The 144,179-nt window shown below is 39.3% G+C and overlaps 1 protein-coding gene, 2 long non-coding RNA genes and 1 pseudogene across 7 annotated transcripts; 1 reads left to right on the plus strand and 3 right to left on the minus strand.

Annotated features, from left to right (window-relative positions):
• Positions 1-12,082: 12,082 nt before the first annotated feature.
• Positions 12,083-12,214, minus strand: LOC141515602 (U4 spliceosomal RNA; annotated as a pseudogene).
• A 17,369-nt stretch (positions 12,215-29,583) lies between these two features.
• On the minus strand, positions 29,584-34,898 carry LOC141513925 (uncharacterized). Its single transcript, XR_012475910.1, has 3 exons — positions 31,578-34,898; positions 30,139-30,197; positions 29,584-29,766 (listed from the first exon to the last, which is right to left on the minus strand). It is a non-coding gene; the product is annotated as an uncharacterized LOC141513925 (long non-coding RNA).
• KAT7 (lysine acetyltransferase 7) lies at positions 34,296-66,763 on the plus strand. Of its 4 annotated transcripts, none has more exons than XM_074224241.1 (15): positions 34,296-34,503; positions 36,726-36,873; positions 38,808-38,984; positions 40,007-40,246; positions 41,999-42,081; positions 45,211-45,300; positions 47,881-47,979; positions 49,672-49,782; positions 56,882-57,073; positions 59,438-59,527; positions 61,107-61,247; positions 62,048-62,141; positions 63,152-63,298; positions 64,024-64,130; positions 64,944-66,763. In XM_074224241.1, exons 1-15 carry the CDS (start codon positions 34,489-34,491, stop codon positions 65,043-65,045), a joined length of 1,836 nt encoding a protein of 611 aa, XP_074080342.1. In that variant the 5' UTR covers positions 34,296-34,488; the 3' UTR covers positions 65,046-66,763. The 4 variants fall into 4 exon arrangements, with proteins under 4 accessions (XP_074080342.1, XP_074080343.1, XP_074080341.1 ...); XM_074224239.1 differs by lacking the exon at positions 34,296-34,503 and adding an exon at positions 35,969-36,371; XM_074224242.1 differs by lacking the exon at positions 45,211-45,300.
• Positions 66,764-73,733: 6,970 nt separating this feature from the next.
• LOC141511378 (uncharacterized) lies at positions 73,734-92,366 on the minus strand. Of its 2 annotated transcripts, XR_012475315.1 has the most exons (4): positions 92,256-92,366; positions 78,910-79,009; positions 76,151-76,201; positions 73,734-73,989 (listed from the first exon to the last, which is right to left on the minus strand). It is a non-coding gene; the product is annotated as an uncharacterized LOC141511378 (long non-coding RNA). The 2 variants fall into 2 exon arrangements; XR_012475314.1 differs by lacking the exon at positions 73,734-73,989 and having other exon boundaries at positions 75,924-76,201.
• Positions 92,367-144,179: the final 51,813 nt, after the last annotated feature.

Genomic DNA, 144,179 nt, shown 5'->3' on the forward strand with positions numbered 1-144,179 from the left:
TAGAAAGGAAAGAAGTTATCCTGAAATACTGAAAAATATATATATATATATATATATTTAACACTTCGAAAGTTTTCTCTGACATAGTGTGTATGTAGACATATACAGTATATATAATATATGTGTAGTAATATATATATATGGTATGTTTATAAGTATGAATATATGATTACATGTTTATATGTACAATGTGATGGTCATAATTCCCCATGTCTTCTTTTATCACTTTGATATTCCAGATTCCCTTATCATTCTTCAAGGCTTAACTTAAATATCCCCTCTGCTGTGAAAACTTCCCAGCTCCCATCATAATAGCTAGCATTATATAGAGCTTTAATGTTTACAAAGCTCTTTACAAATATTAACTCATTTTATTCTCACAATAACCATGGGAGCATTGCTATAATCATTCCTCTTACAGCTGGAGAAACTCAGGTAGATAGAGATTAAGCAGTTTGCCCAGAGTCACCCATTTAGTAGGTGTGTGAGGTAGGATTTGAACTCTGGTCTTCTTGACTCCAGACCTAGCATTCTATCCTCTGTGCAACTTGTCTTTGTAACTCTAATGCTTTGCATACAACAGAAATTTAATAATAAATGTCTATTGGACAATCATTTGGTTGGCTCTGTCTGTGTGTCAGACATTGTGCTAGGGATATAAGACAAAAACAAAACAATCTCTGTCCTTAAGGAACTTGCATTTTAATGAATGAGGCAGCATGTATTGGAAACACAGATGAAACAAGTATAAGAGAGGTCGTCCTTTTCAGGGAGCATGAATAGAGCTGACTCCTCTGGTGACAGAACCCCTTCCAGACCCTAGCCCTTTCAAGTGGGTCCAATGATACAGTTACAGACAGAAGCTTCTGTCTGGTCCCCATATACCACCCCCCTCACTGCCCCACCCCACTTCAGTGATGGTGTTGGTGTTTCATCTGAATGGAATGGTCGCTGAACAGCTAGAGCTGTCCACTTTAAAGGAAGGGACAATTTCTACTCTTGATGTTGACCTCTTCCCTTCTGAATGGGCAACATGGGCCTCTCTTATGGATTTTTTGGGCTACAAATTGGCATATAGATGGCCAGCAGCTAGAACAGCTGCCTTCTTAGGGTCGGACCTCAAGCCTTTGACTGCCTCTTCCGCTTTCTCTCTCTGAGTAAAAAAATGACTGAACAGCAATCCTCACATGGGTGCTTCTGTCCATAGACTGTGCTTCCTTAGTTATTGAAATTAGAAGCTCTTAGATCCTCCAAGCAGTGTTGTTGTTTGGCTGATTCATGACCAAAGAGGGCCAAAATGACATCATTATGTTGGAGTCAAAGTACAGTGTGTCTGATGGGAGATGGTCAGACCAATATGAGCTCAGTAGGTCTCTATCAAATGTCAAAACAATTCACATGGATATTTTGAGTGAAGATGTCTCTAAATTTGTGAATCTATCTCATGCTTTTTTTCAGCTACTGAAATTCTTCTTTATTCATAGAGCCCAATGCCTTATTTGATGTGGGCATGCCATGCTGAGTAGTCTTTTGCCAGTGTCTACCATGAATTGCACACATCTTCAGTTAAGTGATCATTGTGATTGCTGTTTTGTACTCTATTCTTCCTGAGGACTCCCCACCGTGTCTGGTACTTTATACCTACTCTTGCATTAAAGTCACCCAATATTATATACATGTCCTATTCTAGGAGTTTGATGATGAGGGTCTCCAGTTATTCATAAAATTTTTCTTTGATTTCATCAGGGTTTGTCATGGTGGAATGCATAATGATAATGACATGATACTTTCCTGCAAGTGGCAATTGTATTATAATGATCCTGTCCTTCACTCCTTTTGAGAGGTATACAAACTTATTGATTGGATTCTATTTTTTTATTTTTTGGATTTTTGTATTGCATTGGGGTTAAGTGACTTGCCCAAGGTCACACAGTTTGTAAGTATTAAGTGTTTGAAGTCAAATTTGAACCCAGGTCCTTCTGACTCCAGGGTCTGTGCTCTATCCACTAAGCTATCCCTACTAGATTATATTTGATTATAAAACCTATGCCGGCTTCAAGGCACTTCTCTTCTCTATGGTCACTCCAGAAAAACTTGTATCCTGCTCCACCTTTAGTAAACTAGCCTTCGTTTGACAGCCTTGTTTCATCCAGGGCTGCTATTTGGATATAATACTTGCTGAGTTCTTTTGCAACAAGGACTGTAATCTTTCAGGTCTACCAGGTATTGTGTTGTCCATAAGCATGTTAGCATTCCACATTCCAATGGTGAGTAGAATCAATTTTGCAAAAATTTTTGTGTTTTTGTGTACGTGTGTTTTGACTACAGGGTGGGATTTCTGTTAAGAAATCTGGTTGAGGGTGTGGCTAGGTGGCATAGTGGATAAAGCACCAGCCCTGGAGTCAGGAGGACCTGGGTTCAAATCTGTTCTCAGACACTTAATAATTACTTAACTGTGTTGCGTTGGGCAAGCCACTTAACCCCATTTGCCTTGCAAAAACCTAAAAAAAAAAAGAAAGCTGGTTGGGTGAAATAGGCAATTTGAAATAGGCAATTTTTATTTATTATTGATATTTAATTTTATTTTTCCAATTACATGTTAAGAAAGTTTTTCAACATTCATCCACTTGCTTATGTTACACATTTTTTCTCTCACCCTCCATTCCCACCCCCTCCCCCAGCAGCAAATTGTCTAGTAAAAGTTGTATATGTTCATTAGTGTTTAACATGTTTTCATATTAATCATTTTGAGTATAAGGAATTATACACAAGAAGAAAAGAAAAAAAAACCATGGGATAGGAAGGAAAAACATAAGAGTTTTTAAAAAGTGAACATAGTATCCATTAAAAAACTGTGAGGTTTTTTGTTTTGTTTTGTTTCATTTTATTTTTCTATGGATGTGGATGGTGTTGTCCAGGCCTCCCAGGGTTGTACTAGATCTCTGACTGCTGAGAGGAGCTGCATTGATCGTAGTTGGCCAACTCACAATGTTGCTGTTAATGTGTACAATATTTTCTTGGTTCTACTCCCTCTGCTCAGCATCAGTTCATGTAATTCTTTCCATGCTTTTCTAAAGTCTGACCATTCATGATTTCTTTTTTCCTTTAATTTATTTGCATATTATTAAAATATTCTTGTTTAAGAGTAAATAATCCCCCTCCCCCATAAAAATATAAAGCCTCATGAGAAATAAAGTAAAAGAAAGAGAAAAAAATGTGTCTCAGTCTGTGTTCTGATACCATCAGTTCTGTCTCAGGTGGATCACATTCTTTATCATAAGGCCATCACAGAAGTCACTTCCAGATTTTTCCAGGAGAGAGAAAGGAGAGAGAAAATATAATAGATGGTAGTGGGGAGGAATTCCCTCCATCCATTCCTCCCCACTACCATCTATTATATTTTCTCTCTCCTTTCACTCTGTCCCTCTTCAAAAATGTGTTGTGGGACAGTCAAGTAGCACAGCAGACAGAGCACTGGCCCTGGGGCCAAGGGATCCCAACCTACATCTTACCCCAAAGACCCATCAACCACCCAGCCCCATGGTCCTGGACAGGTCACTCAATACCACCATCTTGCAAAAAGTAAAAAAGAAAATGTGTTATATTTGATTATCCTCTATGATCTGCCTTCTCCTCTATCAATGACATCCCCCTCCCCTCCCCATCCCCTTTCTCTCCTTTTTTTTTCTTGATGTCTATGTTTCCTCTCTGAGCCATTTCCAATGAGAATGAAGGCTTCCTCATTCCCCCTCAATTTCCCCTCCTTCCATACCATTGCAAATGGCACATGAAATATCTTTTATATGAAGTATCTGAGCCTATTCTACCTCTCCTTTCTTTTTCCCCAGTACATTTCCCTTTCACCCATTGACTCAATTTTTACCATATATTGTATCTTCAAATTCAGCTCTCTCCTGTGCATCATCTATAAAAGCTCCTTCTACCTGCTGTATTAAATGAGGTTTATATGAATATTATCAGTATCATCTTTCCATGTAGGAATATATACAGTTCATTATCATTAAGTCCCTCATAATTACCCTTCCCATCCTGTCTCTCTATGCTTCACCTGAGTCCTATACTTGAAGATCAAACTTTCTGTTCAGCTCTGGTTGTTCCAACAGGAACATTTGAAAGTCCCCTGTTTCATTGAAAGTCTATCTTTTCCCCTGCAAGAGAATGTTCAGTTTTGCTGGGTAGTTGATTCTTGGTTGCATTCCAAGCTCTTTTGCCTTCCAGAATATTATATTCCAAGCCCTATAAGCCCTTAATGTAGATGCATCTAAGTCCTGGGTAATCCTGACTCCAGTTCTATGATATTTGAATTGTATCCTTCTGGCTGCTTGTAATATTTTCTCTTTGACTTGGAAGTTCTGGGACTGGGCTTTAATATTACTGGGGGTTGGTTTTTTTTGGATCTCTTTCCAGGGGAGATTGGTGGATTTTTCTCAATTTCTATTTTACCCTATGTTTCTAGGATATCACGGCAATTTTTCCTGTAGAAATACTTTAAAATGAGATCAAGGCTCTTTTCCTGATCATGATTTTCAGGGAGTCCAATAATTTTTAAATTATCTTTTCTGGATCTGTTTTCCAGATCAGTTGTTTTTTTCAAAGCGGTATTTCATATTTTCTTCTAGTTTTTCATTTTTTGATGTTGAATTATTGTGTCTTGACTTCTCACAAAGCCATCAGCTTCTTTTAGCTCTATTCTATGCCTGAAGGATTTGTTTTCCTCAGAGAGCTTTCTTATCTCCTTTTCCATCTGGCCAGTTCTGCTTTGTAAAGCATTCTTCTACTAAATAACTTTCTAATGTTTTCTCCTTTTAACCTAAGCTGGTTTTTAACATGTTTAAATGTCTTCAGCATTTTTTGGATCTACTTGACTAAGCTGCTGACTTTGTTTTCATGTTTTTCCTGCATCTCTCTCATTTCTTTTCCCAATTTTTTTTCTATCTCTCTTACTCGATTTTCAAAATCCTTTTTGAGCTCTGTCACAGCCTGAGCCCAATTTCTATATTTCTTGGAGTCTTTAGATGCAGAAGCTTGGACTTTCTCATCCTCAGATTGAGTATTTTGGTCTTCCATGGGACTGTAATTGTTTATGATCAGGTTCCTTTTTTTCTGTTTACTCATTTCCTCACCCTGTGCCTGGTTTTGGGGTGCTTCCTGAGCTTTTGAGTGTTATTGGGACACCCCTTCAAAGACCTCAGTATGTGAGGCTCTGACTGCTCTCCTGGTTTTTTTTTTTCATTGTTCAGCAGTTCTTTATTGAGAGAAATAGTTTTAGATAAGGCTCATGTGAGATACTAGTAGTAAAGCTGATGATGATTGTCCTTCATTCTTTTTTTTTAACTTGTAATTTATTTTTATTCTCATTTTGTACAAATGTTTTTTTACATTAATAAAATATTCTTGTTTACAAGTAAACAAAATACCCCTCCTCCCCCATGAATATAGATAGACTTGTTTGGGCTAAAAAAGTAAAGGGGAGAGAAAAAAATTAAAATAAAAAATAATAATAGTAATAATTGTAGGTATGGCCAGGTGGCGCAATGGACGAAGCAACAGCCTTGGAGCCATGAACACCCGAGTCCACATCCAGCCTCGTAAACCCAACAATCACCCAGCCGAGTGACATGCAAGCCACCTGATCCCCACTGCCCTGCAAAAAACAAAAAAAAAAAAGAAAGAAAAAAAGACCCAAAATAAAATAAAATAGTAATAATAGTAGGGGTGGCTGGGTGGCAGACAGAGCATTGGCCCTTGAGCCAGGAGCACCTGGGTCTAAATCTGGCCCCAGACACCCAAAGATCACCCCGCTATGTGGCCCCAGGCAGGCCATCCAGCCCTACTTGCCCTGCACCCCTCCCCCAAATAATCATAACAAAAAATGTGCTTGAGTCTTTGTTCCAACACCAACAACTCTGTAATGGGTGGATCACATTCTTTATGATAAGTCCATCACAAAAGTTCCATATTTTTCTACTGTTGCCATTGCTGATCGCAACTCCCTCCTTTCTTATTTCTCCACTACCATGTACTCTATTTTCTCTCTCCTTTCACTATGACTCTGCTGTAGGGTAGCTGAGTGGTGCAGCAGACAGATCCCTGGTCCTGAGGTCAAGAAGCCCTGATCCCCCATACCACCCCTTAGGCCCAGAATCCACCTGGCCCTGTGATTCTGGGCAGGCCTTCCATTCCCAGCCCCTTGCAAGAAGTAAGAAAGAAAATGTGTTATATCTGGCCACTCTCCCCCCATGGTCCATCCTCTCCTCCTTTATTCACATCCCCACCCCTTCCCCCTGCTCCCCACTCCTTCTTACTCCAGATATCTATACCCCATTGAGTATATTTGCTGTTTCCTCTCCTAGCCATCTCTGATGAGAGCAAAGTTTCCCTCATTCCCCCTTGCCTCCCCCCTTCCATATCATTGCAATAGCTCGTTGTAATAAAAAAAATCTTATGTGAAATATCTTGGACTATTCCCCCCTCTCCTTTTTCTTTCTCCCATTCCATCACCCTTTTTTTCTATTGACTCCATTTTTACACCATATTTTATCTTCAAATTCAACTTCCTCCTGTGCTTCAACTACAAAAGCTCTCTCTACCTGCTATATTAACTGAGAAGGTTCATATGAGTATTATCAGTGTCATTTTTCTATGCAGGAATACATGCAGTTCATCCTCATTAAGTCCCTCATATTTCCCCCCTCTCCTCCAATCTCCATGCTTCACTTGAGTCCTGTATCTGAAGATCAAACCTTCTGTTCAGCTCTGGCCATTCCAAAAGGAACCTTTGAAATTCCCCTGGTTCATTGAAAGTCCATCTTTTTCCCTGGAAGAGGACATTCAGCCTTGCTGGGTAGTTCATTCTTGGCTGCATTCTAAGCTCTCTTGCCTTCTGGTATATTGTATTTCAAGCCCTACGAGCTTCCAATGTAGCTGCTGCTAAGTCCTGTGTGATCCTGACTGCAGCTCCACGATATTTGAACTGTGTCCTTCTGGCTGCTTGTAATATTTTCTTTTTGACTTGGGAGTTCTGGAACTTGGCTATAATATTCCTAGGGGTTGGTTTTTTGGGATCTCTTTCTCGGGGGGGATTGGTGGATTCTCTCCATTTCTATTTTGCCCTCTGCTTCTAGAATATCAGGGCAATTTTCCTGTAGTAATTCTTTGAAAATGATGTCAAGTCTCTTTTCCTGATCATGACTTTCAGGTATTCCAATAATTTTTAAATTATCTTTTCTAAGTCTGTTTTCCATATCAATTGTTTTTTCAATGAGATATTTCACATTTTCTTCTAATTTTTCATTTTTTTGGTTTTGAAGTATTGATTCCTGATTTCTGTTAAATTCATCAATCTCCCTGAATTCTATCCTTTGTCTGAAGGATTTGTTCTCCTCAGAGAGTTTTCTTATCTCTTTTTCCATCTGGCCAATTTTGCTTTTTAAAGCATTCTTCTCCTCAATAACTTTTTGAACTGTTTTATCTATTTGACCTAAGCTGGTTTTTAGCATGCTATTTTCTTCAGCATTTTTTTGGATTTCCTTGACTAAGCTGCTGACTTCATTTTCATGTTTTTCCTGCATCTCTCTCCTTTCTTTTCCCAGTTTTTCTTCCAACTCCTTCATTTGATTTTCAAAGTCTTTTTTGAGTTCTATCATAGTCTGAGCCCAGTTTCTGTTTTTCTTGGAGTCTTTAGATGCAGGAGCTTGTGCTTCCTCATCTTCAGACTGAGTATTCTGGTCCTTCTTGGGCTCATTTGCAAAATATTTCTCAATAGTCTTCTTTTTGTTTCTCTGCTTGCTCATTTTCGCAGCCTGGGCCTGGTTTGGGGTGTTTCTTGAGCTTTTGGGACACTCCCACAAGGGTCTCAGTGTGTGAGGCTCTGTCCTCCCTCCTGGTCTGTGAATGACCATAAGCACCTCCCTCTGCCATGGGGCTGAGGTGGGGGGGGGGGCCCTGCTGTTCTATGGGGAGGCCTAGACTGTGGTCAGGATCTGAATGTGGTCAGAGCCCCAGAGTCCTCTTCCAGAGGCAGAGGACAGAGCTCTGTAGTCTCTCTTCACTCCCCTCCCTCAGCTCAATGGGCTCATGCCCTGGGGGCTCCTGCTTACTGGCTCCTCCTGCTTCTGTTTCCTGGATCAGGGCTGGGGAAAGACCATGCTGCTTGCTGTGTGCCCTGAGGGCTGGGCTCCACGTGCTTGCTCTGGCAGAGGTCCCCCACTGTTCTCCCACTTTGTGCCCAGTGTTCCTCGGGGTACAGCTCAGGAGACTCCCCCGCTGCTGTGAGCTGAGACCCCCAGCACCCTGGGGCTGCCTCCATGAGGCTGAGGTTCTTTGGCTCTGGTGGGCCACCCCTCTGGCGGGCCCCTCTCTGACCCTGGAGAGCAGAGCCTTTCTGCTCTTTTCCAGGTTACCTTGAGTAGGAGAACTGCCTCACTGGGTCCCTTTGTGGGTTCTGTCTCTCGAAAGTTTAGTTAGAGTCCTTAGCTGATGAATTTTATCAGAGAGCTCCTAAAACTCAATCCCTTCTTGTAGCCATCTTGGCTCCGCCCCCTCTCCTGGTCTTTTGAATGACCAGTAGCTAACCCCTCTGGGGCCCCAGACTTCAACCAGGGTCTGAATATAGTCAAAGCCCCAAAGTCCTGTCCCAAGGACAGAGGACAGACCTTGGCAATCTCTCTCCATTCCCTTGCCTTCAGTCTGCTGCTCAGTAAGCAGTTGCTGGGAGGTGCCTGCTAGGCGGCTCCATGGGCCTGCTTCCATTTCCTGGGATCTGAGCTGTGCTGAGTACTGTGGCTTCGCTGAGGGCCTGGTCTTGTGCTCACTTTGGCAGAGGTCTCCCTGTTGATCTTCCAATTTGTGCTTGGTGCTCCCTGGGGTGGCAAGTCAGGAAACTGCTTCTGCTGCTAGGAGCCAGAGCTCCCAGGCACCCTGGGGCTGTTTCCAGGAGGCTGAAGTTCCTTTGTTCTGATGCACTGCCACCCCTCCAACTCCATGGAACAGAGCCTTCCCACTATTTTCCAGGTTACCTTGAGCTGGAGAATTGCCTCACTATCTTTCTGTGGGTTCTGTCTCTCAAAAATTTAGTTAGAGTCATAATTTTAAGGTTTTTGAAATATTTTGGGAGAGAGCACCTAGGTTGTACATGCCACCCTCTTGGCTCCATGCACCCCCATCCATTCATGATTTCATATGGAGAAATATTACTCCATAACATTCATATACTATAAGTTGATTAACTATTCACCATATTGCTCTCCAGAATGATTGGATTAGTTCACAACTCCATCAATAGTGTATTAATGTCCCAATCTTCCCACTACCTCTCTAACATTGATCATTTTCTCTTTTAGTCATCTTAGCCAATCTGATAGGTGTGAGGTGGTACCTCATAGTTGTTTTAATTTACATTTCTCTAATCGTTAATGATTTTTATATGATTTTATGAAACATTTATATGATTTTATATATATATATATATATATAATATATATAGCTTTAATTTCATTTGAAAACTGCCTGTTCATATCCTTTAATCATTTTTCAGTTGAGGAAATTTAATTGAGTCTCTTCCTCATGTCAAAAGGTGAGTAGTCTAGTCCTTTAAAAAGGCCGCCCAGATACTCAGAGCTGTCAAATCTCATTGCTGCTTCATTTCAGTGAGATGACCTATGGCTTGGACTGCTTTGCTCAATGTTGTAATCATAGTTCCCAGTGTGTCTGCACCTACTGCTTTGTCACTTGCCAGTTAGCACAAAACTTTGAGGTAGGTAAAAAAGGTAAAAATGATGTGGATGATGTTTTTTAATTTGAGGATAAATTGGAGTTAAGTGAGGCAGAGTTGTGCAAAAACATTGGCTTCACTCTCTGAGTCATCAAAGTTCAGTGGCAAGGCAGAAATCAAGATGACTGGCAGTGGCCCAGGACTGAGGAGGATAACCTTGGCATCTTGTCTAACCAAACTCTAAGTACTCCATAGCAACTGATTCAGTTGTCTGCATGGCTATTTTGGAACAAGTTGTTTTCACCTGCCCATTCTGCCTGGAACAGACTTCACATGCTTGAGGTAGACACCCTCCTAATTCACTGAAGGGTCAGTTACCTTCAACCTGGTTTAGCCCTGAATCAGTTTACAGAGTGTAGGGCCTCTGTGCATGCTACAGCTTCCAAGTTGGTTGAATCAGGTGAACACACCAGAGTGGGATGCAGCTCTCACATCAAAGCTCTCACATCTTAGTCCCCTCCTGTATTGACTGACAGAGGGGAGAGTTTTCTACAACTCTGTCTTGAAGGAGGTATCCTCAGGTAGGAGGATGAAGTGAAGCCATGCACTAGGTTGGACAAGACCTTGTGTGAGTTGTTTAGACAGCACAAAGGGGAAGTAAAGATGCCTATTCAACAATCACACAAAGTGATTCATGTGCTAGGCTGTGATCAATTCACTCATCAATCTTTTGTGTTCTTTTGTTGTAGAAAAATGAAAGAATGAGAAAGCATTTTCTAAGTGCAAAGCACTCTGTAAAAGAGGAAATAAATAGCTGTCTTAGACATTATTTACTTTGTAAATTGAGTACTTTTCTAGAAAGGATCCAATGATTCCTTGTGAGGAGATCTTAGATGTGTAATTTAACTATACTAAAACTAAGTTTTAAATGAACTTACTTGGAACCATGGAGTGGGGACATAAGGAACAAAATAACTGGATGAAGAACCTGATCCCTGTCTTTATAGGTAAGAGTGCCCTAGGAATGAGTCTAGTTGGTGTGAATTAAGAGATGGAGCCTTTGGGGAAGAGGAAAGCTCAGACTCCTGTATCTATTAATCTAGTCTGTTATAATAGGTAACCTCGGAGCAGAAAACACTAGCAGCTGGGGAACAGGAAAGGCTTCTGAAGAAAGCATAGCTCAAACAAAGTCTGGAAGGAAACTAGGGATTCCAAGAGGCAGAAGTAAGGAGGGCAAGTACATTCCAGACATGTGGGACAGCCAGTAAAAATACACTGAGACTGAAGACAGAGGGTCACATGTTAGGAAAAAGCAAGAAGGTCAGTTTTACTGGATTATAGAGTACATTCACAGAGAAGAGAAATGTGCAATAAAGCGGGGATGGAACCAGGTTATAAAAGACTTGAAATGCCAAAGAGAAGAATTTATATTTGATCTTAGAAGTAATAGGAAGTCATAAAAATTTATTAAGTCATAAGTCATATGTGACATGGTCAAATTTGTATTTTAGGAATATCACTTTAGAAGTTTTTTGTAGGGGGCAGCTAAGTGGCGCAGTGGATAGAACATGGCCCTGGAGTCAGAAGGACCTGAGTTCAAATCTGTCTTAATAATTACCTAGCTGTATCTGGAATTATGCCCAAAGGGCAATAAAAATGTGTATTCCCTTTGATCCAGCAATACCACTACTGGGTCTATACCCTGAAGAGATTATGAAAAAGGGCAAAAACATCATTTGCACAAAAATATTCATAGCAGTCCTGTTTGTGGAGGCAAAGAATTGGAAATCGAGTGAAGGTCCATCAATTGGGGAATAGTGAACAAAATGTGGTATACGTATGTTATGGAACACTATTGTTCTATTAGAAAACAAGAGGCACAAGGGGCAGCTAGGTGGCGCAGTGGATAGAACACCGGTCCTGGAGTCAGGAGTACCTGAGTTCAAATTTGACCTCAGACACTTAATAATTACCTAGCTGTGTGGCCTTGGGCAAGCCACTTAACCCCATTGCCCTGCAAAAAAAAAAAAAAGAAAACAAGAAGCATGAGATTTCAGAGAAGCCTGGAAAGACTTGCATGAACTGATGTTGAGTGAGATGAGCAGAACCAGAAGAACATTTGTACACCCTAACAGCAATGTGAGGGTGATGATCAACCTTAATGGACTTGCTCATTCCATCAATGCAATAGTTGGGGACAATTTTAGAGTACTTGAGTTGGAGAATACCGTCTGTATCCAGAGGCAGAATTGTGGAGTTTAAACCAAGACCAAAATCTATTACCCTCAATTTTTTTAAAAAAGTGTCTTATGTACTACCTAATTTTGCTATCTCTAATATTTTATTTTCTCCTCAAGGATATAATTTCTCTCTCAACACATTCAATTTCGATCAATGTATAACATGGAAATAATGTTTCAATAGCAATAATCGTGCCTTGGATGGACCTCACTGGCTACAATACTGCTACTGCGCAAAGCTTATAACATGGAAACAATGTAAAGATTATCAGACTGCCTTCTGTGGGGGGGTGGAGGGAGGGAAGGGAGGATAGGGGGAAAATTGTAAAATTCAAAACCTTGGGATGGGTAGCTGACACAGTAGATAGAGCACTGGCCCTGGAGTCAGGGGTACCTAAGTTCAAATCTAGCCTCAGATACTTAATAATTACCTAACTGTGTGGCCTTGGGCAAGCCATTTAACCCCATTACCTTGCAAAAACTAAAAAAAAAAAACTTACACAAAACTACTATTGTATATAATTGGAAAACAAATAAAATATTAATAAAAAATAATCTGACATACAATAAAATTGCACAATTAAAAAAAACAAAAAAAAATTAATTACCTAACTGTGTGAACTTGAGCAAGTCACTTGACCTCATTGCCTTGCAAAAACCAAAAAAGAAGAAAGAAGAAGAAGAAAAAGTTATAGGAAGGATCAATTGTAGTGTGGGGAGCTTTGAGACATAAGACCAGTTAGTAGGCTATTACAACTGTTAAGGCAAGAGGAGAGAGGGATATGAACCATGGTTGTAGTTATCTGAGTGGAAAAAAAGGAGAGATGTGAAGATAGAAATGATCAGATTTGGAAACTGCTTGGAAATGTGTGATAGGTAAGAGTGGGAAATCTGGAATGATGCTAAAATTGTACACCTGGGTGACTGGGAGTATAGAACTACCCTTAACAGGAACAGGGAAATTTAGAAAAGTGGTAGATTTTGGAGAAAAGTTATTGAGTTCTGTTTTGGACATGTTGCATTTGAAATGCCTAGAGGACATCCAATATGAAATATTTAATAAACAGGTGGTGATATAGGACTGGATTTAGGGAAATAGTAATTTAGGATTAGATATATAGATGCAGGATTCATCTACAAAGACATGAGAATTAAACCCATGAGAACTGATGAGGTTTTACAAAAGAGAGAATATATAAAGAAAAAAGAGAAAACCCAGAACGGTCTTCAGTTACACTCAGATAGGAGACATGATATGGATGATGATCTGTCTACCAAAAGCAGGGGCAAGAGAACATCTGGCCCAGATGTCATCATTTGGTTTGCAATTGCCATAGCAAACACAGACAGGTCTCAAATTTCAATAAATCTGAGATATTTTTAGGGGTGAATTAATTAAATGTTTGACAAAATATAACAGATAAATGATGTTATAAATAACCAAATGACCCTTATCAGAAAAAAGGTTTCCCACCTCTGACCTAAAGAGAGCATGGTAGGGGCAGCTAGGTGGCACAGTGGATAATGCACCGGCCCTGGAGTCAGGAGTACCTGGGTTCAAATCCAGTCTCAGACACTTAATAATTCCCTAGCCCTGTGGCCTTGGGCAAGCCACTTGACCCCATTGCCTTGAAAAAGCCTAAAAAAACCAACAACAACAAGAGAGCATGGTAGTGGTTAGACAGGTAGAAGAACCAGAAAAAAAGCAGTGTCCTGAAAACCCAGAAAAGAGAGGGATTCCAGAATGAGAGAATGGTCAGTAGTGTCAACTCCTTACAGAGGTCTAGAAGGCTGAGGCCTAAATATTGTTATATCTGACAACTAAGAGATCACTGGCAACTTTGGAGGGGGCAGTTGAGTGATTAAGTAGGAATCTAGGTTGTAGAGGATTTAGGAAAAAAAGGAAAGGGAAAGAAGTAGAAGCAACAAGTGTGGACAGCTTTTTCAAGGAATTTGGCTGAGAAGGGGTCAAAAAAATAGGTCAATAGCTAACAGAAATGGTAGGATCTAGTGAGTTTTTTTTTATGGGGGGAGGGCTTGGTAACATTTGCAGCCAGAGGGAATAAGTCAATAAACAGAGAGATTGAAATTAGAAGAAGCAATCTGCTGGAAAAGATGACAGGAGAATTGGGATTAAGGGTACATGCAGAGGATTTGACTTTGGGGCTAAAGTAAAGAATATAGAAGGGGATGATATTACTAGGTTGTGATATGAGAAAAAAGGGAGAGGAGATGTGCCATGCTGAATGATCTCAATTTTTTCATTAAAGTATAAAGCAAAATTCTTAGAAACATGGAGGGGAGAAGATCGTGGGAGAATTGAGAAGAGAAGAGGTTTGATTCAACTGCTTTGATGAAGTGGATAGAAAAATCAATTAGGGAAGAGTAAAAGGATTGCTTTGCTGTAATGAGGTCCCAAGATGAGACCACATAGCATAAATTTATAGTGGACTTGGGGAGCAGCTTTCATGATTTATTCAAGTTCTATTTGGCCTTGTTTAACTAGGGACATGGGGGAGAAATAATAGAAAAAAATCTAGATTTGGAATTTGGCAAATGATGAGCAGTTATGGAACACATGATCAGAGGGTAGAGTAGAATTGATTCAATTAGTTGTTGAGTTGAACAGATCAATTAAAAAATTGAGATTGGAAGGTGAGAAGACTCTGACCAGAGCAGAGATGATGTCCAAGAAAGGTCTTGAGGCGGAGCCAAGATGGCGACAAGAAGGGATCCAGTCTTAGGAGCTCTCTGATAAAATTCATCAGCTAAGGACTCTAACTAAACTTTCAAGAGACAGAACCCACAAAGGGACCCAGTGAGGCAGTTCTCCTACTCAAGGTAACCTGGAAAGGAGCAGAAAGGCTCTGCTCCCCTGGTCGTAGGGGCAGCCCGCCAGAGGGGTGGCCCGCCAGAGCCAAAGAACTTTAGCCTCCCAGAGGCAGCTCCAGGGCGTTGGGAGTCTCAGCTCACAGCAGCAGGGGAGTCTCCTGAGCTGCACCCCGAGGAGCACGGGGCACAAAGTGGGGGAACAGTGGGGCGGGGGGGGGGGGGGGGGGGGGGGGGAACCTTTGCCAGACTGAGCACTTGGAGCCCAGCCCTCAGGGCACACAGCAAGCAGCATGGTCTTTCCCCAGCCCTGATCCAGGAAACAGAAGCAGGCGGAGCCAGTAAGCAGGAGCCCCCAGGGCATGAGCCCATTGAGCTGAGGGAGGGGAGTGAAGAGAGAGTGAAGAGAGACTACAGAGCTCTGTCCTCTGCCCCTGAAACAGGACTCTGGGGCTCTGACTACATTCAGATCCTGACCACAGTCTAGGCCCCCCCATAGAACAGCAGGGCCCCCCCACCTCAGCCCCATGGCAGAGGGAGGTGCTTATGGTCACTCACAGACCAGGAGGGAGGACAGAGCCTCACACACTGAGACCCTTGTGGGAGTGTCCCAAAAGCTCAAGAAACACCCCAAACCAGGCCCAGGCTGCGAAAATGAGCAAGCAAAGAAACAAAAGGAAGACTATTGAGAAATATTTTGCAAATGAGCCCAAGAAGGACCAGAATACTCAGTCTGAAGATGAGGAAGCACAAGCTCCTGCATCTAAAGACTCCAAGAAAAACAGAAATTGGGCTCAGGCTATGACAGAGCTCAAAAAAGACTTTGAAAATCAAATGAGGGAGTTGGAAGAAAAACTGGGAAAAGAAAGGAGAGAGATGCAGGAAAAACATGAAAATGAAGTCAGCAGCTTAGTCAAGGAAATCCAAAAAAATGCTGAAGAAAATAGCATGCTAAAAACCAGCTTAGGTCAAATAGATAAAACAGTTCAAAAAGTTATTGAGGAGAAGAATGCTTTAAAAAGCAAAATTGGCCAGATGGAAAAAGAGATAAAACTCTCTGAGGAGAACAAATCCTTCAGACAAAGAATAGAATTCAGGGAGATGGATGAATTTAACAGAAATCAGGAATCAATACTTCAAAACAAAAAAAAATGAAAAATTAGGAGAAATAGAGTTTAATAGAGTTTGGCTGATGAAGTGGATAGAAAAATCAATTAGGGAAGAGTAAAAGGATTGCTTTGCTGTAATTGAAAAAACAACTGATATGGAAAACAGATTTAGGAAAGATAATTTTAAAATTATTGGAATACCTGAAAGTCATGATCAGGAAAAGAGACTTGACATCATTTTCAAAGAATTACTACAGGAAAATTGCCCTGATATTCTAGAAGCAGAGGGCAAAATAGAAATGGAGAGAATCCACCGATCCCCCCAAGAAAGAGATCCCAAAAAACCAACCCCTAGGAATATTATAGCCAAGTTCCAGAACTCCCAAGTCAAAGAGAAAATATTACAAGCAGCCAGAAGGACACAGTTCAAATATCGTGGAGCTGCAGTGAGGATCACATAGGACTTAGCAGCAGCTACATTGGAAGCTCATAGGGCTTGGAATACCATATACCGGAAGGCAAGAGAGCTTAGAATGCAGCCAAGAACGAACTACCCAGCAAGGCTGAATGTCCTCTTCCAAGGAAAAAGATGGACTTTTAATGAACCAGGGGAATTTCAAATGTTCCTTTTGGAATGGCCAGAGCTGAACAGAAGGCTTGATCTTCAGATACAGGATTCAGGTGAAGCATGGAGATTGGAGGAGAGGGGGGAAATATGAGGGACTTAATGAGGCTGAACTATATATTCCTGCATAGAAGGGTGACACTGATAATACTCATATGAACCTTCTCAGTTAATAGAGCAGGTAGAGAGAGCTTTTGTAGTTGAAGCACAGGAGAAAGTTGAATTTGAAGATAAAATATGGTGTAAAAATGGAGTCAATAGAAAAAAAGGGAGATGGAATGGGAGAGGGAAAAGGGAGGGGGGGAATAGTCCAAGATATTTCACGTAAGATTTTTTTTATTGCAATGATATGGAAGGGGGGAGGCAAGGGGGAATGAGGGAACCTTTGCTCTCGTCAGAGATGGCTAGGAGAGGAAACAGCAAATATACTCAATGGGGTATAGACATTTGGAGTGAGAAGGAGCAGGGAGCAGGGGGAAGGGGTGGGGATGTGAATAAAAGAGGAGGGGATGGACCATGGAGGGAGAGTGGCCAAAATATAACACATTTTCTTTCTTACTTCTTGCAAGGGGCTGGGATTGGAAGGCCTGCCTGGGACCACAGGGCCGGGTGGATTCTGGGCCTAGGGGGTGGTGTGGGGGCTCGGGGCCTCTTGACCCCAGGACCAGGGATCTGTCTGCTGCGCCACTCGGTGACCCTACAGCAGAGTCAGAGTGAAAGGAGAGAGAAAATAGAGTACATAGTAGTGGAGAAATAAGAAGGGAGGGAGTTGCGATCAGCAATGGCAACGGTGGAAAAATATGGAAATAACTTTTGTGGTGGACTTATCATAAAGAATGAGATCCACCCATGGCAGAGTTGTTGGTGTTGGAACAAAGACTCAAGCACATTTTTTGTTATTCTTATTTGCGGGAGGGTGCAGGGCAAGTGGGGCTGGATGGCCTGCCTGGGGCCACATAGCGGGGTGATCTTTGGGTGTCTGGGGCCGGATTTGGACCCAGGTGCTCCTGGCTCAAGGGCCAATGCTCTGTTTGCCACCCAACCATCCCTAATATTATTACTATTTTATTTTATTTTGGGTCTTTTTTTTCTTTCCTTTTTTTGGTTTTTGCAGGGCAGTGGGGATTGGGTGGCTCACATGTCACTCGGCTGGGTGATTGTTGGGTTTATGAGGCTGGATATGGACTCGGGTGCTCATGGCTCCAGGGCTGATGCTTCGTCCATTGTGCCACCTGGCCATACCTACAATTATTACTATTTTTTTTATTTTAATTTTTTTTCTCTCCCCTTTACTTTTTTTCGCCCAAGCAAGTCTATCTATATTCATTAGGGAGGATGGGGTATTTTGTCCGCTTGTAAACAAGAATATTTTATTAATGTAAAAAAACATTTGTACAAAATTAGAATAAAAAATAAATTTAAATGAAAAAAAAAGAAAGGTTTTGAGGGGCCAAGGATTAGAGGTTAAGGTGATCAATAGGTTTATAAGGAAGGCATAGAGAGATGTTTATTTATTAAGCACCTGCTTTTTGCCAGACACTCTGCTAAGAGTTGGGATTCAAGGAAGGCAAAAACAGTCTCTTCTCTCCAGGCATTCACAATCTAATGCAAATAAATATTTACAAATAAGTTAGATATGGGAGAATTGGAGATAATCTTAGAGGGAAGACACTAGTATTAAGGGGCACCATAGACTTCTTGCAGAAGGTAGGATTTTAATTGAAACTTGAAGGAAGCCAGAGAAACCAGGCATTGGAAGAGAAAAGGGAAAGCATTCCAGGAGTGGAGTAGTTAGTGAAAATGCTCTGTCAAGAGATGGAGTATCTTGAACAAGGAATCTTTAAAGAGTCCAGTGTCATTGGATTGTAGAATATGTTGGGGTGAGATATAAGAAGACTGGAAAGGTAAGAAGGGAACTGAGTTATAAAAGGTTTTATCAACCAAGTGAGTGGATTTGACATTTGATAGTATATTATAAGGGCCAATTTGGGATGAAAAGGAAGACTGTGAGCTGGGCACTAATCTCATAGAAAAATGAGGGAGGATGACTAGGAGGTCAATAGATAATAACCATAGGATCTGGATTGAGTGATAAATTTAAATAGAGTGAATTAAGAAGAGAGGTGGCTCAGTGATAACAGCAGAGGGAGCCTGCAACTGTCATTGTGCCCATCTATATGTATTTTGGCTTCACATTACAATCATTTTGGTTGCTGCCCAAGTTGAATTCTCACCTAAGTAAAAAATTAAATGAAAACATTTTTAAAGACTGAGTTTAACAAAGTAAACCATTTTCAATCCTGGTAGTACCCCATCTCTCTGCTGGAAGAGAGCGTGTATGTTTTATTATTGCTTCTCCAAGATCTTTACCAGTTTATCAGCTATTCAGAGTTCAACTTCTTTTTTCACTTACATTATTGTAATGAATATACATTTTATTCTTTTGGTACTCATTTCATTGCATCAATTCATACAATCATTCTGTTTTTCTTAATTTCTCATATTCATCATTTTTTACCACCTAATAATACCATATTTATTTTATCCATTCCCCAGGGTGGGACTGCCTACTTTGTTTCCAGTGTTTTTACCACTACGAAGAAGACTGATATGATTATTTTGGTATTTATTAGACCTTTGCTTTTGACTTTGAATTTTTTGAGGTATTTGTCCAATTGAGACATTTCTGGGTCAAAGAGTATAGAGAATTTACCTATTTTTTTTAGTAGTTTTGCAAGGCAAACGGGGTTAAATGGCTTGCCCAAGGCCACACAGCTAGGTAATTATTAAGTGTCTGAGATCGGATTTGAACTCCTGACTCCAAGGCCAGTGCTTTATCCACTACGCCACCTAGCCGCCCCAATGCCACCTAGCCACCCCCTATTTTTTTAAAAAAATGTAATGCTGAATTAAAATCCAGAATAACTGAAACATTTCATAGAATCACCAATAGTATATCAGTGTACCTCCCTTCCTACAACTCTACCAACACTGACTGTTAACATCTCTTTTCATTTTTGCCAATTTGCTGTACTAGATTAGACCAAAGATTTACTGAGCCTAATAGGTTATCTGTCAGAGAGGAATCAAGGGACAAGAAATAAGTTAGTGAAATAGTTTGGTAAAATAAAACCTCAGAACTATTTTAATTTGCATTTCTCTTTTATTAGAATATGTTTTCATGTGATCATTTGTACTTTAAAGGCAGTATGGTATAGTAGAAATAGAAGTGGTTTTGAAACCAGGAGGACATTTTAATCTCATTTTCTTAAAATATTAACTGTATGACTGGGCACATCTCTTAACTTCTCAATGAGTTTGACTCAAAGCAATTCTGACTTGAAGTTGAAGAGAAGGTGATAATCTACATTGATGGAGAGAGGTTCATTGCCTGAGAATTCCCTATATCAATGAAAATACATGTTTAGTCCCTTATCTACTAATGTTTTATATATCTTCTTTTGAAAGCTACTTGTTCATATCCTTTAATCATGTATCTATTAGGGAATGATTCTTGATGTTATTTAATCACATTATATGTATCGAATATTGGACATTTATTAATGAAATTTGATACAAATATTTTCCCATTTTGTCATTTCAATTCTGTCAAAAATTTATTCATGCAAAAGCTTTTTAATTTTACTTCATAAAAATTATCTATTTAATCTTCTATCTTTTCTATCCTTTGTTTAGTTAAGAATTCTCCCTTTAGTTATATTTATGAAACTTTGTATATAATCTCATTCTCTTATAAATGTGTTTTATGTTGTGACCTTTCCAGTCAGGTTATGTACATTTTTAAGTTATTGTAGTATATGATATAAGTTGTTGGTCTAACTCTAATTCTTGCCAATCCACTTTCTAGTTTTCCCAGCAAGTCTTATTAAAAGAGAATCTTTACCCCCATTAATTTATATTCTTGGATATATCAAGCACTGGGCTGCTTTTTTTTTATTTTACTATTGCTTCTTGCTTATCTAGTCTTTTCTACCAACCTACTTTTCTATTTTTAACCAGTATCAAATAGCTGAAAACAACTTTTAAATACTTTCACCCCTTGACCTAAGGGAATAAGTACTAAGGATGTATTGTTAAATACCAGGGATGTCCATGAAAAAACAACTAAAAATTTCCAGCTATCATCCCATGAACCCTTAACCTCACAGTACTAATTGCCTTCTGTGATGAAGCTACATTTGATTCTAAACAACATGGAAGTTTAATCTCTTTCTTTAGGTGGATTGTATCCAAAAGGGATTGGACTATATACTTTAGATCCTCAAGAGGAGTAGTGAAATGTCTTATTAGATCAGACCCAGGTTCTATTGAGTCTAGTAGTCTGTTTCTTAAAGTAAAACCCAGGAACACTTCATGTAGAAAAGCACATTAATTTTTTTTTCATGAAGATGATCTCAAAAGGCTAGTGAATGTGCCCCATATTCCTTAACTCCCATAAATTATGAAGCTATTATCTATTCACTTATTTTTAATCATGTTTAAATGCTTAATAAATTTTTTTATTGAATCAGATTTGATGGCAAAAGGGAGAATTCAAATGCCTTTGGATCATAGATTTAGAAACAAAAGAAACTTTATAGACCAAGTATGACCCTCTTATTTTACAAAAAAAACCTGAAACCTAGAAAGATTAACTTAGGTTCATAGATCTAAAGCTAAAAGGGTTTGCAGAGATTTCCCCCATTCTTAAAAAAAAAGTTAATCATGGCTCTTTTTAAAACTATGGTCAATTCCCAATACCTCTTTCCTCCTCACAAAGAACCTTCTCTTGTAACCAAGAAGTCCCATTAAGCAAAACACATCAGCATCTTGACCTGATAACTCTCCTTCCACAACTAGAGACTGACTTTTCTTATGAAAGAGGGAGGTATTTTTCACCCATCACTCCCATGGGAAGGGAGTTGACACTGCTCACATTGACCAGAGTTCTAGTGTTGTTCAATATTTTTATCTTTACATTATTTAAGGGTATGGCTAAAATGAGTGCTATAGATCCTTCTCTTGGTTTTCCATCTAAACCCTTTCCCAACTTATTTTTGGTATATTTTCTGCCTCTGCTACTCTTCAGGGTAATAAATTCTATGTATTGACTAATTGCCTGAAAATGATCTCCTTCAAACTCCAAGGAGTGTCCCTAGCTCTCCTAGTTGGGAGATTTGATGAATAAATCATAGCCTTCATGATTTCATATACTTGGATAATATCTCAACTTTCACCTTTCCAGGTCAGAAAGTTCTAATCTTTCTAGCCTAATACCTGTAAGACAATCTTTCCCTTCCCTAAACAGTTGCCCTTCTCTATACTTTTTCCATTTCTTAAGTCTTTCCTGGTATGCAGGAACCAGAGCTGCTTGCTAAAAGTAGATTTAGATAGAACCTGACTGTGTGCAATTCTAGGATTATGTTTTTTTGTTTTAATTACAATAGAAGGTAAACTCCCTTAGGGCAGGGGCTGTTTCAAAACCCTCCAATATAGTCCAGAGTCTTCTATGAGGCAGGTTCTTAATACATGAGTGTTTAATTAGATTTATAATACTTTTCCAATTGATGCCATTCCAATTTCACAGTTTTTAGATGGACTATCATTCAACAGATATTTTTTAAGCTCTTACTTGCCTACTGGGTACTGTAGATGCTTGAGTACATCAGGACAAAAATAAAGCAGGTAGATAGGCAGCAGGGTGTGGTGAACAGAATATCAAACCTGGAGTCAGGAAGACCTGATTTCAAATTTAGCCTTAGACACTATGTGTCGTTGGGCATGTCACTTAATCTTTGTTTATCTCAGCTTTCTCATCTGTAAAATGGGGATAATAATAGGCTAAGTACATCCCAGAGTTGTGATGATCAGATGAGTTAATATTTGTAAAATCCAGCACAGTGTCTGGCACAGAGCAGGTACTATCTAAATACTAGCTGTTATTGCTATTATAGTTGTCTCTGTACTCAAGGGGATTATCATCTTTCTGGGAAGATAATACATACATATTCTTCAGACTAGGTAGAAGGTAGTTCAGGGAGGAAAGATCCTAGCAGTTAGGGAGATGAGGAATGTCTTAGAAGGGAGTATTTAAGGGAGTCTTGAAGGAAGCAAATGATTTATGAAGTAGAGGTAAAGAGGGGAGGCCTTCTAGGCATGTGGGACAATCAGTACAAAAGTGAAATGAGAGAAGATGTATTATTTTGCAAGAGGGACAGTTGGATATATTCGAAGAAGGCAGGAAGGAAAGAATAATGAAGTTTCAATAGACGGTTACAGTCAAGGCTTTTTAAAGTCAAACATAGGAGCTTCTCTTTGATCCAAAAGGCAATAGGGAAACATTGGACTTTATTGGTAGGGTGAGGATTTTGCTTGATCAGACTCAAGTTTGGAATTTTTTGACTGGGTTGGGGGAGGAATAACAAGATGATTCATTTGCTATTACCTATATCCTTGTAGCCTTGTGAGGTAGTTTGATCCTTGGTGGTGTAGCAGGGAAGGGGTGGAGGGTGGGTGGGGTGACTGGCCTTGGATATCAGCTTCATAGTGGCATTTGGAATAGAACCAGGACTATAGCTCTCATCCCCAGATAGCCCTATCACTTACTCCCCATTTTAAGAGATCTAGTCCCACTGTACAGCTATGTTCTCCACCCAATCTGGATGAGGAGACTCGTGGATAAGAGTTATCAGTACTACTTCTTGACTAAGAGTACCAAAGGTCCTGGTCAAGTGCTTGCTGTACCCCTAAATGTGATATTTTTACATTGCCTGGAAGGGGAGATGTTAATATGACTCCCTATCAGAGAACAGATATGGATTTGTATCTCTTCTGTCCTTTAATTTTTGCTAAGATTCTTGGAGAAATGACAGGTGGTGGGAAGGTCAACTTGGTATTGAAATGACAAAGAGCAGAAAACTCCCTTTAGAACCTGGTCTGGGGGCGCGACTAGGTGGCGCAGTGGATAGAGCAGGGGCCCTGGAGTCAGGAGTACCTGAGTTCAAATCTGACCTCAGACACTTAATAATTACGTAGCTGTGTGGCCTTGGGCAAGCCACTTAACCCCATTTGCCTTGAAGACAGAAAGAAAGAAAGAAAGAAAGACAGAAAGAAAGAAAGAAAGAAAGAATGAATCTGGTCTGGAGAAAGCTGGATACCATCCCAATTAGGTACAACTTCTAAACTGATAGGAAAAACTCTCATCATCCACAGTTTCATCCATTAAGCTCAGCTAGTTAGAACATGGTACTAGCAAGACCAGGATAGTAGGTTAGATTATATAGTATGGTCAAATTAGTCACAGAGAGAAATGTTCATTGATCAGGGCTTGCATCTCTGATTAGTTGACACCCTGATTAGTTGATAGACAAGTTAAATTGTCAGTCACAAAGATGATCCATTTCATTCTCTACTTCTGGGAAAACAACACATAGCACATGAAATAACTTACATTTTACTGATGCAGAAACAATGCTTTTGTTGGGGCTACTAAACAGGAGTTTTATGAGTTTCACATTTTCCCTGGGTTTGTCAAGGAGACTGCTTAGCAGAAGACTAGTCAGCCCACAGAGTCATTTAATAGGCAGAAGAAGGGAGGTACAATTTTTAACATGACCTTAGTGTTATGTGACTTATTCTCATAATCAGAGTAGCCATTGACATTTCCTCCAATGTGTAATTTCTCTCTTTCCTTCCCAATAACAAGGATATTCTGACATTTCTATTCTGTACATAGTTCTAGGATAACTAGGGTAAGGAGCAGGAGGAGAAAGATGGGAGAGAAAGGGGAAATATCAAAGAAATAGAAGCCATAATCCCTGCCCTCTGGGTAACAATAACTAGAGATTAATGTCACCCTGGAGACTGCAGTCTAACTCTGTTACTTCAGAACATTTTTCTCTTGGAAGTGGCGATAAAGTTATTTGACTACATTGATGGAGAAAAAAAATGAAGACGAGATCATAAAAACAATCCTTGGTCTTTCTGGTGAGTGAATTTTGAATACCAAGATCCCAGGAAAGAATTGTCTAGTACAGCAAAGCCAATTGTCATAGAGAAGTCTCTGCTGCCATAACAACATGGCATGACGTAATGTAGCTACAGCTCTGGATTGCTCTGGCCCATTAAATATGGAAGAGAATGTCTCTTTCATCGTAAGATATCTTTTGGGTTCAGATTTACTGTTGTCTTCTCTATGAAGCTATGGGTCAATAGGTTGGGAGAATTGGGGAAAGGCAAGTTGGGAAAATTGAATGTTTGTGTGTGTGTGTGTGTGTGTGTGTGTGTGTGTGTGTGTGTGGTGTGAAGTGTTATTGAATCAGGATTCCACAGTGATTTTTAAAGCAATTTTCAAAATATAGTTATTTGGTTGTTTGGTTTTGGCAGTTATTTATAATCCCAGCTGCTGAGGCTGGAGAACTGTGACCTGATCCTGTTGGGATCTGTCCAATGACTTCCTCGTGTGTGTGTGTGTGTGTGTGTGTGTGTGTGTGTGTGTGTGTGTGTGTATGTGTGTGTGGGTGGGTGTCCTGAGAAAGTACAAAATTAACAACTGGTCAGAAAAATAAGAGATACTTGTACCCAAAGCAAGAACAAGGAAGGACAATCTATCAGTCTATTCAATTAACTATGTTTTTAAGGAGACCAGAAAGGTAGCTTATGCTTAAGGTTATTTATGATTTTCATCCTTGGCTGAAGAAGTGTCCTCCTTTGGGTTCATGAAGATTGAGTTTCAGTATTAGGAAAGTTTGAAACAAAGAGAGGAGATTAAGCTTTTCTTATAGGCTCTTGTCATTCTGTTTCTACCCTAGAACCTCTGGAAAATCTACAGAGCCTTAAAGCAAAAGCTGTTTTTTACTAGATGATTAGCTCTGCTGAAAAACAGATGTGAGAGAAGGGGAAAGCAGTAGAAAGAAGTACCATTTTCTCTCAAGAGTTGAAGAGCAGGGGGCAGCTAGGTGGTGCAATGGATAGAGCACTGGCCTTGGAGTCAGGAGTACCTGGGTTCAAATCCGACTTCAGACAGTTAATAATCACCTGGCCGTGGGCAAGCCACTTAACCCCATTGCCTTGCAAAATCTAAAAAAGAGAGATGAAGAGTGATTCCTTTTCAAGAACTGGATTTTTTATCCCCCTCCCCCCCATACTTGGTGGTTCTCTTTTATACTGACAGAGCTCACACTCCTCAGAATACACTCTTGCCTTAATTTGCACACTTTGCTATCTATTACCTATCCTTTATATTTTAACCTCAAAGGCAAGAAACATTCATCCCAGGCTCACTATTCTGTCCCCTGTGCTCAGGAAAAGAAATTCAAAGCAGAAGACATGGTTAGATATTTGAGATCCAGTCTCAGGCTCACCTAGACAAGGATAGGTATTCACTGCCATATAAATGTCACTACCTTAGCTGCTGCTGAGAAAGTATTGTTCTAAGGAAGAAAAACGAGAGCTAAGAATGATTTTTATATTTTTTAAATGGTTGAAAAAAGATCACAATAATAATATTTCATGACACATGAAAATTACATGAAATTCAAATTTCATTGTCCATCAAGTTTTATTGAACACAACTATATTCACTCATTTACATTTTGCCAATGGTTGATTTCAAGCTCTAAAGCAGACTTGTATTGGAATTCTCACTGTACAATACATCACAGAAAATCAGTTACAACTTGAAAGCATTTTGAGTAAATTGTTGTACTGTGACATTTAAAAAATTTATCAGGGCATATCCATCATATCAAAACAAGAAAAGAAAAATGGGCTTTGAATGTTGAACTTTTAAGGTACACTGGAATATAGATCATTTTGTTATAGAATTAAATGGCAAGGCATTGTGTTCATTTTGCAAGGATACTATGGCTATGCCATAGTTGAGTGGCTCAGTGTTCAGAGCCTGGTCCTGGAGTCAGAAGAACCTGAGTTCAAATCCAGTCTCAGACATTTAATAATTACTCAGCTGTGTGAACTTGGGCAAGTTACTTAACTCCATTGCTTTGCAAAAAAAAAAAAAGGATATAATACAAGGTGACATTATCAGACTAAGTACTCATCATGGTATTCCCAACTCACAGGAAAGTAACAATGAGGAAAAATTAGAAAATTTAAAACAAGTATCTCATCATAGAATAATTTCTTGACAAAAATTTTTTTAAATGAAAATGAGGCTGCAAAGTAAGTTTTTGAGCAACTTATTTGTTAGCTAAGCAAGGAAAACCTTTCTGATGGTGATTTAATGAAATCCTATTTGATTGTAGCAGCTGAAGAAACATGTTCAGAAAAAGCAAATTTGTTTAAAACTATTAGCCTTTCAGCTCAGTTAAAATAATATGCTTGTGAACTGATAATCAGTATTTGGTAGTACCTATCTGTGTGCAAAGATATTTTCAAAGATGAAATCCATAAAATCTTAATTACAGATCATTATTAACAAATAAATGTTTTGCTATCAATTTTGAAGTCAGGGAACACTAACTTAATCTTAATTAAATGAAATGTTACCCCCCTCAAAAATTACGTTCTTCTCATTAGTAGAGCTGTATTATCAAAAAAATTATTTTTATTTGAATTTTATCAGTAAAAAACTTATGAAAGTTTGTTTGCTCTCTCATTATAGAAATACCAGCCTCTGTTTTGCCTCTTGACCTAAAATATGCCTAGGATATTTACTTTTAAATAGCTTCCAGAAAGATTTGGCCCTTTACAGAAAATGCTTGCCAATCCATGATCTATACAAGGGACATGGTGGACAATGACCTCTAAGTTCCCTTCCAGCTCAACATCTGTGATTTTATGATTTCCTGCCTCTGGGAAGATCCACTAGTTTGTTTTTTTAAGTGGTAGAATCAAGTTCATTCTGACAAGGATCTGATGTATTGATTTAACCTTTTAAGCTTTGCAAAGCACTTTACACTCATTTGATGCTTACAATAAGCCTGTGCCATTATGAACTGAAAGGTGCTTGAGGGCAGCTCTAATTGCAACTTTGTATCTTTGCTAGAGACTATTACTGATTTATTCAAGTCTTCAGATGTTTATTAGATGTTTGCTACATGATGAAAAGATATTTATCTTTACTATTTTATACATGCACTTAAGGTGCTGTTGGAATGACTAAGGTGATGAGAATGAGGCAGGGGAAGGAGAATCAGGACAGGTGATTGCTTGAAGGAGTTGAGTTTTGAAGGGAAAGGAGAGATATAGCAGCATGGGGAAACATTTTAGGCAAGAGTGCATTTTTTAGTAAAGAAAGGCTTGGAGTGTGTAGAGAATGACAGACAACAGGCTGAGATGAGTCGATTTAGACTAGATGGGGTTGCTAACGGGGAGATTTTGGTAGAAGCCCTGAAAACCAAGACTAACCTTGATTTGAGAGGTCATAGTTGCATTATTATTTTCTTTCTTTCTTTTGAGGCAATTGGAGTTAAGTGACTTGTTCAGGGTCTCAATGTTAGTCTAAATGTGAACTTCTGACTTCCAGACCAGTTGCTTTATCCACTGCGCCACCTAGCTACCCCTGACATAGTTACATTATAATGAAAGTATTGCTTATTAATAGAGGGCTAGACTGAGTCTAAATGACTTCATGCTAAGTGACTGTGGGCAAGTCATTTTCCTTCTGTGTGTCTCAAACAACTCTTTAAGATTAAGAGATATAAAAATATTTTCCTCATCAAGAGTGTTTCATGCCAATTAAATCAGAGGACTAGACCCACAAAAGATTATGTAATGAAAATAATATACATGGAGATATATTTGGCAAAGAGGATTTAAGAACCTCCTTTAATCATAACTTTCACTTGTACATATATGTGTGTGTGTGTGTGTCTGTATGTGTGTGTGTGTGTTTCTATTATGTATTTCTGGCTTATGGTTATCCATTTTGTTTCTTTACGCTAGTGGGTAAACTCCCCAAAGTCAGGTGACATGTATAAACAAAATTGTGTATGCTTCTACATACCCTTTTTATTATAAGTTACATACCCACACATACATTTGATTTATGTATCATTTTCATTACAAATGTTAACTGAAGATACTATCTCATCCTAACATATTGGGGACCTGGGAACTCATTTACTATAGTTGAAGCAGCAAGGCATCCTGGGGAGAGAGATGGAAGTCATCATGTTGCAGGCAAGTCAGACACTGTCACCATTTTGACTTGACTAACATCTTCTCTCAGTTTCTAATGGCAATAGTCCAGTATCCCAACTCTTACCTGAGCCTTGGAATATTATTACTTTCAACTCTGACTCAGTCATTGTCCTGGAAGGTAACCTGTATGGAGAGGCAGCCTGGTAACTACTTCTGCGTTAACAGTCACAGTTCCTGAAGAACAGAAAATTCCTTCCACCAAAGTCCTTAGAACTGTCAGAAATTGATATCATTTTATTGGAAGCAAGGATATTCAAGAAAAGGGATTAATATCTGCTTTATTTCTCTAGCCAAACAACCATGAGACTTTTCCATCTGACTTGCACCTGAAACCTTCTTTATGTGCTGTTTCCTCTGATAGAATGTGAGCTCCTTGAGAGGAGGAGCAGTCTTAGTTTTTTTATATATTCTCAGTACTTGCATATAATGCTTATGAAATCCTTCCTTCTTTCCTTCTTTCCTGCCTGCCTTCCTGCCTTCTTCCCTGCCTGCCTAGGAATTAATGTGCAGAAGGATTCTTAGTTACAAATCCTGAAGATTGAGTATTTAGTAGAGACAAGCAAGCTTGTGTACAGACCTTTGCTAAGTGCATGTTGCTGTATATGGGGCTTTCTCCTGAATAATAGTCCTGATACTGATGGGGTTCTTTTCCAAATAAAACCTACAGTATGATTGGGGAAGGAGCTGTTTTGTTGTTTGTCCTTCATTTTCAACATCCACGCATGAAGATGAAATCATAAAAGTTATAAAGCAACTGATGTGAAAATCAAATATATTACAATATAGTCATTGTATGGATGGAATGTGTAAATTCAGGTAAACAAATCCATGGAAAACAATTTAAAACTTGTTTTAATGTGCCATTTTTTTCCCAAAGGGTCAAGGGAAAAACAGGCTCAGGGCACTGATTTCTTTTGATGCTATCTGAGAAAAGATTTTGTCTCTTCTTTGGATGGTATCATTACTATTCCTTTTAAATTTTCTCCAGTATTCCTTCTTTAGAACACATCAGTCATTCAAAACAGGAGGTTAGCAAACTTCAGCTCAAGGGTCAAATCTTGCCAGCCCCTATAAAAGATAAAAAACAATCTTAGCTTGTATGCTGTACAAAAACAAGTGATCTGGCAGTAGTTGCTTACCCCTCCCTAATTTAGGTTGCAAAAACAGTGCTGCTACCATTCATAAGTTTGGATGGATGAGTGAACTTTATATTGGTTCAGTTAATTTTCTCTAATCAGTTAATGTTGACTAGGCTTTATACATTATTAGGCAGGCTATTAATTTCTCCTCAAATCCCCTGATCCTTGAGGTCTTTTAATCCTTCTTGGAAGAGTTCAAGGCTCATTCTTCAAGTTCCAAGTGAAAACTACTCTCTAGAGCTACCTGGAAGTTGTCATGGAGGCATTTTGTTTCCTTAGATCCCACCTGGAGTCTACTTACTAAGTTTCTCTTCTGCAGAAGTGTTCTGCCTGCCTGGATAATATTCTCTCGTCTGTTCCCTGTAAAAAATATGAACCCTTGACAAATTCCAGCTGATTTTTCTCCTTCCTATTTGCTCTAAAACAGATCCCATTAGTCTTTATAATTTTACGTTCTTTGTGTTTCCTCTTTCCATTTTTCTTTCTATAGGCCTCCATAATCCACATATCCTAAAACCAGCTTCTCATATGGTTCCTAAACATTGCCCTATAGAAAACCCAAAATTGTCTTAATTATTTTTACTCTAACCACAAAAGACTAATCTGAAATCAACATGTATTTTGTGGAGGAGAAAAGGGGCAGTACCATTTACCAGGAAGCTAAAATTACAAATTTTAAATTATTCACTATTTCTGAATAGGCTGGCCTTCTCCCTTTGAAATTTCTTCCACTTGGAAAGTTCTCTAAGGGTTTCCTCTACATGAATTCAATTCAACTCAACCACTATTCAGTGTTTTTTTTTTCTGTGCAAAGCAGAAAGGCTACAAAGATAAATAGAATTCTGATCTTGCTTTCAAAGAACTTACAATCTATAATGGGAATGATACAGGTTTATGACTAGGGTAAATGTAATAAGTACGAAGTCCAAGCAAATTGCTAAGAAAAATGGAGGGAGAAAAGAATTACTTTGAGCTTGGGAGGAGATATTGGGGGTATCGCTTCATAGAGGAAATGATACTTGAGGGGCGGCTAGGTGGCGTAGTGGATAAAGCACCGGCCCTGGAGTCAGGAGTACCTGGGTTCAAATCCGGTCTCAGACACTTAATAATTACCTAGCTGTGTGGCCTTGGGCAAGCCACTTAACCCCATTTGCCTTGCAAAAACCAAAAAAAAAAAAAAAAAAAAAGAAAAAAGAAATGATACTTGAGTTGGAGATTGAAGGCAGGAAAAAAGGTATTGAAAAGTTTAGGGTGGGGAAAAGGAAGGAGAATGGAAGAATTCATTCTAACATAAGTTAACCGCATAGACAAAGACAAGAGGAAGACTATTTGGTCAGCTCTTAGTCGGCATTTCAGCATTTTTTAAAGGACCATGGGTGCTAAACAAGAGCCAGGGGTACTTAATAGTCAATGGGAGATGAAAATTTTTGAGGGGAGGCCAGAGCAGTACATTAGGAAGATTAATGTGGCAACAGTTTGAAGGATAAATTGGAGAGGGGTAAACTAATAGGGTAAACTACTTAGGAACTGATTACAGAATAGACTAGAAAGGGAAATAAGAAAAAAATAACTAACATATAACTAAGATTTGTAAAGCTACACAAATATAATCTATGATATTTTATTTAAAGTCATTTTCTTTCCACTTCACCAGATTATAGTCTCATAGGATTTAGAGCTAAAGTATCTTGTAAAACAGAAAATCCTACTCCATGCAATTACAAAATCTAATTTACATACCTCTTATCTTGTCCAATTTGTCTTCTCTCTGCCTATCTCTCTTATCCTCTACTAAATTCTCCTCCAAAGCCTCCTGGAGCTGAAAGTCAGATCAATGGAGGCTAAACTGGTTCCATCAAAGCTAGAAAGGTTCAGATTACAGAGGGAGTTAGATCCTCCTCCTCTTAGGCTGCCTACCTGCTTCCAAACTGGCCTTTTAAAAACCTTTTCTGATCACCAAAGTTATTAGAATCCTCTAAGTCCCTTTTGATTTGCCTTAAAAATATTTAGTATTTGCATGTGTAGAGGATTCATTAAAATGTAAACCCCTTGAGGGAAAAGACTATTCAGTTTTTGTTTTTAAATTCCCAGGTCTAGTATGAGACTCTCTTATTGGTGGTGATGAATGCACTATTCTAGTGAGGTGGTGGGTAGAGCTGTCAAAATGTGGAGAGAGCTTCAGTTTTTTTACTGTTTCCCTTTCAATATTCTTCATAGCCATTCTCTGTCCTGGACTCTTTAAATGTCAACTAACTTAGGGTATTCCTGCTTTCTACTTTGAGAAGATGGAAGAGGCTACTCCTATTACAAGTTGCCAAAGATAAAGAATCTGGGAAGATATGAGAGGAGCTGACAGTCTCCATGCCCCTATCTTTGGTTTATTACTCTGGGAAGTTTTCCTTTAGATAGAGGACTCTTTCTCTTGGTTGAGCTGAATTACTCATACATATACATATTTTTATGTGTATGTGTGTGTGTATATATATACACACATATACATATTTCTCTTTTGATTTAGCTTTGCTATTTATTCTATATGTTCATTGTGGAACTGGTATGTTGGAAAGGAGTCAAGTCTTGGGTATAGAACTTAAGAGTCTCAAGTGACAAAGGCATCAGAAGTTAGATGGAACACAATCATATAATTTAGGCTAATGTTTAGGGGATTAGATTATATAATTCTAGTCTGGGAACCCCAATCACTGAGGAGAGCAGAGTAGCCACTGGCCTCAATTTCTTCCTTCCCCTCCTAGAAGGTTCTAAAGTCTCCTTTGGGGGAGGGTATGGGGAAGAAGTTAGAAATGTCCATTCTGATTCTCTTCGAGTAGCCTCAGCTAACTACATCAGAAAAATCACAGATCTTTTCAAGTACTGAAGAACTATGTTCCAAATTGTTTCTTGGATTGTAACTGGCTTTTGGGACAGCAGAATTCTCACTTATATATTCACTCCATCATCCCAGAGTCATGACCTTAAAAATGGTTATTGAATGCTTAGTAAGATTTTGACACTTTTTTGGGGTTTTGGCATAACTGATAAAGACATAAAGACCCTGGGTTTGGGAGGAGCCAACCTTTTGGAAGTTACTATCCCTTTGGTAAATAGTGGATCTGTCAGATATCCAGTCTCATTCTAAGTTAAAGTCCACTCCCTTCTTTTGATGGAAAAATCAGAGCTTTTCAGATCCCACCTTCTGCTAGTGAAAGATATCACAACAAAACTTTTCAAAGTTGTATCTTTGGGAGTTTGGCTCTCTAGCCAGACCTCACTGAAATCTGTGTAATCTGAAATACTGATAAATTTGTATGTTAATGTAATTTTGTTTTGCTCTTAAGGATTAGGACAAACACTTGGGGTTAACACATTTAATCTATTATTTTTAAGACCAAAACTCCATGAGCACCCCTCATTTTTTGCAGGGTCTTTCCACAGTTCTTTGCATTTATCAGAGTTCTTAAGTCTTTCAAAGTTATCTTGTTTTCCTGGTTCTTACTTCATCCTGCATTAGTTCCTACAAGTTTATTTGAAACAATTCTTTTTCTCGTTACTTACAATAGTGATCTCTTACAACTCTAAACCATAATGTTTTGCCATTCCTAGAGTGATATGAACTCTCCCTTAATTTCCAGTTCTTTGCCACTACAAAAAAGAGTATTCAAGGATCCTTTTCTTCTTTCTTTTATGTTGATGGGGGTATAGCCAATAATGTTATTGCATGCAGTGTTTAGTGAATTTAGGGGTAAAATTCCAAATTGCTTTCAGAGTTGTTTTTAAATGGCTGGACCAATTCACAGTTCCACCAGCAGTGCATTAATGTACTTATAGCCCTCCCCACTCCCACCCTCCAAAGCGCCTCCAACAAAAAAGCACCTCCAACAATGCCAATCTTTGTGAAGTAATTCTGAGAGCTGCTTTAATTTTGCATTTCTCTAAGTATTAATGATTTGGAGCACTATTTCATATGGCTTCTAACAGATTTCTTCCTCTGAGAATTGCTTGTGTCTTTTGATCATTTGCCAATTAAGAAATGATTCTTATAAATTTAGATTCCTTTACAAACACGGTTTTCAATGCAGCTTATCTTAGAAACGTCATATTTTTTTAAAGTCAAAATATAAAAGGGTTAAATAAGGGGTGGATGGGGGGGGTGGAGGAAAGAGGGCTTCCTTCCTGCCTCCATTAAATTAATAAACCCAGAAGGCAAACTCTGCCCACGTTAAAGATGAGAGAACTTGAACTTCAATGACAAATCGTTAAGGTTTTTTTTTGCCCCAAACAAAGATGGCTGACCACATAAGTCATGCAAAGCCTCTATAAGCCAATCAAAGATGGCTACCAGAACTGACACCATTTGATAGAATTTCTGCCCAAGCCCAAGATGGCGGAAGCCGCCCTCAACCGCCAAAGGGACGGTCGCGGGCCGCGGTTTGGGTCATCAGTGTCACATGACATAGTCCTAGCCGGAAGTTGAGGGAAAGGCGCCGCTGGCTGAAGCGCCTGCGCATTAGGGTAGAGACGCTGTGAGGCAGGAGGGGACTTAGGCTCGTCCTCAAGAGTTGGGACCGTTAAAAAGGCCGCCACGGAGCCCGCCGGAGCTAACGCTGCTGCTGCTGCTGCCCGGGTCGGAACCGCCGGGCCGCAGCCGGCGGCAATGCCGCGAAGGAAGGTGAGAGAAAAACTGGGTACTTGGCGGGCTCTTGAGGACAGCTTGGTGCGCTGCATGAACTCTGGTTCCACCCAGTAGCGGCTGCATTCCCCTCCTTCTGCACCACACAGTCCGGCCGTGGAGCTACTTTCCCTGCCCGAGTCCGGCAGGAAAATGCGGGCAAGATACGGGCCTCGGCCTTGGCTTGCACTATTCCCGTTTTCTGGTTGGCTAGAACTGAGGCCTTTTTGAATTTCAATTGGTCATTTAGATGCGGAGAGCCGCACTCATTGGCTGTCCACGCCGCCTGTTTGGACCCAACGGTCACCTCCCCGCGTGCGGGGGCGGCTGCCGGTCCGGCCCTACTAGGCTCCGACTGGCTAGTGAGAGCGATCCCTCGTCTCCTGATTGGTCGATTCTGGCAGTCTGTCTCTCGGGGGCGCGTCCCTGGATTAGCTGTGTAGGGGTGCCTATTGGCTGGGAGAGCTTCCTTACCTCCCTTCCGCTTTGGCGATTGGTGGGGGGCGGGGTTCTTTGAACCTTCATCCCTTTCCAGGTGTGAGACATAACAAAGCGGCGGGCTCCTGCGTTGGAGTGGGCATCTGCCCCCTTAGGAGTGCTCCGCCCCGCTCCAGGCTGTGGATGCAGACTTCTGTTAGCGGCCTAGCTGGGGGTGTTTGTTAACAGTATCTCGGCGGGGGGCGGGAGGTGGGTGGGGGTGGGGAGGAGAGAGAAGCAAAACTCTCCAAAATGACAGTTTACCTCTTTACTGGAAGTAAATAATAAAGTTTTAGTTAAGCTCCACATCATGACAGTCATCCTCCTCCTCCTCCTCATCTTCATGGCTAGCATTTATATAGCTTTAAGCTTTGTAGAGCCATCAAATAACTCATTACCCTAGGAGGTAAGATACCATTCTTCCCATTTTACAGATGAGGAATCTGAGGCAGACAGAGGTTGAAAGACTTGCTCTTGGTCATATAGAGCTAGTTTGAGGCTGGATCTGAATTCATACTTTCCTGACTTCAGGCGCAGCACTCTTAATCAGTGCACTTTACCACCTAACTTTATTCTACAGATGAAAAACTGAGTGCCAGCGAGACTGAATAATTTGACCAAAAGTCACACATCTAGGTGGTGTTAGGTACTTCCTGGCCCAGAATTGCTTCGCCCTTATCTCTGGGTGTGTTGTCTCGAAAACATTCTAGACCGGTGATGAACTCTCCAACTTGCCTTTCCAGAAGTTCTTTACTAGTAAATTTGAGTTAAAAACCACAAAATTTGAAGTGAAATTTGAAATGATTTTTGTTCTCAGCCTTATAGATCATCAGATTTTTTTGAATGAATCCTTTAACTTGGTGCTAAGTTGGAAAAAGATAGTTTCTTTTCTCTTTTTTTTAAAGATAGTTTCTTAAGTATTTAGTTTTCGAGATCATAGATACATAGGAGTAGGTGTCTGGTATGGAGGCAGATATGGTGTTAAAGCTCTATTAAGTAAAACAGCAATCTGCCTTGATGAATCTCTTGCTTATGAACATATTTGGAAAATGGTAATTAATGGTTAAGGGAGGTTAAAAAAAACATCTGTTATGTTGTGTTGAACACCTTTTAACCTTTATGTGGAGAAGGTTCAAGGGGAAAGAGTATAGGGAGGGCAAAGGAATTTCCCTATTTAATTTGGCTTACATTCTTTCCCTTGAAATGCTTTTCTACAGAACATGGGCTCTCATATTTTTGAGTTAATGTCTGGTTCCTTTCAAATTTGACAGATGTTTAGAGAGAGTGAGCGATTCCATCATGACACTGTAACATTGGGACTTAAACAAAAGCTGTTTTTAGAGGCAGAAGGGAAAGAACCTGGCACAATTTCTCTTCTTAAGGCTGACCCTGTGAGTTCTTAAGTCACATCAAACCAGCCACTTGAGTTTGGTAGTTTTCATATTCAGAGCACAGAACTGATAGTCACATTGCTTCTTGGGTCTTGGGACTTCTTAAAACAGAATTAATGACATTGCAAACATAATTTATTTACCTTATGATTAAATAAAGGTTCATGTATTGTTTGAATGAAATATACTAGTTTCAGGTAAATTGACTGTGTTCTAGTAAGAGTCTTGCTCATACTCTGTGCTTTGATTTTTATATATTTAAAGTATAGTATCACATACTGTTTTACTTCTGTTATTACTATAACCCAAAGAATAAATGCCCCCTTGGTAATGTCTGGATCTGTGATATTACAGAGGAATGCAGGCAGTAGTTCTGATGGAACCGAAGATTCCGATTTCTCTACAGATATTGAACATACAGATAGTTCGGAAAGTGATGGGACATCCCGAAGATCTGCTCGAGTTACCCGTTCCTCAGCCAGGCTGAGTCAGAGTTCCCAAGGTAAAGAGCATTATTGTTCCTGACCACCTCCAGAAAGATGGGTGACTGACTGATTATCATAATGTTCACCCAGTGCTTAGGGAATCTATTGCTGTGTTTAACCGGGATCACTTGAATGTGCTATAAAACAGTGGTAAATTACTGTTTAAAAAATCAAGACACTAAAAGTGGTACTTTTAGAGAAAGTATTTTTCTAATAGATTTGTATGTCAAGGGACAATCTATAGTTGCTGTTCCTGGTCTAATATATAAAGTGGTTGATGGAAGAAATATTCGGTTTTTAACTTGCTCATGATTTCAGTTATTTTAATCTCATTTAGGCCAGTCTCTCTCCTGCAAAATGGATACCTAATAGATTATATTCTTATAGAACTTGTATATAGATACACATAATTGTGAGAATGTGTACTTTTCTGTGGTCAGCTCTGATCATCCATCCCTTCTGTAGAGTTTAGAACCAACTTGGGGTAGAGAGGGAGTAAGTTTCAGATACTTCAGAGCACTGAAGTAAAACTAGATTGTACTTTGAGTATTTTAGAGACAGTACCTAATGGTTTCATTAATCTGGATGTTCTACAGAAGTTAAATAAGAAATAGCTTATCAGGCACAAAAATAGGTTTCAAGACTCTTCACAGTTGATACTTTTGACTTAAACTTTTTTGTTTTTCTAGCTGAAGTTTATTTCTTTCCTCCTCTGATTTGACTTGTTCCAAAAATGCAAGGATCATAAAATGATACATGATGTTCCTGGAGAGGGGCAATTGCTCTTGTTCAGGGCAGTTGCCAGTTCACCAGAAACTGTGGATATTAAACAATAGTCACCATGAATATGAGATCAAGTTCTCTTGTTAGACTATTTTATCCCCAGGGACCACATCATAGCTTTTCCCCTTGAAACACTGAACTTTTTCCTTTCTTCTTACTTTGGAAAGTTAGGAACTGCAAAAAAAAAAAATGCAACATATCTATCTCATATTTCTTTAGCAAGCTTAAAATATATTTAAATCCTGGGGTTTTTTTTTTTCCTCATGACAGGTTTTATACTTTTAGGGTTTTAGTGTCAAGTCAGAGACACATGGGATAATCGAGTTTTGAATGCTTCAGGCCAGGTTTTACTATCCATCAGACTTCGTGCTTTCATGTATAATGATGCTGTGTGAGACACTGTCTGAAGAAAATTAAATAGCTGTAGCCCTTGATGTTTGTGAATCCATTAAGATGATGATGTTTGAAAGAGTGTCCAAGAGAGTATATTGTAACTTATATAGGTGACTTCCACTTTAAGTGAGGAAGAACCAGATGTTTTGGGGCCTATAGTTGATTGTTTTTCAGTTTAATAAGCATTTATTGCCTCAACTATGAATTTTAACACACATAGATAAAAATGAAACAGTCCTTGCTTTCAAAGAAGGAAGTTCCTTCTATTGAGGGAGACAACATACATAAACTTTTTTTTTTTTTTAGTTTTTTTGCAAGGCAAATGGGGTTAAGTGGCTTGCCCAAGGCCACACAGCTAGGTAATTATTAAGTGTCTGAGACCGGATTTGAACCCAGGTACTCCTGACTCCAAGGCCGGTGCTTTATCCACTACACCACCTAGCCGCCCCAATAAACTTTTTTTTTTAATAGGATGGACCTCTTAAGGGAGGATGGTTGGAGGAAATTAGTAAGAAAAGATAACATTTTGAAGGTGTTTTGAGTTGAATTATTTCATTTACTTATCTATTTTTTAACATTCATCTTTTAAAGTTTTGGTTCCAAATTCTCTCCCATCCTGTAGCATATAGTTGTTTGTTGATTTGGGCCCAACTAATACTTGTGTAACTTGTGGACAGATATGAAACCTGCCTCAAATTAATTTACTTTTGGATGGGAGGAACTATGGGGATTTCTTTCTTTATGATAATTTCTCTTATTTTTTTAATGGTTCCAGATTCTAGCCCAGTTCGGAACTTACAATCTTTTGGCTCTGAAGAACCAGCTTATTCCACTAGAAGAGTGACCCGAAGTCAACAGCAGCCCACTCCTGTAACACCCAAAAAATACCCACTCCGGCAGACTCGTTCATCTGGCTCAGAAACTGAGCAAGTGGTTGATTTTTCAGATCGAGGTAAGTGGGGAAAAGATATAATTCAGGGCATTTGCAAAGGAACTGGTTTGCTTTTCAAGGATAGTTGAGTGTTATCCCTCAGTGGGTAGCTGGGAATGGTATGATATTGACCATGGTGAGAAATATGACTATTTACTTGATGTCCTGCCTATCCTTCCTTGCAGGTTATTGATATTAGTTTTAGATAAGTTTGATATTGGATAAATCATGGGCTTCCAAATTTCTGTGGCCACCCAGCTGATCCCAGTCTTTTAGGGTCCCTTCAAATGAGGATAACTGTTTCACAGAATATCTGTGTTGGAACTTTATGGATGAATGTTTTCTATTAGCAATAGGGCATTCCACTTCATTGTGATAGTGGTTCTTCTGTCTAATTCTGAAGGCTTTGGGAGCAAGTTGGAAATTTGGATTGATTCTGACTATGCTCTGGTTCCTTTCTTACCAAGAAGTTCACTTTAAAACAACCTTTCATTTCTGGTGGTTTCTGCTTGTAAAGGTAGTTAAGTTGAATTTGTCTTTTTTGTACATTTGTATTGAAAAGAGAGAGTAGGCTGGCAGTAGATTCCCCCCCCCCCCAACTTCTAGCCAACTTAAATTATCTTTGGTTTTTGGGGATGGGGAGGGAGTCAGATAAATAAAAGGCATACATTTCTAAAACTGCTCTTTAGGGAAAATGACCTTGTATTCTTTTCCTTTTATTTTTCCCTTTTAAACATAATGATCAGTGAAATGGCCAAAAATTCTTGATCAGTTGGATGAAATTATAGAATCAAAGGAAAAAGATAGTCCATAGACTACCATTTATATTATATATAAAGAGCTAACCCTGTACCATACTTTAGTGAAAAGAATGATTTGTACCCAATAATTTGGAGGTTTTTGAACTTAGTGGTTGTGACCAAATATTCAGGTGAGATCTTTTCATTTGACAGAAGTGGATCTAAATTTGAATTCACTACTTAGTGGGGAGGGAACACAATTTTAGGTTTTAGTTTTGACTTATGTTTGTTTTTCCTGTTAAGATACTAAGAACACAGCAGATCATGATGAGTCTCCACCCCGAACTCCTACTGGTAATGCTCCCTCCTCTGAGTCTGATATAGACATCTCCAGTCCCAATGTATCCCATGATGAAAGTATTGCTAAGGACATGTCTATGAAGGATTCTGGCAGTGATCTGTCTCATCGACCTAAGCGCCGCCGCTTCCATGAAAGCTACAATTTCAATATGAAGTGCCCAACACCAGGCTGTAACTCTCTAGGTCAGTTCATACCAATTCTGGATTTCTTTGTATCTTGCTGTTTATCTTCCTCTTTGGGTAAAGATGAGCTTGATATTTTATATCCTGGTTTGTTTCAAACTTTTGGACTTTCAGTGGCTATCTGCTGATCAAATCAAGTTATATTGAATGATTTACTATAATGATATGTATGTACTCTGGTTCTTTTTTTTTTTTTTTTGCAAGGCAGTGGGGTTAAGTGGCTTGCCCAAGGCCACACAGCTAGATAATTTTTAAGCGTCTGAGGCCAGATTTGAACTCAGGTACTCCTGACTCCAGGGCCGGTGCTCTATCCATTGCACCACCACCTAGCTGTCCCTGTACTCTGGTTCTTAACCCATATAATAGTGCTTTTTTTATTTGTTTTAAAAAGAAAATTGCTACTATAATAATTGCAGACCTTATCCATAAGACATATTGTGTCTCTGTGGTACACAAAATTCTTCACTGTGGCACATAGCATTTGAACCAAGAGGTGGTTCTCTAATGAAATCCCAATCCTACTACAACAGGTCAAAGGAGAAGTAAGAAAAACAGACTCTCTTAAAAAGGTAATGAAAAGCCTGCAAAGTTGGGAGAGAGCTGTGATTCTGGAGACAAAAAAATTTTCTTTTATTTGGCTTTCCCTTTCAGGGTAAAATTTGACTTAAGGATGTGTTGGATCTTGCAATTTTTGTTTAGTGATGTAAGGAGATAATTTCACAGACTTATGAGATAATAGAAAATTTCTTTATTGCTGTGGGTTTAAGCTTTTGTAGAATTGTCTCAGGAGTGAAGAGGTTTGACTTTATATCAACTGTTTAAGTGAACTATCCCACAGATGCAAAAGGAAATAAGAAACCTTACAGTTTGTAGGTTACTATTCATATTCAGCCTTTGATTATATTCATCAAGTTCAGAAAATGGAAACAGTATGAGAGTTACTGCTTTTTGAAAGCAGTTGAAAACAGAGGGTTTATGGGGCAGCTAATTGGTGCAGTGGATTGAGCACCGGCCCTGGAGTCAGGAGGACCTTAGTTCAAACCTGGTCTCAGACACTTAACAATTGCCTAGCTGTATGACCTTGGGCAAATCACTTAATTCCATCACCTTAACTAAATAAAATGTTTTTAAAAAGGCAGAGGATAAAGATTTTGTCACAATGTTCCTCTAAAAATCCAAATTTATGATCCTTTTGTCTGGTTTCTTGATTTTAGCAGTTTGGTGCTTGATATGTTTTAGGAAAATAGTTCTTGGAATTTTTTTAGAACTATGAACCATTTTATTTAGGCAAAATCCCCAAGGACTATCTTTCCCACCTAGTTCCACCTGTTACTTAAAAAAAAAAAAAAGAAAACAGTACCATTCACTGGAATGAATGGGAAGAATGATAATTGCTTTTTTTGTAAATGCCAATGAGATGTTTTAATTATCATAAGTAAATTATCTCATGCAAGAAACCAAAGTATAATAACATATAAAAAATAGTAATACTGTAAGAGATAATTCCATAGATCACACTCAGAGAACCACTACTTTATAGAAAAGTGATATAACCCTCTCTTTACCACACATTAGTGTAAAGAATTTTCCTTTCCTTTTCTTTCCTTCACCTTAGCTACAAAGACTACCTTTTAGGCATTTATTTATGAACTTCTTTGCTACTGACCAAATGAAGCCCCCTTTATTTTTCCCTTATCAGGGGAGTCACAGATGTCTTTACAGAATTAAAAGTTAAATTGGTTTTCTCCACAGGGCATCTAACAGGAAAGCATGAAAGACACTTCTCCATATCTGGATGCCCACTCTATCATAACCTTTCAGCTGATGAATGCAAGGTAATTTGTTTCTCTTTATAGAACATCAACCTCTAGAGTTCAGGTGAACTTCCTCAACTAAGGCTACTCAAAAATCCTTCTTTCAGTTTTATTTGCTTAATTGTTTGCAGATGGATGAACTAATAGGATTAATGCTTCCTTCAGATTGCCCTCTAAAATTTGCCCTTTACCCTTCCCAGCTCCCTACAATTGATACTTCCTACATTTTCTGAGAACTTCCTTCCCAGGCTACTTCCAGACTAAAATTTTGAAGTAGTCTGTGGGATTTGCTGCTTCTTTTAAGAAAGTAATTCGAGAACTGTGATTGGGACATCAGAGATTGGCATTGCTAATATAGCTACCTTTATATAGTGCTTTCAGGTTTGCAAAGTGCTTTACGTAGATTATCTCACAACAATCCCATCAACTGAAAACATCCAAAAACACTTTTAACTCTCAACCTGGATCCTGAATGAGTTCTTTCTGAAGTATATGGGTAGTTCAGCACAACTGGTTAAATCACTGGTACCAGGAATCCTGGTCCCTTCTTTTATCTTTTTCTGAGGGAGTTAATCTCACAAAGAAAAGTTCGCGTCACTGACCTTAAACCATATTATTTACCCCAGTCTGCCACCTAGAATATTTTTGCCCTTAGTTATGAGTCAGTGTGCAAAATTTCTAGAAATTTTAAATTCTTTTATTAAAGTGAAAGCAAACATTTTTGTTCCTCTTTAGTTTGTTTATTAGTTTAGAAGTATAAAGCTTATGTGACTAACTTCTTATGCTTTAAAAGTTACCATGTTAATAGAATGGAAGGAAGGAAATGAGCATTTATTATACACTTATTATATGCCAGGCTGGCTGTGCAAAGCACTGAGGAGACAAATATGAGCTAAAAGATTGTTCCTATTCTCAGGGAGCTAATTCTGATTTGAATAGAGGGAAACTACATAAAAGGGAGCTGGAGTGGTATGGTGGGAGTATGGTTCTAATGTTTGATGTCCAAAAGAACTGCCTCAACCCTTCACAAATGAGACCCTAGGGTGGTGGGCCTTTATGGAGGTTGGGAGGGGGTGATAAGGCTGATTGGGGCCCAGGAGGCCCCAGGCATTGAAGGAAGCTCCACAGTGAGCTCGAACTAGAAAGGACAAGATTCAGAAGTCAGGAACAGGACTCCTTTTAGACTGGGACTATTTCTTTTGTTTTATCTTTATGCCACTAGTGCAAAGCATAATGTTTGATGTGAAGTGGTATTTAATAAAGTGCTTATTCACTGATTTTGGATTTTTTTTAGTCAAACAATACAGTTCTTTTCATCTCCTCAGTAACTTACATTGATGGAGTGCCAGAGAAAACTTGAATTTTAACTTCAAATCTTGAACTGGTTCTCTATCCTTAATGACTGCGAAGGGCAATAATAAGCCCTTTGCTACTAATTTTGACACATACATCAGTGTCTGAAGTCTAGTTAGAAAAAAGAATTGATACACTGCCCCCTAGTTCCAAAGTTGACAAGAAGACTTCTGTAAGCAAGGGAGACTTTGAGGCCTTCCTTGTCTTGTGAAGATGGTAGTATTCTCTTAGAGACAGGCATGTGCACTATTGTTGGTCAGTTGTTTCAGTCATGTCTGATGCTTCGTGACCTCATATAGAGTTTTCTTGGCAAAAATATTGGAATGGTTCATTTTGCAGATGAGGAAATTGAAGCAAGCAGGGTTTTAAGTGGCTTGCCCAGAGTCACATAGCTAGTAAGTGAATGAGGCCTAGCACTTGATCCATTGTACCATCTATCTGCACCCTCTGCCCCTGAGCTTCGAAGAAATCCATCTCAGAAATGAAAAGAATCCCCGTGATAGCAAATTTCCCAACAAGTAGCTAACTTGTCTGTTGGAAGATCCTCTAGGAGGGGGAAGCCAGTATTTTTCAAGACAACCTTTTCCCATTTTGTACAAATCTAATTCTTTTCAGGTTTTTATTTGATTTTTTTTTTTTTTACCAACATCCTAGTTTCCATTTGCCTTGCAACGCTTACACATGGATTTTTTGTCCACCTCCTGGAGCCCAACAGGACATATCTGCTTGCCTTCAAATACTTGAACACATTTGTCATGATCCCCCTGAGTTTGCCCTTCTTCTTTCTCTGTGCTAAACTTGTCTGATGCCTGGGACCCAGGATCCTTCAAGACTTTTAGTGATCTGGTACTAGAGATAATGTAACATTAAAACATAGGAGAAGCAGAATAGTACAATAGAATGAGTCCAGAATTTGAATTCAGACGACTTTGGTTTAAACTCTCAGCCCCACCTCCTGCCACTTGCTCAGGACTGAGCAATCATATCTAGGCTTCAATTTCCTTACCTATAAAATGAAAGGGTGAATTAAATGATATCTGAGGTCCCTTGCAGCTCTAAATATTTAAGCTTCCTATTGGGTAGTTTTCTAAAATTATTTGGGGGGCAGTAAAGGTCATTTAACAACATATAAAAAAATCTTCTCTGAAACATTTTCTTCATTCTCCATTTCCTCCCTTCTCCTCCTTGTGTTTACCCTTTCCCCTGCCAATTTATTCCTGAATTTTGGGTTCTTCTCTTGGAGGAAAAGTAAGAAAAAACTGTAAGAATAGGTTTTATCCTTGAATTTTCCTGGGGATAGTTTTGCTCTTAATATCTGTAAGATTTAGAGGAGGAAAATGGGTATCTGCATATGACTCAGCATTCTCTATCCCAAATTAGGGAGGGGAAGCAAACTGGCTTAAGCAATTGGCCACATTGCAAGTTCATGGACCCTGGCATTTTGATGGAAAAGGGTATAAGACCACCAGTTAGAGGACACAGGTTCACTGCTGAATCTTCCCAGTTAGTTGTGTGTTTGTACTCTAATCTCCTTTACCCCTTTGTGGTGGTTAGCTCCTTTATCTACAGAAGTAAAGAGGCATAATAACTCTTAGTCTACAGATTTCACAGGCATATGATGATGATAAAATGAGATAATAAGAGTTGAAAACACTTTGAAAGTAAAAGTGTTATGTAAATTCAGGACCTATTATTAAAATTTATTTCTATACTTCAGATAATTTGTAGACTGAACTTTTTATGACGCCAACTCTCACAGTGTGCATAATGGTAGTCGGGGGTTTTTTTCCCTTCCAGGTAAGAGCACAGAGCAGGGATAAGCAGATAGAAGAGAGAATGCTATCCCACAGGCAAGATGACAACAATAGGCATGCAACCAGGCACCAGGTGAGTGCCTTACTAGCATAATGGCCACTATGGATTTTGTGGCACATTCTAGATCTCCTTTGGAGCTTAGGTATGGGCTTCGCCTATATTAGATGCAGTTCAATGTTTGATGAACAAGGTACTGCCCATGTCCATTGCTTCCTATGTGCTTATATTTGATTAGCTTCCAACCCTTTACTGCAGATTGTTTAAAAAAATGTATAAACATCAGATAAGCTTTGTAAACTGTAAAGCACTGTATAAATGTCAGCTATCAACTCTCTACCTCATAAGGCAGTTATGAGAAAAAACTTTTTTTGTTTTAGGGAATTTGCTTTAGGGCAAAAACTCCCCAGTGTTTTATTTATTTAGATTGTGATTTTCCATGACTGGTAGGAATATTATTCCATTTTCTAGAATGATTTAGAATTTAAATTGATCTCAGTTTGATTTGTAAAGAAACCTTACAGAGTAGCTAATGCAGTAGTTTTATAGATGAAAAGGCAGCAAACATTTACTACTCTGTATAGAGCTGAGAATACAAAGATGAAAAATGAAACATTTTCTGCCTTTGAGGACATTAAACTTTAGTAGTAGAGTTGAGACCTACACATAACTAGTACAAAACTGAAAACTAAATTAAAAAACTGTGACGAAAACAATGGGAGAGATGGATCACTTCTGAGAATATCAAGGAAGATTTTGTACAAGACATAATATCTGAACTATACTTTGAAGGAAGGGAAGGATATTAAGACATAATTAAGGTTCTTGAGGTGAGGTGGATAGGGAAGTATGTGTGGAATTTGTTTCAGGCATGAAGTCAAAAGTATGAAAACAGTACAGAGGTTAAAGGCAGAAGAATGTAATAGGTGCAAATAGCCCAGCATGCCTGACGAATGCAGTATAAGAAGAGTGGGGCTATGAAATAAAACTTATACTTGATTGGAGAAGATCAGGCTACAGAGTTTGTGTTTTATTCACTAGACTATAGAGACATGAAGGTTTTTGAACAGGAAAATAAAATCAGCGAGATTAAAATATCTTAAATAAAACACAGTTATACATTTCACATTGCAACTTTCCCCATTGCAGTTACCATATATTACAGATCAACATAAGAAATTAAATGAGGGGGCAGCTAGCTGGCGCAGTGGATAGAACACTGACCCTGGAGTCAGGAGGGCCTGAGTTCAAATGTGACCTCAGACACTTAATAACTACTTAGCTATGTAACCTTGGGCAAGTCACTTAACCTCATTGCCTTGCAAAAAACAATGAGAAAAAAGAAAAATGAGAATTTTGAAAGTTTTGTGAAAGCCACAGGTGGCAGATGAAGACCAGCAGATGACATCGAAAAAGTTTAGAAGCTCAAAAATGCATAAAATAGGGGGCAAATGGGTGGTACAGTGGATAGAGCACCGGCCCTGGAGTCAGGAGTACCTGAGTTCAAATCCGGTCTCAGACACTTAATTACCTAGCTGTGTGGCCTTGGGCAAGCCACTTAACCCCATTTGCCTTGCAAAAATCTAAAAAAAAATGCATAAAATACATGGTTAGTATTGTATAATATCAACATATTTTATCTTTAAATACCATAATTCAGACGTTTTCTCTCTGATACGAAGGGAGGGCCAAAAACAACTACACAGATTTTCCAGATTACAGGGGCACCATGTCCCTTACTGAGATGTACATTAGTGAGATTGCTCTGGTAGTGACATAAAGGCAAGAGATTGGAAATAGACCAGTTACACTACTTTTATAATTATTTGAGAAGTGGTGATGATCAAAAGGATGATTGGAACAGAAATACAAGCAATAATGTAGGTAGATTTGGCAAGATTGAATGAAGGGTCGTGTAAGGAAGTAGAAGTCAAAGATGTCCTCACAGTTCTGAGGGAAACTGATGAATGCAGTTGAAGCACAAAGTTAGGAGGGAACGTTTTGAATAGAAGATAGTATCTTATGGACATGTTGAGTTTAACGTATCACTTCATGTTGAGTTTTAATGTGTAATTCAACTGGAGATAGCCATCTAGTACTTGGAAAATCACATCTGGGACAGAGATTTGGGAGTCATCTTCATAGATAGGGTTATAAGTGAAACTGGAAGTGAATTAGATCCATCCAAAGGAGGAATTTAGAGAGAAAAAAAAAAGAACAGAAAACACATCTCAGAGAGGTAGCCAAAGAACTAGTAGAGAGTAATATTGAAGTCATGGGGAGAAAAAAATGATCATTTGGTCACAGCTGGGAAGGAAGTCCAGGATTGTTCTAAATGATAGTGGAGGAAGAATGAAGAATATGAGTGTGTGTGTGCCTACCCATACATGTACATGTATGTACATATTATGTGGGTGTATCTGTGTATGTGCATTTAAGTTTGTGTATGTATGTATATATATATGTATATGTATGTATATTTGAGTGCATGCGCACAGGTTTAGAATTTTAAAATTTGCCTCAGAGATCCATAAAGTGATACATAGTTATCCCCTTGGTTGAATATCATCTCAGTGCTGTCCATACCTTCATAGCATAGCATGACTTCAAATTTGAATTTGCTCAACTTCATAGTTTTCTTCTGCTCCTTTCTAGGCACCAACAGAAAGGCAGCTTCGGTATAAAGAGAAGGTGGCTGAGCTCAGGAAGAAGAGGAACTCTGGACTGAGCAAAGAGCAGAAAGAAAAATACATGGTAAGATGTTGAATGTATTATTTTATCAAAACTTTGAGCATATTTAATATCCTTTCTGTTTGAAATTACCTAAAAGTATATGGATGCAAAGTCACCAAAATTCAGCAGTTACTATTTTACTCAATACAGAACTATTGATGGTGGGATAGGAGGTGAGTGGGGCATAATGTGAGAATGATATTTAGATATTATGAGTTGTGAATGAACAGCACAAGTCATTCCTATTGTTTAAAAAAGATCTTTTCTTGACCCTGTCATTTTCTTAAGCTGTCATCCTTTGTCTCTTCCTTTTACAGCCAAACTTCTTGAAAAACAGCTCATTGTCATCTTTTGTTCTCTCACTCTTTTCTTAGCACTAGAAGTCTTCTTTCACCACCTTACTGAATCAACTTACTCCAAGTTACCAATGAACTCTTACACCAAATCCTACATCTTTAATCTGCCCTCATCCTTTTTAACCTCACTGCAACTTTCGACAGTATTGACCACTTCTCCTGCTGGATGCTTCCTTTTCCCTAGGTTTTCATGACACTGCCCTGCCTTAGTCTACTTTACTGGGCCATCCATATGCTTTTCTCTAATTTCACACTCTGCCCTAAGCCCTTCCCTTTTTATCTCTGTACTTTCTTTTTTGATAACCTCATTAGCTTCCATTAGTTAAATTGTCTCCCTGCAGATGCTTTTCATAGTTGTATTTTCAACTCTACTCTTCTTTACTCCTCTTCTGTATCACTACATGCCCATTGGACATAAATATTCTACTTATTCAAAGTAGCTCAAATTCAACAGAATCAAAACTGAATTCATTATTTCCCCTCCTTCCTCAGAGCTTTTCTTTTGCCTCAGTTCCTCATTTTGATGAAGAGCACTATCATCCTCTGTTCATCCAGGTGGAATCCCCTTCAGTTTCACACACTTGCTTGCTTAACATATTTCAGTTACTAAAACTTGATTCCATCTTTACAACATCCTGTTCTCCCATTTAAATGGTCACTCTCAGCTCTCACTTATGCTACTGTAGTAGCCTTCTAATTATTTTCCCTGTCTCAATTCTTTCTTTTTTCTAATTCAACCTCCACACAACTGCCAGAATACTATTACTAAAGCTTAAGTCTGGCCATGTCATTATTGCTTGATAAGCACTCAAGTTGGCTTCCCATTAGCTTTAAGATGAAATACAAATACTGCCTTTTGTCAGTTAAAAACCTTCAAAGCATGCCTTCAACCTTATTGTCAGTTATTCCCTTTTATGTACTCTTTGGTTCGGTCAAATTAGCTGCTTTTCCAGTATCTCACACACTCTTCCTTCTGTATCTTTGAATCTTTGCACAGGTGTTCCCTCATGTTTGAGAAACATTCCCTTTTCTCCAGGGCTTTTTAGATCTTTAGTTCCCTTCAGAGCTCAACTCATGAACTATCTCTTATGTGAGGCCTTTCCTGATTCCTCCTCCTTTCCTCCCCTTGCTTTCCCCCACCAGGTTGTCTCTGAGTTTTGTTTTCTCCAGAATCACTTAGGGTGGGTGACTTTAAGGTTAACATAGCTGACTCATGGTGTTGAATCATTAGGCCCTTGAAAAAGATGAAAATTCAGAAGTTAAATTATATATGCTCTGGCAGATTTGGATTGAGAAGGTTTGTGCATCCAAGTACCAGGAATCTAGAGGTATCATGCTGTCATCTGGTGTTTTCTAGGAGCACAGACAGACCTATGGAAGCACCAGGGAGCCTCTTCTGGAAAATCTGACTAGCGAGTATGACTTGGACCTTTTCCGAAGGGCACAAGCTCGAGCATCAGAGGATTTGGTGAGTCTCATAACCTCTGAGCCACTAAAGGAAGGGTCCTTTGATTGGAAATCTATTCAATCCAAGGTCAAAAATAGACTTTACATATTCTGAATTCCCTCCTTTGGGGAAAAAAAAAATACATTTCTTATTAAAATAAGAATTTTGTTGATCACTATTGAGCCTTCCATTGCCATAGAATTATATATTTCCAAAGTACTGCTTTGTTTGGATTCTAATTATTCCTTTCACAATTTAGTTTTAGTACCCTGAATAGAGTTGTTAGTGGTTTTAAGAAAATTCTGCTAATTTTTGTGAGACATTGAAAATACATACTTTATAAAGAGTTGGCATGTTCCAACAGTTGACAGTGTGAAATGAATTAATTTTTTTCTGTTGTCTTCATGAGGGATGGGGAATAGTGGGAGGAATTTCCTAATAGACTGCTGAAAACATAAAGGAGATGGTTTCTTAGTGACAGCCATATGACTGGGAAAGGCTTCCTCATTTGCCCTTTTGTTCAGTCTTCAACACTTTGGCATGGAATGGAAGCCAGTCCTATGGCATGGTAGATATTTGCTGTGATCCTAGAAGTAGAAGTATATCCTAGGAGCATCAGCAGCCATGGCTATACAGTGACACTTGCATGACTTCCTGTTGTTTCCCCACTTCAGCATCTGACACTGTTTTCCCTTTCCTCTTCTTTTTTTATCCCCTAAGCCTGGAGAATGCTACAATTTCTCCAACTCTAAGAATTACATATCTAGAGATAGAAGAAATCTTAGAGAGGTTCTAGAACGATTCCTTCATTCTACAGTTGAAAAAATTGAAACTCAATCGAGTTGAAATAATTTTCCAGAGATCAAAAGAGCACTGCCTCTGGAGTCAGAAAACCTGAATTCCTATGCCCAAAAGGCAATAAAAATGTGCATACCCTTTGATCTAGCAATACCACTTCTGGGTCTGTATCTTGAAGAGATCATGAAAAAGGTAAAAGCATCGCTTGTACAAAAATATTCAAAACCCCATTTGTAGCAAAGAATTGGAAATCGAGGGAATGTCCATTAATTGGGGAATGGCTGAACAAATTGTGGTATATATATATATGATGGTACACATATATATGTGTACATAAGAAACCAGGAGGGATAGAATTTCAGAGAAGCCTGGAAACACTTGCATGAATTGATGCTGAGTGAGATGAGCAGAAACAGAAGAACATTTTACATACACCATAACAGCAACAGGGGATGATGGTCAAACTTGATGGACTTGCTCATTCCATCGGTACAATAATCAGGGACAATTTTAGAGTACCTTCGACAGAGAATACCATCTGTATCCAGAGAAAGAACTGTGGAATTTAAACAAAGACCAAAGACTACTACCTTCAATTAAAAAAAAAATTATTATGTACCACATAATTTTGCTATCTCTAATATTTTATTTTTTCCTCAAGGATATGATTTTTCTCTCAACACATTCAGTTTTGCTTAATGCATAGCATGGAAACAGTGTAAAGATTATTAGACTGCCTTCTGTTAGGGATGGGGGAGGGAAGGGGAGGGTGGGGGGAAAATAGTAAAATTCAAAACCTTACCAAAAAATGATAGGTAGAAACTACTACTGTATATAATTGGAAAACAAATAAAATATTTACAATCTGTCTTAAGAAAGAAAAAGAAAACCTGAATTCCAGTCATATCTTTTATTAAGCATTTATTAGTTAGCCACCTTGGGCAGTAAGTCACATGGTCTCCCTGACCCTACAATTCCTAATCTCTAAAATGAGGAGGTTGGGCCAGATATGATATCTTCTAGCTCTAGATTTTTAGTAGAGCTCAGGTCTTGTGACTCCACAGCCATCTCCTTCAATGCCATCCCTTGGGTGTCACTAGATCTAAGTCAGGCTGTGATGGTGACATCTAGTGGCGAGTTTTTCTATCTAAGCTGCTGTAAAATGTTCAAACTGGAAAGAGTTATAGAGATTTTATGGATAAGGACATGAAGACCCAGAAAGGTTAAGTGATTTCATTAAAATCACACAGCAACTGGGAGCAGAGCAGGTATTCAAACTCAGATCACCTGCTTCCCTATCCAGAGCTTCTTTCTATAGTATTATGGCTACTATTGTCTAGCTAAAAATTATATAGGAATTTAAATGTATCATTTTCCTATTTTGTCCTTGATTGAAATTTGATACATGAACTTTTTTCAGAATTATACTTGTATTTAGGGATGTTTTTGAATATAGGCAACATGAGTGGTATCAGGGCTTGGTGTCAGAGCTTTTCCCTTATTTTTTTTTTTTTTAATGAGGAAAGGACTCTTTTTCTTTGGCTAAATAAGTTTTTTATTTAATTCACCATTTCAGTGTTAGTATCATCTTATGGGACTGGAAGTATTTCCTGGTAAGAATTAGTTTCTGAGCTCTGGAGTGCCTCCAAAATATTGTTGAATCAAGGAAGGTTTAGAGTTAGCTTATAACTTTAACTCTCCCAGATTTGCTAGATATTTGTACCTAGATATTGGCTTGAAATTAGGCAAAATACTATCATAATGTCACTAAAGGGATTATTTTCAAATACCACTTCTGGTTACAAAAAGATTTCTCTAAATAATCTTGTATTAGTATCTCCTTTAATGATGATGATGTAATTGGATGTTTTTTTTAAATTTTAGAAAGGTTTTATTTATTTTCAGTTTTACAATTTTTGCCCCAATCTTGCTTCCCTCCCCCCCACCCCCCACAGAAGGCAGTTAGTCTTTTCATCATTCCCATAGTATGCATTGACCTAAGATGAATGTGATGAGAGAGAAATCATATCCTTAAAGAAGAAACATATAGTATGAGATATAGCAAAATTACATAAGACAATTTTAAAAAAAATTAAATTAAGGGTACATGGAAATCTTTGGTCTTTGTTCAAACTCCACAATTCTTTCAGCATCAGTTCATGCAGATCCTTCCAGGCTTCCCTGAATTCCCATCCCTCCTAGTTTCTAATAGAACAATAGTGTTCCATCACATACATATACCAGTTTGTTAAACATTCCCCAATTGATGGGTATTCCCTCAGTTTCCATTTCTTTGCCACCACAAAGAGAACTGCTATGAATAGGTAATGTTTTTACCCTTTTTCATAATCTCTTCAGGATATAGACCCAGTAGTGGTATTGCTGGATCAATGGGTATGCACATTTTTGTTGCCTTTTGGGCATAATTCCAGATTGCTCTCTAGAAAGAATGGATGAGTTCACAATTCCACCAACAATGTATTAGTATCCCAGATTTCCCACATCTCTTCCAACATTGATCATTGTCCTTTCTGGTCATATTGGCCAGTCTGAGAGGTATGAGGTGGTACCTTAGAGATGTTTTAATTTGCATTTCTCTAGTAATTAGTGATTTAGAGCAATTTTTCATATGACTATGGGTTCCTTTGATTTCCTCATCTGTAAATTGCCTTTTGTCATTTGGGGAATGGCTTATCTTTTTTTTTAAATTTGACTCAGTTCTCTGTATATTTTAGAGATGAGTCCTTTGTCAGAAACACTACTAAAAATTGTTTCTCAATTTACTACATTTCTTTTGATCTTGGTTACAATAGTTTTGTCTGCAAAAGCTTTTTAATTTAATGTTATCACAATTATCTAGTTTGTTTTTAATGATGTTCTCCATCTCTTCCTTGGTCATAACTTGCTTCCCTTTCCATAGATCTGACAGGCAAACTAGACATTGGATGTTAAAGACAAGGAGCATCACTGAGCCAATGGTAGTTCACTTTTTAAAAATTTATTTTTGGTAGTTCACTTTTTTAATACCACTTCAGTGATAACTACCAAGTATTCTTTGTCCACGCCATCCCAAACAGAAAAATCTGTCCAAATTCTCAAACCAACACATCAAAATAAGTTACAAAGATGTCTTGGATTGAAGAGACATAAAGAGGGAGTGGGGGCAAGATAAGTACATATACTAAGCATTTCCCTTTCTGCCCTATAATGGAAAAGGACTATTTCTTACTTGCCACCTCATTGCAGAGAGATTGGGTTTTAGACATGGAGAATGTCATTAAAAAAGAAAAAAAAAATTCAAATTTTGGGGATCAAATCATTGATTATGATGTGATTTTCCTTGGTTGTATTAATAAGGCTGATTTAATTACCTCTGTCATTATAATGTCATATTTATCAGAAGAAGGTAGGGAAAGAATCATTTCTATTAGGGCATTTTCTTTCTGAATGACTGTCAGTTAATCCTTTAAATTTTTTTTTAGTTTTGCCAAGGCAATGGGATTAAAGTCACTTGCCCAAGATCACACAGCTAAAGTAATTATTAAGTGTATGAGGCCGGATTTGAACTCAGGTCCTGAATCCAGGGTCCCTAATTCTTTAAATTTTCATTTTCCCAAACTAATTTTGTTGTGAAACACTTTTAGACTTAAATTAAAAGAACTTAAAAATGCTGGTTGAAATTGTGAAATATTTTTAGAATAAAGGGAGTCTCAGAAATTTTTAGAACAAAATACTGGGGATTAAGCTTATTTTTATACCCCCATGACCACACAAAGTTTTTTGTGATATTTATTTTATTTTTTATTTCTTTATATTGAATTTTATATTTAATATTTTGGAGAGGAAGAAAATGCTACAAACATAATTTTCTCCTTATTCATAGCATGAAAAACATGAATATTTCTGAGATTATAATTTGTAAAAATCTTGACTTTTACTAATTGAAATGACAAACCACATTTTGGAATACAAGGTAATCCTTGGTTTATGCATACTTATGTCCTTGTCATAGGAGCTATATGTTCATAGGAAATATTCTTGCTTTCCTACTAATATTTTCCCCCCTTTCCCCTCTGTTGACTGATGTTGGGAGCATAAATTCCTACTTTTCTATTCCTCTAACCCACACATTCTAATCCTTGTATTGATTGACTTCAAACTGGCATCACGTATAAGGGAAAGAAGACAAAAGGAGTGGGCAACCCTCTGGCATCTCCTGTCCCTGTCTTCCTCCCCATCCTCCATCTCCCACCTGTATAACTCTTAGAAAGTGTGTCAGTCAACTAACATATTTCAGCCTAGAGTTTCCACCCCTGCCGTGATAAGATACCTAGATTAGCTTGAGTATGTTTTCTCTGTTCTCTGCTGTCTCTCATTTCTCTTTTTTACTAGAATTAACATCTTCTATAAAAACTGTAGTGTTCTTCTAGGACAAGAGTAGATGATAAGCTGGGAATGATTTTGTTTTGTGTTTAGACAAGAGGTCCCAATACAAAGGGGAAGTTTCCTGAACATTTTCCTTGCAAAAAAGGTTCCTGCCTCTGATTCCTTGCAGCCCCATCTCACTTCTTTCTTCCTTTATACTTTCTGTAGTGTGGAGTTAAGGGAGTCTTTTTTCCCCATTGGGCAGTTGAAAGACTAGGAATGGGGAAGATAAAGATGTGAAGAAAAATACTTCTCATTGTAGTGGAAGATAAAGATACTTTTTTTAGTAGTTGGAATCTGAATGTATTTATTTTGCTACAGAAAGTATGTTATTCTTTGTATTTATAAATACCAGTGTAACATGATATTTTTAAAAGAATACTTTACCTTATGTATGTTTTATATTTTGACCAGTATTTTTCTGTAGGAAAATGCCTTCTAAAGTTTATACAATGGAACCCTTATCAAATTGTTTGCACTATTAGGAAAGGGGGGGGGAGAGGAAGAGATAGATAGAATTTAGAACTCAAAACTGAAAAAGAACAGAATGCAAAAATTTGTGTTTATGTAATTGGAAAAATTATTTTTAAAAAAGTTTATACACTGACAATTATCTTAACAGCCTTTTGGAATTAAACTCTTTTGCACAATGAATATATATATATATATATATATATATATATATATATATATACACACAATGTATTAGATTCTTCTCTTTCCTAGATTAAATTATTTCTGGTATTTTTCCTTCATGATCCATCCAGTGATGCTGTTGGTGGGTATTGCTACCTAGTTCCATAGAACCCCTTGTCCCTGAATGGAGTGTCCTCAGATGTTTGGGTCCTTGTGAGTTGGAGTGTTTCTATGAAGTTGGAGGGCCTAGAAGTATGCAGAACTGATCTGTCCCTTTAGAAGATCCCAAACTGCTGGATGATAGTGTGTTGGTGTTTTTCTTTCTTTTTTGTCATGGTCTTCTCTTATCTGTCTTGTGCCATTGATTATCTTAATACTACTTCTATAGTCTACTACTTCTGCTCTTGATCATACCCTTACGTTTTTCAACCTTTGGTTTTAGTGTAACTTGTTTTTTGACTATATCAACTATTGATATTCAGCCTGTACTAAATTAGTTTTAAAAGAGATTTTTTTAAAAATCAGACATATGGTGTCATTTGTAGTAGGAATTTAAAATTAGCTAAAAAGCTTTCTACAAGCATTTCATTGAAATTTTACTTAAAGTGAAGGGTTCTTTCTCAGTGGAAAGTTTAAAAATCATTAGACAAAGCAGATACCTTTTTTGGAAGACTGGTAAAATTTTAGTACTTTCAAGAGAGGCAGAAATATAGGTTTCATTAAGAAATCTTAAATTGTGGAAAGGTGCTTTTTCTTTAGTCTCTACCCTCCAGGGGTTGAACTTCCTTGACTCCCTTTTTACTTCTTCCTTTGCTTTCTTTTTCATATTGATCTTGACATACAGATGGATGGGCATGAGTTATTTTTACAGCCATTTTTCAGCTCCAGTAATTGGGGAGTATTTCAACAACCAAAGTCCAGAATGATTTTGAGTGTTTGTTTGCAGTATGCTATCTTTTAGTCATTGAATCTCTTTTCATTTTTCATTTTAGTTAATTTCATTTGATTGACACTAATATAAGGACCTTTCATTCTGATACCTAGGAAATGCCAGATTGAAATAAAATTCTTGTAGTGAAAAGATAATATAAATGAAAAGGTATCTATGTGCAGTTTATGTATAGTCAATAACTTATTTTGTTCGTGTCAGCAAATCTATCTCCTCAGTGTTATCTGTAGTTAGATGGTTTTCTGTTATTGGTGATTATGATGATAGTGAAATCCAATCTTCCTTGGACTTTTGTTTCCTTTCTTGATATAGGAGAAGTTGCGATTACAGGGTCAAATCACAGAAGGAAGCAACATGATTAAAACAATTGCCTTTGGCCGTTATGAGTTAGATACCTGGTACCACTCACCTTACCCAGAAGAGTATGCACGCCTGGGACGGCTCTACATGTGCGAATTCTGTCTCAAATACATGAAGAGCCAAACAATACTTCGTCGGCACATGGTAAACCTCTTTATGACCAGTCTGTAAGCTTTTGTTGTGGTGTCTGGGGAATTTATTGTGAACTGCAGTTGCATTAGGACCAGCTTTAAAGCATTTATGTTGACAAGAGGTCTGGGCATTTGAAATCTACAGATAATATGTATTAAGGCCTCAGGGAATAGATTAATTTCAATCCAGGAGTATGTAGTTTGTGACATAGTTTCCATTGAGTAGTACCTGGGAAATCTGTTCAAAATCCATAATTGCTTGTTTTCCTTTCCTTTTTCGACTCTCATTATTTCCCCCCTCTATGTCGCTCTCTCTAACACACACACACACACACACACACACACACACACACACACACACACATTTTTTTTTTTTTGCCGAGGTAATTTTCCAGGGTTACACAGCTAGAAAGTGTCAAGTGTCTGAGACTGAATTTGGATTTGAACTCAGTTCTTTCTGATTCCAGGGCCAGTGCTCTATCCTTTGTGCCAAGCAGCATTGCCTGGCCCAGTTAGTGGCATTCAAACCTTAAGAGTTTTCACCAATAATTATGATAACTAATATGTTTATGGTCCTTTGAGGGTTGTAAAACTCTTCCCACATTATCCCACTTGTATCAAAAACTCAAAACAACCTTGCACTGTAGGTGCTATTATTATCCCCATTTTACAGTTGAGAAGATGAAGCTTCTGTTCACTAATCCATTTAGCAAGTGGCTGAAGACTTGAAATGTGAAGCATATTTGTCCCCCACTTTTGTTGTTCACACACAAATGAATATAAAAATTGGGTCAGATTGGGTAAAACTGGGTGAATTTAGCATAAGCATAAACTACTTTTTTTATATGTCTTCCTCCAAAATAGATAAAATATTTTGTCTTTTCTGAACAAATTTTTTTAAATTAAAAAAAAGTCTAATCTAACATAGATTGCATTTGATAGCATAGATAGCATGCTTTAAAGAAATTTCCAACAAACAAAGAGCTGTTTGAGGAATCTTTTTTTGTTCCTGAAATTATACTTTCTCTGTATCTTGTCCTGAAGATAAATCTGTTTTACATAATTTAAAGTGTCTCATAAGTTAGAGGAGCAGGTTGAATGGGGTGGGCAAATAAACTCCTTTAACAGTTCTCACCTTCCTCTAAAATACTTTCAGATGCTGGCAATCCACCCTATTTTTCATGATGTCCTCTCTTTGACTTCTCTTCTTGTGCTACCACTCCTAATTGGCACTTCTCTCCTCCCTACTTCTGATCCTTTATTCAATATGATGATAATATTATGGTATTTTACTCTCCCTTTCTGGCCATAGATAATCGATAGACTTAAGGCTCAGTTTTTGGACTATTGAGAATACTAACAGTGTTCTACAGGGAAGAGGATATATAAGCTGAAGTAACTTTAGATTTTTGAACCAGAATATTAGAACTGGAAGAGACATTAGACAGCATTTAGATCAGTTCCCTAATTTTTTAGTTGAGTGCTGAAGGAGAAAGGCTGTGATTTTTCCTAGTTTATACAGCTAGAACTGTAATCTGCCCAGTGTTCTTTTACTCCATTCCGTGCTACACAAAATAAGGGTACACTCTGCTTTGTTTTGCAGAAAGAATCCCTTTTTCTTTTATTAGAAAGCTCCTTTAGTGTATTTTAAAATGAGATTGAACTTTAAAAAATTCAATTTGCATTTATCCTTTTTAGCCCAATATTTATGGTATCCAACCAAACCATGTAAACCATGGAGTTGAATGTTGGACTCAAGACAATAAAAGAGGCAGCTAGTGCCCCTTAGTGGTCAAGGACACTCCTAAGTTTATTTCCAGGCTGGTTTTCAAGTATGGGATTGTCAACCTTTTCTGAGATTCACAGAAGAACTTGCTCTTGTGGCCAAAAAGGGCTCTTTTATCTTTAATAATTATATGATTACATTATGGCTTAAGTTTCCTTATTGAAAAATGGGGAACCTGCCTACTTGGGTGGGGATGGGAAGTTTCTGGTAAAGGTGATAGTAAAGTTCTTGGCAGCTTTAAAGTGCCAGAGATAAGCTGCTTATGTGTATCCTATTGGCAGGAGGAATTTTAGAGTATTGCAGGGGTATTTATCTGGCTTTTACGTAGTAGATAATTTTAATCTTCTGTGGTGAAACAGTGCCAGAAAGCTTAGTCAGTACTGCAGCAAAAAATATAATAAGATTGTAATAACCTCAGAAGCCTGTTACTTTAGAAAAAAGTTCTTTGTTTTGTGGGACAGTCAGTGTTGTCCCCAAATGTATCCAACTGCCTTTCAGCTTTAAATTTCATTCAACTAACTAATCACCTTAGTGTTCCCTTTAAAATTGGAGTGGCAATGTACTTCTGATGGGACTTTCCTTTTCTTATAGGCAAAATGTGTATGGAAACATCCACCAGGAGATGAGATCTATCGTAAAGGCTCCATTTCTGTGTTTGAAGTTGATGGCAAGAAGAACAAGGTAAAGGAGGAAGTGACCAGCCAAGGAGCAGAGTTGGCATAGTGTAGATTACAGTGACTTTTCCCTTGGGAACAAAATAGTATTTTCTTAAATTTATATCATATGGGGGCAGCTAGGTGGCAGAGTGGATAGAGTACTGGCCCTGGAGTCAGGAGTACCTGAGTTCAAATCTGTCCTCAGACACTTGATAATTACCTAGCTGTGTGACCTTGGGCAAGTCACTTAACCCCATTGCCTTAAATAAATAAATTTTTTTTAAAAAAAGGAAAAAAATAATATACCAGCTCTGAAGAGAATTCAACTTTATTTTTTTCAGAGCATATTAGCAATTACGTAAATAATTTAAAAGGGCTACTTTGGTCAGGTTTCTCAGAACATTCAACCTTCTTTCTTCTGCTTTAGCCTTTATAAGCTTTAGCTTAATAACCTTTAGCCTTAATACTTTCCTTTTGCCCTGAAGTTACCAAATATTAACCATCCTGAGCTTTTTTTTTTTTTACTGTATCTTCTCTTCTTGTGTGAATCAACAAGCATTTATTATGTGCTAGGTGTTTGAAGATACAAAGCCCAAGATGAAAGAGTTCTTACTCTTAGGAGCTTTCATTCTTTCGAGAAATTTGCATGAAGAATTATATAGAAAATCAATCCAGGATAGTTAGGGAGAGAAGACATTACTGGCTAGAAAGATTGAAAAAAGGATTCCTTTAACAGATAATGTTGGAGTTGTGTCTTTAAGGAAGTGAGGTAGAGGTGAGGGAGGAAGACATGCATTCCAGACATGTATGATGGCTAATGCAAAGGCTTAGATATGAGGAAGAGACAAAGCCAGTTTGGGTGGACTGTAGAGTGTGGGAAAGGGAGTAATAAATAATGAAATCAGAAAGATGGGTTGGGGCAGGTTGGTGGAGGGAGAAGATATTAAAAGCCAATCTGGAGTTTATATGGAATTATAGCGTCAATAGGAAATCTTTGGAGTTTATTGAATAAGGTGATATGGGGCTAGTTCTGTGATTAAGGAGCAACACTTCAGTAGCAGTGAGAAGAATGATTGGATTAAGAAGACTGGAGGCAGGGAGGCAATTGCAGTAATCCAAGTGAGATTAGAAACCTGAAAAAGGATCATGACCATGTGAGAAAAGAGAACCAGTTGGATGCTGTTGGAGGTAGAGATGTCATAAAATTGGATGTGTAGGGTGAGTGAAGAATTAAGAATAACATCATCATTGGTGGAGGGGTGATTTTGGTGGGGTAAAAGTAATGAATTCTGTTCTAGTTGTGTTGAGTGTGAGATGTAGATCTCAGGGATAGCTAGTTTGAAATTACCCTATGGATTGTTGGAGATGTGGTATTAGAGCTCAGGACAGAGTCTGGGGCTGGTAATAAAGATCTCTTTTGTGATAGAATCCCTAGCTTATGTCTCTCTGTTCCTCAGCATGATGATCAAACTTTGGACATTTCTTTCCTACCCCAACAGCAGACATCTCTGTTTCATTAGGCATAACTGATAGGGTTGGATCTTAACTTCAAATAACCTGTTAACCTGATGAACCACAGTTCCACTTATCTCTTTCTGCTTCAGATATATTGCCAAAATCTCTGCCTGCTAGCCAAACTCTTCTTGGATCATAAAACACTGTATTATGATGTGGAGCCCTTCCTCTTCTATGTCATGACAGAAGCTGACAACACTGGCTGTCATCTGATTGGGTACTTCTCTAAGGTTAGGAGTATTTATGAAATGTTGTGAATTAGGCATCTAATTATTGGGAGGAAGTATCTGATGTTAATCATGGATCAGTTACTATGTCTTGGAATTGTGGGACTATCTCAGGATCTGTCTCAGCTCTTTCTACATACAAAAGATTGTTTATTAAAAAGTGTATTTTTTTATTAGCATCCCCATATTCCCTCATTTTAGTGCATGCTTGCCATGGTTACCTGCTTATGACTGAACCAGGGCTCCTGCTTGGTGGCTAGCAAGTGCATATCTCTATGGGGTAGGGATTGGGGGGGGCACATCTTTTCAATCTTCAAGCTCTCTTAGTTTGGGAGCTGCTAGTCAGCTCCTAATCTAGACTCCCTTAGACTTCTTTGTGCCTTTGTCATTGTTTTCTTAGAGGACCTAAGTCAAATCCATCTGCAAGGGAAATCTAGGTTGCAGGGATGATGGTCTATATTGCCTTTTCCTTAGTAGGCAGCCTCCTTTTGAAGCTACTCTTTAATGAGGGTAGCTGGCTGACTCATCAGTCTGCATGGCTTTATCCCATTCACTGTGCTATGCAAAAGGGCCAGAGTCAGCCCTTTTTGATAATGGAGCTGAAGCCTTAAGTCTCCAAACACTGGAAACCCTTGGATTTATGACTTGGGCCATCATGGCTAGCCAGCTAACCGGGTAACTCATTCCTCCTCCTCCCGGTAAGCATTGTTTCCTTCATACATATGGTGTGGCTGACTTGATCTGACTCGTAGCTCCTTTAGTTCTCAATTCATGTGATTTTCTGCTATTTCTCTTGATTTCAGGAAAAGAATTCATTCCTTAATTATAATGTTTCCTGCATCCTCACCATGCCACAGTACATGCGACAAGGCTATGGCAAGATGCTCATTGACTTCAGTAAGTGTGTGCGCGCGTGTGTGTACACACACACACACACTGGGAAAATGATAGTACTGAAATGTTAGTCCACATAGCACCCATTGAGTACCTATTGTGTTGAGACCTGGTGTAGTTGGGGGGTGTGGGGGACATGAGGTAAATCCAAAGGCTAGAGGAGACAGGTGTCACAGGATTTAGAAGACATTGTTGTGGGATGTGTCTTTATTGGCATTTATGCTCTGTAACCTTTTTTTTTCAAGATAGCTGATTAATGGGCTCTGATATTTTAATAATAAGAGCTAATGGTGATATAGTTGTTTAATATTTTTAGAATACTTTATGTATATTATATTATCTTATTTGATACAACAACACTGTGAGGTAGGTACTATTATTATCCCCATTTTATAGATTTGGAAACAAATCTGAGAGCTTTTAAGATGAGAGATAACTGGGTGACTTGTCCAGGATTATGCAGCTAGTTGAGCTCAGACAAGCTAGGGTGGCTTTTTTGCCTGCCATAATTCTTTGTTAAATATACTATTAAAGGGGCAGCTAGGTGGCACAGTGGATAGAGCATTGGCCTTGGAGTCAGGAGTACCTGGGTTCAAATCTGGCCTCAGACACTTAATAATAATTACTAACTGTGTGGCCTTGGGCAAGCCACAACCCCATTTGCCTTGCAAAAAAAAAAAAAGAAAGAGAGAATTAAATATCTTATTAAATATAAAATGTATATAACACTCATTACTCATCAAGTGATTTTTCTTGGGTCAGAAATGTAGGTACCTGTATTTGACTAACTGGGGCCTGAATTATGAGTTTGATTAATTTACCTCTTCCAAGTAGGACAGTCAGAATGACTGTTTCTCCCTCATTCCTCCAATCCCAGTAAGGGGTGGGATATAGCTTGACTGTATTTATTCTTAAATTTGTTCCATGGCATCATATTGTCTCTTGGTGACACAACACTAGGGAATTCAGGTCTAGGGAGAATAGGATAATGCAGATTTTGCTTTTCTTGGCAGGTTATTTGCTTTCCAAAGTAGAAGAAAAGGTTGGCTCTCCAGAACGTCCGCTTTCAGATTTGGGCCTCATCAGTTACCGGAGTTATTGGAAAGAAGTGCTACTTCGATATTTGCATAATTTTCAAGGCAAAGAAATCTCTATAAAAGGTAGGCTTCAGGAATGTGTGGAGTTCTAAGACAGTAGAGATTGGTGACTGACAGCCGAGGTGTCCTAACCTTTAACCAATAGTTGTGTGACCCTAGGAAGGTCATGCAAAATCTTCTGTGCCTGAGCCTCATGTAAAGCAAGAATGGTGGTTACACTTCGAACGTCATTAGAGCTTAACTTTATAACCAGAAAGAGCCTTACAGGTTATTGAGTCCAGTCTCTACTTAGGCCCTGAGAGGTTGCTTAATGTCTTTTTTCATCAATGTTTTGAATTCCTTGTTTCCTTGTTTTGTCATTTGTAGCACAGGCTGCTTTTCAGCATCTGGATGGTAAGTCATTTGTACTGAACATCCTTGAAAAGTCTCCAAAAGATAGAATTCTTTCTTCCTTTTCTTCAGATCTGCTTATACAGTATTCTGTAGCATTAAGCTATATGAACTATGTACTAATTGTGATGAGAAAATAGACCATAGCAGTCCTTTGATAGTGATGCCAAGTTGAGATACTTGTTACCTTTCACTTGTAATTCTTGTAATTCCAACTTTCAGAATTCATCTGAAGGTCACACTTTTCTGCTCTTTAGACATATTGGGATTCAGTACAAAAGGCAGGATTCTGAGTCCAGTTGAATTGCATTTGAGGTGTAAGGAAGGGAGGGGTGGCGGTGATGAGAGTGGTCCTCCTATCTCTCTGCTCATGTCCTTGATGGAACCTTGTGTTACAGAAATCAGCCAGGAGACTGCTGTGAATCCTGTGGACATTGTTAGTACCCTGCAGGCCCTGCAGATGCTCAAGTACTGGAAAGGGAAACACCTGGTTTTAAAGAGACAGGTAAGATTATTTTTTCACCTACTTGACTGGAACAATGTATCTTGGGATTCAATTGGAATGGAGTTGGAATTTTACCTGACACTAGCCAACCTTGTCCTTAGGAGAGACATAGAAGTTCTTTCAGACTTTATTTCTTTAACTTACTATATAGTTCATCTCTTTCCTCGATACCAGTTCTTTTTGTTAGGCCTCATAATTTCTATCTCACAGGGATGGAAAACCCAGCTATTGACCTGTTTTGAAAGGGTATCAGTCTGCCCTTAACTCTTAGGCTCCTAGAGATGGTTTAGAGTCTTTTCAATGATTGTTTACTGTCTTAATTCATCCGTGACTTTAAGATAAAAGAAAAGTAACTAATTTTTTTCTGTCTTTATTAAGGGAAGACCATAAAGAAAAATGATTTTACATTCCAGCAAGAGAGAGTCTAATTATGCTTATGGGACACTTAGTTGGTTTTAAAGTTTTTTTCTTGAAGTTTTGTGTAATCAATAGAATGGATAGTAGTGAGAGTGAGGAGACCCAGGATCTTGTTTTGTTTGCCTCTCTTACTATTGAGTTGTGTGATCCTGGGCAAGTCCTTTCACTTCTGTAACTCTCTTACCTTATTAATAAGATATGACTGAAACTTTACCAGTCCCTATGAAAGTCAGATAAAGATGAGCGTTGTGAAAGTACTATGCAAAGCAAAAGATCTGAGCACATGTTGAGTATCATGGTCCTTTTTGAGGTGGTTTCTGAATTGAAGAGCCTGTAGGCCCTCTGGCAGAAGGAAGCCCTTGGGTGACCCTGTGTCTTTCTGTTCTTTACTCTCAGGACTTGATCGATGAGTGGATAGCCAAAGAGGCAAAGAGATCCAACACCAATAAGACCATGGATCCCAGCTGTTTGAAATGGACCCCTCCGAAAGGAACTTAAACTGGCTGTGTATTCCCGAGCCAGCGAGCCCCCGCAGTAGAAAGCCCCCTTGGGATTTGTCTGTCCATTTCTGTTGCTGTTGTGATTGACATGTACAGTATCCTTTGGGAAGGCCATTCCCCCTTGGGACTGTCCTGGCTCTGACCCTTTGTGAAAACTGCAGACGCTGGTTCTGAGGAACTATTGTTTCGGCCTCAGTGAGGTTGCCTGGAATGCATCTGTATTGGACTCGATTGAAGCTCCCACTCAAGCACTGACCCTAGGAGTTCAGATGTGGTACTGTACCTGTCCAGTCACTGGTTCTCCCCTCATGTTTCAAGCCCTACAAAATTGTGTTGTGTCATTTAAGCTGTCTATCATAGTGCTTCGTCAGTTTGCTGAGCAGGATCATTCCTGTTCCCTTTTGAATGGTTTATGTCCACCTTCATCTTGACAGTTCCCCAGGACTCTGTTTCACAGGGTCAGGAAGAAGGTGAAGATGCAGCAAAAGGAAGGGGGAAGATGGCAGTTAAGCCATGTTGCATATTCACCTTGTTTTTGACCTTCTTAACTCTTTTGTTTTGATTGAAGGACTCCTAACACACTTCTGTCTCCCACCCCTTTGAAGAAATCCCCATCAGGCTGACCAGGGCCAGGGATTAGTTTAAGCACTAGTGCAGGATGGAGGGTTGGGGTGGGGGAGAGGATGAGTTACACAGCGCATGGCGCTTTTGTACTCTATTTTGGGACCACTTCCAGGGAAGGTGACTGGTTGGGATGAAGGGGAGGGGCACACTGGCCTCCCTGCTGTATTGCCAGGGAGGATTCCTGGAACAATGGCTTTTCCAGATCTTACCCTCCGCCCCTGGGCAGTCACCAAGACCATTTCCAGTGCTCATTTTTCACGTTGTGTCTTAGCTTATTCTTTATATTCTGTACTTCTTTCTCCTCCAGGACCATTCTGGCCCAGCAAGTCCTTTGCTCTTCTTTGTAGGGTTCATAGCAAATGCTGGTGGGAGCACAGGCAAAACACCCTTCCTTTCACACTGGTTGTCCCAACAACCACAGAGGAGGAGAAAAATGACAACAATTATTTGTCTGCTGCCACTATTGTGGCCATGTGAGTCAAAGTAATTGCAACCTCCTCCATTGTACAGCAAGTTTGCTCCTCTGGTGCTGGCAGCACCTCATGCCCTTTGAGAACAGAAGCGCTTTTACCCCTTCTAAGATGCTCCCTTTCCCCTGCTCTTTCTGGTCTACAATTCACTTCTGTTTTTGATGTTGTTAGAGTGATTTGGGGAGAGAATGAGATATTCTGGCTCACTTCTCACTAGTCTCCATATGTGCTATCTCAGAGCAGCCTTTGATGTTTGACATGTCACCCTTGCCAACTTGGTCTCCTGCAATACTGTTGTCTTGATGTGGAGCCCTCACCACAACCCCTAACCTGTGGTCAGTCGTGCCTTGCTCCTGTCACTTCTATACACTATTTATAATCACCGTGGGTTTGTGGGGGGCTGGTTTCAAGCATGCTCAGTGGCAGCTCCCCTCCCTTTCCTCCCAGCTCCTCCAAGCTTCCGTGTCACTGTAGAATGTCGATTACAGAAGCAGATTGGCTGGGGATTGTCTCCTGAGGGGTGTAGGCCTTTCTTATACAGAAGCTAAACCCTTTTCCAGATGTGGTAGAATGTGCAGTTCTGTATCTATTTCTCAATAAAGCATGTTCTCTGCTCAAAAAATCTTCTTTCTTTGCCAAGGTGCTCATGTGGGCTGATATGGAGTAACTCTGTTGTGTGTGTGTGTGTGTGTGTGTGTGTGTGTGTGTGTGTGTGTGTGTGTTGCTACTTGGTGTCCTGTTGGTACAGCATTCACTTGAGGTTGTTTTTCCATGGTAGAGAGAGGTTGTGCTGAGCCATGTGTATCCTCTCACCTAGCTTTCCACATCTAGAAGATGGCTGATGAGAATTGGAAAATCAACTCTATGACCATAAAACTAGGTTTTTGTTTTCTTGTTTTTCCCTGTGTGACTGGCTTCTAAAGGAAATGAACAATGACCTGAGCACCATGCCCAAATGATCTTGAGATAAAACTTCTTGTGATTTTTAGTTCTTTGATTTCTGTCCTCTTCATTGAGATCCACTACTTTAATTTAGTAAGAAGTAGAGTATCCATCCCACCATTTTGCTCATAGGAACATAAGACTTAGAGCTGAATAGGACTTCAGGTCATCTAGTCCAATCCCTTCATTTTGTCAGTGAGGAAGTCCAAAGAAAACCAGTAGTGAATGGCAGAATTAACACTGGAACCTAGAACCTCTGACTCAGGGCCTCTGGTGCTCTTTCCACTAGAGTGCCTCATATCTCTTTGTCTAATTTATCTAATGTTATTGTGAGGGTTAAATGAGACAATAATTGTAAAGTACTATACAAAGCATCTGGCACATAGTAAACAATATGTGTTTAGTTCTTATTCTTATCATAGCCTCCCTGTCCTGGAAAAGAAAAAACAAAAATGTTACTAGCACTCCCACTTTTCCAATAATATGGACATTTTTGCTACTACTTTAAACGTGTAGCTGATGTGAACCAGGAAGATTCTGTTGTTCCTGGGATGTGGGGAAATGTTTAAAAATAGAATCTTCCTACCATTGGTCTGTGTACTGTGCATTTGGGCCTCCTGTATCTGTATCTAACCAAGATTTTTCTGTTTTTAGAGTGGTGCTTTCACCTTTTGCCATCTTCAAAGCTGGACAACTTCTTCACTTTGGCATGAGAAAAAAAGTATCAGAAATTTGAATTTCACAGAATTGTACAGCTGGAAAGGATTTAAAAAACTATCTTGTTGGGGCAGCTAGGTGGTACAGTGGATAGAGCACAGCCCTGGAGTCAGGAGTACCTGAGCTCAAATCTGGCCTTAGACACTTAATAATTACCTGTGTGACCTTGGGCAAGCCACTTAACCCCATTGCCTTGCAAAAAAACCAAAAAAACTATCTTGTCCAACTCCATTTGATAGATGAGAAAACAGGTCCAGAGAAGGGAAATGTCTTAAGATATATAGCTTAGTAAATGGCAAAAATGGGGCTCAAATTTTCTGAGTCTTTGTAATTACAAGTTCAGAGTTTTTTCCAGGACACTAGAGTTCAGTGAGATTTTTAAACAAAAATTTTTGTGACAGGAGGAGGGCAAGTTGTTTGATTTCCATGTCCTTTTGTCCTCTCCTCTATAATACTGCACAAAGTCCTGTTCTTCAAAATAGATCACTGGCTTTTATTGTTTAGATTTAATGGATCAAGGGAAAGTGAAATATTCAGCAAATAGGGGAACATACAGCTCCTGATGATTATCTCTCTCTGCCTCTCTTCCTCTCCCTTCATTTCGTTCCTTCTTTCCCTTTCTTTTTCCTCCCTCCCTCCCCCTCCCTCCCTTCCTTTCCCTTCCTTCCTTCCTTCCTTCCTTCCTTCCTTCCTTCCTTCCTTCCTTCCTTCCTTCCTTCCTTCCTTCCTTCCCTTTCTATTCATAATTGAAGGAAATGTTCAGTTTCAGAGGTGAGACTAAAGTTGTCATTTTTTTTCCTACCTAAATTAATAGACTCTGAAATCTATCCATACACTCCCAAGGTAAAGAACCCTTGGATTAGAGCTACTTTGTCAGCTTGGGAGGCAAAACACCTCTACTTCCAACTTTGTAATTTTGGGTAAGTCCCAGTTTCCATGAACATTATTTTTCCCAGTTTTCAAGACCTTAGGTTGGTCATTGAAGTTAACATGGGGGTGAAAAATAAGAGTGTGCTTAAAGAAGAGGATGAGATTAATTGCCCTTTACTAGATGATGGTTCTGGAAGAGAGGACTGGTTGTGCTGAGCCCCTGTTCTTGCTTCTGGTCCAATTCCTTCATTTTATAGCTGAAGTATTACACAAAGGACTTTCCTAAGTATATGTCACTACATGTCAGAAATGGAACTTGAACCCTTAGTCTCTGATGTAGTTGGAGCCAGAAGAGCTTTCTGATACACTTCTTCCCCATTTAAGAAGGATTAGATATGTGACCATGGGAGCATAGATCTAAAACTGGAAGATTGGGTGATTTGATGTAACCTAGTAATTTTTTAAGAGGAAGGGAACCTGAGAGACATAGAAGTGACCTGCTCAGGGTCACACATGGCAGATTTGAACTCTGCTCTGGAGAGCCCAACTTCATTCAAGTTCAGTGTTCTTGTATTATACTAGGATACCTGAAAATAGTACTAAATCAAAGATTTTCTTGGTTTTTTACTCTGTCATGGGTTTAGATGGGATCACCTCGAAATACTTCCTGTATTGTTGGCTTTAGTGCTCCACTCAGTCTTAAATGAGCACAGGTAACTCCCTCAAAATTTGTTTAGGATTAAGTATTCAAAGTTGTCTGTCTCAGGAGGACGGCAAAATGTGATGCAGTGAGAAGAGAGCTGATTTTAGAATTAGATCTGGATTTGAATCTTAGTGCTGTCAGAGATAACGTATTGACCTCAGTTTTTCCCTCTGTAAAAAGAGAAATTTGAGCAAGATGATTTTCTATAAAGGTCCCTTTCATTTCTAATTACTGTATGTGATGGCATTCATATTTTAAAGTGTGACTTTGATTTTCTGGATACTGGAAATAGGATTGTAGATTCAGAGCTAGATGGGACTTGTATCTAGTATAACTCCCTCATTTCATAGCCAGGGAAATACAGGGCCAAGAGAGATTAAATTGTTTGTTCAAGGTCACACAGGTAAGAGGCCGATCTGAAATTTGAACCTTTTGGTTCTAAATTTAGGGCTTGTTCCACTAGTTTTTAACTATCCTCTAACAACTGTTTCTAGAGGGATTATCAAGTTAGAACATAAACTGGCAGCATTACTGAGTTTTGGAGGGAGGTTTTAATTGAAAGAGTGCTAAGCTAGAAGGCAGGAATCACCTGGATTTCAGTCCTGGTTTAGGTACTATTTGGTCTTTGGCTGGTCATTGAAACTAAAATGGAGGGAAATAGAATTTGAAAAAGTGTTTGCCACTTGATAAGCACTAGGGTTTCTTAGCCTAGAAATTCCAAATTGGAAACTATAGAGTTTTGTTCTACTTTTTGCAAGGCAGTGGGATTAAGTGACTTGCCTAAAGTCACACAGCTAGGTAATTGTCTGAGGTCGGATTTGAACTTGGGATCTCCTGACCCAGGGTCAGTGCTCTATCTACTGTATCACCTAGCTGCCCACTATGGAGTTTTAATACTGAAAAAAAACCCCAAACAAACCCCAGCAGACCTCTGAGATCTCCAGTCTCTCCCCCAACTGTGGCAGGTTGCCTAAGCCAGACTTGGAAGGAGAAAGAAGTCTCCGTGACCTGTAGGCTCCTTGCTGATGGGGGCAAACTGACTGGCCACATTCTCTGTGGTATCTTTTACCAGGTACTAATGAAGGTACACAGATATCCTGAGAAAAGGAAGAAATGAGCATACTATGGCAAAAAATAGTTTGTAAAGACTCCCTGCTTCTTTCCACTTTGTGCAATACATACACCAAAGCTGAATGCTGTGGTGTCACCCTTTGTTTGGGGGCAGGGGTTGTTTATTTGTGCCCAAGAATGGTGAAAATAGCCCAAGCTCTTGCACAACTTGAACTCCACTGCTTCTCCCAAATGTTCTAAGATCAAATATAAATGACTTCAGCCTGACATGTAACTTGCCTCCCAAGCAGCCAGCAGTGGGTCTTGCCAAGTGTGCGGTCATTTTTAGTTTTGTGTTTGTGGCTAAAAGAATCTTGCTTCACTTTTTTTCATATACCAAAGCTCTCCTAAATCCCTGACTCTTAATGTATGAAAATGCACGTGAGACTTCAAGACTGGCTTTCATTTAGCTAGTTACCTGTGTTGGGAAGCAACAATGTATGTCCAGAGGCAGCTTAATTCTGGGCTTTGTACTTCGCCAGTAAGAAGACAAACCCCACATCCCAGCCCACCACCCCACTCCACAAAGCTTCCTTTGTCTGATTGTTCCACTTCTGTCTCTTAACTTGTACTTGACACTTAGCTGTGTCTCAACCCAGAACAGTCCTTCCAACCTGCTCCAGAAAACAATTCTTGATTCCAATTCTCAACCCTCTGGTAGTGAATCTTCCAGATGAAAAGTGACAAGTTTCTGGCCCTGAGTTTTTGTTTTGTTTTGTTTTGTTTTCTGGTTTAGAACTTCTCCATCTATTCCTTGCTCCTTTGCTTTGGAAATCTTTGAAGCAAAATGGCAGAACAGCCATTCTCTCAAGTTATTATGCTGGCATTCAAACATAAGATCTGATTTGATCCCATATAATATATGTATATATCCCATGTAATTTATATATATATATGCATATATATATATAATTTCTTCTATCCAATCTTATTTTGTGATGCTATCGTTCAGTCATTTCAGTTGTGTCTGACTTTTTTTTTAGATTTTTTTTTTTGCAAGGCAGTGGGGTTAAGTAGCTTGCCCAAGGTCACACAGCTAGGTAATTATTAAATATCTGAGGCCAGATTTGAACTCAAGTACACCTGATGCCAGGGCCGGTGCTGTATCCACTGTGCCACCTAGCCACCCCATATCCAACTTCATGACTTCATTTGAAGTTTTCTTGGCAAAAGATACTGGAGTGCTTTGCTATTTTTTTTCTCCAGCTCATTTTACAGATGAGAAACTGAGACAAACAGGGTGAAATAGGCTTGCCCACACAGCTAGGAAGTGTCAGATGCTGGATTTGAACTCAAGAAGTTGAGTTTTCCTGACTTCCTGGCCTGGTATTCTATCCATTGTGCCACCTCGCTGCCCATCTTATTTCTTATTATTTCACAAAATGTACTTCTGTAATACAAATCAAGTCTACTCACTATCCCCTCCACCTGCCAGTGCTCACTTTTTGCCCTACCAGAATATCCCATCTTCTCTACTTATTCAAGCCCCAGTGATCCTTTAAGACCCAGTTCAAATCTCTTTTTCTATACATCTCCCTTCAATAACTCTGCTTATGGGTTCCCCACAACACCACCTGTTTAATAAATGAAATATCATAAACATAGAGAATAATGCTCTTTGCTTGTCTTGTATTCCATTTTGCACTTTATCCTGCCACATTTAGTTCTCTATCTTCTTTAACCTTTTCCTCCAAATTAGGTTATAAGCCCATCAGAGTCAGAGTCCATTTTCTGTAACTTTTACATTCACACTCCTCCACACCCCAATGCCTGCTAAGCACATGGTTGGATATGCAGGAAGCAATCAAGAAAAATTGATTGATCTGGTTTTTAGCCTCTTTCAAATGCTAAAATAGCCCTCAGGATCCTCTTCAGGTCACACCTTGAGTGTGTTGCTAACAGGTAAGATGATCATGCACTAGCCCAGTTTGAGCAGGACCCCTTGGGTCTGACCACACACTGGAGAGGACTAGCTAGGGGTCCAAGAAGTAAACTGGCCCCTTCGGGAGTTCTGCCTGTGATCTGGTGTCCTCAGCAATGCCTGAACCGTGAGGTAGGCCAACTCCCTCTCTAGATTCTGAGGACCAGGGAGCCTGGAAGGAGAAGCCTTGGGGAGGGACCCATCCTCAGGATTCCTCTTTCACCCTTTGTGTTAACTTTCCAATTATTTCAATATTGGAGGAGAGAGAGGGCCAAGCTATGAATGCAACTATATTCCATCACAGGCTACATGGAAATAAAATCAGAATCTGGATGTCTTGAGTCCATAGACTCAAGGCACAGTTCAAGGGCATCTCATAACAGGTCACCATGGAGCTTCTGGATTGTTTTCTCAACTGGGCCAATGAGGCAATCTGCTGGCTGTGGCAGGGCAGAGCCTCTGGCTGGCCTATGTCCTCTCCAATATGTCTTATTCACTCTTGCCTCTGCACTGTTGTTTACACTTCCTTGCACATAAACTGCCTTTTATCATCACTGATCTGTGTCCTTCCTTTTCTTCCAAACCTGACTCGACTCCCCTCCTTCCAGGAAATCCTTGTTCCACCCTACCCCAACATTCAAGACCTCAACACCTGTGCACTCAGTTTGTGACCTACCCTTTTGCTCCTTCTGATTCATGTATGTTGCTTTTATTATAACATGTTTTGGGGTTCTTTCATGTTTATAGTTTCCCATGTTAAAATGGCAGTTCTCCTGGGGGCAGGATTATCACCTCACATTGGCCTTTGAGATTGGGTACAGTCTTCCTAACCAGATTGGAAGCTTCATGAGGAAGGAGATGAGAGGAGAGAGGGATCCTGGCCAGATTTGGAGCTCTTTTTTGAGTGTGATGATCATACTATACAGTAGTATTACATCTAACTAGGCTCACTTAGATTTGTAAGGCAGACACCTGGATGTCTGACATTACTAGTTAGGCTATCCATAATTTCTCTGGCCTCTAGGTCTTTATTTGTAAAATAAAGGGATTCAGCTAGGTGACGTCTAGGCTTCCTTTTAGCTCTAAGTCAGTGGCCATAAGAGACTCTGCCAAGCCACTGAGTAGTATCCAGGAGGTCTGGGCTGTTTGATTCCTTTTTCCTTGGAAATAGAGTTAGAGGCACCATTGCCTTTAGGTGGGGGCTGGGAGGTAAAAGCAGCAATGGGATCCAATTAGCAAAGGGAGCCTGGGTTAAAAAGTTAGGCAAATAGACACCAACACCCCCAGATTTTTTGTTTTATTGAGAACCCCCCCCAGCAGTTTTTGAAAGAAAAACTAGGCTGTCCAACAGAACTTGTTAACACATTTTAATATAGCAGCAATTTGACAGAAAAGTACTACATACTCAAAGAAGACACAGTCAGTTTGGTGTCAGTGCAAGGCCAGTGTCAAATGCCAGGAAATTTTATCATCATATGTGATCTCTAGAGGGACTGGGGATAGGAGGAGCTTTCATTCTTGATAGTGTGGGTTCAAAGTTCCTACTCTGACACTTGGTCCTTATCTTCCCAATTCACGGAGAAGTCTGAAAAATGAAAAAAAAGTTTGAAAAAAGTTCCCCTTTATTTTTGAAATCAGAATTTCAGAGGAAAAAGACTTGAGAGATGATCTGGGCTATCTCCCTCATTTTACAGATGAAGAATGTGGGGCTTAAGGAAGTTGAATATCTTGTCCAAAAAAGAAAGTAGCAGAGAGTAAATTTCCTCAGTCCTTGTTCCAGGGCTCTTTCCTTATAACCCCATGTCAGTGCTTAGTTATTGAAATTTGTAGACTCACATGGTGATTTTCATTTGTCCATATCTTCTGTGATATTTCAAGTTTTTTTGGGGGGGGACTCCACTAAAACTGTAGTCATCTCAGTTCTGAGAACTAACGGTGATAGTCCCAAACCCTGGTTAATCCCTCAAGTACCTTCTCACTAGTTTTTTGATTCCTTCTTTGACAACAGGAATGACCTCAGCACTTCCAGATGACACTCCTTTCAGTTTTGACATTTGATGATTTCTCTTTAAGTATAAAACGTTAGGGTATTTCATTCTTCTACTAGATTTACCTTTCTAAGTTAATGGCTCCCTTGACATTCAGAACAGAGTCTGGAGAAAGGATGATGAGTGTGGTGTGATGGGGAAAAGCCAGACCTGAGTTAGTAGCTTTGGAGTTAAGATTCTCTGGAATCCACTTCCAGGTAGAATTGTGAGACTGATGAAGTTGGTCCTTGAGTGCCCTCCTAAACGTTATTCTCCTCTGGACCCCTTTGCATCTCACAGTTCAAGCAGACATCTAATAACAATAATGATCATAGCTCACTTTTAAATAATGTTTTAATATTCTCACAGCTTGGCATATTCATTCTCTCATTTGAGCTTCACAACAACCTTTGAAGGGAAGGTGTTATTATCCCCATTTTACAGATGAGAAGGTTGAGGCACTTGCCCAGGGTCATATACTTAGACATTTCCAAGGACAGGATTCAAACCAAAGACTTCCTAATTCCATATCCAACATATCAGCTAATTCTGTTTAGGTATTAGTGCAAAACCTTGGAAAGTGATGCCTTCTGACAGGAATCTCTGCACTTCCTGGAGAGCCAAAAAAAGGAATCTTCTATGGGTAAAATTTCAGGCCCTGAACCAGACAACAGACTAGACCTTTTTGGACATTTTGAAAATTCCTTTTTCAAATATCAGTAATATTCCTGATGTGTATGGTGTTTTAGAATTTACAAAGCCCCTTTACATACTTTTATGTGATTTGGTTCTTGGAACAACCCTGTGAGATAGGCAGGATAGGTTTTTTTTTTTGTTTTGTTTTTTTAGGTCCTGAGCTGTGATTTCATTATAGGGGACCTTCAGTTTTAAAACTGTAGGGACTTGGTCATAACTTATAGTTTTAAGTTAACTGCCAATTAAACAACATGTGTCACAATAATATGTGTCACAAGCTAGCTCTTTTCATTAGACCTTGATGCCTCTCAAAGTAGGTTGATTATCTTCATTTTACAGATGAGAGGAACTTGATATTCCAAGAAATTAAGTGATTTTCTCACACAGTAAGTGACAGATTTTGGATTCAAAACCAAGCATTATGACTCCCCCATTTCCAGTTTGCTCTCAGCTATATCTCTCCATAGGCAGAAAATTCTCCATAGGCATAACAGTATGGCAGCCCAATGAACTACTGTTAGAGTCAGGGTTGGAAGGATAGAGAAGTGGATTTCATAGTATTCCAGGTACTGCTGCTAGACCCAGTTATTCTGTTCTTGCATCCATTCACTCCCAAATCTCATTTGCTATTGTAAAGGGTTCAAGGGGAGTCTTACAGAGGGAAATGGGGTCAGAACTTGAGGGAGCTGCTTGGCCTGGGAATAATAATAATAGCAACAATAATAACAGTCTCACAATTAACATAGTGTTTCCTATGGTCCAGGAACTGCACTTTACAATTATTTCATTGGATGCTCACAACTTGAAGGTAGCTCTTTATTTCACAGATGAAGAATTGGAGGTAGCAGGTGTCTGAGCCATTGAACATGGCTCAACATACTGAATTTGCCAGGATTTATCTACCTCTCACTTGCAGCAGGAGGTGTCCCACCTTGTCAAGGGGGTGTCCTTTCCTTGGGTTGAAAAAACTTTGAAGCTTTTTTACTGAGCTGCATTAGGGATCAGCTGGTGAATGTCACCCACCTTGGTTAGTTGATCTCCCCATGAGGCCTATAAAGATGTCTTCTTGGTGTCCTAATGTGAGGGTATGGGGAGTAGACAGAGCGAGACAAAGAGAGAGTCTTTTAAGAGTCATGACAGGTCTGGAAGTTACTTATTGGTTCTCATGGGTTTTGGAGGATGGGAATTAGGACTATATGGATCATTCATAGTTACTATTTTAAAAATTATTTTTTGATTTTAAAAATTATATATTTATGATAAAAATTGATATTATTTCCCTCTTCTCACTCCCCATTGTTGAATGTTTCCTTTTCAAATCTCAGGTGACAAGCCGTCCTAATATCCTAGCCTGTGTCAGGACTAAATTTTCTCTCTTCCTCCCTCTTTCCCACCTTTCATTTCATTTGACCCTGTGAAATAAGTATTGTTATCCCCATTTTACAGATGAGAAAAATGTGGCTTTAAAGAGGTTGGGTGGGGGCAGCTAGGTGGCACAGTGAATAGAGCACCGGCCCTGGAGTCAGGAGTACCTGAGTTCAAATCCGACCTCAGATACTTAATAATTACCTAGCTGTGTGGCCTTGGGCAAGCCACTTAACCCCAATGCCTTGCAAAAAAAAAAAAAAAAAAAAAAAGAGGTTGGGTGCCTTGTCAAGAATCAAATAGATAGTCATTGTCTGAGATAAGCATTCAATCTCATCTCTTTCCTGACTTAAGGTACATACAATATACTTTTCACTTCACTATTGTTGATCTTAACCTCTCCATCATTACCCACTTACTAAACCCAGCTTTTCTTGGGTAAAGGTAGCTTTTGGCCAGGATGGCACTGGCTCCACCTATGTTCGGGAGACCTGCCTGGCCCAGGGGCATCATGCCTCTCCTCACTTCCTATACATTTTGGGGAGGGAGACCTTTAGAAAGAGACCACTGAGGGGAAATAGGAGAAGCATTGACTGGATCAGGGACTTCACTGGGAGTAAAGACAGAGTAACAAGCTTCAGAACTTCCATACTCCCCAGGTCCCCTTAGAAGGTTAAATGTGGAATGAGAGGTAGATTTGGGGAGGAAGGTAGTTTCAGTGACTCCTATAGTTCCCTGCCAAGAGTCACAATTAAAAGGACTCTGATTATTTACATGGGGATTGCCTGATTTTAAGTTAGAAGGAACTTTGGAGAGGCACTGTAGTGTGTAATGGAAAGCAGGATGTCAGAAAGATCTGGGTTCAAATCCTGCCTCCAAAACTTAGAAGCTAAGCATTGGCCCTGGAATCAGGAGGAGCTGAGTTCAGAAATGGTCTCAGACACTAGTTGTGTCAACCTGGACAAGCACTTGACCCCAATTGCCTCAAAGGAAAAAAAAATGAAAGTAGCTCACAAGTTGTGTGACCATGGGCAAATCACATCTCTCTAAGCCTTAGTTTTCTCATCTATAGAGATGTTTGGAAGGCCCTTTGCAAATTTAAGAGGGCTATAGGAATGTCAGTTTTTTACTTAGTAACTGACATCCAAGCTCCTCTTTTTAGAGATAGAAAATAATGTAGTGACAAGGATGAGATCTGAAGAGATGAGAAACCTGGGTTCTAGTGCTGATTCTGCCATTAATTAGCTGTCTAACCTTGAGTGGGCAAATCATCTTATGCATCAAATAGGAATGATAGTATACCTTTATGGCCCATGGATGGAGAACTGGACCAATTAGCCTATAGAAAGCTCTACTAGTTCTAAGATCCGTGATTTGAGAGGATTTGGCTTTCCCAGGTTGACTTTCTTTCAGTGTGAGAAGTGACAGGTGAGAACAGCCTCAGGGAATATGGGCACAATTTAAGTTCTGTAGGAGTGAAACACATTTAGAGCCTACAGGCTCAGAGAATCACAGAGTCAGAGCTGGAAAAGACTTTAGAAGTCATTCGATAGGGTGACTTGCCTCACACATCACAAAGGCAGACAGCATAAGTAAATGGTAGAATCAACATTCAAGACAGACTCTTCTGTCAAACATACAAAGTCTATTTAATAGAATTGAAGAAAGATTTGGTCTTGACTACAAAGAGGCTTTGATCCCAAAACCTATAGAGAATTTTGATTTTTTCATCTCTACTTTAGATTATTGTGTTATTGCTCCCCAAGTAATCCAAGATAATCCAAGTCAGTCAGTGAGTCAATGACATTTATTAAGCTATGTGACCCTGGATAAATCACTTAACCCAATTTGCCTCAGTTTCCTTTTCTATAAAATTAGTGAGAGAAGGAAATGGCAAACGATTTCAGTATCTCTGCCAAGAAAATCAGGACCAAAAAAACAACTGAGCAACAACCATACCAGAACTGTGCAAAATCAGTTGTGTTCTGGGCCAGGGATTTCAAGCTTTGACTCTGGGACCAGATTAAATGTCATTGGAAAATATTTAACAAAATAAATAAAACAATAGAAAATAATGTTAACATGTGATTGTATAAATCAATATGTGGTATTTGGAGATCTATGGGTACTGTTGGGTGGTTCCCATTTCTATTTAAGTTTGATCCCACTGGTCTGGGCAAATGACTGCACTTTGGGGAGTCTCAGTTTATGGGACCAGAGAATTGTTTGTTGTTTTGAGTGTTAAAGATGAGAAGCCCCTGCAAGACTGGAGATGGACCTTTGAATCTTAATATCTTGTAAGTGCCCTCTTTTCCTCTCCTAGAATCCCTTAACTTAACCAGGATCTGCTCTTCACAGATTTAGGGAGATCCCTTTCTCACAACTTTCCCCACCTTTGAATCCTCTGGCCTACTTACCTCTTCCCCTTTTCCCCATCAGTCCATAGAATTGACTTGTCTTTCCTCTTTTCATATCATGGTCCAACTGCTGGAGTGAAATTCTTGGGAATTCTCCTTCCTAGAGAAGCCAGAAATGAATTGATGGTAAAGGAATGATAAACATTCTAAAATGTATAAGCCTGCTTTCTATGCATTATCTTATTTTAGCCCCACACAGCCTATGAGCCAGGTACCTTGGGTGGTAGTATCCCATTTTATAGCTACTCTGTGATTACTGTTTGTTTTTATAACCTGTGATTTCATTGATATTGGAATTTCTTGGTAAGGAAATTCCCTCTACCAAGGCAAATTGGCAGCATTTCTCTAACTCTTAGAGAGTTACCTAAAACACAGATGGATTAAGTGACTTGGCCCTGGGTCATACAACCAGCATGTTGCTGAGAGCTACTTCATGATGAAGTGGCATTTGAATCTGGGTCTTCCTGATGGCCATGTCCAGTATTGTAATCACTACTTAAAAGGCCTCAATAGTGAGGCCTGGACCCTGGATGCTTTCCCTATGGCATCAGTCAATTATTAGAATGTCCAACCTTGACAAGGAAGACTAAACTAAAGAGGTTAGTTAGGCATGATCCTCACCTCTTATTTTCCTCATCCCTCATACTGCCATGTTATAGTTACTGTTGCCATATTGTTAGGTGACCCAGACTGGGCTTACTCCTTCCCTACAGGGATCTCAATTAATGATATAGGATTTGGGAAAGGGGTCATAGAAACATAGGGACATAGAAACAGCTAATCTGATCCTTGATGGATCCCAAAGTCTTGGTTCAAATCCTAGTTTCTCTTCCCTGACAGGTGGCAGGGCCCAGGTTCTTCATTATCTCTGAGATTCTCCAATTTTCCACTTACCAAGAGATGACTAATAACTTTTGGGAATAAAGAAAGAGTGAGGTCTGTGCAAATCCTCTATAGGCTAATAGGTAGTGTAAAACACAATTTGGAATTGGTGTTTAAATGCCAACTGTTCTTACTATTTATGTGACCTAGAGAAATTGCTTAATTTCTGTGAATCAAATCAATGATCATTTATACAGTGCTTACTATGAACCAGTACTGTACTAAGAGCCAGAAATACAAGCAAAAAGAAAGATAATCCCTGCCCTCAGGGAGCTTACTATCTGATAGAGAAAGTTAGCACATGAATGAAAACTGAAAGGTACCCTTACCAGGGCATGGTGGAGAAAGAGATCTAAGGATTCAGCAGTGGAGAAGGAATGAAGCATTGAGCTTCATTTTCCTCGTCTATAAAATGAGAGTTGGACTGGGAAGCTTCTTAAGTTCCAGCTCCAAAAATCATGAAATTCCTTATAAGTCACCCTACCTCTGGTTATGTTTAAGACAAGGCTTGACAACCCCTAGGAGTGAATGTAGGGGAGGGAGATGGATATGATGCCCTCTGGGAAAGCCTGTGCCAAAAAGGTATCAGGGAAAAACACACACAGAGAGATTGCCAGTGACCTGTGGGGTCACAACAGGCTGGGGGGAGGAGACAGGTTATATAAACCACCTTTGATTTTCACAGCCTGTCTTCTTCTGAGTAGTCTCCAGGACGAGGAAGTGGAATGTTTTCTAAGCCCTGGGCTGATTCAGTCACTTCCAATCAGTCTCCTCCCAAAGAATGTCAACCCCAATCCATCTGTCTCCAGGGCTGCAGTTTCTCAGCCAGACAGGGAACCTGAAAAGTCACTTTGGAGATTTGGACCCACTTGTGAAAAGCTCTTTGAAAACCACTTAACCTGGGGAAAAGGCTAACCCTTGAAAGACGAGCTTAGAAAATGAAGTGGTTTGTTGCAGTATGAACTCTGCATGGTTCCATGAATCTTCTGTGTCTTAGAAGAAACCTCCTAACTGGTGAAACTATGGAATTTTAGAGCTGGAAGTAACCTTAGAGACCATCTAATCCACTCCATCCACTTTCCAGAGACAAAAACTAGAGCCAAAAGAAATGGACTTGCTCAAAGTCATTTGGTTAATGAATATCAGAGCTCAGGATTAGAACCCAGGTCTTCTGACTCCAAAACAAGTATTCTTTCTATTGTATTACAATGCCCCTTAAATTTTTTAAAAATAATTTTTGTGTTCTTTTGTTTTTACATCACACATTTCTGTATATACTGACTGTCACCACATCACTATTATTATCATCATCATCAGTCTCTCCCTTATGAAAATGGAAAACGAAGTCAGATGACACATTGACCTTGTTGGACAATATATCCAGAATTATGCACCTTTACGTAACCACACTCTTTACTATTATTAGGGTACTTCCATATCTGTTCTCTAGAGCCCAAACCAGTCAGTATAATTGCCTGGCATTTCACTTTAATGTTCTTTTTTGTTTACCTTATTACACTTGCTGACTTTTCATCGTGCCTGTTTCCCAGTTGATTGCAGAGAAGCCACCCAGCTCCAATAGGAAGCTTCTCCTTCCAGAGAAGGAGCCCTGTGTTTGCCTCTTCAGCTCCCCTCTTTTAGTGGATAAACAACCTACAACCTTCTCAAGACTGTCTTTAGTTCCCACCACTGTGGTCCAAATTCCAAAGCCAAGGAGGAGAAAAAGAAAAGGGACTGAACCAAGTTGTAGCACAAGATGCCAATACTGGATATCTCTTATTGCATTCCTCATGTAGACCAAGTCTATGACCTTCATTCTTTGTTCATTAATTTAAATCACTACCATCAACTCCACATCTGAACCACCACAACAAATGGAGAGCCTCCCTAGGTGGCTTCCCCTTCTGCTGCTCAGTATGCTGTCAGATATTGTCAGGATTGTCAGTGTGTTATATCTGAGAGAATCATGGAGCCACGGAACATCTGGACTGAAACAGTGCACAGGGATTACCAAATTCAAGAACCATATTTTATAGATGAAGTGACTTGTTCCCTAATCACACAGTTATGTAAGAAATTTGAGACTTGAGGTCAGGTCTCTTAACTTCCTGATTCTTATTAGGTGTGTGACCTTGGACAAGTCACTTAACCCTCTTTTTCTCAGTTTCCTCATCTGTAAAATGAGATGGAATTGGTAAACCACTCCAATATCCTTGCCAAGAAAACCCCAAATGGGGTCAGGAAAAGTCATTCATGGTTGACGCAACTCAACTCTTGGTCCAATATTCTTTCATACTGCTTCCTGATATACTCAATGTATAGAAAACATAAAATAATTAAAAACATTAACCTGCTATGTACCATAAACACACTAGGGATACAAAAAGAGACAAAAGACAGTCCCTTCCTTCAAAAACTTAATTTGATGGGGAAACAACATATAAACAAAAAGGAAGCTATATATGGGATAAATAGGAAATAAAAGAGGGAAAGTACTAGAATTAAGAGGGGTTGAGGAAGGCTTCTATTAAAAGACGCAATTATTATTTTTGTAAGGCAATAGGGTTAAGGGACTTGCCCAAGGTCACTCAGCTAGATAATTATTAATCATCTGAGATGGGACCTGAATTTGGATCCTCCTGACTTCAGGGGGTCAGTGCTCCATCCACTGCACCACCACCTGCCCCTTAAAGATGCAATTTTATTTTATTTTTTTTAGTTTTTTTTTCAAGGCAAACGGGGTTAAGTGGCTGGCCCAAGTCCAAACAGCTAGGTAATTATTAAGTGTCTGAGGCAGAATTTGAACTCAGGGTCAGTGCTCTATCCACTGCACCATCTAGCCGCCCCTAAAGATGCAATTTTAGTTGAAATTTAAAGGAAGCCAGGGATAAGTAGATAAGAAAATCATATAAAATATAATTGAACCATTTAAAGATATTTTAAAAAATTATTTCTTTTACCGATCTGTAACCTGGTGGCTTGATATTAGTATGGAATATTAGAAGTTCTTTAGCTCATTTGTAACTATTAGAAGGTTGCAGGGTACTGGTAGGACTTCCCCAAATTAGATTTATTTTGTTTTTTTTAGCAAGTATTGCATTCTCCCTTCTTATTAGAATGCAGAGGAGTCAGGTTAGCTAGAGCTGTAAATAAGATGAGGCAATCAGAGGATTGGTGGTAAGTACCAGGTCTAACAGGTGCTTATAAGCAACTTGCAGTCACTTTAGAGGTAGAAACAATTGAATTTAGCAACTAATCAGCAAGAAGAGTTGTTTTTGTTGTTAGTCCCTCATTTTGGGGGCAGCAAGAATAACTGAAATGAGAAGCTGCTGAATGGCTCATTTTGTGTACACAATTGAAGGTAAGGTTTTCTTTATCTTGACCCCACCCTGCCTTGTAAATCACCATCCTCCAAGTAATCTGGTTTAAAAAGTTAAGATTGAGGGTCATTTCTTGCTGTTTGCCCTGGCCTCAGTTTTATTAATCTAGGAGCAATAATTCCAAATACAGATCTTAGTTGTTCTAGACTTTCCTGTCCTGCTTCCCATTTCTCCTGACCTCTAGGAAATTCTCCCTGACACATTTTCTAACTAGTTCTCCAAGAATATACCTTCCCCAAAGGGTCTCTGGACTCTATTATCCAGCTGCATTTGCCTTTATCTGCCTCTGGAGACTGGTGGGACCCCTCCTCTTCTTGTTGCTTTACCTAAAGCTAAGTGTTTTAGTCTGAAGATCAGGGGAAAATAATGGGCAATCAATCAGTTCAGGGAATAAAATCCTGAGGTTTCTTAACCCCACACAGGCCTATATGCATAGAAACTGTATGATCTGGAAGAAACAGCAATGCATTTGATGAGAGGACTTGTATTTGAATAGTAATATATCACTTAGTACCAGTGACCTTGAGAAAATCACTTTAACTTATCTAGTCTTCAGTTTCCTCATCCATAAAATAAGGAAATTGTATTTGATGATTTTGAAGGTTTCTAAGTGCTGTGAACTCTCAGCACACACACACACACACACACACACAACACACATAGACACATGTCTCTACATGTATCAGCAACACAATACCAGCATCTAGTTGCAGCATATACACTCACACATACATGCATGTGAACTAACTTGAAACATCATTGAAATAAAAAGGATTTGTTCTCCCAGCTCCCTATAAATGATTTTTGAGTTGAGGGGTAAGTTTCTCTAGATCAAGGCATTTTTTTTTTTTAGATTTTTTCTAGGCAATGGGGTTAAGTACCTTGCCCAAGGCCACAGAGCTAGTTAATTATTAAGTGTCTGAGGCCGGATTTGAACTCAGGTACTCCTGACTTCAGGGCCGGCGCTCTATCCACTGTGCCACCTAGCTGCCCAGATCAAGGGTTTTTAATCTTTTCTGTGTGTGATGAGCACCTTGAGCAATCTGGTGAAGGCTATGGATGCTTCAGAATCATGTTTTTAATCAAGTGGAGGAAATGGCTAAATTTCACATTAGTGAGACTAAAAAGTAATTATTTGTTTCCGTCTAAGCTCACAATCCCCCAGAAGTCTGTGGGTGGAATCTGTTGAGGATCCCTGGATCTGGGCATAAGAACCTGGACTTGAGAGTGAGAAAAACTGTCTCCTGAAATCATTGAATGAATACAGCTACCCAATCCCTAGACTGGCAAGACTCCTGTTCAGCTATTTTTTTTTTTTAAAGATAATGGGGTTAAGTGATTTGCCCAAGATCACATAGCTAGTACTATCAAGTGTTTGAGGCTGGATTTGAACTCAGGTCCTCCTAACCCCAGGACCATTGCTCTTTCCCCTATTCAGCTATTCTTAACATGGTTTTGGTGAACTTTTCTTTTTAAAATGTTGAGAATTGTTTATTTTTTGCATTTCCAAACATACTGAGATTTCTGTAGACTTCACCAGGCTGCTTGTGGAATATAAGACAAAGAAGAGGCATAAAACAGAACACTGAGTACCTAGGTCAGGGGAAATCACACTCCCAGGATCCCCAGACTGTTCTCACAGATAGCACTCCTGGTTTGTGGAGTGAAGGAAATGTGATAATGGAAAAGACCAGGGCAGGGCTCTTCCTCATTACCCTTCCTCACTCCATTGTATCTGTTGTCACTTTTAGCTCACTTCCCTCCAAGGCTCCCCAACACAAAGTCACCATAACCTGGCCCCAATACCCAGACCTTTTCCCTGACAGTACCTTCAGACTCAAGATCAACAATGGCTCATCTTCAGAGTGAAGGGCAGGCTCCTCTGTTTCAGAACCAACCATCTTCAGGGACAAGCACATTAGGAGAAGCAAGGCAAGGCAGGAGGGCATGATGACAGATGTTCGGTTCTTTTATTCAACCTGGTGCCTTGATTCCACCCTAGGGATGTGTCCCTTCTTCCTCTAGGCTCTGGGCTCTTTGGTCAAATGTTCAAGAATGGGTGAAAGGGGAAAAGTTCTACCTAGTGTCTCTCTGGGAGTTGCCTAGTTCAAGAAACTCTGGGGCTCTTAATCTCCTGTTCTTCCTTTGCTCTATTTATCTGACAAACTGGAGATCAGTCTTTTAATAGCTTCCCTCCCAAAGTAAAGTGAGACCAGTGATTGCAAGGAAAGATCCCAAGAAGGAGGGATTTGGTTTTGTAATAGAGGGGGAGGGTCTCCTTCCTTTTCCACCCTGTGCCTCTTCCAACATAATTAGATCACCTAAGATATTGATATCAGCTTAGCTGACTAATGCAAATCCCCAGTATGACAATCCTTGTACTCTTTTGGCTATGTTCCCCTTTAGTATCACAATGAAGTACTGTATGTGACTTGGGACTTGAAAATGAACCTTACCAAGAGACTGGAATATCAGACCAACCTCTCTGGACTTCCATTTTTCCCACTTGTAAAATAGGGAGAGTGTTGATGTTGTCGAGTGTGTTCTGGGACTTCATTCTGCTGCCTAGGGGGTGATTAAGGGGGCAACTAGATGGTGAAGTGAACAGAGCACTGGCCCTGGAGTCCAGGATGAACTGAGTTCAAATATGACCTCAGACACTTAATAATTACCTAGCTATGTGACCTCAGGCAAGTCACTCAACCCTATTACCCTAAATAATTTTTTTTTAGGTTTTTTCAAGGCAAATGGGGTTTAAGTGGCTTGCCCGAGGCCACACAACTAGGTAATGACTTCAAGGCCCATGGTCTATCCACTGGGCCACCTAGCCTCCTCACCCTAAACAAATTTTTAAAAAGAAGGGTAGCTAAGTAGTAGAGGAGGAGAGTCAAATGAAGTTCCAATATATAAAACCTGAATGCCTTCAGACCTTCCAGTTCTACTGTTTAATGTCCTATCCTCATATAGAGACTTGGTATTTTATATGAACCCTGTCCCGTCTCTGACATTGAACCTTTCCATTCCAAATGATGAGTACATTGACAATTACAAAAAAATCCTCATCCTTGACACTGAACCCCCATCTATGCCAATGTGTTCCTCAAACTTTGGTACTCTTGATACCAATTCTCTATCCCTTACATTAAATATCCCATCCCTAATATTGGCATTGAGCCCCCATACTTCACACTCCTCATCTCAGCCACTGAGGCCCTATCCATGCCAATGAGTTTGGCAATACCAAGCTCTGCTGGACCCTCATCTATGACAATAAGCTCCCTGTCCCCAACATCAAGCACCTCATCCCTAATGTTAAGACTGAGCCCCCCCCAACCTACACTGAACACCTTCTTATACATTGAACTATCATTTCTGACCCATTATATTGAGTCTTTTGCAGTCAGCTGGGTTTGAGGATATCTGAAAACATGGAAGTGTTGGGTGTTAAGAAGAAATCCCAAGGAACTTCCATTTATTTGGATTGGAGAAACAAGACTAAAGTACATGAGTCAACAGTGAAGAGCACAAACCTGGGCAAGGGTGTGTTGGAACCAACTCTAACCAGTTCTCAAGGTTTTTTTTTTTGTTGTTCAGTAGTTAAAGGAGTGGATCATACTATATGCGATTGAGGAATTGAGAGGCTTTGATATTTGGGATGGATGGATATTGAAATGTTTTACTTGTTTAAACAAGTACATTATAAGAAGTTAGACTGATCTGGGTACTGAAAATGCTGAACTTGGTTGTCTCCTGGGAAGAACCAGTCTCCATAAATATTTTTAGAAGATGGAAGGACCACAATAGAAGTTCTAAAATGAAGAGAAGTTTATTAATGATAGAACAGGGATTCCAGAGAGCACAATGGAAAAATAGGAAAAGCAGTTACAGAACATGAGAGCTGTAAGGTTGAGGTAAATAACAATCAAAGAACAGGAAATGGGAATTGGAGAAGTGGAGTAATTCACCCTCTGTTAGCCTGGATACATATCCTTGGGAATGGAAGAAAAAAGGGATGGTGAAAATTTTTTAGCTATGGGTACAGTAGCAGTAGTTCCTCTCAGCTCTGTAGAAGAGTGGACCACTTAGTGTCTGAACTACACCTTATGTAATCTGGATTGTAGCTTGTGCTGATGTCGAAGACTGTTTCTAGAATTCTATCTTCCCCATAGTCTTGTCCCGTTCCACTGTCTCTGTCTCATTTCTCTTTCAAATATTACAGCATAGTGTACCTTTTTGCCACCCCCTCCACCTTCATTTTTTTAAAAAATTTGCCTTCCCCATTAGAGTGTAAGCTATTTGAGGTCAGGGACTTGCTTTCTTTTCACTTGTATTTGTACCCCCCAGCTTTAAGCAGTCTCTGACACACAGTACATCCTTAACATATGCTTGTTGATTTTATGACTGACATAAACATGCCCTTCTTCTACATTGTCGATGAGTTGGATGAATGGATGTAGAAATGTTCATTTGCTTAAAATTTATAGTTGATACTAAATTGGGAGGAAAGACTAATATCCGAATTTGTTGTTGTTGCTGAGTCATATCCAACTCTCCATTTTGGGGATTTTCTTGGAAGAGATACTGGAGTGTTTGCCATTTCCTTCTGTAGTTCATTTGACAGATGAAGAAACTGAGACAAACAGGGTCACTCAGTGTCTGAGGATGGATTTTAAAACAGAAGATGATTTTTTCTGATTCCAAGTTTAGTGCTATATTCACTGGGCCACCAAGAATATCTTTTTATCTAAAACAATAGAGTGAATTGAGTAAGATAAAAATGAACGGAAATAAATGAAAATCCTGTAGTCTGGTTTTTGAAAAAAATCAACTGATTAGTACAATATTAAGGGTTAGCCAACAGTTTTTTGGGAATTTTAGTAATTTGTAATCTCACAGTCAATCCTGTGACATGTCATCCAAAAACAGCTAACATTCTTCCATTGCCTTAATAGAGACAATCTGTACTTAATGAAATGCTTCTCTATACTCTACTGAGGTTAGACAACATTTAGGGGATCTATTCAGTTCTGGACAGCACATCACATGCTAGAGAAGGATATGGGCAAACTGAAATCCAGAGAATGAATCAAGAGAATAAGGGAATTGGAAACTGAATTTGTTGAAATGAGATGATATTTAGCTACTGAAAAAAAAAGATTTAAGGGGGATAAGACCATTGTCATGAAGTGATTGAAGAGCTGTCACGTGGAAGAAGGATAATTTTATTCTGCTTGATCACAAAGGACAGAACAGGAAATAATTGTTGGAGACTTTGGATAATAAGGCAAACAGTTCTTCACAATTAGCTGCCCCCAAAGTGAAATGGTCTGCCTTATGATGTAGTGTTTCCCATTCTTAGAAGTGAAATGAATAAAAGATGGATGTCTTGGTCTTCTTAAAGAAGGACAATTCTGCTCAAGTGTGAGTTAGAATAAATGACCTATACAGTCTTAAGATTCGGTGTTTCTGCCCATCACCCTTGGAGCACCCTAATTCAGATATGGATTTATTAAACAACCTCTGAAATCCCAAGTCCGATTCTGGGATCCTGTGTCCTCTCTTCTTCTCCTTGGTCAACTTGGAGATCCCTAATGATGTCAAACTCCTATACAGGTATGAGTTAAAACTAAGTGATCTCTCATATTCTAACCCAGATTCTGCAATTCTTCATTGCTCTCATCAAACTAGGAACTTCCTAAAGGTGGGAATGATGTTTCCTACAGCGCTCTCTGGAAACATCCAGACCTCCAACAAAAGACTCCGATCCAGAGCAGCGGAAAGGAAAGGGCTGTGATAGAAAATTCTTCTCTGAAACAGGCTAGAGGGGTACTACTCTTGGGAGTACATTCACAGATTGTGGGCCCCTTTGCGCCTAGGATTACTGCTCCTGCCTTCATGGGAGGGAGCCTGGTTGATTTGGCTTGTTCTGTTTCTTAAGTGTGGGGCAGGATGTGGTGGGGACGCCCATGCAGACGCCCCCTGGGCTGGGGACTGGGGTGGAGGCTGCAGGGAGCTAGCGGGATGTGGAGACGAGTTAAAAGGGAAGGCGCCAGAGAAGAAGGGAGGGGAAAACCCAAGCCAGGAGTGCGGGAAAGGAAAGAGGGAGGAGAGACCAGAAGGAGAAAGAAAAGAGGGAAGCAAGAAGAGGACAGAGGGAGGCGGGAGGTCGCACGGGATGGAAACTGCAGCTATTTCCGTCGCTTCCACCTCGGTTGTGGTCTTGGCCAGAGTTTCCAGCTTTCTAAACCCATCCTGGGCGGCCGATCCTTCGGCCAGTCCTCTCTGCCCTCTGCCACCAGGGCGCTGCCCCCGGCCAACCGCACCTCGCCGGGGCAGGAAAGACAAAGCTGGGCCGGCTGTAGCAGAGTCGGCGCCGCTCTGTGATTACCGCAGCCCGCTGCTGGCCCCTTCCCGCCCACGCCCTGGGTGCTGAGGCTGGCAGCCGAGGGCAGTCCGGGCAAGGGTAAAGGATGCAGACGAGGGCATAAGCCTCTGTGCCCAGGAAACTGGCAGGGGCTGAGGGGGAGGGGGGGTGCACATCCGAGAAGATAAAGGCGGAGGATCTCTTTTCCACCTTCAAGTGTCCAAATCAGTCAATCCCTTAAATAAAATAGGACAGATTCTCTAGATGCAAAAACTGAGAAGTAGGGGAGAAATCTCAGACTTCCCTCCGGAGTGAGGTTGCAAAAAGAAAGAAGGGAAGGCATGAGAAGGAAAAGAAAGAGGAGGAAGAAGGAGAGAGAAAAGAAGAGGGGAGGCGGAGTTTTATCTGCTTTCTCCCTCCCTCCCCTTCCAACCCCAAAAGAGATGGAGAGAGGAGATCCAAGCTAGGAAAGGTGAATGAAGTCTAGGAGTAAGAGATAGGAACCAATCAGAAAAGGGAGGATGGGACCAGTGATGAAATTCCTCAGGAAAATGGAAATACAAGAAATATGACAAGTAAACATGGCCTTACTTGAACAGTGTAAGTGAAGCGAGGAAGAGAAGGAAAAGAAGAAAGGGAGAAATGGATGAAAGGGGGGAACGAAGAGAGTGAGAAAAGGAGAGAGAAATAAAAACAGAGGAAGGAAAAATGGGGGGGGGGGGAAGGTAGGAAAGAGGAAGAAGTAAAAGATGGGACAATCAGAATTTCTTGGAATCTGATGGGTGTCTCAAAATCCTCCAGAGAGAATCTCAGAAAAGGGCTTGGATTTGATCCACAACTGGGCATTTTGAGTTTTTCACTGGTAGAGTTCTCCTTTTCTCTAGTTGGATTCTTTATGGGGAGACACTGGTCTTTGGATCTTTGAGTTTTGAATACAGTGAGTTCTGGAGGGAGAAAACTTTTTTTAAAAAAAAAGACATTACCACTTAGATCTATTAAGATCAAATATTTGCATTGTCTCTTGAAAAAAGTAAGTATACTCCCATTAGACCCATTGTATGGAGAAAGATACCTAGTCACCTGTCCCTTCCCTTGACATGACTTTCATAATTTAAAACCTCAGCCTATCCATTTCTTTTCATAAGTCAGCTACAGAATATCTAAATTATTGGAGACCTTTTTTTCCCTTCTAGTGATTCACTATTAGTTAATCTTTGATTACTCCCTTATGGCCCATGTTTTGTCAAAGACTGGGCTTTGTCTCTAGTACTCTTTGAGGCTACCTACCTTTGCCATCTGATGATCTCTGCTCAAGCAGTGTAAATGAATTCTAACCTCATGATAAACCACATATAGTTGCATCAGTGATGTTCCCATCAAACTGGGAACTCCCACAGCATGGTTGTAGGAACTCTCTTCTCTGAAGAAAAACAACAGTTTTGGAAAAACAGAGAAAATATATGAACTGGGGGCAGCTGGGTGGCTCAGTGATTAGAGCACTAGCCTTGGAGTCAGGAGGATCTGAGTTCAAATTCAGCCTCAGACACTTAATAATTGCCTAGCTGTGTGACCTTGGCCATGTCACTTAACCCCATTGCCTTAAATAAATAAAAAATTTTAAAAAAGAAAATAAACAAACTGATGGAGAGCAGAACAGAATCAGGAGAACAATTCATACACTATCAATTTTGTAAAGACCAATAACTTTGAATGAGTTTTAAGAACTCAGTGACCAACCTGATTCCAGAGGACTTATGATAAAACATGTTATCTACCTTCTCTCTTTTTTAAATTTATTTTTTATTAAAGATATTATTTTAGTTTTACAATCCCCCCCAATCTTACTCCCCCCCCCCCACGGAAAACAATCTGGTTATCTACCTTCTCACAGAGAGGTGATGGACTCATGGTGCAGAATGAGACAGAAGTTTTTGAACATACCCAGTGTTAAAATTTGTTTTGCTTGACTTTGCATATTTGTTCCAAGGATTCTGCTTTTCTTTCTTATTTTTTTCAAGAGAGGGAGGAAGTGGGAAAGAGAGAAAATAAATGCTTGTTAACGGAAAACAAATTCATTCCTTCACAAAGGCTAGGGGAAATGACACAGGGGTTGGTAGGTAGCATCTTGGGGTTCTGGATAGGAAGGAGAGAAGGCCAAAGAAGAGGGTGTCACTGGGTGAAGGTGGGGAGGTGAGACCCTGAAAGAGGTAGTTTGAGCAAGGAGTGTGCCTGCCCCTCCTCCTAGCTCAGTCTGTAGGAAGCATGAGATAAAGAGCACAGCCAGTACTGGCGAGGTTGCCTAGGGATGCTTTGTCTTCAGGAGAGAGCCAGGTTGCCATGACTGCAAGGAAATGGAAGGAGCGTGAGCAGAATGCAATTTTCTATTTCAAATTCCAGACTTATTGTTTGTATCTCATTGGCTTTCCTCAATCAATATATTAAGCATTCCTTACACTGTCCCCATCAGTCTAGGAACTCTCTAGGGTGTCTCTTCTCAGATATGAGCTTGATGGAGGCAGCTACCTTACCAGTATAGCTTAGAAATAGTTTTTCCCTTAAGGATGAACACTTCATTTCCCCCAGTTGTGTGTTTCAATATGCTTCATGAGTGCGACCCCAATAGCTAAGGAAGGAAAGCTTCAGCTAGAAAAGTCGGCTGTTTTCTTCCCTTAGAGAAGAAGGCTAATAACTAATTGAAAAGATACTATAATGTGTTGTACCTTGATGAGAAGGAACCTCCTGACATTCTGTTGCCAGATTGAAAGTAGTGTGGACCAGACTGCTGTCTCAAGCTCTCTTGGTCCTGGCCCCAGGAACACACAGGGGACACAGTTTCTAGCTAGGTGTACAATCCCTATTGGAATCATTTCTGTTGCAGAATGTTTTATTAGAACACAGAACCCATGCTTTCATTAACAATCTTCTCTATCTAGTGGGCTCTCTGGAACAAAAGAGAATGGATCCTCAGATATTTGTTATCCTGAACTCTTCATTCAACCCTCTCAGCAGCCAGTTGTCTGAGCCTGGCCTTTAGAAATTAAGGGCATAATGATAGATAAAGGTGCAGGAACTCTGATTTCTATAGGACAAGAAACTTTCAGGTGAGGAAACTGCCTGTATTTTCTAGCCTCATTGGTCATGGTTCTGTCCCTCCCCAATTCTTCCAGTCAACCAAACCAATCTTCTCTCCCTCACACTTGGCATCCCATCTCAATCCAGTTTAATTCAGTAAAATTTTTTGAGTACCTACTATAATCCAAGCACTGTGCTAAACACCAGAGATATACGAAAAGAAGGGGGAAAAAATCTCAAGGAACTTTCAATCTAATGGTAAAGACAACATGAAAATAGATCTATGCAAAGTCTCCCATGCCTGGAATGTCCTCCCTGCCTGCCTCTGCCTCATAGAGTTCCTTCTCTTCCTCAAAGATGCTGTTCAGGCATCCACTTCTGCATGAACCTTTTCCTGATCTCTCCAACTTCTAGAGTCCTTTTCCCCAAACTTTCTTATATTTAATTCATTTGTTTATTTCTATTTACTCACTTTATAGGAATACTGTAAATATTTCTATAAATACTTCTCTCCCACTTTAGAATGTGAGCTCCTTTCATTTGGTGATTGTTTCATTGTTTACAATGTAAAGTTTATAACTGTATAATTGTATCCCTAACATCTAGCCCCAAAATAGGTGCTTCATAAATACTTGTTAATCAACAAGTATTGATTGCTAATACTTAGAGCAGGGAAAGTCCAACCATATTAAGAACTGGGAAATCATTTAGTTTGGCACTGCCATGTCAACCGCATGTGGGGACTCAAAATTCAGTAAATTTAGGAATGTTTTAGGGATGAATTAATTAAAGTTTGATGCAATATAGCAGAGGATGATGTCATAAATATCCAAATGTCTTTGACTGAAAAAAGACTCTACTCCTTACCTAGAGCAAAGAGAAGTTAAGTGACTCTTGCTCAGGAGTATACATACAGCCAGTGTGTGAAGTCAGGACTTCAATTCAGGTCTATTCATTATGCTACAGAGCATTATCACCATGCTCATCTACATACTCATCATCTTACCCAGAGTAGACAGATCTCTTATATCTCCAGTCTTATTTGGGCTGATCCAAATAGATGCTGGTTTAGCAAAAGGAGGACTAGGTGAGACAGTTATAACAAAAAGTGTTGTCTTTTGGGAATTCTAGTGATAAACTGGACAGCTAACTGAATTATTCTATTCTTTTCCTGATCTCCACATTAGCCAGTATCTATTTTGTTTGTACAAAGATATTTACATGTTATTGCCCCCCCATTAGAATGAGGGTTCCCTCAATCAAGAGACCATATTTTGCCTTTCTCTGTAGTTGGCACATCACCTAATACTTGTTGACTGACTCTGGTTGGGAAAAAAAACTTTATTTGAATATAAGTTTAAAAAAAATTTCCCCATTGGGGGACAAAGTACCTAGTTACTAGTCATTAGGAAATTGAATGGAAGGTGGAAAAGCCTGCTATAAATTAGGAAACAGAGGATCCAAGTGAATGACTGGCAAATATTCCATGTGGTATATGAGGAGATATTCTGGTGGAGAAGGTGCCATTCTTTTTTGGGGAACAGATATAATACACAAAGCTGGCTGAGAAAATCATGGATCAAACTAGGGGGAACTTTTAGCTGGAAAATAGTTAAGGAATTTAGGATACTACCTAGTTAGTCTGGGTAGGGGTATAATATTTAAAGCTTGGAAGTGACCTTTAGGATTATCTATCAAAGATTCTTAATTTGGAGTCCATGGACTTATATTTTTAAAAAAGTATTTTGATAACTATGTTTCAATATAATTTGTTTTCTTTATAATCATATGCATTTTGTCTTATGAATCTAACAACATTATTTCAAATAGGCATCCATTGTCTCTAAAAGACTGCCAAAAAGATTCATGATACAAAGAAAGGTTGAGAATTCCTACTCTAGTCCAACACTTATGTTACAGATGAAGAGACTGAGGCACATAGCGGTTAATGCATCATAAAGTTCACATATTTTTTAGCAATTTGAAGAATTGTGATTCTTGAATCCAGGTCTTCAGACTCCAAATCTGGTGCTCTTTCAGCATAGTTTTGTATATCAAAGTAGTTTATAGATCCTCTCACTTGCCTGGACTCCTATTCTTAATGTTTCTTTTCTTTTCTTTTCTTTTCTTTTCTTTTCTTTTCTTTTCTTTTCTTTTCTTTTCTTTTCTTTTCTTTTCTTTTCTTTTAGGTTTTTGCTAGGCAATGGGGTTAAATGACTTGCCCAAGGCCACACAGCTAGGTAATTATTAAGTGTCTGAGGCTGGATTTAAACTCAGGTACTCCTGACTCCAGGGCCGGTGCTCTATCCACTGCACAACCTAAGCCACTCCTCTTAATGTTTCTAGTACTACTTTTTCTTCCCCCTTTTGTGAATAAAAGAAATATCATATTTTGTCCTAGGAAAGGGGTGACCAGGGGGTAAGAAAGGGAAAAATAACTAGATATTAGTAATAGGATGCTAGAACTAGGCATCAAGCAAGCAACAGTAGCAAAGGAAGAAGGAAGAAGGAAGGAGGAGGAGGAGGAGGAGGAGGAGGGGAGGGGGAGGGGGAGGAAAGAAGAAGAAAGGAAAAAAGGAGGAGGAGGGGAAGAAGAAAAGGAAGAAGAGGAGGAGGAGACAAGGAAAAAGAAGAAATCAATAATCAGAGATTATAATAATATGTAATTATTAATGTAATAAATCATAATGTGTCAATTCCGAACCTACATAAACAAGAAATTCCACTGCCAAGATCATGATGCTGGGTACCTCCAGTTGGGGTTTGGAGATAAGGAAAGCTTAGGAAGTACTAAATGGAGAAAATCATTATCTAAAGTCGAGGTCATCAGAATCATTTATAGGAGAATGTGGGCTTTTTGAGGATAGGAACTGATTCAATTTTGTCTTTATGTAGCACAGATAGGGTACTTGACTAACTAATTAGTTAATAATTAGCTTAATTAATTAAAAATTATTGAAAAAGAGCAAGGATTCCAGGAATCTAACTCAGTCATCAAGACCTTTGGTGAAGCCTTCCCCAGTCCCTTTTTTTTTTTTTTTTTTTTTAGGTTTTTGCAAGGCAAATGGGGTTAAGTGGCTTGCTCAAGGCCACACAGCTAGGTAATTATTAAGTGTCTGAGACCGAATTTGAACCCAGGTACTCCTGACTCCAGGGCTGGTGCTTTATCTGCTGCACTACCTAGCCGCGCCCCCCCCCCCCAGTCCCTTTTTAAAAGAGTGTTTGCTATGTCTCAGTTTCCTCATCTATAAAATGAGCAGAAAAGGAAATGGCAAACCTTTGCCAAGGATCTTTCCCAAGAAAACCCCAAATGGGATTATGAAAAGTCAGACACCACTGTAAAATAACTGAACAACAGTGTGCCATGGTGATATACAGCTCCTACTCAGGGAGTTTATAATCTTCATGGTTTGTGCTTCATAGCCTTCTTCCTGCAATCTGTTATCCAAGGCCCACTTTTTTCAGACTTCTCTTCCTCATTCTCAATCCCAATCCCTTTAGTCCAGACATCCTTATTTATTGATTTTTTTTCTTCCAATGTTGTGTGATGTTGGACAAATTACATAATATGTCTGAGCCTTGCTTTTCTTTTCCTCCCCCCCATCAAATGAAGGAGTGAGATGAAACAAACTTTAAGATTCCTCCCAGTTATGACATTATCAGTTCTTAATTAGGAGGGTTATCAGGTGAGAAAGTAGACTAAAACTTAGTTAAGATTTATGTGAGACAAAAATGACATAAATGCTAGAACCTCATGGAAAATCATGAAATCTCTATTATCTGTGAACATCTATCAACTTTTTTTGTCTGAAAGACAGGTTTTACCTTTGACTGAAGGAAGGACAATGCTACATGAGGTGACCTTGAGACCAAGGTATAATAATGCTGCCCCTCCAAAAAAAAGAGAAAGTATTTTTTCAAATACTCAGAAAAGAGTAGAAGGAAGTTCAAAAAGAGACCAACAGTGAAGATAACTTTAGAATTATTATGTTAAATGTATTATATACTTTAAAAAGAGATTTGTGCTTTTGTATTCAATCTTTGTTTTCTGTTTTCTTTGAATATAGAAGGAACATGGTAAGATTATCAAGTTCATAATAATAAGAAAACATATTTATAACAGAAAACTCATTTTTTTAAACTTGTAAAAATTTTTTTTTAAAGAAAAACAATCCCAGGATAGATAGCATTGTTTGATTTTTTTTTTTTAGGGTTTAAGTGGGGTTAAGTGACTTGCCCAAGGTCATACAGCTAGGTAATTATTATGTATCTGAGACTGGATTTGAAATCATTTCCTCCTGACTCCAGGGCCAGTTCTCTATCCACTGCATCACCTAGCTGCCCTGGCATTGTTTGATTTTGCTGAGTTGAGGGGAGTATTGTATATTGAGAGAAGACCATAAAAAACAAAAAACAAGCAAAACTGATTTTTTAAATTGATGTCAATTCTTCCAGTTTTGTAGATTGTAAACTGCTAGAGGCCCAAGACTATGATATCATCCTTGTATCTCCAGAACTGAAGCATATACCTTACTCATTGGTGTTGAGTTGTTTTTCAGTTGTGTTCAATACTTTGTGACCCCATTTGGGGTTTTCTTTGAAGAGACACTGGAGTGGGTTGTCATTTCTTTGTCCAGCTCACTTTACATTCAGGAAACTGAGGCAAACAGGGTAAAGTGATTTGCCCAGGGTCACACAGCTAGTAAATGTCTGAGGTCATACATTAATAAATGTTTGCTGATTTGACTTGAACTATTTTTGAATTGCTAGCACTGGACTTAAAGTTCCCACTTTCCTCATATGTAAAATAAGTGATTGTAAATTTTGTCCTACCTACTTCATTGGGTCACTGTGTGTTATAAACTTTAAAGTACCATTGGAAGGTGAGTTATTAATAGGATTAACACTTTATATGTAGATTATCTGTGACCTCCTCTTCCTTTTTACTATACGGTTGGGTTTTGGTACTGGGTGTGTATGTGTGTGTTTATGTGTGTGACTCATTCCAAAGCCAAATAGAATCATTTTCGGATTATATGCTTTTTGGATTATTTACTTTTATGAAATGATGATTATCTGGCCCTCCTTTGGCCATCAGCCAGAGAGTCAAGAGTTGCCTCTATTTGCAGATGATTGAGTTGTCTGCAGCTCTTTCTCAAATAGAAGTTACTTTAGTATCCCCCTAAATATGCAGCAGGAGGAGAGAAATAGTTTAATTTTAATAAGGTTCCCCCCCATTCTGTGAATAGAAGACTTGATCCCCTAAATAAGTGCCTGAGGGAGACTGTAGAATTTTTTTTATAGGACTCCAGGAGCAGAAGAGAAGATGATGGTCGGTTTGGGCCAGTGGAGGCTTGGGTCGACCCTGAGGCAAAAGGATGGCCAAACTGACTTGGGCATGAATCTTTGAGTCTCCAGCACCTAAGGGCAGGAGGGTGAGGACAATGTTGAGGCTTGAAGAGACTACCAAAGCCAAAGAGTAGGAGAAAGGATGCCCAGGCAAGGTGAAAGGGGGGTGGGTAAGGCCCCCCAGCTTGGCAGGCTGAAGGCTGAAAGATGTAGTGCCAAGTTGACAAAGGGAGAGGGGGATGCCAGAGCCCAGAGATCTGAAGGAGTGGGCGGAAAGAAGGATGAGTGGGCATTGTCAGGGCTTGAAGCAGGAGACAGACAGGGAGTAGGTGTCTCTGTGTGTGTGTGTGTGTGTGTGTGTGTGTGTGTGTGTGTGTGTGTAGGGGAATACTGAAGTGAGAGGAGAGGAACTGACATGGTCAAAGGAATCATGGAAACAAACTGTTAATGTCAGATGGATACTGGGGAGAAAAAGAAAATTGAAAGAATGAAAGCTTCTCATTTTTCCATGCCCTGTTTTTATTTCCAGCAAGAAACAAACTAGCTCATGAGTGTGTCTGAATTAGAGAATTACAGGGTCAGAGTTGGAAGGGACCTTATAAAGGAATGTCAAAGCTGGAAGGGTCTTAGACCCTTGAATGTGAGAATTGTGAAGGACTTTAGAAAACAGAACATAAAGAATGTCAGAAATAGGAAAGACAATAAATATGATAACAATATGAGGACCAGAAAGGGCCATGAAACTTAAAACATAAAATGGCGGAGTTGGGAGGGACTTGAAAGTATATTGTTGTTTAGTCCTTTGAGTTGTGTCCTACTCTTTGTCACGCCAATTGGGATTTTCTTAGTAGGGAGGCTATAGAGGTTTTCTATTTCCTTCTCCAGTTCATTTTACAGATAAGAAAAATGAGGCAAAGTGAAATAACTTGCAGCTAAGTGAGTGTCTAAGACTGGATTTGAATTCTTATTTTCCTGATTCTAACTCCTACACTCTTATTTGTTTCACTACCTAAATTAAAATATATGATATGGAATATTGGAACCAGGTGGATCTGAATTGGGAAGAATCCTACAGTAGAGAACCTAGACTATTAATACTGGAAGAGGGGGTTGGAACCTAGAATGTTAGAGCTGGGAAGGATTTTAGATTATAGTATACAGAATGAAAGAAATTGAAATCCAAAAAAAAGGGAAGAAAGGTACTTACTTGCTCAAGATACTTAAGGCGCCCAAGCAGAAATGGTATTAAAATTCCAGTTAATAGGGGCAGCTAAGTAGTGCAGTGGTGTCAGGAGGACCTGAGTCCAACTCCATCCTCAGACACTTAAGATGGTAAGTTGTGTGATCCTGGGCAAGTCACTTATATCCAAATACATTGACATTGACCCCTCCCCCCATTCCTGTTAATCATTCATTCGTTCATAAAATAAATACTTATTGTTATGTGAGTTATCATAGATTTCTATTCTCAAGGACCTTACTGTGTGGGGTAGGAGCTGTTTGAGCCATTTCATTTTATTTTCAGCTCTTGACGTAGTGTTTATTATAATATTTATTAAGTATAAAATATTTACTTATGAAAATGAATGCTTGATTGTTTGATTAATTGAAATCTACTAAGAATATGAATCATACACAAACATAGATAGTAGAAATTAAAATATGATGAATCTGCTTGGGAAGACAGCATGGGGCAATGGAAAGGATGCTGAATTTGGAGGCCAAGGACCAGTTCTAATCCTGACACTTTCACTATGTGACCCTGGGCAAGTCACTTAATGTCTCTGGGCTTCAGTTTCTTCTTCTGTTAAATGACAGGTTTATATTGGGTGGTCTTTCTCTAAGATCCCTTCCAGATACAGATATATATCTCATGATTCTCAGTTACCTGTGCAAATGGAGGGAAGCAGGGAGATGGGTTATCCAAACCAATGGATAATTCAAAAATTGCTTACTACCCTATTTGGAGTCAAGGGATCTGGATTTGAATATTGGTTCTGCAGCTTGCTAATTATGTGACCTAGGCCAAGTCACCTGTCCACTCTAGGCCTCAGTTTCATTGTCTACAAAATAAGCGTATTGGGTTAGATGAGCTCAAAGTTTCCCTCCAACTCTAAATCCTCTAAATCAGTTCTCATGTAGAGGAAAGCTGAATGTGGTCCACAGATCAGAGAGCCACAAAAGTATAAATTTATAAAGTTAGGAGGGAGGGACTTTAGAATGTGTCTTGTCCAACCTTGGACACAGGAAGAACTTGAAACTTGAGGACTGACAAAACTTTAAACTAAGAGGGACAGGGGATACCTTTCACCTTACAAATTGGAAAAAAAAAAAAGATGGGAATCATCCATATAGGAGAAATTGTGGGAAGATAGGCACAACTTGCAATTGTTGTGATGCTGTGAATTACATTTTGGAAAACAATTTTGAATCATGTAAATGAAGTGACTAAAATGGTCATTCCTTTTGATTCAGAGATAAGAATAAAAATATCCTTATATTCCTAAATATTTATAGCAGCACTTTTTTTTTTTGGTGGTAACAAAAATCTGGAAATAATTTCATTGATTGGGGAATGACTAAGCAAATTGATATTTGGATATAAGTGGGATTTTACTATGCTGTAAGAAATGTTGAAAATGATAGAGAAGCTTAGAAATATTTACATGATGATACAGAGTAAATTAGGCAGAGCCAAGATAACAATATAGAATGACTATAATCATATAAATAGAACAACAAATCCCCCAAAATGCAAGTGAATGTTGGATAAATACAAAGAATTAGCATAGAAAAGAGATATGAGAAGATAGCACTTCTCACCCCTTTGCAGAGGTGTAGAATATTACATATATTTTTGGGAATTTTTTTGATATGTTGATAGATTTTCCTGATTTTTCTATAAAACTATTTTTTATAATGGATGGAATTCTCTGGGATGGGATAAGCATTGATTAAAAAATATGCCCAGGGTCCTTTTCCTTTTTAGTCATATTGACCAATCTGATAGTGCTCAATATGACTAAAAAGGAAAATGATCAATGTTGGAGAGGACATAGGAAAACTGGGACACTAATGCATTATTGGTGAAGTTGTGAACCAATCCAAACTTTCTGGAGAGCAATTTGGAACTATGCCCAAAGGACAATAAAAATGTGCATACTGTTTGACCAGCAATACCAATATGAGGTCTATATCCCAAAGAGATCATGAAAAAGAGTAAAAAAAAAAGACACATGTACAAAAATATTTATGCAGTTCTTTTCATAGTGTCAAAGAATTTGAATTTGAGGGGATGCCTATTAATTGGAGAATGGCTGAATAAATTATGGTATATTAATGTGATGGAACACTATTTTTCTATAAAAAATCATGAGGGACTGGATTTAAAAATAGCTTGGGGAAAAAAGAATAGCCTAGAAAGACTTGAATGAAATGATGTAGAGCGAAGTGAGCAGAACCAGAAGAACATTATTCAGAGGATGCTGAATTTGGAGTCCAAGGATGATGATGATCTTCTATGATAGACTTGTATATTTCAGCAGTATAACAATCAAGAACAAGTCTAAAAGGTTTGTGATGGAAAATAACATCTATATCCAGGGAAGGAACTGTGGAGTTTAATCTTCAATGTTTAGAAGTTGTCTTATGTATTATGCCCTTTTTTCCCTCTTAATTTTTTTTCTCTATTTGGATTGGGTTCTTTTTTCACAACATGATTAACATGGATCTATGTTTAGCATGGTTATACATGTATAGTTTATATTAGATTGCTTTCTGTCAGAGGGGAAAGAAGGGAGAAAATATAAATGTTAAAACCTTGTAAAAAATGATTGATGAAAACTACCACTGCATGCGGTTGGGAAAATAAATAAATAAATAATTTTTAAAAGCCAACTATGTATTAAGCACTTTACTAATATTATCTAATTGAGTCCTCACAACAATCCTATGATCCCCATTTTATAGTTGAGGAAACTGAGGCAGATATGAGTTAAATGACTTGCCCAGGGTCATGTAGTAAGTCTCTGAAACCAGATTTCAATTCTGCTCTTCCTGCCTCCAAGTCCAGTTCTCTATCCACTGCTCAACTCAACTGCCTTGAGATTGGGAAAGGCTGCTGGGAGAAATTTAAGGGATGTAAAAACAAAAACTATCAATGAAAATTTTTATTTTGAAAATTAACTTTTTTAACTTTTTTAGAGAAAAGAATGAATGAAAATATTTTTAAAAAAATATGGAAGCAAGCAGAAGGAAATTCAAATAAATAAGCAGAGCAGTATTAGAGCTATTGAGTTAATTATTTTTTTAGGGCTTTTTGCAAGGCACTGGGGTTAAGTGGCTTGCCCAAGGCCACACAGCTAGGTAATTATTAAGTGTTTGAGGTTAGATTTGAACTCAGGTACTCTTGACTCCAGGGCCGGTGCTCTATTCACTGCGCCACCTAGCCGCCCCTTGAGTTAATTTTTTTAAAGCTATAGATGGACATTCATACATAGCCAATCCTCTTTTATGCATTGAAAAAAAATAATTTTTTCCAATTACATGTGAAGACAATTTATTTAGCACTCATTTTAGAAAAATTTGTGTTCAAATTTTTCTCTCTCTTAATCTTCCCCCTGTCTATGATAATCTTCTTTTCATGTGTTTTTTTTAATATAAGAAAATGTTCATGTTGATGGAAGTTTGTCAAGTTCATAATAAAAAATCCTTAAAACTTTTTGTCGTTCCTTTTGGTTTCTTTTCTTTCTTTTCTTTTCTTTTTTTCCTTCTTTCCTTCTTTCTTTCTTTCTTTCCTTCCTTCCTTCCTTCCTTCCTTCCTTCTTTCTTTCTTTCTTTCTTTCTTTCTTTCTTTCTTTCTTTCTTTCACAGCATAGTCATTTTCCCTTAGGAAAACATTTAGATAAAGCTAAATGACACAGCAGCCATGTCTGAGCTCATAAAAACAATACAGAGGGGGAAGGAGAAGAGCAACTATGTATATTCCTTCCCTCCAACCCCCAAGTCAGATACCATCAAGAGAAAGAAGAAAGGCAGCTGAGACACTCAGAAATTTATAGCAGATCAAGATCCAAGAAATGAGAAAGTGGCAAAAACCTATGACCTCAATTGTCCACATACAAATACTCTAAGTTTAGGTAGCAAACACAAGCACTCCTAACTCGGTGAGGTGCATTTGACCTTTTAGGTAGGCTGAGACTTGGTGGGTTGAAATCCATGACTGGAATGTGGCTCTGGCCGGGTACACCTTATTCAAAAGAAACAGGATGGGTAAAAAAGGGTGGGGAGTTGAATAGCACTGTATTGAAAGAAGGTATACTCATGTGAGGAAATACAGGAACCAGAGGGAAAGCATGATGGAATCAAGGTCAATGGAGGAAGGGAAAAGTGATTTAGTCTTTGGAGTTTTTGGTACAGACTACATGACCAGAAAGAGGAAACAAATGAGGAGTTTGGGAAACAGCTCACAAGTTTGGATATACAGGAATGAAATATACCTCTGAATACATTTGTATGTGTATATGATGAATATATACATATATTTTCATATATATGCAAACTCTACCTGTATGCATGCATATGTACATAATATAAGAATATGTATACATTTAGAGAAAAACTTTAATGATTTAATATGTGATGAAGCTCTTTCTGTGGAAAGTAGGGTAGTTAATAATTTCTTGACTTGCCTTAGGGATCATTTTTATCCTTCAAAAGATGGAGGAGTCAACAAGGGAGAAATTCTATCCTGTTTCTGCCTCTAACAAGAAGGAGCTTGTTGTTGGGGTAGAAATCCTGGGTTAGGATCCTGGGAGGGGGATAGGGAAAGTCACCATTCCCTCCTAGAGTTTCTGATGGAGTGAAAATCCAGTGTGACATGCACCCTAGAATTTGAGGGGGGGGGAGTAAATTTCAAAGGATTCAGAGAAAAGGTGAATAAAATCCTGAAGATTTAAATGTCACAGAGTTTCATCACAGGATGGATGGGGGGAGGCTTCAGGAATTCATCTCTGAAGATACAAAAAGAAACAGTTCCATTCAGGAGGAAAATGGAATTTTTTTTTTGAAGAGATCCATGTGGATGCACAGGGAACTCACAGACTCAATTTTTTTAAAAAATATATACAGAAGAAGAAAAAAAGGCCAGAAATGCAAAAGCTCAAAATGAGATGAGGAAATGAGGAAGGATAAGGATAAAGAACAATAGACTTCTTTAAAAAAAACACACAAAAAACTATATTGGCAGGAAAAGGCAGATCAAATAATGCTGCTTGTTTTTTTCTCTTGTATCTGTTTTCCATGCCAAGATTAATGATCTTTGTGCTGGAAATGTCAGGAGGGAATGGCTAATGGGGAGTTGATGCCCCAGATACGAAAGGAAAGAGTAAGGTACCATCTAGTCACCCTGATCACCCTGATGAATTCCTCTTCAGGACCTGTAAGGTTGGTGGCAAGCAGAGTTCAAGGTTCCTTTGAAGAGGAGGTGGTGAGGATAGATAGAATGGACACGACAACATGGCCTGAGGATAGCCAGGAAGTAGACTAAAGAAATGGAGAAAGGCAAGTGGTGCCCAGATCTTTGAAAAAGGAAAGAGAACAGAATGTACAAATGATAGATCAATGACCTTGACCTTAACCTTGAGTATTGATTTCAATTTCTGGGAATTCTAGGATAGATCATTAAAAAGATGTTTGTAAAAATTTAGAAAGGGAAGGAGAGGTTCCAAAGAGTATCCTGGCTTCATCAAGCACAGGGCATGGGGGCAGCTAGGTGGCGCAGTGGATAGAGCACCAATCCTGGAGTCAGGAGTACCTGAGTTCAAATCTGACCTTAGACACTTAATTGTAATTAGACACTAGCTGTGTGGCCTTGGGCAAGCCACTGAACCCCATTGCCTTGCAAAACGCACACACACACACACGCGTGCACACACAAACACACACACACACACACACACACAAAAGAGCAGGGCATGTCAGGCTAACTTTATTTCCCTTTTTTGACAGCACAGCATTATTAAACTAGTAGACTATGGGAATAAGGGCTATGTTTATAGTTTGCTTAGACTTTAGCAAAACTGTGACAACAGTTATCATTATTTTTTAAAAAATATTTTATATTTATTTTTCCAACTATTTGCAACGATAGTTTTCAACAATCTTTTTTTGGGCAAGGTTTTGAGTTTCATTTTTTCTCCCTCCCTCCCTTCTCTCATTACCCTTCCTTCATTCCCCTACCCTTCCCCAATCTATTATAAGCTATACATGTATAACCATGATAAACATAAAGTCATATTTATCATGCTGTGAAAAAAGAATCAGATCTAAATGAGAAAAAAACAGAAAAAACATAATTCTTAAGATAAATTTAAAAAATTGATATTAATAAGCTTTGCTATGCATTTAAGATCCATAGTTCCTTCTCTGGATATATCTCATATTATTCTTGTAAAGAAGATCAAAAGATATGGATTAGATGACAATATAATGAGATGGATTTAGATCTAGTTAGTTGACTAGATGAATTGTTGTTTATGGTTCAATGTCAATAACACAGGCGGTCTCCAGTGGAGTATCTAGGAATTTATGTGTGGCTTTGTGCTGTTTTAACATTTTTATAAATGACTATTAAAAGAAAAAGGTGTAATGACCACACAGATATAAACTACATCAAATAACTTGTCTTCTCAAAGAAGGAGATGAGAAGGAGAGAGGAGAAAATTTGGAACTCAAAATTTAAAAAATTTATGTTAAAATTCTTTGTTTCCATATAATTGAGAAAAATATAAAATAAAAATTAAATGTAAAAAAAGATAAAGGCATGGATGGCATGATTAACAAATGTATGACAACAAATGTGTGACAACCATGTATAACAGAATTCAGATCCAATAGAATCTCCACAGGCTTAGGTCATTGAGATAAATTAAATAAGATGAAATTCTATAAGGGATAAATGTAAAGTCTTACTCTTGGATATAAGCATCCAATTTCATAAGTTCAAGATAGAGGGAATATGGATAGACATCAGTTGTTCTGAAAAAGTTCTAGGAGATTTAGTGGGCTGCAAGCTCCATATTGATCAGTAGTGATGTGGAAGTCAAAAAAACCCAAGGTAATCTTGGGCTCCATTAAAAGATAGAAATATTGTGCTCACATTTGGGCTTAAGGAAGACATTGATATGATGGAGAGATGTTGGGTGATGCAACCCAAAAGAACTAAAAAGGTTGGACACTCCTGATCTAGATGAAAGTATTGAGACAAATGATCATGTTTAACCTGGAGAAGAGAAGATTGGGGAAGAGGAGGTGGGTAAAGAGTACAATATAATAACTGTCTTCAAGTATTGAAAAGCTGTTGTTGGAAGGATTGATTAGACTCATTCTGTTTGGCCCCAGAAGAGAGAACCAAAAACCATAGGTCAAGTTGCTCAGAGGCATATTTAGGTTTGATGTGAGGATCGGCTTTCTATCAATTAGAGCTATCCATATGGCTAGAATATCTAGAAGGATGGTGGGTTGCCTGTCCTTGGAGATCTTTAAGCAAAAAGTGAATTTCTGCTTTTCCTTTTAAGCAGAGATTGAACTAGATGTCTTCTGAGAGCCCTTCTAGCTCTCAAATTCTATGATTTTTGAGACTCAGAGAGGGGAGGTATCTAGCCCAAGTTGGCTTTAAAATCCTGGTTAATTTCAAGATTACAAACAGAACTTTGAATATAACTGGTGGCATATTTTGGCAACTAGATAGTACAATGGATAGAAAGCTCGGTCTGGAGTTAGGAAGATGAGTCTTCCTGAGTTCAAATCTCGCCTCAGACTCTGTGACCCTGGACAATTCACTTGAACCTGTTTGCCCCAGTTTCCTCATCTGTCAAATGAGATGAGGAAGGAAATGGCAAACCACTCCAGTATATTGCCAATGAAACCCCAAATGGGTTCACAAAGAGTTGGACACAAATGAAAAACTTAACAACAAAGGAGGAATATTTTGCACTTTGGAAATCCATCATGTAGATGTATGGCTACTCTCTTAGAGTGCAATGTTTGGGATCATTGGATGAGATCTGCTTAGAGGGTAAGAGGAAGGATGCAGGTACTGATGGGGAAATTGGTTCCCACCCTTTGCCTTGGGTGAAAGGGAGCAGTCATGATCTGTGTTGCTGGACACTCTGCCCTATGGCCTAGATTTGGCAGGGGTGTCTGACCAGCTTTGGGGATGGTGTCCCACCCCAGCTAGGGGTGGGGTGTCCAGGCTACTCCCTGGGGGCTGTGGGATGGGGCCAGATTTAGCCTCTGTAGTCATCTGACCCCCATGACTCAAGCCTGGTCCTGCCCAGGGGGAAGGCACCCTGCCAACCTGAGCTCATCACCACTGCCCTGAGGAGAAGTAGTAAACAAGTCTGCCTTCCCAACCTCCCACCCCTGGAAGGAAGCAACCAGTGAGATATGGACTGGAGGTGGGAGGAAAGAAGGTGAAGTTGAGGGACCCAGACTCCTTACTATCTTCATGGGTGGGATGCTTCCCCCACTTCCCCCAGATGACCAGGCACATCCTCCAAATGCTGAAGTATGGGCAAAGTATCTATGTACGTGTGTGATAGAGATGGAAATAGAATCAGAGAAAAAGGGAATGAGTTGACATTTCTGCACTCATCATCTTGTTCACCATGCTCATATTTTCAGGCAGGCACCAACCACCACGATCTGATCTGTTTAAATTTAGGAGACTGACCATATCCAGAGATTCAACTGGAAGAGAGTTCCCTGTCTTTGGGCTCCAGGAACTGGCAAATCCTAAGTTTAGAAAACATGATGATAAACTAGAACCAGAGATTCGAGCGCTAGACAAAATATTCATCTGTCTCAGCCCATGTCATATCTAAGGAAATCTCTGAGCAAATGGGAGAAAAGTTGGCTGGGACAATTGACAACCTTGTTGTAGATAGACTCTATGGCTCTCTTGGGTCCATCTGCTTCCTATTCTAGCATTTTATGCTTTCATCCATACCCAACCTTTCAAAATTTTTCCATTTCTCTAAGAAAGTTAATGTTACCCAATGGATAAGGAGCCAGACTTATAGTTAGGGTAGCCCTAGGTTCAAATCCTACTTAAGATAAATATCATCATTTAATTTCAGCTCGGTAGTAGAAAAAGGAATAAATTGGGAGCCTGAGGATCCTGGGTAAAAATTCTGAATCTGCCACATATACTCTGTGTGATTTAGGGTGAGTTATTTAATCTCTATGGGCTTGTTTCCTTATTTGTAAATGACAGTTTGAACCAGATCATTGGTTCTCTAAGTACAATAAAGGGGAAAGGTCATCAGGGTCAAAACAACTGTTATAGTTTTAATTTTATTATTATTTTTATAAATATATTTATAATAGATGTCTATAAATATAATAATATGATTATAAATATGTAATATAATAAATGTATAATAATGAAATATTATAATTTAATTTAAAATATGGTAAAAATAGAGCAAGTACATAGCACATTGGGTAGAACACTGGACTTGGAATCAGGAAACAGGAAGACTCATCTTCATGAATTCAAATCTAATCTTACACTTACTAGTTATATGACCCTGGGCTAGTCATTAAGCCCTTTTTGCCTCAGTTCCTTACTCCCCAACCAAAATCTTATTTTTTTCTAGAGTATTTTGTCTAATCTCTCTTGTCTCTATTGTTCCCCACTCCTTCCAATATTATATAGTATTATATATTATATTATATGATTATGTATTATATATATAATACTCTTGCCCCTCCCCATCCACCAAATGTAAGCTCCTGAGAAAAGGATTGGTCATTTTTCTTTTCATCCCTATCTCTTACAAAAGTGTCTTGTACATGGTAATTTTTTTAAAAACTCTTGTTAAAATGAAATCTTGGTTCACACTTTAAACTATCTGAGGACTTTCCTTCCTTCTACCCCAGTCAGGATGGGCTGAGAAATAAAATGTTTGGGACCTTCTTGGATGTTTTACTTAAAGATAATATAGGATGATAGGATTTAGCTTCATATCAAATACCTATCCATACTTCACCTGGAAACCAGAGATAGGTGGCACAGGCCTAGACTGCAATCATATTTTTTCCCTTTCTCACTGCTGAGCCTCAACATGAAGTGAACATGAGAGACAGGTTAATGAGTCTCTTCACTCCCAACAAAATCATGAACAATTTTCTCCAAAGGACACTAAGACCTGTGCTCAGAGTCCAAGCTATAGAAACTTTCTGTTTTATCCCTTAGAGAGGCAGAAGGAGATTTCACCCTGGGTTCTGGGGGAGCTGGGGTGGGGTGGATCAGGGATTAGGATGCAGAAAGATAGGACTACAGAAGAAAATACAGTCTTCTCTCACATTCTATACAGGCTAAAACCAATCCATTCCTTTACAGTATTTGGTCAACAAGCAGTGACCGATCTGGAGTTGGGAGGATCTGAATTCAGGTCTGACTTCAGACACTTACAAGCAGTGTGTCTCTGGGCAAGTCTCTTAACCCTGTTTGCCTTAGTTCTTCATCTCTAAAATGAACTGGAGAAGAAAATGGCAAACCACTCTAGTTTCTTTGCTAAGGAAAGAGTCACGAAGAGTTGGACAAGACTGAAAAAAAACGACTAAACAGCAACATCAAGGTGGTACCCCAGATTGCTGAGCCATGAATCAGAAAGATCTGAGTTCAAATCTCAGCCTTAGATACTTGCTAACTGTGCACACCTGGGCAAGTCACTTAACTTCTGTCTGCCTCAGTTCCTAACTATAAAATGAGGATGATGGCAGCATCTACTTTCCAGGGTTGTTGTGAGGGATCAAATGAGAGAATAATTATGAAGTGCTTAGCACAGACCACATTGTAGGCCCTCAATAAATGTTTGCTCCCTTCTTCTGGCTCCTCCTGGAAGCCTCTCTGAGTTTTTTAGTTATTAGTTATTTAGTTTACTCCTCAATTTGTATTTTGCTCATTTATGCATTGTCCATTTATTCTTCCCCATCCAGTACAAGTATTCTCAGTACCTAACTCTATGTCTAATTAAATTGAGTTGTGGGCCAACTTCTCTTTTATCTTTGCACAGTCCCTCATTCCTTTCTCTCATCTCTGCCCCTCTTTTCCCTGGCACTGTATCCTAATGTCCTCAAAGGTCTTACCATCTGTCCTGCCTCTACTCCTTGCAGATCCCCTGGCAATCCGACCATCATCTGACCTAGTGTAGTAGCCTATGGACCCCTGGACCTTTCTATCCACCTTGAAAATGAGCTTTCTTTTTTATGGTGTGATCTCTAATTTTAGTGTGAGCTCCTTGAGAGACTGCTCTGATTTTTTTAAATTTATATTTCTAAATATTTATCATAGTTTGGTACATAATAAGCAATTAATAAAAATTCATTAATCTATCCATCTGTCCATCCTCCATTCGTTTCTTCCCTCTTCTTCCTTCGTCAGTCCTGTTTTCTTTCTCCATAGTAACTCACTTTCCTTCTCAGAGGTTTAGGGAGAATTGTCATTTAAGTTAGTGGCCACAAGATGGAGACAACTCCCCATCATTGCCCTCCTTGTCCTAGTCTTTCCCAATTCTCTTATGGTGTCTCATCCTTCAAAAAATGCCCACATGCAGCTTTCCTAGGGCTGTAATGGGACAGTCTGACGAAGGGCAAAGGTTGGGGGACAAGGGGCAAAGATGTGATATGGGGACACAGGTGCTCAAGTCCGGGGCTATCTGACTGAGAGTTGGACTTTGGGATAGGGAGAGCAGGCTCTAATGGAGATTATGGGATTTTTACCTCCCTTAGAGGAGAGATTCCCAAATGAGGTCCCCTTGCCCTTTTCCCTCCTACTTGTGATTCTTCCTGTCAATGACCTCCTCTTCCACACTTATCTCAGAATCTCTTCTACTGCCCCCAACCCCTCAGCTTCCCCCTTTCAGGAAGCCTTCTTTGAGGAGCTCCACTTAATTTATTTTGAGGTTTTTCAAGATGGATATTCTATTAGTAATCACTCACACATTTTGGATTTCTGTGTCCATATCTCTGTGTCTGTCATGAGTGTCCTGTATGTCAGCTCATGGCTGCCCATATAATTGCTTAATCTTGTGTAGGAAAAAGTTATCAGACCTTTTTTAAGTCTTTACTAATGGGTCAAATATGGTTCTAAGGACTGGGATCCAAAGAAAAGACAAAAACAGGGTTACTACCCTTACCTTCGAATAAGGGAAATAATAGGCAAAGAATTATATATGTCCAAGAGGCATATGGGAGTTAATCTTGGAGAGAAGGCCCTGGGGCAGGGGGAGAAAGGACACAGAACAAGCCATAGACTACAGGGATGAGCTTCCTTCCTCAAAAGGGAGGGATGAATTTGGGAAGGAGAATGAAAAGAGCTTCAGGTGAGCAGCATCAGGGTAGTCTTCCTGGAGGAGAGAGTGTGGTCCAGATCTAGATAAAGCTAGCGTGCATAGAGTCAGACCACAGAGAGAAGAGCAGACCGTGGTGCATTCTGGACATGGGGGAGTCCCCTGCCCAAGGGACTAAAGGAGGACCACAGGGCCTTTTCCTTTTATCCTTTTGCTTGAGGAGGTAAGAGTGAGAATGGCAGAGACGCGTGCCCCTGAATGGCAGAGACGTGTGCCCCCGAATACTCTCCCCTGTAGCCTGGCCTGTGTATGCTGCTGGGGTGGGTGGGCTGCCACTCTGTTCTGTTGGCAGGCCTGGCTTTGGCCTCTCAGGGAGGGGCAAGGCCGCTTCCTTCCAGGCCCTGAGTGGGAGAGTGGGAGCAGGAGCGTGGCTGGGCTGAGGAGCCAGAAAGGAGCCGGCCACCCGCCCCCCACTCCCCCCCAGCAGCCCCTCTGTAATTAGGGATATTTTTAGGCTTCTCTTCCTTCCTATTTCAGGCCTCTGGGCTCAGCAAGGAGAGTGGGCTGGCCTTGGGGGCCTTGGGCTGGGCGCCGCTAAACTGGGCAGGGCGTGGGAGCTACAGCCTGGCTCAGACCACAGCTGAGGGGAGGAGTCCACAGGGAGCAGGAGGAGAAACTAGGATGTGGGCCCTGAGGGGACTGAGAGGTTGAGCTTCTCACGGGGACCAGGGTCAACATGGGGGGCAGGGAGAGTTGGGGTACGGGCAAAGGACTGGGGCGAAACTAGCCCCTTTTGAGTGGGGTCTTTCCCCACCCTTGCTCCACATTGCCCTGTTCTAGGAAACTTGCCCTGTCTCAGTTACCTTCAGACCCTCCTGCCTGCCCCAACCTTAATGTCCAGTGCCTTCTTTGTCTCTACGTCCTTGGTGTGTGACTTGCCTCCTGTTCAGGAGATCTTTTGAATTGACGACCACATCCACATCTAAAACTTGCCGGTCAGTGACAAGACTGGGATAATGGCAACCTTGCCATTACCAGTGTCCCCTGAATGCCACCTGATTTTTTTGCAGTCCCACAACTCATTTTCTTTGACCTGAATCTGAACCTCCCATTTTAAAGATCATTATGGAGAAGGAGCATCATAATGTGGGAAAAATACGTTGAATCTAAAAACAGGTAAACTAGAGAGTTTCAACTGACTCTAATGAATACTTCTAGCTTTACTTATTGCGACTGTGTGATCTTGGGTAAGTCCCTTGGGTTCACAGATATTTCATAGCCAGATACCCTGAGGTGACTGTTGCAGTGTTCTGGCCCTGAAGGGTCATCTAGGCTGCTCTACTATTTTTTCATTTTTCTTTTTTCTTTTTTTTCCCAAAGAAGCCAAAAGCCACAGAAGTGGGATTTGAACCCAGGCCCTCTGACTCCAGAATCAGATTCCATTCTACCACCCCAGAATTCAGTTTCCTCATTAGGCTTAATAGTATTTATTATAAGTATTACTACCAGTCTCATTAGGTCGTCATGAAGAAAATATTTTGTCAACGTTAAAGAATCTGAGAAAAGCAAGTTGTTATTGAGTGACAACACCCCCTGGCTCCTTCCTATTACCAGGACCCCAAAGGAGGCTCTAACTCTCTCCTTTACTCAACCTCCTCCCTCCTGGGATCTCTTCCTTCCAATGCCTCTCCAGACTGTTTGGGGAACAGTCTAAAGTCCAACTGTAGAAGAGGCGGAAGTGCTGGGGTCTCGCCCTACAGCTGGTTTGAATTAGGGACATGAAAGCCAGTGAGGGGGGTATATTTAGCCATGGTTTCTGAAGGAGCCAGAGTTCTTTTATCCTCTCTAGGACCCAGCCGCAGAGAGGGCCCCTGGCATGCCAATGGCAAACAGGATGGGCACAGACTGAGGAGCCCAGGCAGGGGTGGGGATGAAGAAGCTGGAAGGAGGGAGAACAAGGAGGGGCTGTCACCATCCCCGGCTGTCTCACTGTCCCCTGGAAGGGAATTGAAAGTTGAAGTTGGAGCCTTGGGGAAGGATTTGACATTGCTACAAGAGGCAGAAGACTGTTAATGGCTTTTGTTGCTTGTTGGGACCAAGTCACAGTGGGGAAAAAATGTTGGACCCGGTCTCAGAGGACCTAGTTTTGAATGATATCTTATCTGTGTGACCTTGGGCTAATCATTTCTCCTTTCTGGTAATCAATTCCTTCATTTATAAAATGAGATTAGAGTATGGAGATTGGAGACTGCCAGATTTAGGGAGAAGAGATACTAATAATAGTTAATATAGTCCCTTAAGGTTTGCAAAATGCTTGAATCATTGTTATCTCATTTGATCCTCACAACAACCCTACAAGGTAGGTTCTATTATTATCCCCATTTTAGAGATGAGGACACTGAGGCTGAAGAGTGACTTGCTGGGGAGGTTCACACAGTTAGTATCTAAACAGGATTAGTCTTCCAAATTCCAAATCCAGTGTTCTATCCAATATGTATCTAGAAAGAGTCCAAGACAGGATTTGAACCCAGGTCTTCCTGATTCTATGTCCAACATTCTATTCATCCAGATGCCACAATCCAGGAGATAGCACGATACTCTATACAATTTGACATACCCATGGGTGTGGCAAGCAGGATCCTAGTGGAATTTAATTTCCATTTCTCTTGATGTCTTCTAAGTGTCCCCATTAGAGCCCAACCAACATGGGACTAGTAGCAGGAGGAGGGATGGTATTCTTTTGTGCTTTCCCAAGAAAACAAACATGCTTGTAGTCTCTTGTCTAGAAAGTAGAAGGATTTGGGGGCATCCTGTGTGAGACACAAAGACAAACCATGATTTTATCTGTGTGAGTCTATATGGGTGTATACGCTAAGGAGAAAGAATCTCACTTGATTTGTGTAGAATTGTAGCTGGTGGGATTGCAATGATACCAGATTGTATAGTTGTGGTTTTGGTACTTGTGTATGACTATCCCAGCGTATGGCTAGGTGACATATATGAAGCTATTTGGATGGCTTCATGTGATGATGACTGTGATTGCAACTTTGAGTGACAGTGTAATTTTGATCCCAGGAGACCAACTTACAACTATCTTTTTTTTTTTAGGATTTTTTAGGTTTTTTGCAAGGCAAATGGGGTAAAGTGGCTTGCCCAAGGCCACACAGCTAGGTAATTATTAAATGTCTGAGACTGGATTTGAACGCAGGTACTCCTGACTCCAGGGTCGGTGCTTTATCCACTGCACCACCTAGCTGCCCCACAACTATCTTTAAGAGAGAGATTGTGTAGTGTGAGGATACTTGGGTATGATAGGGCATATGACTGTGACAATAGTCAATGATATCATTGTGATCCTGGGAGACAATCTACAGTTCTTTTTTAAAAAAATATTTTTGTTTAGTATGAAGTTACTTTATTTCTGGGGAACAGGAATAAAGATCCTGCATGACTAGAAAACTGAGTCTGTGTGACAATGAGGGTGTGATTATGACTATTTGCTAAGGTTGTCCATGGGGATGACTCTAGCCAAACCTCTTGAGGACTTGAGGCCAGGTCAAGGAGCAGAATGTAGTGGGGGCAGGCCATTGATGCTCTTCTCCTCTCAGAGAAGGGCAAACAGAGTAGGTTCCTCCCCTGGTACATGCCCTCCTGCCCTCCCAGGGAGTCTCACCCTATCCCAACCCCAAAGCCACAGCCCCTGCAGACTAGAGGGAGGGGACCCCAACCTGGTGAGCATGTGTCTCTCCTCTAATCTCCCTCTCTCCCCCCTCCCATGGCAGGCTCCTACCTGCCCTCCAGCAAGGCGGCAAGGCAGGGAGACAGACAAAAAGAGAAGCCCTTCCTCCTTGTCGTCCCCCAATCTCCCCCCAACCTTCCTCCTCCCACCTCCACCAGCTCTTCCCTGTCGTCTCTGCTTGCAGACAAAGAGCTCACCCTGGTCTCTGCGGGCGTCTGGGAGACGCTGGGGGGATTAGCTGTCTTTGCCTTCTTCTCCCCACCCCATGCCAGCCCACCCGGATGGCATCAACAGAACACAAAGCCGGTAGGGCTGTGATGCCCTCACCGCAGACTCTTCTTGCAGGCCAACTTACAGGGAGGATTGGATAGTGGGCACCTAGAGAGAGACCTGTCCCAGAGAGGAAGGAGGCAGGAAAGCAGAAACTATTCCTAACTTCCTTTTTCTTCCCCTACCCTTCCGTGAATGTGTAAGGCAGCCAGGATGATTCCAGTCAGTCCACCTATCTCTGTGACTCTTGTTTCCTAAACAATGTAAACTGAAGCCCATTAAGAGCCAAGAGAGAAAGACTGGACAAGAAGGAGAGGACATTTAAGGACATTATGTGTTCCAAGCATTGTGTTAAGAACTAGGGATACAAATAAAAAGGAACTGGACAGTTCCTGCCCTCAAAGAACTTATGGTGGGATGGGTGAAAACAATATAGAAAGATATATTCGGGGCCTCTGAACACCCACCCTTCAGGAAAGGTTTAAGCCAGCAAAATTAGAGAAAGGGCAGTTCTGATTAGACTGAATCTATCTGAGATGCCATTTAGTTTTAGCCTGGGGATGAGGGAAAGGGAATTCCAAGGATTGTGAGTGTGGGGTGATGGGGAGAGCCCTGGAATCAGGAGTACACCCAAGGGTAAGATTTACCAGCCATGTCATTGTGGGCTAGTTATTTCTCTAGATCCAAGTTATCTCTCTGGACTAGAGTTTCTTATTCTATAAAATGTATATAATATACATATAATATACACATCTATAAATTGTAGAGTAAGGTGCTGCATGGGGTTAAGAACCATGTAAGGAATAGAAATGTGCAGGCTAGGTGGCTGATGGTTCTTCACCCTACTGGCATCTTGAGGCTCTCTGTGGTCACAGCTTGATTTCACAGAAAAGTCATCTAGTCCATCCCCCAGACTCTATTGGGTCTTATGAATGTTAAGCATGATGAGACTGGGTCTTATTCTTGGAAATCCAGCCTCCCTTCTGTGTCAAGGTATCCTACTGCAAGTCTAACCAGAATCCCTCATTCTGGAGTTGGTCATAGTCCTTCAAAGGGAATGTACTTCCAGTCCAGTTGTCACCAAAAAGTCTTTCTTGAATGATTTGGGGGATAGGGCTAGAGTTTTCTCTGAGTTCAGTAGAGAAGACCAAGAAGATGACAATGGCTCTAACCCTTGATTCAGCAGATAGAAGATATTCATTAAATGCGGCTTGATTAATCAGCTGATCAGAGGGACTGAGAAATGGAGACTCAAATTGCAAAAGGGATGGAGAAATGAATGAAAATTTGCAGTTATCTAGAATGTAGTGAGTTGGTGCAGTAAATAGAGCACTGAGTTCAAATCTTGCCTTACACATTCTAAATATATGACCCTGAGCAAGCCAGTGAAGTCCCTTTAAAAACCTCAGTTTCCCTAACTGTAGAATAAGTACTATTAATAGGGTTGTTTGGAGAATCAATTGAAATAACATGTAAAGTGCCTTAGAAACTTTAGACCACTATATAAATACATACTGTTATTACTATGATAATTAAGAAATCAATTTGTGTGGTTTGAAACTGTAACCTGATACTTTAGAGTCACATGTAGACCTCTTCTTTTGTATTAGAAAGTCTTTCTAAAGTTCTAATCCTGCCTCTAGCATATTGGAGACTGTCAACCTGGTTCAACCCTCCCATTTTATAGAAGAGAAAACAGACCCAGAAGGAATGACTTGCCCAAGGTCATACAAGCTGTAAGTAGCAAAGCTAAAATTTGAACCCAGGACTTCTGACAATCCATTGTTTTTTTCTCCACCTTGTTTCCATTCTCCAACTAGAAGTAACAGTACATGAAATATGGGGCAAGGATTCTTCTCCAAAGACACAGTTAGAAAAGAGATGACCCTGAGTCTGAAGAGTCAGCTTTCCCTAGGGAATAGGAAGCATCTATGACAAAGGCACAGAGTAGTCTGAATAGGGAAAGAATACAAATCCAGGAGAGGGGTTTTAACTGGGGACAATATCAAAGAGCAACCAGAACCTGAGAGTGAATGAGCTACCCTGTGGATAATGGAGAATTGCCTGGATATTGTCCACTCTACTAAATATAAAGCAACAGAAATAAATTGTGGTCAAGTTTAGATGACTGGAGGGACTTCATGGTCAGGAAATGAAGGGAGCTTAGAGTTCTATCTTCAATCTTTTTTCTAATTGCATCTTTGGAGAAGAATCGTTACCCCATGTTTTCATATACTCCCTAAAACTGAGACTCTTCTAGAAGTCAATGAAACTGATGCTTGGGGAATTATGAGATGGGATTGCTTTGTATCCAGCTTAGGGAGAGGGTACAGATATACATTGACATTTATGCAGACTGTCCGGAGATCCGCTAGAAGACCATGGCTTACCCTCTTGACCTATTTAACTACAGAGCAGAAAAGTTGGGGGAGTGGGGTATTTGGGGTCCTAACTGGGTGGCTCCTTCCTTTCCCCATCTTCCTGCCTCTCTCTTTCCTTTGAAGCTGCCCCTCCTCCAGAAACATCAAACAGTCTGGAGAGTGCAGAGCATGTCTCTGCCAGGCAGTAATTAGAGTTTTCCCTCTCTCCTTCTTTTCCTCCTCCTCCTCCTCCTCCTCCTCCTCCTCCTCCTTCTTCTTCTAATCCTTCTCTCTCTCTCTCTCTCTCTCTCTCTCTCTCTCTCTCTCTCTCTCTCTCTCTCTCTCCCAAAATGCCCCTTTCCTCTGATGTTAAGGTACTACCTATAATGTTACCATATTCCCCCAAACTTCCCCTTCTCTTTTCTCTTCTCCCCCCCCCAGAAGCCAGGCCCTTGGTGACATGGCATGGAACCCCTAGGGTAGGTACCCAGCCCAAGAGTTATAGAATCAGTCAAGCCAATCCTGCTCTTTACTTCAATGAGCCCTCTGGGGTTCATGGTGGAGGGGTACTAGTTGGCTCTTACTTGACACCCCATGTTCTCCCACGCTTTTACTTTATCTTTCATGCTCTGCCCAAGACTGGTTTCTCTGGCTGAGGTAAGCTCTTACCCACTGGGGCCCTTAACCCTTACTGTAGATGGTGGTGTGATGGCTCTACTTGGGAAGAGGTAAAAGTGAAGAGAGGCAGCCAATGTTGGGGAGTTAGGGAGGAGGTGGAGTGGGGTGAGAAAAGCTTTCTGGGATGGTCTCAGATGTGTCTGTGGGATAGAAATGAATGGCTTGATCAGTGACTACATGGGCATGTGGAAAGTAGCATTGAAGGAGATGCTCTCCCAGGGAAGAATAAAGACTTTAGCCCCTGATCACTCTCTCAATGGCCTGATATAACCCCAAACCAGAAGAGAATATGATTCATTCAGAAAACATACTAAAATCATAATAATGAAAGTGATATAGCAATACTTAACATTTATAAAGTGTTTTAAGATTTGTAAAACTTTTACATGTATTATCTTATAGAACTCAAAGAACAATGTCAACATTGACTACAATAGAGAAGAATCATTGCCCCATGTTTTCATATACTCCCTAAAACTGAGGCTCTTCTAGAAGTCAATGAAGGTAAATAGAAATGTAACTCCCCAGGAAGCATCTAAGAAACTAATCTTGGAGATTGTTGGTGTTTGACCTTCTTGAAGAGGGAGGACCAATGACATCAGGAAGATGTCTTGACTCGCTAGTGAATTGGATATAAGTTAGGCAGAGCTTTGCAAAGTCATCAGTCTCACTCTCTGAATCCAATGGCAAGACTTCAGTAAGGATGACTACAGATGACCCCCAAAGGGATGAGTATGCCTCTGTTTGTGTCTATATGTATACATGGAAAAAAAGGAAATAAATATGTGTGTGTTTGTGCATGGGTGCATATGAGCAGAGGGGTTTGAAAAGGCTCAGATGCTTCCATTTTCTTCTTTTCCTTGCTTAAAGTACCGTTCCCATTCCCTCCCAGTCCATTTCCCTGGCCTAGGCTCCTGATCTGACCTCCTTTCAGCATTCTTAACCTCCTTCCTTCCCAGAAATCCTTGAGCTGTATCCACTAACTGAAGAAACCTAACTCCTAGATTTCTTTGCCCTAGTAACCCACTGATCATTTAACACTGGAGTTGGAGAGTAGATAATGCAGAAAGGTAGGGGGCTTAGAGGGCAGAATGATGTGTATTTTGTCAGAGACAATACAGTGATGATTTTTGTTGAAATGTTTTGCTTTCTTAGAAGAGAGAGTTCAGTTCTGGAGTTTGGGAGTGGGTGGACTGGATAAGTGTTAGTCTAATCTAGAAATGATAGGGATGAAAAAAAGACATCAGACTTTTAAAAAATCACATATGCCTTTCCTTATTTTGCATTTAAATTTAAAAAATAAAAACAAAAATAAAATAGATAACAAAAAAGTCATATATACCTCTTTGTGTCTAATGATAGCCATCTCTAGGGTAGGGAATAGAGAAGAAGAATAAGGGGGAAAAGAAAAAATGATTATATATGTAAATGGAATGTTATACATAATAGATTTTTAGTTTCATGTGCAATCATTTAAAAAAATTACACTGTTGTCTAAATGTTTGTTTTTATCCAACAAATTAAAAATGAATTTTTGACACCTACTGTATACTAAATATTCATCTTTCTAAGCTCTAGAGGAGATGAGCTCAAAGTTGAGATAAGACATAGTCCCTTTGTTCCTGAAACTCAGTGCTCTAAACATCAAGAAAACTTCTCAGAAACCAGGTGGCACATGCATAGTTTGTCATTCCAAAGGGGTGCTTTGAGGGGAGATGTTTTCTTAATGCACTCCTCAGGATACAGAGAGTAAAGAAGGCCCCCAGGACAGTCAAAGTTCTGGGACCAGGAGTCAAAAGATTCCAGATTTAGGCCTTGTCTTTCAAAAAACTTTAGGGCTTTGTTCTTAGCTGTCAAGAGACAAACATCAGAGGCCCTCCTCCATATTCCCTGGCCCAAGACCCAAGTATCCATACTAGACTCAGGTATCACTGTAATACTCAATGGGCCTTTCTAGATCCAACTGTGGTTGACTAGAATGGCTAGCTCCCCCATGCCCACTCCATATACATGTGGATGCAGTTCATGATGCCCTTCTAGAAAGTGGAGAGATGGGAGAAGAAACTTGAGGGTGGGGGAAATGGGATTTCTGGCTGAATTGAGAGCCAGCTTAAGCCCCTACAGGGCCCTGATGGGTGGAATCCCTGAGGAGGCTGTGGCTTGGCAGGGGAAGAGGGGGTACTAAGGGAGCCAGAACTGGAGCAGCCCCAGTGGTTTGTTTGGTTCCAGTGGTTGCTCCAGGTGCCGGGAGGTCTGAGGGTGGCGCCCCACCCTATGCTGAGCTGTGCCACTTGGGGAGGAGAGCCCAGGGGTGTGTATGCCCCTATGTGTGTGTGTGTGCATGCATATGTGTCTATGTATATGTATAGAAGAGAGGAAATGAATATGTGTATGTTTATGCATGGGTGCATATGAGCAGAGGTGTTTGAAAAGGTTTGAATGTTTCTATTTCTTCTCTTCCTTGTCTAATGCACCTGTTTCTACTCCCTCTCCTAGCCCAGACTCCTGGTCTGGCCTCTTTTCAGCATTTTTGACCTCCTTCCCTCCCAGGAGTCCTCTAACTGAAGAAATCTAACTCCTGGATTTTTTTTTTTTGCCCTAGTAAACCACTAGTTATTTAACACAGCAATTGGATTTATTGGGGAGAATGACTAAACAGATTGTGATTATGAATAATAATAACTAATATTTATGTTTCACTTAAAGATTTGCAAAGTGCTTTATATCTATTTTATTATTTCATCTTTACCTTCGTATTTTTTCTATTCTCTTTTTGCCTTTCACTCTGTCCCTCCTCAAAAGTATTTTGCTTCTGACTACCCCCTCCTCCAGTCTACCCTTTCCATCATCCCTCCCCTTTTCTCTTAACCCCTTCCCCTTCTACTTTCCTATAGGGTAAAATAGATTTTTAATAATCCAATTGAGTGTGTATGTTATTTCCTCTTTGAGCCAGTTCTGATGAGAGTAAGGTTCACTTATCACCCCCCCCACATCCCTCATTTTTCCCACTGTAAAAGCTTTTTCTTGCCTCTTTTATTTGAGACATTTTACCCCCATTCTCTCCCTCCCTTTCCCTTCTCCCAGTACATTCCTCTTTCCTCACCCCTTAATATTATTTTTAAGATATTATCCCTTCATATTCTACTCACACTTGTGCCCTCTGTCTACAGATACTCCTAGAAGCCCTAATAATGAGACAATTTATGAGTTATAATAATCTTCTCATGTAGTAATGTAAATGGTTTAACCTTATTAAGTCCTTTATGATTTCCCTTTCCTGTCAACTTTTCTATGCTTCTCTTGAGTCTTGTATTTCAAAGTCAGATTTTCTATTCAACTCTGGCCTTTTCATCACGAATGTTTGAATATCCATTTTCCCCCTAGAAGTACTAGATTCAGTTTTGCTTGGTTTAGTTATAACTCCTTTGCCTTCCAGAATATCATATTCTAAGCTTTCTGGTCCTTTAATGTAGAAGCTGATAAATCTTGTGTTATTTTGACTATGGCATCACAATACTTGAATCAGTTCTTATTGAAATATTTTCTCCTTGACCTGAGAGTTCTAGAATTTAATTATAATATTCCTAGGAGTTTTCATTTTGGAATCTCTTTCAGGAGGTGATTGGTGAATTCTTTTTTCTATTTTACCCTCTGATTCTAGAATATCAGAATAGTTTTCTTTGATAATTTCTTGAAAGATGATGCCTAGGCTTTTTTAAAAATCATGACTTACAGGTAATCCAATAATTCTTCAATGATCTCTCTTGGGGGCACCTAGGTGGCACAGTGGATAGAGCACCAGCCCTGGAATCAGGAGGACTATGATCTGGATCCAAGTATGCCCCCAGTACCAGCAAAGGGACCCCTGTAATCTCCCTTTGATCAGTTGTTCAGTTCCCTTTCTGTCTGTGAATGGAGAGCTCTGGCCTCAGACACTTAATAATTGCCTAGCTGTGTGACCCTGGGCAAGTCACTTAACCCTATTGCCTTAAACAAATAAAAAAAATTTTAAAAAATATTATCTCTCTTGGATTTATTTTCCTGGTCAGTTGTTTTTCCAATGAGATATTTCATATCATCTTCTATTTTTTCATTCTTTTGTTTATATTTTATTTTATTGTTTCTGGATTTCTCAGAAAGTCATTAGCTTCTATTTGCTTATTTCTACTTTTTAAGGAATTATTTTCTTCAATTAGCTTTTCCTTTGGCTAATTCTACTCTTTAAGGAGCTTTTTTTCTTTAGTGAAGTTTTGTGTTTCTTTTTCCATTTGGTCAATTCTGCTTTTCAAGGCATTCCTCTCCATATTGACTTTTTGTACTCTTTTTACCCTTGGGCCAAATCTGTTTTTTTATTTCTTCAGTAATTTTTACCAAGTGGTTGACTCTTTTTTTCATGATTTTCTTGTACCACTCTCATTTCTCCTTCCAATTTTTCCTTTTACTTCTCTTACTTGATTTTTAAAATCTTTTTTTGAGTTCTTCCACAGTCAAACCAATTTCCATTTTTTCTTAGAAAGTGGATGTTGGAGTTTTGACTTTGCTATCTTCTTCTGAGTGTGTATTTTGATTTTTCTTGCCACCATAGTAACTTTCTAGGTCAGAATTTTTTCTGTTGTCTGTTCATTTTCCAGTCTATTTCTTGACTTACAGTTCTTTACTTAAAGTAGAACTTCGCTTCCAGCGTGGAAGGCACACTGTTCCCAAGCTTCAGGGATTTTGTGCAATTGTTTTCAAAGATACTTCTAGAGACCTGTAAATTTTTAGGTTTTCCAAGGTGATATAATCTAAAGAGAGGTATATTTACTACTCTCCTGGACTGCGCTCTGTCTTGTCTGTGAGTGACCACAAGTACTCTTTTCTGCCCTGGAACTGTGATGAAGGTCCCTGATTCACTGCAGTTGGTAAACTCTGGTGTGCTAATGCTTCTCCTCACCCTGGGACTGCCACCAAGGACTATGATCTGGATCCAAGTATACCCCCAGTGCCAGCAAAGGGACCCCTGTAGTCTCCCTCTGATCAGTTGTCCAGTTCCCTTTCTTTCTGTGAACAGAGAGCTCTGGAAACAGACACTGTTGTTGCTGAGTCAGTGGCTCCCAAGATCTGCTCTTGGTTTGCTTGGACTGGGTCTACACTGGCAGGGTCCATGATGGACTGTGTTCTATTCTTGCCCAGGTGCAGCAGACCTTTCCTGCTTATTTTCTAAGTTATCTTTGGTTGGAGTTTTGTGAGTTCTACTGCTTCAGGAATTGTTTTATGGCTTTATTTAAAGGGTTCAGAAGGATTCTGGGGAAATCTCAGGCCATGTTACTCCTTTTCTCCATCATCTTGGCTTCACCTTGTTCTCTTCATAAGTCTTTTTGAGAAGAGTTTACATGAACTGATGCAGAATGAAATAAACCAATTAAGGAAGATGATATAAACAATCATAATAGTAATGTAAATAGAAAGAACAAAAACTAAAAACTAAACTAAACTAATAATCAGAATTGAATGTTTATACTGGCCAACTTTGAGCCAGAAGAAGAAATGGGAAAATGTACTCCTCTCCCCCACTCCTTTACAGAGGTGAAGAACTATGAGTATAGAACCTTGTGCTGAATGTCTGTCAGACTCCCATAATATGTTGGTTAGTTTTGTCAAACTTTTTTTTCTTTTTAATTTTTTTTTTTTGGTTACAAGGGATGAGTAGAGAGGGGGGGAATATATTTGGAAAGGAAGGAGATATATAAACAAGAGATATCAATAAATATGTTTTTTAAGAACATGGGGACAGGAAGAGTAGGAAACTAACCCAGCTGGTTAGAGGAAAAGCTAGGACTGAAACAATTTTTTTAACTTAATTTGACACTCATCTTGATGAACTACTTCTGTGGCTCAGTTTCCCTGCCTTGATCCTGAACATTGTTTCCTCCCTAAGGAGAGATAAATTATCCTCAAATTGTTGTGAGATCAATAGAATTCTTTCTCTCCCCAGCTACATCCTCTTCTCTCTCCCCTTCCTCTCCTTCTTCCCTTTCCCCTTGTCCTTTCCCTGACCATGGGGATGAGGTGTCCAGAGAAAAAAAGAACCTCAAATAATCTCTGATAGATGGGCCTTTCTGTTCAGTTTATTTAACATGTTTAACATTTTTCCACAATGCCCAACCATGGGGAACCTAGAGCCTTGGTGACATCTAGCACTGATCTCAGCTATATATGTATCTGTGGAAGAGGTGCAGGGTAGGGAGGGAGACAGTAACCCAATATATGCATTTCTTTCCCCCCATTAGTGTCATGGGAAATCGAGGCATCCTAGGTCCCAGAAAGGAACCACACCTTCTTTTATTCCACTATTTATTCTCTTACACCGGAGAACTTTGCCTCTCCACCTGACTCACAAAATATCTGCTGGGCTTGGATTATTGGCTGTAAGAGAGGAGGATCAAGGAGGACCTGGAGACAAAAAAGAGGCAGCATGTTCTAAAAGGGATTAAGAGAGAGGGTGTTTGTTTTGCTTTTAGAAAGTCAGGATCTGAGCTATGCCTAGATTCTTCCCTATTAGAGAGACTTGTCTGTACATATTGGCTCTTCCATGAAAGAGTCTCAGAGACTAAAGTTTCCATCTCTATCTTGGGTTAATGTGCTTTGTGGGTAGAGATCTGTGCTGAATACTTAGGAGAGAGTCAGGGAAGGAGGAGTCAGTCAGTCCTTGTCCATAGGAAGTTTCAACTCTAATGAGAGGGTGCAGCCTCTGACCTCAGTGAGTTCCCAGTCTAAAGGGATAGAGAGACACAGAGATACAAAGATAGGGACATTGGATAAAGAACAGGGGCCTACTGTGAGCATCTGCACTAGTGGAAGAAGAAAGGAAGTTGTGACTCCATGTCTGACTTCTATCTGTCTTGCTGTTTAATTTCCAGTTAGTTCTAATTTCCTTTTTTAATTATTAAATTTTCTTTCAATTCCAACCACTTATTTTTTTCTCCACTCCTCTTCCACTAATGAAATACAAAACTTTTTTGATAACTATGCATAATCGAGGAAAATAAATCTCCATATTGGCTATATTCAAAAAATGTAAGTCTTTCACCTCTAATAAAAAGTGGGTAGTAAGTTTCTTCATTGTTCTTCTGGAATCATGATTGGTTATTATATTGACCAGAGATCTTAATTAAGATTTTATATGGTAATAGATTTAGAGCTGAAAGGGATCTTTGAGGCCATTCCCCTCATTTTACAAATAAAGAAAATTTCTGAGGTTGCTATCTTTGGCACAACCTTGGAGTAGGTGGGACAATAGTATCCCATCTGAAAGTCTTCTAGCCCCCACCACTGGTTTCCAAAGAGGACCTTGGAAGCCAGTCAATGATTGATGGCCTAACAGCTGCTCCTACTCTAATTGGGTCTTCTCTGAACCAGGCTCACCAACTTCTGCACTTCAGGGATCTGAGATGATGGTCAGGGAAAATGTTAAGCCCTGGAAGCTCTGTTTGACAATACGCTGTATGTGTGTATACCAGATGTGAGACTGAGGGGCTTTTTTCCCAAGGGAGGTGCCTATTCATTTTTATTCGATGGTTGACCTCAAACTGTGGGAGGAGGTTAGGGAGAAAGAGAGACTAGGGTTTGGTTTCTCTTCTTGGGGGCCCAGGGTCTAAAGGGAGAACAGCTAAACAGGAAAGTCTCTTAAAAGGCCACGTGGGTGGCAATGGGGATGGGGAGGCATTTCTTGGGATCCAGTACCCACAGAGATGGTAAGACACACACACACACACACACACACACACACACACACACACAGAAATGGTGTCAGAGGACACTGACTCAGAAAGTTCAGATTTTCAAGATGCAATTTTCAAGATAGTCAATTAATATATATATATATATACATATTAAGCATCTATGCTAAAAATACTGGGGTTGCAAAGAAAAGCAAAAGCTAATCCTTGTTGTCAAGGAGATTGGAGGCTAATGGGGGAGACAGCATATAAACAATACCTATGTACAAGATATACATAGGTTAAAGAGAGATTTTTTGAGGACTCTTATTTGCCTGGAGTATGGGGCCAAATCCCTCTGTTCCTTTCTTCAAAAATACCAATACCTTATCTACCTCCATCTTTTTTTTGCATTTCACTTCTCTGACCATCATGCCCTGCTCCCTTTTATCCATCTACATCAACCACATGTTTTCAAGACCTCTATCTGACTCTCCTCTACCTTTTCATTGTACCCTCTTGAACTTCCATTCTGATATTAGACTTTCCCCTCCCTCTGGTAATTATATATGTGTACCTTATTTTCCCCAATAGAATGTAAGCTTCCTGAGGGTAGACACTGTGTTATCCTGTGTTTGTATTCCCTGAAGCCTAGGACAGGGCCTTGTACATAATAGACAATAAATCTTATTATATTGAACTGGATTTCCTTAATATCAATGTCTTGAAGTCTGGTCAGCTTGAAAGTCTTTGTCTCTGCAGGGATCCTTAGTGGCTATTCTGCCTTCTTCATCAATTTACTAAGAACAGGGACTACCTCCTCATCAGACTAGGCAGTACTCAATTAAATTGATTCCTAAACCATAAAAAGGAATGTGAGAAACTGGGATGGAGTGGTGGTAAAGGGACTGGTTATGGGATAAATCATGAGACAATTCTGGGGCCCTTTGCTTGCACAATATTTCAACTTGAAGCTATGACCTTTGAGAGTCTGAGAAACTGGAGGCCTCCTCTTTCACCCCCACCTCATCTAGTCCCTTTTATCTTCATGTTATATCTCACCTCCATTCTCTTCTCTGCACTCCTGTGGACCCTAATTTAATTTAGCTCTTCATATTTTCTCACCTGGTCTATTCTAAAAACTGCCAGATTAATATTCCTAAAGCATGTATTTGATTACTTTACCACTCAAACAAATTCAAAATACAAACTCCTTAGCCAAGCATTTAAAACTTTCTACGGTCTGGTTTCCACCCATCTTTCCAGACTCTGCATAACTCATGGTTCTAGGTAAACTGGTCTGCTGACTGTTCCCCAAACTTATCATTTCCCCTTCAATCTCCCTGCCTTCAAACAGGTTGTCTCCCGATGGTCCCCCTTCATCTTTCAACCTCTTAGAAGTCGTCCTTTCCTTCAAGACTCAGAACAAAATCAATGCAATGATAACAGACAATATTATCAAAGGACTCACAATGAAAAATGCTACCCATCTCCAAAGAAAACTGATAAATTCTAAAAGCAAATTAAAGCATTTTTTCACTTATAAAATGTTTCTTACTTTTTTTACAAGATGACTGATATATAATGGCTAATATATTGCTTGTGTTCTCAAAGGATGAGAGAGGGACTAAAGGGGAAGGAGAGAATTTGGAAATCAAAATTTAAAAAATGAATGTTAAAAATAATAACTAAATCTCCTTCTCAAAGTCTTTTCTAGTCTCTTAAATTGTTAAAGCTTTTCCCCCCCTATCATCTTCTACTTACTTATTTGAATTTATTTAATCTCTCTCTCCGTAGTAGATTGTAAACTCATTGAGGACAGGAATTATTTCCTTTTTGGTTTTGTTTCCCCAGAACCTGGTACAATGCATAGTATAAAATAGGTGCTTCATACATGTTTGTTTAATTGAATGCCCAAGTGACTCTCTAGTCAATTTTCTCAGGGTCATCAATTCTAGGGTTGCTGGAAGGGGACATGGGAATCTTCTAGTCCAAAAACTTCATTTTATAGGAGAGGACACTGAGATCCCAAGGAGCTTAAGTGATTTTCCCAAGGTCACGCAGTTTGAGAGTCAGAATAGAACCTAGGCCTCCTCTCTTAGCTTCCTATGCTGTGATGTTATTGGTCCTCTTTGAAAATGAAGGATCAAGGGGCAGCTTAATAATTACCTAGCTGTGTGACCTTGGGCAAGTCATTTAACCCTACTGCTTTTTTAAAAAAAAGAAAAGAAAAAAATCAGTGTGGCCTCTGGCTGCCATAGTTCTCAAATTTGTAAATTATATTTGCTGAAAATGAAGGATTGCCATCAACAAAGTCCTTTCCACTCATCACTGTTTTTGCAGCAAATGTGCTTTTTAAAATGACTATTAAGCATCATTCATCCATATAAATATTTTATTCTTGAACACTACATTCACTTTTTACAAATTTCTCGTTTTCTTTTCCTATCTCATGGTTTTCTTTCTTTTCCCTTAATCCTAATTCCTCATACAGAAAATAACTAATCTGTAAACATGTTAAGTATAAATGTGTATGTACAATATTCATGATACTATTTAACGCTTGAGGGGAAGGGGTGGGAAAAGAGGATGGAAGGAAATTAGGTAACTTAAAAAGTCAATTGAAAAAAATATTTTACTCTCTAAGTGAATGATACCAATTAGAACTCTGAAGGGTCAAAATTACAATAACCTGGTGTTTGTTTCATGGGGGCGGTCAGGAAGGAAGCAGAAGCTAGAATTCTGTAGAAAACCTGGGTGCAAATCCCAGTTCTGCTACTTACGACCTATGTGAATTGGGGCAATTTAAATCACATCTCTGAGTCTCTTTTTTTACTCATCAGAGAATGGAAGAATTGAATTAAATGACCACTTTGGTCAGTTTCAGCTCTAGACCCATGATCCTGTGAACTTGGCTTCAGGAGAGGTGGTGTGAGTAGATTGAGCTCCAAAGAAAATACCTGTCACTTTGTCTCCCTCCACCTGCTCCGTCAGGGTTCCATTATCATCCTAAGCCAACAAGGGGCCCCAAAATGCCAGAGGAGTGACCTGGATACAGTCCCCCTCTGTCATCTCCACACTTGAAAAAGAATATCCTTGGCTTCCCTCCTCCTTTCCTTCTCGTCTTCCTTCTCCTTCTCCCCCCTTCCCCCCCCCTCTATTTTCTTCTGTTTCTTAACTCTCCTGCCAATTGTCCAGACACAGGGGCTGATGCCCGTTGGATAGTTTCTCCTAGCTCCATTTTTCTGCTCGAAGGGTGACTGAATTACTGGTGGAAGTCTAGGTCCTCCTTATATGCACCTGGACTGCTGCCCCCCCTTGCCCTTATGGAGGAAGAGAATTCAGAGGCTTTCAGAGCAAGGGTGAAAACCCCTCTCCCCTGGGGGACTGGTGAAGGGCAAGATTTTCTCCCAAGAGTTCCCCTGCTTTGGGGCTCTGCCAATTCCTACATACCTTTGGTCCCGCCCCAGACAGATCTGACTTGAAGGCTGGGGTGTCAGGCAAACTCCAAACTGGCTGTGGGGCCTATTTGATCCTTATTCTACCCTCCCCTTGGATCTCCCAGGACCTGCTGGGGCTGGTCCCTTCTTGGCTCTGAGCCAAGCATCTCCAAAGCACATTCTTCTCTGTGTGACAGCACCTCCTCCCCCTTATACACATGGGAGAACAGGAGTCTTCATACTAAAGTATTCCCACACCCTAGGCCTAGAACCCCTTTAGCTTCATGGCCCTTCTGACCTTTCCTTCTAAACTCTCCCTTCTTTTCCCTCTGTTCTATTTGCTCTCTAGAAACACCTGACACATCAGTAAATGGCATGCTTAATGTTTGTTGACTTGACTTCTTCCTTTTTCTTATATTTTCTTTCATTCTTTCCCTCTCTTCTTTCATTATTCTTTTCATTTTTCTCTCACTTTAATTTTTTGTTATGTACTTAATCATCTTTAATAATGCAGAGGCAAAACTATGAAGAGCAAAAAAAGAATGAATAAGACTGTGAGCTCCTATTATGTAATTTCTAAAAAAGGTAATTTAAATTTAACGACATTGTTACAAAAATTGCAAAATTGTTCTTTTTTTCATGCTCCCTTTCTGAACTTCTTTTTGTTTTCTTTGGAGCATTTGGGGGCATCTCTGACATTTTCCATCAACTCACTCCCCCTCACCAGAAACTTTCCCTTGTAACAAACAAGTATAGTTAAAACAAACAAATGTACATATTCCTAATCTTTTCTTCTCCCTCCTTTTTAAAATTTTTCTCTTTCTTCTTTTCCCTACTTACTCTTCCCTCACTCCTTGGTTTGTCAAGATAAATTAAAAAAATGTTCTAGGATAAAATTATGACCTTGTATAACCTGACATGGGCATACAAATGGTCCAGAAAATTCTGCTAATCTATGGTTGTATCTGGTGTCCTCTGATGGACCAAAGGGGAAGCACCTTGTTTTGGTAGAAAGTGCACTTGTATCGAACATGGTTTATATTTTCAGACTTTTTAAAGTTAATAACTGATTTTTTTTCCTTTTATTTTATCTTTTAAAAAAATACTATTTGTGGCATCTAGGTGGCGTAGTGGATAAAGCACCTGCCTTGGAGTCAGGAGTACCTGGGTTCAAATCAGGTCTCAGACAATTAAAAATTACCTAGCTGTGTGGCCTTGGGCAAGCCACTTAACCCTATTTGCCTTGCAAAACCCTAAAAAAAAATACTATTTGCTATATGGCATAGTTCTCTGGATATCAGGGGTGTGAAAGGAGGAGGGATACTGGGGGAAATAATGATATCAATTTTAAAAAGACATTAATAAAAAAATTTTTAAAGACCATGTGCTTCTTTACAACTAATGATTCTGACAAAGGACTCATTTCTAAAATATACAGAGAACTGAGTCATATTTTTAAAACAAAAAGCCATTCCCCAATTGACAAATGGTCAAAGGATATGCAAAGGCAATTTACAGATGAGGAGATCAAAGTAATCCATAGCCATATGAAAAAATGCTCTAAATCATTAATTATTAGAGAAATGCAAATTAAAGCTTCTCAGAGGTACCATCTCACACCTCTCAGATTGGCCAGTATGACCAGGAAGGATAATGATCATTGTTGGAAGGGATGTGGGAAATCTGGGACACTATTACACTGTTGGTGGAGCTGTGCACTCATCCAACCCTTCTGGAGAGCTATTTGGAACTATGCCCAAAGGGCAACAAAAATGAGCATACCCTTTCACCCAGCAATACCACTACTGGGTCTATACCCTGAAGAGATGAGGAAAAAGGGTAAAAACATTACTTGTACAAAAATATTTATAGCAGCCCTGTTTGTGGTGGCAAAGAATTGGAAATCCAGTAAATGTCCTTCAATTGGGGAATGGCTTAGCAAACTGTGGTATATGTATGTCATGGAACACTATTGTTCTATTAGAAACCAGGAGGAACGGGATTTCAGGGAAACCTGGAGGGATTTGCATGAACTGGTGCTGAGTGAGATGAGCAGAACCAGAAAAACACTGTACACCCTAACAGCAACATGGGAGTGATGTTCAACCTTGAAGGACTTGCTCATTCCATCAGTGCAACAATCAGGAACAGTTTTGGGCAGTCTGCAAAGGAGAGTGCCATCTGTATCCAGATAAGGAGCTGTGGAGTTTGAACAAAGTGCAAGGACTATTCCCTTTAATTTAGAAAAAAAAACCAGATATCTTATTGTCTGATCTTGTTACCTCTTAGACTTCTCTTCTCTTTAAGGATATGATTTCTCTCTCATCACACCCAATTTGGATCAAGGTACAACATGGAAACAAAGTAAAGACTGACAGAGTGCTTTCTGTGGGGGGGGAGGGGGGAGGGAAGCAAGATTGGGGGAAAATTGTAAAACTCAAATAATATCTTTAATAAAAAAAATAAAAAAAGACCATGTGCTTTAAAATCTTAAATGTTGTATGCAAGCTTGACAAAATACTATGTCATTTCCCTTACTCCCCTGCTCTAGAAGCTCCTATGCATCTATTGTTCCATTTTGTATTTAAAACCAGCCTGTCTTTCTAGACTGATTTCACATTGCTCTCCTTTACAAGGTAGGTTTTGAGTCACAGTGACCTTCTTACTGTTCACATTCTATCACCTTCCTCCCACCCCCACCCCATGACCTTTGCTTTTGCACAGGTTATCTCACTCTCTTTTTTATACTCTTCCATCTCATCTCTACCTCATAAAATTCCTAAATCAGGAACCTTGCCCTGAGACCTTTGTGAAGAAATGGTCTTCTCTGGTGGATTAAGGTAAACAGTGACTTGCCCAAAATCACAGTCTGACTTTAGGTCTAGTGTCCTATTAAGAATTATCTAGGGGTGGCTAGGTGGCATAGTGAATAAAGCACCCGCCCTGGAGTCAGGAGTTCCTGGGTTCAAATCTGGTCTCAGACACTTAATAATTACCTAGCTGTGTGACCTTGGGCAAGCCACTTAACCCCGTTTGCCTTACAAAAAAAAATCTAAATTAAAAAAAGAATGATCTAATTGCACTTTGGCTTAAACCAATTTGAAAAACTACCTCACTCACAAAGACCAAGATTCTTATCTTTTTTGGTCTCTTGATCCCCTTCAACAGTCTAGTGGAGACTGTGAACCCTCTTCTCAGAATAATTGTCTTATATATATTTGTTTCGGGTGTATTGGGTTATATTTTGAAAAGTTCTGCCCAGAAATGACTCAGAAAAGATTTACATATAGTGCCGAATTCAAGTTCAAAGTGATCCAGTTTGCAAAAGTGAATGGAAATCGTGCTGCTGAACTTCAGTTTGGCCCTCCTCCACCTGAGAAAACAATCCTCGAGACTGGCTATGGGAAGAAGAAACCCTATGAAAAATGGCCCAGAGAAAAAGGCTGTAAGAGGCAAGTCAGTCAAATGGCCTGAGTTAGAGGGGAAATTGAAGATTTAAACTGAAGATCAAAGGGCAATGGGGATTCCTGTGTCCACAAAGATGGTTCAGCAGGAGGCCAGAAGAATTGCTGATGGAAAAGAAGTGACTGATTTCAAAGGATACAATTGGTGCTATAGGTTCATGAAATGGAATGGACTAAGCATGCATCCATGCACCAGACTTGTCAGAGAGTACTTGTGGTCAACCCCAGACCAGAGCACAGGTAGGAGAGCAGTCAGAACCTTTACTAAGACAGTGATTCATCATCAAACACAGATGAGGACAAGCTAATTGATGGGAGTTTTGACAGTGATGAGGAGTTGTATGAATTTTTTGATGAATAACACTTTAGTTCAATAACTTAATGTAATACTTTTTTTTTCAAATTATGGTGCATCTTATACATGGGGAAATATGGTAGGTGCTAAAAACATCCAATGGATCTAGGATCTCAATGAGACTAGTACTTCCTCCCAATATACAGATTATAACTTATCCATGCCTTCCCATCCTGGGCAACTCTGGTCCTTGTTGTTCCATAAATTTATCACAAGAAGTCCACTAAATACAGTCTTCCTTGAGTTCTTTGAAATTATGAGGTTACTACTGAAGGTTGCTCATTGGTTGTCCCTTAAACTTGCCATGTGACCAGTTCCTTTTTTCTCACCATATGACTTTCTCTGTACTTTTCCCAGGTATTTCATGGTCTGCAATCTGTCACATACCACTTATGCCCATTATACGTGTCTTCATTATCCTTGGGTTGGAGCCTCAATTTAAATCTCTAAAGACTGTGGTATTCCATGATTCTAGTCATAAATCAGAAGATTATTGGTGTTAAAAAGATGGTCTGGGGCATACAGGTAAAATGGAGGTTTGGAAGGTCATAAAGAAGCCCAGATCTACCTTATAGACTTCAACAAGTACCCTTGAGCAAATAATGATCCAAATAAGAAACTCAGAGAGTTTTTTTTTTTTTAATATGTGATAGGAGTTTGAATGGGTTTGAACACTGAAGGGTTTGGAAGCAAGAGTTTATTACTTACAATTCAGAAAGGCAGAATGCATGTGGTCCTCTGTGTCTAACTCAGCTCCATTAGACAAGTATGCAAGACGTGGCCTGGTCATGCAGTGGGATGGGTGTGCCCTTGTCAAAGCCCCCAGGCAGGGACAAGGCTGGACTTCATGGGCTAGTTCAGGATGGAATTGACCCATATCATCATGAACCAATCAACAAAAGTATCTATAGGGTGGCTAGGTGGTACAGTGGATAAAGCACTGGCCCTGGAGTCAGGAGTACCTGGGTTCAAATCCAATCTCAGACACTTAATAATGACCTAGCTGTGTGGCCTTGGGCAAGCCACTTAACCCCATTTGCCTTGCAAAAACCTAAAAAAAAAAAAGAGTATCTATAAACAGGGAATTTTAACTGTGCCACAACATGCAGTCAAATGGGAAATTATAACATATTGGGTAGGTTTTATCTATTATATGTTAAATGTTATATGTTAAATGTTATAGCATTTTTTGGGGGGGGGACCATCATTCTACAGGCCAGGGAAGGGACAGTGAGGGCTGACCCCTCGACCGATGGCTCCTCTGTAAGCTTTTTCATATACCTCAGGACTGTGCCAAAAAAAACAAAAACAAAAACAGAAGCTCAAAGACACTAGAAAAGGGATCTCACCAGAGAAGTCAGCAGGAGTACAGGAGTCTCCCAGTACTCTGTTCAGAGGTGCTCCAGAGATGCATGTGAAGTATTTAGGAACATTCTGTTCCTGGTAGTTAAGATGTCCGGAGAAATTGGGCAGACTTCATCCTGCTGCCTAGAGGGGTAATTAAGTGGGAAGCTAGGGGCAGCTAGGTGGCTCAGTGGATAGAGCACTGGCCCTGGAGTCAGGAGTACCTGGGTTCAAATCTGACCTCAGACACTTAATAATTACCTAGTTGTATGGCCTTTGGCAAGCCACTTAACCCCATTGCCTTGCAAAAAAGAAAAAGAAAAGAAAAGAAAAGAAAAGAATTTGGGCAGGGAAGCTCAGGTTAGGAGAGGGATGGTTGAAGCCTTCAGTACTCTGCATGGACATGATCCAGAATTCAGTTCTGACTGAGACACCAAGATGGTGGTGATGGTGATGGCAGTAGGGGAAGAGGGCCCTGAATACTTAACATCCAGACTTTGGATGAACCAGGGAAGGATATAACCTGTAGGTAGAACTCTAAGTATAGACACACCAGGGAAAGTGGAAACCTATGAGTGGAGCCCAGAAATTGGAGAACAAGCCCAAAAAGGGTCTGATTAATTTATCTAAAAAGTAGAGGAAGTGACAGAGTTTAATCTCTAACACAAAATTCCAAACCAGGAACTGAGGCTAAAGTTGTGAGTGTAAGAAGATAACCAAATACTATAAAGAAATATTATGAGGGTGGCTAGGTGGTACAGTGGATAAAGCACCGGCCCTGGAGTCAGGAGTACCTGGGTTCAAATCCAGTCTCAGACACTTAATACTTACCTAGCTGTGTGGCCTTGGGCAAGCCACTTAACCCCATTTGCCTTGTAAAAACCTAAAAAAAAAAAAAAAAAGAGAGAGATTTCCCCTAAGATTAGACTCAAAAAAAGATTAATTCCACAACTATAAGTAGAATATTCAAGGGTAAAAGGCTGAGCTCCAAGGATTATGAGTCCCTAGTAAAAATAAAGTGATAGATTAAAAAATGAAATTTATATAAGGGAAATGCAACCTCTAAAAGAAAAAATTGGAAAGAAAACAAATAATCTAGTACAAAAGGTAGAAAACCCTGCCTGAATAGTGAATTTCTTGCAAACAGATCTCAATGACTTCAGGAGACAACAAAAATATTAAGACAAAATCAAAAGACTGAAAAGAATAAAAGGAGATATAAGATAACTAATTATTTTGAAACAACTGACCTGGAAAACAGGTCAAGGAGGCATAAATCAAGAATCATGATTAAAAAAAAACCCTGCACACCATATTTCAAGAAATAATAAAAGAAAACTGTTCAAATCTATTAAGACCAGAGGCAAAGTAAATAAAGAATCTATGGTTCACTTCCTGAGAGAAAGCCAAAAATGAAGAAGACTCCCAAAAATGTCATAGCCAATATCCAGAGTTTTCAAGTCAGTATCTCATAAAACTAGGCAGCCACTACTATAAAGGAAAGACAATCTTGTAATAACATTATCCAAAAGGTAAAAAATAGAGGCACAAATACTCAAAAAGTAATTATCTCGATGGATTAACTATAATTCTAAAGGGAAAATTCAATCTTTCCAAAAATTTAATTAATTAATTTTATATTTTTCATCCATATGGACATGTATATATTTAAGTTACAAAATACCCTTCCACTCTCCTTTCTCACCCCCACCCCCAGTGGCAAACAGTCAAGTAAGCATTGTACATACATATTTTTGAAAAACTTGTTTAACAGATTAGTCATTTTTGGAAGGAGGAATAAGGATTAAGGGAAAGTGATACAAAAGAGATAATTTTTATAAAGTGTTTATCAGATTCTGAAGGGTTGTTTTTTGTTTTGTTTTGTTTTGATCCATTTTTCTTCCTCTGGATTGGTATAACATTGTCCATAACTGGTCTAAAACAGTTGTCCTAGCTCTCTGAACCACTGAGAGGATTGGCTTCCATTAAGGTTGATCATCTCACAATTTTGCTGCTAATATGTACATTTTTCTCTTGGTTCTGCTTCTTTTGCTCAGCATCAGATCCTGTAAGTCATTCCTTGCATCTCTAGAGTCCAAACATTTATGGTTTCTTCTAGAATTATAATATTCCATAGTATTCATGTACCATAACTTGTTTAGCCATTCCCCAGTTGATGGACATTTCCTCAATTTCTAGTTCTTTGCCACTACAAAAAGAGCTTCTATGAATATTTTGGAACATGTGGTACTTTTCCCATTTTTTATGATTTCTTCTGGATATAGGCCTAGAAATGGAATTGCTGAGTCAAAGGGAATGGACATTTTTATTGCTTTTTGGGCATTTTATATTCTAATTGAGAAGAGGGGAGAATCAACTATTCCTCTAGAGGTATCACAGAAAATTAAATAAGATAAACAGAGGGTGTGAGTATGGTTTTATCTTGATTCAGTCCTTCAGAGAAAGAAAATAAAAGGGATGGAAAAAGGTACACACTAGGGGGAAAGTGAAGAAAAATGCAATGGGACTTACTATTTCTCATTATGTGGGTAAATAAGAATATATAAACATGGAAGAAAGAGTGGGGAGAAAGGGCAACACATGAATCTCAGTCTTTTCTGAACTGCACAAAGGAGAGTTGAATATGCACATAAACACATAAAGAGTTTGGAATAGAAATACATTCAATTAATAGAGAAATGCGCAAGGACAGAATTCCTTTAAGAAGAAAGAAAATAAGTGAATAGTTACAATTCCATTGTTACATAAACTGGTTGCAAAAATTGGAAAAAGAGGGGACCCATCAAATTCCTTCTATGATATAAACATCCTGAAGCAGGGAGAGAAAGGCAGAGAAATAAAATTATAGAAAAATTATATATAAGCATAAATATATTGAATAAAATATTAGCAATTATTAAATATATGCTTATACGTTTTTGTAAGCAAAAAATTAGTGCCAGAGCTGAATTTATACTAGGAATGTAGGATTGGTTCAATAATAGGAAAACTAAAAGATAATAGATAAAAAAACACAATTTTTAAATGGTATTATATCACTAGATGGAGAAAAATACTTTTGATAAAATGCAGCATTTATTTCTGTTTAAAAAAAAAGTAGGAGCAAATGGACTTTTCTTTTATGTGGCAAATAGTATGTCTCTAAAACTGAGAGCCAGTATTTTGTGTCCTGGAAAACAAGAGAGGTCTTTCCAGTAAGATAATGGGTGAAAAAAAGTATTAAAGAAAAATTTGGGGCAGCTAAGTGGTGTAGTGGATAGAACACAGACCCTGGAGTCAGGAGGACTTCAGTTCAAATTCAGTCTCAGATACTTAATAATTATCTAGCTGTGTGATTTTGGGTAAGTCACTTAACCCTATTGCCTTACAAAAAAGCCCCCGAAGAAAAATATCTTAACACTATAAATCTAAGTTTCAAGCAAAGTCTGCCTGAAGCAATTTTATATACTTATTTTAATTCCAAGCATTTCTAGTTTAGAGAAAGATATCCAAATCGACAGACTCCTTATGTTCTTGAGCATCTATCCCAAGACAATTTGCAATAACATCTAGAAGAATCTTAAACAAGGAAAAGATCAGAATATGTCAAAAAATAGTCTTGGATTCAAATTCTAGAATAATAGCCACTTAATCTTTAAGTAGAACTTTTCAGTTCCTTCCTTGACTACTCCCTCCAAGGACTGGCTCCTACCTGTGATCCACACTTTAATTTCCTGGGAACCAGAAAAGCAACATCTTAACACAATGATCTAAACACAAGAGGAGTTTGTGTTCCAAGTTTGAGTACCACCCTTAATCCATTTTCCAATGCCTTAGTTTTTTGTTTTTGATTTTTTTCCCCCACTTTCCTAAAGAGAAAAATCTAGAAAGGATTTTAGGTAAGAAAAATATTTCTTAATATTTCAGTTGAATTAAAATGGAAATGTGAGAGTTTGGAAAAAAGAGGGAAAAGCTCTCACATATAAAAAGATGATTTTTTTATATGCTTCCATAGAAGGATGCCCATTACCATTTATTTGATATAGCTTTAAAAATCATAGTTATATCAAAGCAGAAGAAAAACATGTTGAGAAAATAAACATAAAGAGGAAACAAAATTATTACCTTTCAGATGATATAATTGTATTCTTTGTGAACCCCAAAGAGTCTTCTAAAAATTAATTACTTTGGCAAAAATAAGCCTACATGTGTCATTATTTTGTATTAACAACTTTTGAATTACCAGCAGAACTCAAGAAATAGAAAGGAAAATGTCATTTAAAATAATGATAGAATGCATGAAATATTTTTAACCCACCTAGCAAGGCCTACACAGATATTATATGAAAACAACTAAAAACACTTTTTACAAAAATAAAAACATTTAAATAATTCTAGAAATAATGATTAACTGTAGTTGAAGAATGCAATACAATAAAAATGAAAATATTACCAAAATTAATTTTTAAAAAATTAGTGCCAGAGTAATCAAACTACTCATGGTTTTTTTTTTATACAGTAAGAAAAAATATTAAAATTATCTGGAAAAATAAAAGATCCATAATCTAAAGGGGAAAAAATTGAGAAGATTTATACCTTCTAGCAGACCTATATCTCAAACTATTCTACAAAGTAGTAATCACCAAAACTACATCGTACTGGCTAAGAATAGAACAGTTGATGAGTGGCACAGTTTAGGTACATAGAACAAACAAAAATAATAGCATAGTCAAAGTCAAAGACCCTAAGCATTTGGATAAGGATTCACTATTCTCTAAAACTGCTGGGAAAACCAGAATCTAGTCCAGCAGAAATTAAATTTAGACCAAGATCTCATATCACATAGTATAATAGGCTTCAAATGGTAAAAATGGTCCCATTATGAACAATTTAAAAGAATAGGGAAGGAGATGATTTTTACAATTCTGGATAGTGAAAGATTTTTTAACCAAAGAATGGAGAAGATCAAGGGAAATGAAATGGACAATTAAAAAAAATTTAAGACAGTGGGGTTAAGTGACTTGCCTAGGGTCACACAGCCAGACAATTATTAAGTGTCTGAGGTCAAATTTGAACTCAGGTCCTCCTGACTCCAGGGCTGATGCTCTATCCACTGCACCACCTAACTGCCTGGATGTGGATGATTTTGATTATATCAAATTGAAAAGCTTTTGAACAAACAAAATAAATTTAGCTGAAATTCAAAGGTAAATAGTTTACTGAGAAAAAAAAATTGTAGCAAGTTATTTACTTTTTTTTCTGATAGAAGTTCATATATATATATACATACATATATATGTATGTATATATGTTTAATAAGAAACATTTTACAAATAAATAGTCAAAAGACTAAAAATAGGAGAAAGGAGGAAAAGGGAAAGGTTGAAATATAATGAGCTGTGACTTTGAAAGAACAATTTTAGAATTATGGATCATTGAAATGAAATAATTATTGAATTCTGGATCATTGAAATAATAATTATAGGCAAGAACAAAGTATGACTATCCCCAAATGTGACTAAAGTCAAATGAAGAAGAAAATCATGGGATTGGGCTGACCTATTACATCTTGGGATCTAAGCCTTAACCCAAGATAGCATGGAATGAGATATATAGATATATCAGAATATAACATGAATGAATCCTTTGCATTATGGCTCTAGTGAATATGCATCTTGCCTCTTCCAGTTGTGGGGAGGGATATAATGAAGGTAGAAAAAACTTCAGTGACTCCCTGCTGCCCTGAAGCTAAAATACAAACTTTTCTGTTTGGCATTTAAAACTCTTCACAATCAGTTTCCAAACTATCTTTCTTTTTATATCCCTTCCTAACTCCAGGCCAGGAACTCTATCCACTGTACCACCTAGCTGCCCCATCTACCCTTTACCCTACCTCAACCACACAAAGGGGGAAGCCATGCCCTTGTTTTCATCCTTGTCCATAGGTTCCACAACATAGGCACTCTAAAATTCCTCTGCTGGAACAAATTTCCCATCCTTCCTGTTCTCTTGGTGTCTCCTCACCCTTTCCCAAACTCATTCTTTTTCTTCACTAAAATCCTCCAGTCAGTCCACTCTTCCCTGTTTTCCCTTGCTTCTAGATTCACTTTCTTCCCTTCAAAATCTTGACTTTTCAACTTTTTGCTATTCTTTACTAGTCTCTCAACTTCCTTGTCCTATTGTAATTCATTCCTTTTCAAAACACAACCTTAGATTATTCCCTCCACTTATTTCTCTGTTCCTACTTCATGGAGACTATAGAATGCCAAAGGAGGAAGCTACTCAATTGGATTCACTATTAAATTTATGGGAGCTAATCTCAACTGGACCCCAATTACTTTATAACAATCTTTTATTCTTCTTTGGTTCATTTTTTGTTTGTGAAGCAATTAAGTGACTTGCCCAGGGCCATACAGTAGTAAATGTCAAGTGTCTGAAGTTGGATTTGAGGTCAAGTCCTCCGGACAGTACTCCATCCACTGTACCACTTAGCTGTTCCCCAGACCCACCCTGGTTCATTCCTCTGAGTGAATTTAACTATTTCTAACTCTTTTCTCTTCTAAACCATCTATAGTACATTGAAGTCATGTGTTTCTCCTTTTCTCTAATTCTACATTTCAAATCATCTCAGTGTCATTCCCACTCTGTATTTCTTTTCTTCAGTCTCCAAGGAAGACTGATCTTTGATCTAGTGTGTGAATTTTCTGTTTTTTTTTTCTTATTTTGTTTTTGCTGGCATAGGTATGAGAGTGCTGTTCAGGCTGCCATCTTGTCTGGAAGCCAAGAGCTCGTCTATATTATCTAATCCCAAATGGGTCTTTACTCCAGAGAAACAATGTATCTACTGTTCCCTAATTAATTCTCTATCCAGTTCTCCACAGAGTTCCACACCTTATCTGTTCTCCTTAAGCCTCAAATAACACCCCACATCTCAGGAGTAAAGGTTGGTAAATATTTAACAAACAATCCTCTGGTAAAAAAAAAAGTGCCCATGACACACTTTTGAATTTAATCTGCATTAGTATTTCCCCAATCACTTTCTTATGTCTAGACAATTAATAAATCAAGTTCTAATTTGTAGCCTTTACCAGTTTCCAAGGTATAAATGCTTATAATGAAATTTAACAATCAGCTCTTCCAAAATGGTTTGAACTGGCTCCAGAACACTCCTGAATATTAGTCCACTTCTCTGTGCTCTCACAGCTACAGTAATTTAAGCTCTCATTGCCTTTTGCCTGGACCACTACTGTTGCCTACTATTTAGTCTACCTGTCTCACTCCTAACCACTCCAATCTATACTCCACATAGGCACCAAGTCATTTTAAAAAAATTCAAGTCACTTCTCTAATTCCCTGTCCTAACAAATTCCTAAACTCCAATAACTCCCCATTGCCTCAAGGGTCTGATAGAAAAATTCTTCCTAAACTGGACACTTTCTGCCCTTCAGTCATTTCTTATATATTCATTATCTCCCTTCCTACACCTTTTCATTCAGCACAGATCCTAATTTAATTGTCATTCTCCCCGTAGAACACTCCTGTTCCCTATTCCTTTACCGTGGCTGTCTCTTCCTGTATCTAGAAGACACTCATTACCTTCTCACTTCTCCCTCTTGTAGTCCTTCCTGATACTCTTGGCTGCTAGTGCCTCCCCTTCTAGATCTTTGTTGTTGTTCAGTCAATTTTTTCATTGTATCCGACTCTTCATGACCCTGATTGGGGTTTTGTTTGCAAAGATATTGTTGTAATGCTTGGCCATTTCTTTCTCCTGCTCATTTTATGGATGAGAAAATTGAAGTAAACAAGGTTAATTGACTTGCCCAGGGTCATACAGTTAGTGTCTGAGACCAGATTTGAACACTTAAAGATGAGTCTTCCTGATTGCAGGCCTGACTTTCTATCCACTATGCCACCTAAATATCTTGTATTCATTTGGAGTATATTATGTGCATACTTATATATACATAGATAGATGTCATTTCCTCCACTAGAATGAATGTAGGTCTTGCAGGGCAAGAGCTGTTTCACTTTTGAGTTTAAAATTTCACCTTTTAGCATGGTGTCATCTTCATGATCATAGTTCTCTTAGAGAATGAAGGACAAACAATAACACTAGTCTATAGTGTTTACTGATTGTTGAATGATTCCTGTCCTTAAGGAAATTTCTGTTCTTGGAAGGGACCTTGGAAACATCCATAGATGATGTGATATGAAATTGAATATGATAAGGGAATGAGGAGGTTGGATTAAATGCTCTTTATGGTCCCTTCTTGCTCTAAATCTGTGTTGCCATGACTGAGAAATAGCACCTGAGCTGAACCTTGGGCAGGCATGGGACACTAATGAGGAGAGGAATTATATGACCTAGCTTCCTCTGGGTGGGGAGGTAGAGGGAGATGTGAGTGTTATCAGTGAGGAATGATGTAAGTGAGAGGTGCCCCCATGGGAGTTTGTCCAAGATATACTCATCCTCCAATAAGCCCACTGGTTCATACATTTTCCCCATCCCCCTCTTCCTTTACTCCAAACTCCAGAAGAAAAACATTGAAAGATGAGAGCAGAGGCAGGATGTTGGAGATGCCCAGGAAGCTGGGCAGAAGCCTCTGTACCCCCTGGGCATCTCCTGTTTGATCAGCTTCTTGGCCTTAATTGTCTCTCGTTTGAGGTTAACCGACCTGTTAATGAGGCCTGGGAGGGGGAAGGCAGGTGGAGAGAGGAGCCCCTGGTAAATGTGTGGGTGGGGGTAGCTTTTCCCCAGGGGGCAGAGGGGCAGGATGCATTTCGGATTAATGAAGGAGGGAAGGGGGTGCCCATTGGATGCTGTCTGGTCTTGCCCCCTTGTGCAAAGGACCCTAGGGTTAGACTACTACAAGGGCATTCGGGCCTTTCCCTTGCAGTGGGTGGCAAAAGGATAAGGCCCCTAGCTCCTGTTTCCTCAGCCTCACCTCTGGAGATCCAGGTAGCCACTCATTCCTTAGAATTTCGCCCCAATGACTCCTCAGGATAACTTTCTGGGATTGTAGAAAGAATGATCAAGCACAGACTTTGAAAAACCTTGGATATATTATGTGAGTGAGTAAGTGGATGGGGGCCAGAATTAGACCCAAATGGAATAAAAGAATTTTGAGGACTCTCTTCTGGTGAATCTAAGGAGAGATTCTTGCTAGCTTGTATACAGAAAGTTGGAGCTTGAAGGAACCTTAGAGCTCAGCCAGTAGAGACACTTTAAATGGTAAACAATTATTGATTTCTCTTGGTAGAGGGAACTTTCTTTGCCAGAGGAAGTTTCTTTAGTTTCAGCTGATGTTCCTTACACAGATGAAATTGCACATCCATATCAAATATTCAAATTAATGAACAACCCCCAAAATCTATTGAACTATAGTGGCAAGAGACAGGACTTCCATATGGACACTGCCACTTATTAGGCATGTGATGTGAAACACTCTCCGGGTCTCAGTTTCCTGCTTTGTAAAACAAGGGTAGATAGGTGGCACAGTGAACAGAACACCTGGTCT

This window comes from Macrotis lagotis, chromosome 2 (assembly GCF_037893015.1).
Source record: "Macrotis lagotis isolate mMagLag1 chromosome 2, bilby.v1.9.chrom.fasta, whole genome shotgun sequence".
NCBI lineage: Eukaryota > Metazoa > Chordata > Mammalia > Peramelemorphia > Peramelidae > Macrotis > Macrotis lagotis.

Excerpts from the sequence above, each read along its gene's own strand:
- KAT7 (XM_074224239.1), top strand. The coding sequence starts at position 36,252 with ATGTTTAGAGAGAGTGAGCGATTCCATCATGACACTGTAACATTGGGA. Across the intron at positions 40,247-41,998 it reads ACCAGGCTGTAACTCTCTAG|GGCATCTAACAGGAAAGCAT; the intron begins GTCAGTTCATAC and ends TTTTCTCCACAG. Across the intron at positions 62,142-63,151 it reads CAAGATGCTCATTGACTTCA|GTTATTTGCTTTCCAAAGTA; the intron begins GTAAGTGTGTGC and ends TTTTCTTGGCAG.